General features: G+C 32.0%; 4 protein-coding genes and 1 non-coding gene across 5 annotated transcripts; 2 read left to right on the forward strand and 3 right to left on the reverse strand.

The window, feature by feature from the left end:
* Positions 1-5,031: 5,031 nt before the first annotated feature.
* On the reverse strand, positions 5,032-5,102 carry TRNAG-ACC (transfer RNA glycine (anticodon ACC)). Its single transcript has one exon. It is a non-coding gene; the product is annotated as a tRNA-Gly (tRNA).
* A 10,938-nt stretch (positions 5,103-16,040) lies between these two features.
* Positions 16,041-17,380, reverse strand: LOC146528685 (uncharacterized). The gene is made up of 4 exons (XM_085203252.1): positions 17,221-17,380; positions 16,873-17,049; positions 16,621-16,770; positions 16,041-16,508 (listed from the first exon to the last, which is right to left on the reverse strand). Exons 1-4 carry the CDS (start codon positions 17,296-17,298, stop codon positions 16,338-16,340), a joined length of 576 nt encoding a protein of 191 aa, XP_085059378.1. The 5' UTR covers positions 17,299-17,380; the 3' UTR covers positions 16,041-16,337.
* Positions 17,381-19,151: 1,771 nt separating this feature from the next.
* On the reverse strand, positions 19,152-24,471 carry Sp7 (Serine protease 7). Its single transcript, XM_085202972.1, has 7 exons — positions 24,285-24,471; positions 23,000-23,202; positions 22,509-22,689; positions 21,967-22,078; positions 21,554-21,741; positions 21,147-21,239; positions 19,152-20,119 (listed from the first exon to the last, which is right to left on the reverse strand). The coding sequence occupies exons 1-7, from the start codon at positions 24,349-24,351 to the stop codon at positions 19,806-19,808; spliced, it is 1,158 nt and encodes a 385-aa protein (XP_085059098.1). The 5' UTR covers positions 24,352-24,471; the 3' UTR covers positions 19,152-19,805.
* A 30,048-nt stretch (positions 24,472-54,519) lies between these two features.
* On the forward strand, positions 54,520-98,869 carry heca (hdc homolog, cell cycle regulator). The gene is made up of 5 exons (XM_085203587.1): positions 54,520-55,231; positions 73,683-73,779; positions 95,150-95,338; positions 95,705-95,893; positions 95,980-98,869. The coding sequence occupies exons 1-5, from the start codon at positions 54,648-54,650 to the stop codon at positions 96,148-96,150; spliced, it is 1,230 nt and encodes a 409-aa protein (XP_085059713.1). The 5' UTR covers positions 54,520-54,647; the 3' UTR covers positions 96,151-98,869.
* LOC146528688 (uncharacterized) lies at positions 96,265-98,954 on the forward strand. Its single transcript, XM_085203588.1, has one exon. It carries the CDS (start codon positions 96,265-96,267, stop codon positions 96,556-96,558), a length of 294 nt encoding a protein of 97 aa, XP_085059714.1. The 3' UTR covers positions 96,559-98,954.
* The last annotated feature ends 45,225 nt before the right edge of the window (positions 98,955-144,179 follow it).

Genomic DNA, 144,179 nt, shown 5'->3' on the forward strand with positions numbered 1-144,179 from the left:
ACACTTTATAGTAAAAAATATGTAATTTTAAATGCATAAATATCGCGAAATCCAAAGAATATAGATGGTGATGATTCATCGTTTTATTTCTTGTATTTTTTCTCAATAAAAACAAGTCAAGAGTTGAGTTAGTTATTGTACAGTATTATGTCAAATGTTGGCTTGTCTTTTAAATTTATTTGATACCAGCAATTTCACTAATAATATTATTATATATATTTAGAAAAGTTACATGAGATATGCTTCTGTAAAAATATTTATTTCAACGTTAATAAAACTTTTAAAAATGTATACAGTGTTTGAGATTATTTCTCGAGAACTGTTAAAGCATACTCACGTAAATCGTAAAAAAGTTCTTAGGATTTGATCCTCAATTCTACGAAATTACCTATAAAATATGAGTTCTCGTCTTGGAAAGGTCGTAAACCAATGGACTTTTACAAATAAAATATTACCAATAGGTGCGATTCTTAAATGCCAGCAGACGACGTGACCAAGCCGCAGTACCGATGGATTTATTAAAATTCAACATGCGAAATTCCTTTATTTAACGTTTTAGTGATTTCTTTAATTTGCTGCTTTAAATTTTCATAATTTGAAATTTCAATCGTTTGAATGTTCAACTTATATTACCGTATTTTATTATAGTATTTTATATCTATTAATATTTTGCTAAGTTTTGGAGATGCTGTAGCATAACTCAGATTTACGAAAATAAGTTTTTCGATAATCTATAGGTATCTACAGGTGTCCTTTTTCGTATTTTCTTGCAAAAACAATAATATTTCTAATCTGTTAAAATATAAAGCATATTAAAAGATCATCTGTAATTTTAACTGAAAAAAAGAAATAAACCTATGCGCATGTTTGCGAGTCGATAACCTGATCGAGTTTGATTTATTAGATCGTACCTGTACGTATTCCCATTCAGCGCAGACTACGAACGTGCTTCTCCTATCAAAAGTTATACGATTTCCAATTTACTTAGACTATCTTGTCTGAACACGATCTTGAAAGCTTACACTGAGTAAATGTATGCACTTAACACAGAGCTTTCCTTATGTTTCATATGCAATATTTTGTTACAAAAAAGTTATGTATAAAAGATATATTTGTAATTTTCATCTCCAACTCTGGGAAAATAATTTCACAATTCACCAGCAATATTCGAATTCTAGTGGAAAATGGAGAGTGGAGGCCCCAGGAGAGTGGAGGTCCCTGGAGGGAGAGTCTTGACACTAGATTTTGAACCCCTCTACGAGACACCTTCAGCTTTTTTTTTCAATGCAATATACCAAAGCATTTATATTGTGAACTGGATAATGGAATCTAATGTTCCATTTGTATGTAAAAATTTCTTCTAACTTCAGTCACCGAGCCTGTGAAATAGCCGTAATTTACACGTTGTATTAATGAAGCACATGCCATATACACCACAATAGATAATTAATTATAATCGATTATCGATACATTAAATGAACTAAACATTGGCATCAAAAATCCCAAACGTTGCCAAAGCTTAATATATATTCATTTTATGTAGGTAGTGGGGGTGGGGGTAGGCCCCATGCACTTAGACAGTAAATTTATCGTCTGGCATCCATCGGGCCCCCAATTAATCTCGCTGCGGTACAGACGCAACACGCCGCAACACTCGTATATCAAAAAACTTACGTGCAATTTCATAGTTGAATTAATTCAGTTTTGGAATTATTGCAATTTTTATTATATCATATTATAATATGAATGATAAAAATTTCTGTGTTACTTTGAGCTTCAACTTCATTATCGAAAGCGAATGATTTTGTTGTTTGATAAATAGAATAAGCTAGTTTATTAACGGCCGTTAATAGTATATGAGCAATCAGCTATTTTTAGTTTAATATTAGTTTATCAGTGACACTATAGCGACTGTAACGCAACGGTTGTGGGTTCTATCCCCACTGCAGGAAATCAGATATTTATTTAAATTTATATTATCATTTCTTCGCTCTGGTATCGACGCAAAAAAAAACCACTGAACCACTCGAACCCTGAACCTAGGATCTTCAAATTTATTAGAAGAGCATCAGTTAAAGTATAGCTGAAAATTTCTATCATGATAATGCAATGCAACCTACCCCACGTTAAGTGTACCTACTACCTATATGCTTTTTACTTTACTCTATTCTGCGTAATTGGCTAGTCTCAACAGCACTCGGCTCAGAACTGAAATTGACGAGCTGGATTAAATTTTAGCTTACATAGCAAGTAATACAAACTCGAACCCAGTCGTCGCGCAGACTGAATGACATGTGACTGTTAACGCGACAGGATGTGAGTTCGATTTCCACTCGAGGAAATTAAATATTTAATATTCTTTTTTTTCACTCAAAACGCAGAAATGCCTCCAGAAAGATAGAACATGCGGGATACAGCGTGTATAATTCAAACTCATAATATGCTTAGGCAATATAGAAATGACAAATCTTAATATATTAGCTAATAAAGGTGTTCTTAAGACAATTAATTGCCATAATACAGTAATTTAAAACACAAATCTTCTAACTTAATGAGTAATAAGCTCTTAAAGAGTTAGCGACTTCTCTGAAATTGGTAAAGTCCCTTCGTTTGCCTCTTAACAACACTTAGGGACTTTAAATTTCAAGATAATGCTTCTTAAAAAATAATATTATTATAACGCTTAATAAAAATGTTTCTAATCTTTATTAGTACAGCTTCACGCTGTATCCGCAGACAGCAGGGTAGGCAGAGGGAATCTAGTGTTAAGGCACTCCGTTCCCCACTTTCTGCCGAATTCTGGAGGCATTGCGTGTTGAATGGCGGAACTCAACGCCGCTCTTTGCCTCGACACTAGAGCAAAGAAATGAAAATATAAATGTAAATAAATATTTTATTTCCTCGAGTGGGGATCGAACCCACAACCGCTTTCTCTGCTTATCGTGACCGCTTTACGTTGGAACTCGAGGAAATATATAGAGAAAACGTATGAGAGAATATATTTTTTTCTAGTAAAAAGCTTTGAAATAAAAAAATATTTGTAATTTTTTGAGCTTCACGCTGTGTCCTTCACATACCATTTTCCGCTGAATTCTAGAGGCATTGCGTGTTTGGCGGCCCTGTTACGAAAGTCAAAAAATGAAAATATTTATTTCTTCATTTTCTCGAGTAAGAATCGAACCTACATACAACTTCAATTACCGAGCCTGTGTACGCTCGCCTTTGCCCCTGACGACGTCACAACTGGCCTCTGATCTTCTCACTCTTTTTATGTTTTACTCTACAAAAAGTTTTTTTTTTATTTTGGTGACCTATAAGAAACAAAAGTTGTTTTCGACATTAACATAGGAAGAAATCTTTCTATCTAAATGAATATTATATTTATATGTATATCATATAATATACCTATCAATTATTAAAGCTTGCCCATATTTTATCCAAAAACGAATCCTATTTCTCCCAATATATAACTACATATATCGTATTGAGAAAAATCGTCTCCATATAAGGCCTCGTCGCGGTCGGTGGAAGCATAACCTCTACCCTCAAGTAATTAGCTATGCTCCGCAGCAGTAATATTAAAGACCACGCCCCCTGCGGGAAAACATTAAGTTTTACAGGCTGAATAGAGGCGAAGATTGGAAAAAATTCAAAGCATTTTTTGTCGAAATTCGTAAAAAAATGTTTTGTATTGTGAGTAGCGTACAATAGTAGATGGAGGAAATGAGTCTCGGTCTGGGCGGTGCACAATTTAACTCGCGCTCCCTCTCGACTTCTAGGGTACCTACCTACAGACATTATATTGTTGAATATTGAATTTCGTTGTAATAACATTTGCGTTTGTCTGTCTGTCTTTGTATAAAGTGGATTCAGTTTCTACTCTCGGTATCTTCTTAGTCTTTATAGGACATAGCCTAGTTAAGTCAGACAAAGTAGGAAAATTCGTATATGTAGGTATATTGGGATTTAAATAATCAATTATTAGTTTTATTATAAAGGTTGTATTAATAAAATTCGTATAAACTTTAATGAAGTTAAAACAATAATTTATGTAAACCGGCGATTAATATAGATAAATTATATATATTTTTTTTCAATATGTATCCCGCACACGGCAGGGTAGGCAGAGGGAACCTAGTGTTAAGATACTCAATTCCCCACTTTCTGCCGAATTCCGGATGCCAGAGCGATGAAATGGAAATATAAATTTAAATAAATATATCATCTCCTCTAGTGGGGATCGAACCCAGACCCAGTCGATTTTACAGTCACACTCTCTGCCCCTGCGCTACGATTGGCGTCGATACTTATATGTTCTTAAAGTTTTTATTATTATTTTAAAATATATAATATCAGTTTCTTAATATTAATAAATTTTATTAAAAAACTAGTGGACCCGAACGCGGCTACGCCCGCTTGAACTATACGAATATTTATGAAATTATTTTCAGTTTTCAATAGAGAGATGCGTTAAGCAAGGTCATTTTGGGTGACGTTTTCTAACCACAAGCTTTGCAAATCGTTGCTTAGCAAAGGTCGGTTGTTATTAACATGGCGGCATAAATTGCATGTCAAATTAATAAACATATCAATATATTGGTACATATCGAAAATATTACAAATATGAGAAAAAAGTAACCTATGTTCATCCCGAGACCCTCAAGTATCTCTATATGAGTATTTTATCACAATTCAATTAGCGGTTTGGCCCTGATTGCGTAAAAGACAGACAGACAGACAGACAGAGTTACTTTCGATTTTTTAGTAGGTACCGTAATTTTAAATCTGTGCTACTAATCTTTTCAAGTACTTATTAAAATATATTTAAATTACTATTTTTAGATAGTTAAATGACATTAAATAATACATTCAACTCGAATTATCCAATACGTGCAAACGCATCTAAATCTTCGTTGCTATAAAGGCAGGCGGGTTTTTTTTTTCGAGCTTGTGGTTAATGCTGAAGAGGGTATTCTGTCCCTGATGAAAAGCAAGCACTACGTGGCTGCCTGTGACGAAAATTAAATAGAATGCATCGGCCGGGAATCGAACCCGGGCCGCCCGCGTGGTAGGCGAGCATTCTACCACTGAACCACCGATGCGTGTAAGGCAGGCGGGCGCGGCGGACTCGCTTGTATAAGCATAACGTCGCGAGGCGCGTTTCGCAGCAAGGATTTTTTGATATTGTAACAACTTCTAAATTACTTATTAAAATGAAAAACAGAAAAGACTAAGAAGAAGTTTTGATCTACATTAAATGGCCAACGTAACTAATATACTTATTTATATGCTGAGAGTAAGGGATAAGTGAAACTTGACTCGATACAGTTGATGCGTGAACGGCGTGATGTGTCAATAATTAAATGCGTTTTTCTCTAAAACTATTCGCAATTTCGAAATAGTTAAAAAGCAAATTTTATCTTCGTTTAACGTAGAAATTTAATAAAGTATTTTAAAGGATAAGGATTAATACCATTATGGAAAAATATCCCTCACAATAAAAAATATATTGAAATTATTATTTTTAGACAGAAAAATGATCACTACGCGTTATTCTTAAAAGATATGAATATGCCGTCGCGGACTTTTTTGTAGATCTTATTAAGAGGAACAATACTCCAGTACATTTTTTCATGTAGTACTTACCATTAAAGCAGCGCATGCGCGAAAGTGTCTCAACGGGTAGGACTTTGTACACATTTATCGTATTTATGTTAATTTACATAAGAATGTACAAATAATAAACTATATATAAACCTTCTACGAAAAACACTCGACTTAATGGTGAAGACCGCATCAAAATCCGTTGGGTGGTTTAGAAGAAGAAGAGTTAGAAACAACAGACAGACACGAAAAGCGACTTTGTTTTATAAGATATATAGGATAGGATATAAAAAATAATTCAAGAACTATGAATATAAATAATAGTGTCCAAATTACAATCTAGACACACGAAATATGTATCGATTGTGTAGCACACGTTGCACGTTGCTAAATATAATGTTTCTCTCAACCCTTCAAAGCTTCCATATTACTAGCTATTAGCATAAAATCCATAATAGCGTAGCCTAAGCTTTTAATTAATTACTGACCGCCTGACGTTGTATGAAGAAAATTCTCATTATCTTTTTAGATAAGCAATTTGTATAATTTGAGGTTGCGAGCGACTCTAAACGCGACGGTTGTGGTTTCGATTCCCTAAGTGGGAATAAAATATTTAATATTTTCATTTCCTTGCTCTAGTAACGAGGCTAAATGTGATGAATGTCTTAATAGGATACGGCGTGTCTTAACAATAGGTTCCCAAGTTCCCTTTACTTACCCTGCTAATTAAGGATACAGCGTGATGCTAAAAAATGTATAATGGTCATATTTTACGACGTTATTGGCGATATTTTTTAATCTGTGGCCGAGCCTGATGGCGGGTCATTTCGATTTTTTTTTATATTCTGTGCCTCTAAAGGCTCTAAAATAATACTTACAAATATACCCACTTGTATATTAGTCTAAAACTTCCATATTTATCCTATCGTTTCTATTTATCGTTAATAATATACACTACAAATCAACCGAAAAATGAAATCTCATTCTACTCTGAAACTACAATTTTATATTACCACTTCTCTATCGTCATAATACAGTTTTATAATATTAATTTCAGTATAAAATGCATTAGATTTCTCATATACCAAGCAGCACAAGCATTGTACACTGTTGAATAACCAAACAAACGTTCCACTAGACTAACAGCGGCCGTACGGCGAAAAACTCATAAATGTTAACGAAAAATAAATAAAAAGGCATCCACTATACAAACAATCTCCGGGAAAACTAATTTATGCGGCGCGGAACGAAAGTGATGTTGGAAAATTCTTTTATGTTTTGGCAACATTTAATATGGAAAAATTACTTTTTGTATTAGATATCATGCGCGTAGTAGGGTAGTTGCAACGTTTTGAGTACGCTTCGTAGATTATCTGAGAGTCGCGAACAGCCTTGGCTTGTAAGGCGGTGATTTTAACGGTTTTGTTGTTTTATATGAAATATTGATATCGAGGAGAGTTGTAGCGCAGAGGCACTGTAAAGGCAGGTTGGGAGTTCGATTCCCACTCGAGAAATTAAAATATTTTATCGTTTAATTTTTTCGTTACGGTGTCGAGGCAAGGCGCGACGTTGACTTCCGCCATTTTTTACTAACATGTATTACATTATAAGTATATTGATATGATAGTTTTTACTTGTCCTCTATCCTTTTATCTTTTTTTAATTGAAGTTAGGACAACATGAACATTTAAAAAAAATTAAAGAAAAACCACAAAGTTTCATGTTTAAGGAGTAGAAAAAAAGACTGCTTCATGATACATTACCCATTCTAATACAACAAGTATAATAAAATAATATTATATTAATATTTTTTACGCGTTTTTGTACTATTATAATTGCCGTTAGCCTTTATGTCACACCCTTAATGTGACCCCGATTTCTCGAGGACTTACTTTCTTTTATCCGTCTTTTATCGCTGCTCGCATATGTTTGATTCTGCGGAGCCCCTCATATTCCTTTGATTATTGTATTAGGAAACGAAAGCAGGATAAAATGTACATTGAGCACTTTTTTCATACTTGACGTATAATCACGTTTATTGGATTCATATGTATCTACACACGTGAGACGATTAATACTACGAGTATATTATACGTTGACGGGTTCTGACCGCACTGAAGTAAGCTTTGAGTTTAGGTTATTTTTATTATTTTCTTCCCGAGTGTACAATAGCAATAGTGTGAAAGGACTCACTTCAAGGCGGTCACGAGGCCAGGATATAGCGGCATCGGCATTTATAATAGTTACTTTTAGGTAATAATAATAATTTGGATTTTTAGAACTAGTTTAGGTATTATTTGTTGTATAATCGACCACATTGTGCAGTCCAAACTAGTAAATTGGGATTTTTATTATATGAAGACAAAATCAATAACATAAAGAAAAAAATAATTCAGTGTTATACAGGGTATAAGACTGATGCATGAAGATAAGACGCAATTTTGCCGTAAGCTAAGAACAAATAAACGTCAATCCTTAAAAACAAATCAATGTACGAAACCGGGACACGCATGTTTTTTATGATGGGGGCTTACGCTACAAAGGAAAGCAATTTAACAAAATAAAATTAGTCAAGTTACAGTAGAAAATATTTGAAATGGTTCTGTACTAAATAAAATTGAATTTGAGTAAAGGTAAAAGTTATGTTTACATTTTGTTTAATTTAAGTAACTATCATTTGAAAGGAATGAAATAAAAAATAAATTTATTTTTATCAAATTTTAATACTTATATTACGGGTCAAATAATGTATACAGTAGGCGGCGTACTTACTTTCAACCAAAGTAGTAATTTATGATCCTAATTTCGTAGTTTTTATTAGCTTCCTTCCTTGCAAGTTATTATATATTTCATTTTAGTTTAGGGTTAATTAATAAATTTCCCAATTTGGTCCTAGACATTGTTTGGACCATTCTCCAATAACAAGTTTTAACTCCGTTGCTTTATACTCGTATATAGTCTGGGGCATATCCTCCTCCCATATTCGAAGTTAGATTGATTTGACAAGTAAAAGACTTCGCTTTACTCAGCACAAAAATACTTTAAATTCACTGTTCAAAATTATTTGTTTCGAGAATCAATGAATTGAACAACATTTTTAATATTTTAATATCATTATTTTACGGAACTCTAAAATTTTCCGTACGATAGAGACAAATGATACGGGAAATACTTAAATCACGGCTATGGATGCAAAATTGGAAATTACGTTCGGGGAGAAAAATTATTTGCCTCTAAAATTGCTACATAAATGAGATACAATCACGAGAATTGGGTTTATTTATAGATTTTATTTTATATTTTATTGAAAAAATACTGGTTTCACTTAGTATCATTTCGCTATTGAGGTTAAGTTGGTTCTTTACTAAAAAACAATGGCTGTGGGTTCGATACCCACTCGACAGTATGTTAAATTATCTTCGTTAAATAAATCTGATCAGACAAAAACAGTTTATCTCCATAACTTACCATTTAGATTTGTATGCATATGTGTAAATATAGAAAATTAAGAATGAACTAGAGGCTGGCTAAACAAGAGCTAAAGTGAAAAAGTTTATCAATTATTTTCTTTTTGCTAAAATTCATTATGGCAATTCTGATAATGAAGCAACACATTTAAACTTTTATTTACACCTCTATCGCTAAAACATTTTCCAGCGAATATATAATAATTAACAATAAATAAAATTATTAAAATCCTTTTACATGATTAAAACAATATATTTCTAAACTATGTTCCTAATCTACATTTACGATCCTATTAAGGAAAGTACCTACTATAATTCAATAAATTGATAAACGACACAACGAACAAAATTGAAAAAATGCAAATCCATTTCAAGAATCGAAAAATCACCCGTCGCCGCCACTTTATCTCGCAACGTCACATTAGAGGGCACTATCGAAATTGACTCCGATAAAATATTCGTATCGTAATTGTAAATAAATTCATATAATTGCTCATTTAATGTGCCTTTCTTTAGTATAACGATATTTTTTATTATTTGCATTTGTATATTTTTTGTTTGTACTTTTCTTTACTTATTGGTATAATTTTATGTATTTTTTTTTTCTACCAGAGCAAAGTAATCTAAATATTTTATATATATTGCACTTGGTGGATTTGAACCCCACAAATCTCGCATTTACAGTCGCACATATATGTATGTGAGAAATATTAATTTACCAGGTTTAAGTTCAGTAGCCTTCCCAAATTTGGCGTAAAAGTTAATGATGATACGCTATCTTGGAAAAAATAATCGACATAGAAGGTCGGTTAAAATCTTTCAGTTACTTTTTCTTTTCAATTAAAATATAACACAAGGAGTGATCTCACACTATAAAGCTAAGCAAATATATGCATAAATATTAACCTTCTCCCCATTTTTTATTCTCTATACATTTTGTAGGCATCACTTTACATTGTTTATACCTGCCACTCACTCATGATATGATAATAAGGTACTGGAAGCTTCATCATACTCAGCGAACTTCACACTCTAGACAGAGAACGAACTAAGCCCATAAACTTTATGCAGTGACAACATATTTCACAAACGGCAAGCCTTTTATTAGAGACGGCGATGATCACAAGATCCCCTTTCCTCGGGAATTTGAATTTGAGCCGAGCTGGTATTGTAAAAGTTTTCAGCTCAACGAAAATACACAGGAACGCTTTCACAGAAGTAATAGTACTATGAGTTTTTTGTCCAGTTCACTCGCGTGTGGATTAAATCCACGTATTTTGGAGACGTATTTGTCAATCAGAAACCTTTCAGCGACTTTAGAGGATATTAGAGGTCCGTCCTTTGCGAAATGTAAGATGAAATGAAATAGGAAACAGCTTTTTATGGCTTTAGTAAAATAATTTTTAAAAAATCAGTTTACAATTTCATTAAGTGTCAGTAGTGAAAATATTTAGATATTGATTTGAGGCCGGTCGTGCTCGTCGCGCACTACCGTGTAATAAACTATATACGGGACAGGCTGTGGGTTCGGTTTTAACTCGTGGAAAAGAAATATTTAATATTTTCATTTTCTTCGCTCTGATATTGAAGCAAAGCCCGGCGTTAAGCTCCACCACTCAACACGTAATGTCTCAGGAATCCGAAAGAAAGAGGATGAGGAGCGTATTTGCTTAACACTAGGCTCCCAAAATTTAGATATAACTTTATAATAAAATTTCAAATATTCTCTGAGTTTTCTATAGTCAGACATAAATTTGACAAATAACATCTTATTTACAGCTGTGTACCTGAATATACGAACATGCCTGAATTTTATGATTTCAGTAAAACGTTTTGTATTCTAGTCTTGTAGTGCTTGTAAAAGTAGATACAACGAGACTGTCTGCCTGTCCAGGTGCAATCAGATCGACGATAGCAGTTATCCCTAACTTTAGCTTTTTTTATTATATTGTAAAATACGTAGACTATTTAAGAAAAATAAAAAATATATATGAAAAAGGATATTTAAGGCCGTCAAGGCCTGGTGGCACAAGTTTGTGACTGTAAATGCGACAGTAGTGGGTTCGATCCTCACTCAGGGCATTGAAATATTTAATAACTGTCGGTCCACGGCAAATTCTCTATAGATTTTGGTGACAAGGCGGTTTTGATATTGAACTCTATAGGTTTTGATTACCCAGTACGCATATTTTACGATATATATATATATATATATATATATATATATGTATGTATATAATAGGTACTAATATATATTTATACCTTTGTTCTGATAAGGAAAATGAACATATGATTAAACGATGTCATAAATTATTTCCATACAGTAGAAATTAGTTAAAATAATAAGAAAAAACTCATGGTCAGAATAGTCTTTTTTTCTCAACGATAAAGAAACTTTAGCCTGACAAATTCAAAGTTTCTTCTCATGTTTCTTGTTTTAAACTGTTCTATCTTTAGGATTTATTGTACGTAAGTCTTTCAAGCAGTCTTATGTCACATACTCGATATTTTACTTTTATATCGCTGTCTAAAGAAGCAAACAAATGATTTCATATTTGTTTGTTGCTTATCTAGACTTTTATTAATACAGATTTTGCTCGGATACTGCTTTTTATCTTGTAAGATTAAATATGTATAAGGTATTTATATAATAAAAAGGTTTTAAATATAAATAGCTGAGTGGAAGTTTCTTTTTACTTTCCTGCAGATCATTACAGGACTAAGTAGCGTAGCTATCGATGTTTCTTTTTTTACGTCATCCGTTTACTACCCCATCATGTTTTTTAATATAAAAGTTAAGGTTTTTCAAATAAATAAAATAAGCAAAGTCATCACACGTTTTGTTTTATAAATTATTTTATAATTTACGTAAAACAAAATAAAATGAAGTGCCAACGAACCAAAAAATTAAATGAAACTAATTAAAGTGCCTCAAATCCGAATTTCACCATTCGAACAATGCCCGAATAGTTAAACAAAAGTCCTCAAAATCTGCATAAAATTCAAAAACTCTTTATCATCATTCCACTTCAATCGTAATTCCGAAACAAAGAGGAGCGATTGGAAAGATCAATGGTAGCCGACGGCTTAGCGGGTATTTACGGCTTACTGCGCTGTAAATCCACCGATACCGCGCGCCCGGGGCTGCGCTCTCGTACGGTGGATACGTTATATATGTTTTGATGGTGCTTATGAATTATAATGGCTGCAATATATGCAAAATTGGATTACGAAGAAATATTGGTAATAACTATTGTGGGAAATCTAAAATGCAACATCAACCAACATCAACAGTCTTATTACGAACTGGATGTCCATGCTGTGAGCCCTATTGGCTTTTACAGCGATACCATTTGGGTAGGGAAGAGGGTATTCTGTCCCTGAAAAAATTGCAAGCGCTAGGTGGCTGCTTTAGAGGATGTCGACGGCGGCAAGGGCGTCCCTTGCGGAACTCGAACCTCGAATGCAGCCGTTGATCGAGCTGGGCCAACCAACAGTGTTTTGTTTCTCCTTATATTCCATTTTTTATGTCAACTTCATAATTAGAACATGATGATGAACATTGTATAGAGTCGGAAATCTTTTAAACATGTTGTTATAGGAAAAAGTTAATAATAAAAATATTTATCATAAAAATACCAATTAATTTATTGTCACTTTTAGTAATCTGGGTAAAATTGGGAAATAAAATGTTATTATAGATAATACGTATTATTATAAGAACATAGTAATAAGATAAGTAACATTCTTCTCAGTAAGGAAACATATCAATTTAATATAGAAAATCCCAATATGCAAAAATATCTTTAAGATTTATGTAAATAAAAAATATCACTCGTATTATATCAAAATAATAAGAAATCCAGAGACAAACGTTGTTTATTGAAAAAAAACCACAAGCATCATCGAACTTGCGACCACTTATTTACGCTAACCACCACTCATTACGACAACTACTAATATATCTAATGAACATATTATATATAAATTACAACTTCAATATTTCGCTCTTGCAAAAATCCATTCAATATCCACACAAAAGTGAGCAAGCATCCACATTTGTTACTCGTGACATCTCAAAGGAATTAATTATTTTCTTGCACAGTACTGCTACGAGCCACAATCGGGGCCCTCGTTAATAACAGTTTTACTGTCGGCTATAAACGACATGGCGCTTATTATTTTCCCGTCGTAAAACAACAAAATAATATTGTAACAATCATCTAAGCCCCTCTAATCTCGATGCGACGTATTCTAACAATAACATATTTTATTACTCATTGTAATTCAACTTTTTATACCACATGCGGTTGTTTTATTATCAAATGAAAACGAAACGTCTGCAACTTGCTCCTGTAACTATATTATTTATCCTATCAAAAAAATATATATGAAATGAGTGCCAAGTTAAATGTTAAGTAATGCCTTATTTTCGACTTAACTGACAAAAGAATGAAAGATCTACATGGGTGCCGAGTTCTGTGTTCACTTCGGATAAAATTCCAGCTCTAAATTTCACTCGATATTTTATTCTGTATAAATATAAATTCTGTTACATTTCAATTCTTCGAGTGGGCATCGAATCTACAACCAGTGATAATAACATAACGTTATAAAAAACTTATTTTATATTACAAAATACATTCACATAACACTATATTTACGCACTATCAGATTATACAGCTAGTAGGTAATTTATTTTGTCATTTTTGCTAAAATAAATGGAACAATAAAGACTGCTTTAAATGTTATCAATACAAGAAACATTTTAAAAACAACTTTACTACGTTCTCATAAAGTTGCAATCACATTGATATTTATCCAATTTAGGACACAACATTATCTTTTCAAATAAATGAGAAAAAACGAGGGCCCAGCGGACGAACTTTTAATTCGTAATTACAGGACAACGTCCAAGCTTTAAGCATCATTAACTTTCCTTCTAAATGTCTACATAGTATGGGTTCCGGACATACTTTTACAACATAAAAAAAATTATTGTCCGTATCCAAATTACTTTAGATGGCCAGGGATAGATAGAATGAGTTTTAAATAATTAGATCCCTTGAAATCCTTTTTGGATAAAAACAAGTTAACAGTAATTGTTATGTAGAATCTGAGATAAATATCTATCAGACCAGCACAAATACAAAACATATAAAATTTAGAACGGACTACCACGTATTTTAAATACATTCTAAACTGAATCCCCCCCATCCCCTTTTGTCGAATAAAATGAATCTCCATCTTCAGAAAAACATTTCGTAAGAAGCAAAGTAATTACATTGACACAATGTCGTCAGTTAAAGAATATCTAAATAAAAGCGTGTATTCGTATGTATAACATTCGTTTCATCTGCCATATTTAATTTCAAATCTCAGCCTCGGATTTCAAAGTGCGTCGTTAGCAGATCTCCTCTTGACAATTTTATTGCGAAGTGACGTATTATTGGGAGTTTTGGAGAGCTCTTCGCACCTCCCTTACGCTAGTTATCACATTTTTCTGATGCGTGGCTTTTTTGCCCACTTCTTACTCGTCTTTTTGTGTATTTACTACTTTGTACCTTTCGTCCTCTGGTGTGTTTGAGAGGTTCGTCACCTTTCCAAGATAAAAGTAAATCATTTAGACCATCTATGTGTGTAAGAAAATGTTACTCTAGGATTCCATGTGAATATAAAGTAAGATATTATTTTTTAATTATTTTGTCTAAGTTTTTTTAACTTCACGCTGAATCCCATTTATATAGGGTAAGCAGAAGGAACCTAGAGTACATTTTACATAGAATTCTAAGAAAATAATAATATTAAATATTTCATTTCCTCAAATGGGAATCGAATTGACAACCTATCGCGTTTACAGTTGCACCCTTGTGCACCTGCGCTACGACTGTCCTGAAATTTTATCTATGTAATCTTTTAATATATAAAAAAAACGATAGAGTAAAAATACAAGTGATAGTAATGAAGGTAATATACAAATATATAATACGTGCATAAAAGAAAAGTCCTTACTAGTTTTAGTCCTTGTATAGCATTAGATACCTTTCCCAATTTGTTGAACCAAAACCTTTTCCGAGTGTCCACTTTGATTTTCCCTTTCAACTTTTTCAAGAGCTGTCCACGACATGGTTTTTCAATTTGAAAGATAGTGGACTACACACTAATTCTACTTCTTGTATTAGGATCAAACGGAATAGAAAATACCGTTAGACCAAAATGTGGTAGATTGTTAATATTTATAATTTTTTTTGTAGAGAGTGTCTTAACACTCGGTTCCCTCTGCCTACCCTGCTGTTTGCGGGAAACAGCGTGAAGCTGATTTAACAAGTAAAGAGTATAGATATAGAATAAACTGAATTCATTTAAAATTTCCGCAAGGTGTCTACTTTCAAAAAGTTAGAAAACATATGCGAAATCTCTAAGAGTCTGAGGTTACAATAAGTTTTATGCAAATTAACTAACCCCGACGTTACACGACACAATATTATTCAAATATACGTTTATATTTCACTGTGATATATGAATTGCTTTAAAATATTAATTAGTCACGTATACAGTTGACTTTGATGAAATATTTATCTACTATACTATATATCTACTAAATATTCATTAATGCGTCTGTAGAGCGATTAAAAATAAAAGATAAAAGCAAAAAAAATGCAAATATACTTTTTTTTTATTTTGTAGCTTCACGGTATATCCCGCATGAGCCTAGTGTCCGCTCCCCACTTCCCGATGAATTCTGGAGGCAATGCGTGTCTTAACACTAGGTTCCCAGGATTCCTCTGCTTTTAACTTCCCGCTATTTTATTTTATTTTAATTTCACGCATCTGTGGCTATTTGTGAATATAGACGGAATAACCTAACGATTAATTAATTGTCAACTCGCTTATCACATTTGATAAACAATTTTAAAGTATAAAAAAATAATTATACACAATAGGCAATTAATACACGCTATCTACAATTAAAATATTTAATATAAGAAATTGAAGTACCTGTTTTTATTATCAATTCAAAATTTCGATATATTTATTTAACTTTTATGTAACTAAAAAGTTATAAACAAAGCACCTGCTAACGCCTCTCAATGTCGTCATTTATCGAAAGAAAATACTGCTTAGGTATTTTATTACTTTATAATAAAAAAATTCTAATGAAAGGTTAATTTTATAATATTTAATACACCTAGAGTTTTTTTTTTTTTGGGAAATATTATTTAAATAAGGATCGCGTAAATTTAATACATATTCAATTTTTTTTTGTTATTCTCGAACTTTTTCTAAAATGCAGGCAGGGATCACGTGGCACGAGAGCATTTGTTCCAAATTGTCAGTGACAGAGAGTTCTATCGCATAGTCGCCACAGAGCTCATGCCGCAGCACATCCTTAGCGAAATCCAGCTCTAACACCATATCTTGTACGGGATACATTTTCTAGAATATATTCAAAATTATTATAAAAATTGGCATTCAAGTAACATTAATCACAAATAAGTAGTTTTTTTATTTTTAAAATATAAGAGACATAAATTATATATTTCCTTACTGATGCTATCGGACAAGATGTCGTATTAAAGCATTGTACCAAGGGCCACCACGGAGTATCGTTTTTAGATAAGCTGCCACAAAGGTTTCCCGAGACTGAATACATAAATTCTTTTCCAAGATCAGTTTCTTTCCAAACTTTCAAATTTATCTATGAAAAACAAATGTATTGTAAGTAGTTTTACTAAAAATATGAGAGTTTTACATATTAACAATATTAAAGCAAATGAAAAAATGTTAACTCTTCAATTACCATATAATCATCCAGAATTTCTTGTAATATATCCATTTTGCCGGAAAGTCCGAGACCACTTTCTCGTTCTTCTGTTGCTTCTACAAATCCAATTTTTAAATCGTTGCATTTAAATACATCATTTTCAAAATCATCACAGTCTTTTATGTCATCAGTGAATTCTCCAACATAATAAACCTATTGAGATATAATGTATTTTATATATTTAAAGGTTTAGATATCAGTTTATTATTTTTTTTATGTATATCCTACGTAATTTGGCAATGCAATTGCACATATTAAAAAATCATTTCAAATTAGTCACTCCATCATATCAAAGATTTATTATGATAAAAAAAAATTACTCACTTCTCCAGAATCTGTGACAACTAAAGTAAAATACAAAAAGATATATATTAACCTAACAAATAGTTTTATATTAACCATCGTTGACAAACCAGCAAGCAAAGAGAGTAGAGTGAATGAGTAACATTTTATAGACCCCTTGATTAGGATTCATCATGCAGAGGACAATAGGAAATAGTTATTGGAAACATAACATTGCATGACTGCCTGTAGTTAAACAGGCGTAAATAACATGTTTTTTACTCAAGTTAATGAATAGTGAAGGTCATTGGAAGTAAATATGGTCGTGATAACCCACACGTCACAATATTGGTGTGCCATACGGAACTATTGCAATAAATTTGATTTTTAAGTATAAAACTACTTTAAGGTATTTTTTTAACATTGACTTAGAGCAAAAAATGATTTTAAAGAGTCATATTTGTTAAATTTTTAACTTTTTCTGGGAATTTCGTTCTGTTTATGGAAATTACTATTATAAATATTTTGGGCGTTTCCTACATAATCTGATCCTAATATCGATGTTTTGAAAATTTTGACAAAGAGAATGAAATAAAAATCATGAAAAAAAATCACAAAAGAAGTATTTTTTACATTTTTGAAGTATTCATTCTACACTTAGGAAAGAAAAATACTTTTAAGAAAACATAATAAAAAATTGAACAAAAGAAGTATTATTCAAAACAAATGATTACACACTAACAAACGAATGAACACAATAACTATTAAATGAGTGCAATCCTATTTTCGCGTGCGCGATATTTTTCGCATGAAAAAAACAAATGGGGCGAGCGTCGAGAGTATATCATTTCCGATATAGTAGTTCTATGTAAATGCCGCCTACTTTTAAACTGCCGTAATTTTTAGATTCCGATTGGGATTCCCCTTTTCGTATTTGTTATCTCGGAAAATGAATTAATATATTCGCAGTTTTGATTTAGTGCTCGTTTTTCGTAACTTTGTTACGTTCAATATTTTGTGGAAAGTTGCTATTAGTTTTTTTTGTTTATTTTCTTTTTTCTCTATGTAATATGTCCCTACCTTCTTCTATATGCTTATTTAATATGCCAACAGTACTGTGGACTGTTTACCTATTAGTTACTAATTTCAATGGATATATTATTTTTATAAATACGTTTTACAGAATTGAGTTCATATTAAGAGAATATAATATCAATTAATCAATCAAATCAGCCTATTTAGGTCCACTGCTGGACATAGGCCTCACCCAGGGTGCGCCAGAGCTCCCGATCCTCTGCCTTCCGCATCCAGCCATAGCCATAATATGTAACTATATCATTTTAATAAATGAAAACCCACCTTGCTTATACAATATCACTTCGTGCAATTAGTTGCCGACACAAAATATTTTATTGAATAACGACAAACGAAGACCTCAGAAAGTTTCTTGAGGAAGCAATAATAAGTAATAACACCTTTAAAATCTTAATATAATTTATAAAAAAATATTATATTATAGATAACAAACAGTACATACCCAAACACAATCGAGTGCTCCTTTTACATTTCTAGTACCAATACTTAAGTTAAATAAAATGTAATATTTCTATACCCTCATAAGGTAAAGGGTAGTATTTAATTATGCGCATAGAATTGTCAGCGCCCCACTTAATTTGATTGCGAGTGACACCTATGCAAATGATACGTTACGGCTAATTGAATATCTCTGTATGGGGTTCCCAGATGACTTCCCGAAACGCCATCCAAATTTATTTTATCTTTCGTTTAGCATAAACGATATGCTATTCATAGTATGTACCTACAATATTCTATTTGTAAAGCATAAATAATATTTGTTAGAATGGGATTATGTCAATAAAAAATTCTTATTAACTTTGAATTCTAAAATGTACTACAATAATGATGTAGTGAATATTTTTATATAAAGTTGTGATAAAAATAAATTGAAATCGTCAGTTGAAACTGTATTTAATAGTAATAATAAAGATTATTTGAAACAAGCAATCTCTATGATATAAAAAAATATGTGACATTTTTAAGATAATGGATTAGCATAATAGTTTTACTTTAAAGAATTTATTTAAAGAATTTGCAAAACTTTAATAAATGAATAAGAATACAGTAAAAAATTTAATTTATCGTCTTTTATAATATAATTATATTTTAATTCACATGTAATTTTCATTTTTCATACAGATATTACGTATATTATTGAGACAGTAGAATACTCGGAAATTAATAAAAAATATATACTTATAAAGTCGAAATGTCTACATGATTCAAAAATTCATTACTTTTTAAATACTTTAGTATTGGTCGTGGAAAAAGTATTGATTTTACTCCTTTATTTTATCGTGACTGATGGGAAATATTTTAAAGCAAAAGGAGAATGAATATATTGTAAATAATATTTAAAAAAAAATCACATTTTGTTCTTTTTTATTACTTATATTTTTATCAAACGTTACAAAAGATCTTTGTACTTGACATATTTTCTTAATATATATGAAAAAATAGTGAACACTGGTACCAAGTTATTCAGATTTCAAATTCATCAAAGAATATGGCATTAGAATGAACAATTCAACTTAGAATATGAATAGTAACTAAACATTAGTCGAGGCCATCGTGTCCTGTATCCAGTTCAAGTAACTAGCGACTGAGGTGTATACTCCTGGCCATCCATCCCTTCCGCATCCATTACCGAAAGAAACCACTGCAACTGTCTCCCATATACCAGCTGGAGTTTTTCTCATGAGAGGTCCACCAGAATCACCTCTGCATGCATCTTCAGCGAATACTCCACCAGCACATAGCTGTTTGTTAGTCAGTTCGGCGCCAAGACCTTTATATTTGGAAAAGCATTCAGACTTACTGAATATTGGCATTCCTAACTTCAATTTTACGGGACTTCCCTTTCCTATAACAAATAAATTTATATATTTATTATGCCGTTGTAGTAGTCACAATGTCACAATTCTCTCATAATACATAACTACATAATAGGTACATATTACATAACGTAAAAATTGTCCATATAATTTTATTTTTTTATTTTCTTCAGTATAGACAATAAGAGCCTTTTCTTAAGAAACTTTGCGCCGAATTCTGCAGGCATAGTGTGTTCAGTGGCGGAGCATTTCCTGGAGTGGAAATCGAACCCATAACCTGTTGCGCTTACTATCACACGCTTGTGTTCCTGCGCCATGACTGAACTCAGTGTTTTTTCATAAATATATAAAAAATTCTTGCTGCCTATAAGCAGGCTAACAAACATGATCATTAACAAAGAATTTGCAGGATACCCATTACACTTTAATAACCAAGATGCACTTAATTATAAATATTAATATACATATTTTTTAAAACAACAAATGATTTCTTTAAGAAATCGATTCCATAAGTTAATTATAGTTCATCATAATACGGAAAATACTACAACGTTTCAAGGTTCAGATATTATGAAGCAACAAAAGGGATTTACCCATTTATGTACATATTTATGACTTATACACGAATAAGGTTACATTTTAGTAATATACTATAATTTTCTATTTAACGCTTTATGTCCATAGATTTGTGCCCACTTTTTATAAAAAAATTAAAATATACTTTTTTTGTTCATAATTCAATTTACTAATATGGCGGGGGGCGAAATCCTTATTATTAAATTTAAAAAAAAAAATTAAATCAGCTTCACGCAGCTTTCAATATTCTTGCATAACCAAATATATTTACGTTATTAACGCAAATATAATAAGCTTAAATATGTTATTTAACATATTATAAGCAATAATATTTCAATATAATGATTAGTCTTATCAAAACTTGTATGTTTGTTACGTACAAGTTCATTATTATAATTAATTAGATAAGAAATATTACATATTTATGAGTCAATATATGTATATCTTTAAAGAATCGATGTATGTATATAAAACTCTTACCGCTTAGAGTTTGTCCCCAGCCGGCCACGAACACGTCAGAACCAACGTCTAAGCGAAGGCTGTTGTCCACTAAGCAAATTGGTTGTACAAAATCTATAACAAACAGAGTACATATGTTAACTCTCCTCTATTCAACACTCCAGGCTCCAGAAATCGGTGGAAAATGCGGAACGGAGTGACATAACACCAGGTTCTCTCTGCCTACCCTGTTGTGTGCGGATACAGTGTGTTAACTCTAGTTTTTTCCAATTAAACTTAACATATATACTTACATAGCCTGTTATGACTTAGCATTTTACACTTTTTTCAAGAAAATCAAATATATGAGTATTTAGTACAGAATACAATCCATTTTGTTACATTTATTTCAGAGTTCAAAACAATTTAATTTTTACGCAAGTACTTACATGAATATTTCGCTCTTTTCGCAAGTCGGACCAGACCTATGTCATCCTTTCTGTTTATATTTCTGTCAGAGTAGCCAGGGTTGGGATACCCTCCCTGCACGGCTATTTCTTGTACTGGATCCGCACACTCACCACCGAGGCAGTCTATATCCGTTTGGATATTATATTCACCAAGTCGAACTGTTGCTCTACGAAAGAGGATAAATAGAAATGAAATTTTGCATGCAAGAAAAAAATATAAAAGAAATAAAAAGGAAATAACTTAAGCTAATAATATTTTTATCATCGGTTTTAAATATATTACACCATAAAGATGAAATCGTTTTCTTTTTTTGTCATGATAATATATTTTAATAGCATAAAAACAATAATTTAATATCTTAGTGTACGTAAAGAACTTTAACATAGCTTACAGTTGTCCAACTTTTTTTTCAATTTCTCCAATAATACAATGGGCCGCAGTTAGAACGTAGCGGTGGTTGAGGAGCACCCCGCCGCATTGATATGTAAGAGTTTCACTATTGCCTATAAAAATAATTATATATTATATTATTTACTTAACTTGCACACTATGATTGATTTGAATTCAAGAAACCCTATAATGATATAATACTATAAATAAATTACATTATTATTTCACACAGAAATTAATATCAATCCGTTAAGGAAGGAAGGAGGAAATAAAATTTATGTAATACATAATTATAAATGATGAACTCATAATAAACACGGTACCTACTTCAAAACCTTATTTTAATTTTACCTTTTTATATATACTTTTGTTGAACTATAACAAAAAAAATATTGATTAGTTTAATAACTTTGTATAATCCATTATCTTTGAAAGAAATATATTTATATATCTTATTATTTTAAGAGTTAAAATTTTTCTTTAATTGTTTGTCCTCCTATCCTAATTTAAATAGTTACACAATATATTTATATCAAAACTTACGTGGTTGGTATCCCAGTAATGCCATCCATGGAAATTCATCCAAATCTGTGAATTGTCCTCCATACACTCTATCTCCATTAGTATCAATACCACATTTGTCACGAGATTCTGGATAGGAATCCTCTTCTGACCAAGCATCAGCTTGCCCAGATGGCCGGACTGGGCGTGCGGTGGGTCGTTCCTAAAATAAAAAAAAATGTTTGATTAATAATTAAACATTTAATATCAACTTTTAATATCCAATAATAATTAAACATTTAATATCAACAAAAGTATAACATGAAGGTGGTTTTTTACAAAACAAAGAATAATAGTAAAGTTATGGAGAAGTGGCTATTTTTTTTTCTCATTTAATTGAAAAACATTTCTGAACATAATTTTTAAAATTAGACTAGTGAAAAACGAGGCAGACACGAGATATTTTTAATACTCAAACTTGACTATGGCTTAACTAAAATCGTCTTATATATATATTTAAGACAGGTGCTTACCGTTGACGGTCTTGCAGGTTGTTGAGGCATAGGTCCACAGCATACTCTTGGCACGTACCCTTCGAAACCACATTGAGATTGCCTTAAGAAATTAACCGTTTCGCTCGAGAGCGGTCTTTGATTAAATGCTGTGAGCAATGGTGCACAATCGTAAATACTAGCACACACACTGGTTTGTCCAAGCGGCGTTACACATGATGGACCTAATAACATAAAAAAATATTAATTACATATACCTAAAGCTAACATATATGAGTTTATTTATTGAATCTCATTATAAGCGCGATTGTCAGTTCGATTTCTACTTAGGTAATCCGCCTTGCCCTCTTGTGAGACAAAGAGTGGCGTTATACTCCGTTACTCTCCACATCGTATTCCAGATTTGGGAGAACGGAGTCTTGACAGAGAGTCTACCTCTCTTTACCTAGCTATACGCGTAATGAAACGTTAAACAAAAAATCTAAACAATTAAACAACTGTTTGATATTAAAATATATTATATTTCGCGTTTTGTCTCGCGTTTTGTCCTATCGTGACTTAAATAAGGAAAATCAAGACATTTAACCAAAACCTGTTTGTATAGTCATTATAACTTATACTATGACGCTTTCAAACATAACATAATAAGACGAAAAATTCAAACAACGTCAATGTTTACTATACTATAGTTAGTCGTTTGACAGGTTTTTTTCTTGCATAAACTGGCTGGATACAAAAATAGACGCTTTGCACTATAATGTATATAAGATAAGTTTGTAATCTATGTTCGTTATACTTATAAGATAGTATTTTTCATTGTATAAATGATATTACTTTACTGACGTATCGAAAATAACATTATTATTACATTTTGTAAGTAAAACAAGTGCATATTATTATCTTAGAAGATTATACATAATCTTTAACCTTTCAATCCATTTATTGACAGTAATTATAATATTACGCAGATGAACATCATATCCGGTGCAATACGTTCTTGCTAACTAGTTTTTAAGCTTCACGCACTATCCCGCATAGAGCAGTGTAGTGAACTTTGTATTATTACACTCTGTTCTCCACTTTCTACCGAATTTCCGAGGCATTGAGGCATTTTAGTAGCGGAGAATGGGAAAAGGAAAATACTAATAAATAATAATTAATTTCCCCGAAAGGAAATCGAATCCACTAACTAACCATCACATTTACAGTCACACGCGTGTGTCACTGCGCGACGACATCCTCCTAAAAACCTGACTAAAAGATCATGAGACAAAAATAATTGAGCTATGCTATACAAAAAGCTTACCTCTTTGTCCCTGACTAGTGCTGATACATAGCGCCAAAAAACCTATTATAGAACTAAAATGCTTCATCTTAAATGTTTATTAATTAACACTATATCGATATCACAGTAACTTTTCTTAACACATTACACTAACAATTATTTTTAAATGACTTCACGAGGAGATATCTTGCTCGCTTGCTTCGCTATACTGGGTCTTAAAGGTCAATACAAATATATTTATATGTAAAATAATATAAGCGCAAAAGTACAGATAGAATATAAAACTGTTATTTTAATATAATAATAGTAATGTTTTTATTGTATTGTTTTGAATTTTTTTAATATTGATTATTAAATTTATACATTTTAATGTGTCATTGGGTGATAAAGTTACTAGAGCGAAAAAATGAAAATACCTATTAAATAATTAATTTCCCCGAGTGGGAATTGATCCCTGTGCCGTCATGGCCTCTATATTCACAAATGATTATAAGATTCCTTTCAACATATTATCTTTTAAAAAAATATTTAATTACTATTTCCGATAATTTTTATACTTATACCTAACAAAGTACCAATATACTTAAGTATTTCTTTTCTCAGTCCTTATTACGCGGCGATAGTAAAACTATGCCTGTTGTTAGTAGACTGCGGATGCGGGTTCAAATCCAAACGATAATAAAGATAGAATGAACACATATTTTTTATTATTAATTGAATATAAATATATCAATTAAAATAAAAAAAAAAGTATAACATTAGAATTAAATAATAACAACTTAAATGAAAATAGCTCATAATGAAAAAAAAAAATTACATTTAAAAGTAATACAAAAAATAACATAATAATTTTATATACTGATCGTACTTTACATAGTCGACGTCATCAACGGACTTACCAGTTTCTGATCTATCACAATTATGCTCAACGTTTTCCTTACTTGCCGGCGGTGGACTCTACATTCTTGGGAAAAAATAATTTCAAGCGCAAATACAAAAATCTAAGCTATTTATAATATTATATTACATATAATAAGCATATAAAATAAGTTTTGTCGTACGTTCCAAATATTTAGAAATATTGCGAAATAAAATCAAATTAACACCGTCTTAGATAATAGATCAAAGTGCTACAATAAAATAAATAATGTTTACATTTTGTCGTTATAGTGGTATGATTGCATTTCTTTTTTGTTTTAATTTAATTCCTTTTTGGTGACAGGACGGTGTTAAATATTATAAGATATTAATTGTGCACCAAATATTATTTTTACAAAGGTTAAGTTTTATAATACATTATGTTTTTAGAATTATTATTCATATCCGTTCATTCGTTCTCCATAATATTGTTAGTTGAGTGGTCGCCATTTTCCTTGTGAAAGTGGGGAAATTTAATTGATCAGGGAATGACTCTCATGAGTCATTCTGTATCAGGTTGCATCGAATTACCAAAAAGGTCAAATATATCAATATTTAAATATTTTCTATCTCCTAAAACTAATGATCCCAAATAAGTTTATATGTGATTAATCGCCAACGCGTTAAATAGCTATTAAAAATTTTAGATATTGACAACACTTGTAATTAGATCTGAAATATACCTGGCGCGTGGAACAATTATTAAGAACACATTCATTTTTTGTATTGAACATGAATTCATGTTAATTGTAATTACAAATTTGATATTTTTATATGTTTTAATAATGGTGTTATTTTTTACATATACTCGTATATTTTTTTACATACACTAAGTTTAACGTTTGCCTTGTAATTTGAAATTACCAATAAAGATGATTATGATTATATTACAATACACATTTACCTAGATCGAATATATCAAGACATTATCAATCATTATTTATAAAACATTTAATATATAACGTCTTTGGCGGATAAAGTTGTTTACTTGTCAGGCATTTAACATTTATACTATACTTTACAAAAATTGTAATACTTCAAAATACAAGCCAGTAAATGTTTGCACATCATTAAATCACCAACCTCCAACAAAGGACTTCATCATCAGCATCAGCTATCACACATTATATATAAGTTTGAATTAAAGAATTATTACATAATAAAAAAGTATGAAACACTTTCATAAAACATAAAGTAAACGTGACGTATACGTTATCAAAAACTGTCACGTGCCCGATATCGTAAAGCTCAATTCTCTAATCGACGCGATGGCCAATCATGCAATTCGTTTGAAAGTGGGACGCAATTTCCTTCGGAATTCGCTTAAGGATTAACCTCATTAACTTTCATGTCTCGTCTGCTAATTGTGTTCAGCTCCCCAATTCCTGTCGTCATTTGATTATCAGCTCGTGATGAGAGAAAATAGCACTGATAAATACTAAATGGAGAATGCATGTGTAGCAACTGTTTTAGTGAAATTTGGGAGAGATGTGTAATGTGTATAATATAGATATTGTGTATTACCGATTTTTACTATTCTTTTTTATCAGATTACAGATTAATTAACAGAATACTAATAATCATGTAGTTCAAGCGGACGAAGCCGCGGGCAGGCCGCTAGTATTTTCATATGAAAGTGCCTACTACCGTTTTGTCAATGGTTTTACCAAAGGGAACATACGAAATATATGTATTTACATGTTATTGCTAAAATTGTACAATTAATAAAGGATATATTATTAGTTTTAAATACTTCTCGAGTAACGATCAACAATAATGGAAATACCAATTATTACATTTGAACAAAGATAATGAACATCATAATATTATTATAACATATGGTTTTATTTGTAACATCATTTAGTTTATATTAAATATCAATATTGATAAAATTATACTTCACATTCACAAGTTTATTGTTTTTGTTGTTTATCTGTTTGCTGTTCTACAATTTCTCTTAAGTTTTTTTCGTAACTATAATATCTTAATTTTTTTCTTCTTGAGCATATAGCAAGATAACCGGAGAGAATATGGTGCCAAGATTCCGTTCTCTATTTTTTGCCCAATATCAAGAGAAGACGTGATGAGTGACGAAACTGAATAGCGTTTGTCTTATCAGAGTAGAAAAATGAAAATTATTGAAATCAGTTTACATTTAACCCTATTCAACCATGATTGCCTCATACAATTATATACGAGTATATGTAAAAATAAAAAAACTAGTGAAATAATACTTTTTACATATGTTTAACATTAAGATGAATATCTATTTCACAAAAAAATATTCATATTTTTTCTCACACTTACTGCGAAAGTTAAGGATGACAGGATAATATTGAAATATCGCACAGACTTGAAGATTATCGTCCTGCGAGGTGTCAAGGCGTTATCGATGGCTCCTAAACGTTATTTATGATCAGTAGCCAATGCGTTTACACCGGCGTGCTTGATTTATTACGCCAAAATATATTTTTTATATATTTAAAACTAATGTTTACTAATATGCTTACAATTTTTTACGAGAAATATTTACATAGCATCGATGACGTTTCTAGGATACGCGGTGGTTGTGGACGCGATGCAGACTCAAACGAATTCTTAAATTAAAGAAACGTACGTTTTTCTCTGTCATTTTTATTTTTAAGGCCAGTCGCAACGCAGGGCACAAGCAAGTGACTGTGGATGCAATCCCCATTGCAATGCCTCCAGAATATCATAACACTAGGTTCCCTCATCCTACTGTGTGCGATATACAGCATGCAGCTGGAAAAGTGCGAATACCACCTACATTTTCCATTTAACCTTTTAATGAGGCCTTAAGCAAACTTACCAAGTCGGGTAAGCCTTTGTTAGTGTGTGGGGACTTTAATGTTAATATTTTGGAAAGTTTAAGTCCCACCATAAATTTATTAAGTCTTTTTAAGTCACACAATTTACTTAATTTATTTATGGAGCCAACCAGAATAACTCCTACGACTAGTACTTGTATAGATAACATATTTACTGACATTATTCCATGCTACAAAAGCATTATTAATAAATTGGATTCTGACCACTCTGGTCAGCTAGTAGAATTCTATAGTAAGAAAAAACAGGTGGCTAAGAAAAGAATTGCTTTTGTACCTGTCACAGCTAGTCGTTTGGAACGTATGAGAGTTAGTTTACTAACTAATTTACTAGTTTTAGATATAACTTTACCTCCCAATTCTTTGTACAATTCTTTTTTTTACTCTTTTATTAATAAATTTCATTCAATATTTACTCCCAAAGAGATTACAATTACTGATAGTCCTATCTTTGGAGACTGGGCCACAGCAGGTATTTATAAGAGTAGGGAGACACTGTATATGTTATATTATGAAAAACAGTTTAATAGTGGTGAAGAGTTTAAAGAGTACTTAAAATCTTACTCTAAAATTTTCAAAAGTGTTTGCAAAATTGCAAAATCTTTATTTATTAAAACAAAAATCAGAAATAGTAATAATAAAATTGAAGCCACTTGGAAGGTTATTAATGCCGAGACTGGGAGAACTAGGGTGAAAGATTCTAATTTTAAACTCAGTATTGACGGTCACATTGTTGATTCCGATTTGGAAGTGGCCATTGCATTTGAAAAGTTTTTCTCTACTTTCCCAGTCAGTCTAACAAACGATTTAGGTTCTTCTACCACTATTGCAGAATCGTTAATTAAAGACAATGTTCCCGAATTTTATAATGGTTTCGTTTTCCGTCATGTAAATTATTCAGACATTAGTGTAGCTTTCAAATCAATTAGTATGAAAAAGACATCCGACTTGTGGGGTGTCTCAGTTAATATCATAAATTCTTTAATTGATATTTTGATTCCTGATTTAGCTACAATTTTTAATAGATGTATTGATTGTGGAGTGTTTCCTGATTTGATGAAATATAGTAAAATAACTCCATTGTTTAAATCAGGTAGTACGCAAGACCCTACAAATTTCAGACCGATTTCAGTACTACCTACGTTTAGTAAAATTTTTGAAAAGCTGATACTCAGTCAGCTTCTTACTTATTTTAATAAAAATAAATTACTGCACACAGGTCAATTTGGTTTCACTCGTGGAAGGTCAACATCTGATGCTGGGGTCAAATTATTAGAGAGTGTATTCGCGGCTTGGGAGGAGTCACGTGATGCCTTTGGGGTGTTTTGTGACTTGTCCAAAGCATTTGATTGTGTGCAGCATAAAACTCTTATCAGGAAGCTACACCACTATGGTATAAGAGGCATTGCTTTGGATCTTCTCACTTCTTATTTAAGTGATAGGATTCAAAAAGTAAATGTCAACGGGAAACTATCACACGGGTCACCTGTAGCATTGGGGGTGCCACAAGGCTCTATTCTGGGTCCGTTTTTGTTCCTTTTGTACATTAATGACTTACCTCACCTTATGAGAGATATCTGTGAAATAGTGTTGTTTGCAGATGATACATCTTTAGTTTTTAAGGTTAATAGACGACAATTGGAAATTGACGATGTAAACAATGCTCTTTCTAGGATATTACACTGGTTTAGTGCCAATAACTTGCTTTTAAATAGTAGTAAAACTAAATGTATCAGGTTCTTTACTAAGAATGTGCAACAAGTAGAAACCAGGGTCTTGATGAACAATGAGGAACTTAAAGTAGTTAATGAAACTGTTTTCTTAGGTATAACATTAGATGCTAAGTTACAATGGGGTCCGCATATAGAAACTTTATCTGGTAGACTTAGTTCGGCAGCGTATGCTGTCCGTAAGATTCGTCAACTGACCGATGTTGACACCGCGCGTTTAGTATACTTCAGCTATTTTCATAGCATTATGTCTTACGGCCTATTACTTTGGGGCAGTGCCGCTGACATAGATACCATTTTTGCGCTCCAAAAACGGGCTGTCCGAGAAGTCTATAAAATGGGTCCACGGGAGTCACTAAGGAATAAATTCAAAGACTTTAACATCCTCACACTACACTCCCAATATATTTATGACAACTTAGTATATGTGCATAAAAATATTAATAAATTTAATAAAAACAGTGACCTCCATCAACATAATGTAAGAAATAAAAATAAGCTTGCTTTGCCCTTCTCTAGGCTCCATAAAGTGTCTCACTCATTCGTAGGTCAAAGTATACACTTTTATAACAAACTTCCAAACGACATGGTTAATTTATCACTGAACAAATTTAAAAAAGTGGTAAAGCACAGGCTCTGCCAAAAAACATTTTACTCTGTTAATGATTATGTTCGCGATAAAGATGTTTGGAAATGAGTTGCTCTATTTTTAAGTTAGAATTGTAAATTGTAATTTGTAACAAATGTTGGCATTTAAAAGAGTGGCCATGAGTTTCTTTGCCTGTATCTTCTCATGAGCTCAACCATTTGAACGGGCTTTTTTCAAGTCAAAATTGCACATTATTTTTTTTGGTTATTTTATTTTGCATTTTTTTTCTACTTTATGACATGTCCAAGTAAATGTTAAGCATTTTTATGGAATAAAGATATTTTGACTTTGACTTTGACTTTGAATGTGTTTGTTAAACATGGTATTCAATATCTTCATGATTTCATTCCTTTGAAGTAATAATTCAAAAGGACTAATTAATTTCTGATTCATAACTTATTACTACAGTTATAATTACTATAGTTGTAAATAAAAAATATGAGGCCATAGTGACGGAGTGGAACAGCATAAATGACTGTAATCATGAAGGTTTGAGTTCGACATCCACTTGATGGAGTTCGCTCTGTCTCTGTTTTGTTTTGACTGAAACGATAGAACTGATTCTTTCGACATTTGTGTCTTTCTGTCTACGTTGCTATACCTAGAAATTAAATGTGAAGCTATATTAGAATTTAAAAAAAATTACACGTTAAAAGTTAGTCTGGAAACAAACATTTACAACGTTATTCTATTTCCGCTTTTATACGTTCCAGTCGCTGTCAGGATAACGGTTCCCTTGTGTTCAGACAAGCTTGTGTTACAATTTGAAAGTTTTAGCTAAAATAAAGTATGTTTTGTGCTTTGATATTTATACGAGTATGTTATAGTAAAAATAATAAATCTAACCATTATAAATAAAATTAGGCAGTCCTGGCGCAGTGGTACAACTATGTGACTGTACGCGACGATAGTGGGTTTGATTCCCACTCGGGGAATTGAAATATTTAATATTTTCATTTTCTCGCTCTGGTAACGAGTGCTGCTCAACAACGCAATACCTCGAGAATTCGGCGGACAATGAAAAATGTGAAAGTATTTTAATGGGGACGGAGTGAGAGGTTCGGAGGTGCCATCTGCCTAAACATCACGTAGTATCCCGCAGGTAGCAGGATATTCAGAAGGAACCTACCTACCTACACGTAATTTTTCGAGTCAATTATTATTTTATAAGCAAGGGCTTATTTATATAATATTAAAAGCAAAATAGCAAAACTAAAACATTAAATCTAACCAACATATTGTGTTTCTGTAATAAGCAAACTATTAATTATATCTCTTTATATCTCTTAAAAGTCTTAAATCAAATAATTCTTTGTTTTGAATAAATAATATTAAATTACAATTCATATCAGTATACTGTTATATCTTTAGATAGTCAGTACATCCCAACAACACCAGAGCAGGTAGCCAATACTATTAGGATGTAATTAGAAAGTTCAAATTGATGAATACGAAATAAATGAGTGCTATACAATAGATTTGCTAAAAGGTTTTTTCAAAGAGCGTCTATATTGATACAAACGAGCGTCGTCGCAGATCGAACACTGTGATATATCATTGGTAAAGGCCAAGCGAATAGGTTAGGGTTATCAGTTCATATCGGGAAAATTTTCTCGGTTTTTTTTATGTGTATATACGATAACAATATATAAACCTCGATAATTTAAAAGATATTTGTATTAAAAAGAAACGTAAATTAAAAGAGACAAATATTGTTGATTTCTGAAAAATATTTTTGTTAATTATATCTTACGATAGTTAATTGTAGGTACACAGACTTTGTTTAAATTAATATTATTTATGCATGTTAACAAATAATATTTATATGCTTATAACATTAAATTTCTTGTAGTTAGTGCGTAATAGAGTCCTCACATATATATATATATATATCCACCGCCTATCCTGAAGCTATATTTTAATATACTAAAGAAAATACTGCAAAAGTAAAAAATTGATTGAAATTGATTATTCGAATAATAATACAATTAATATAAAATATTTTTCAATTCTAAATTTTTCCACATGTCGGCAACCTTAAATACGCACTTGTTTGTCGTTATAAATGACCCCCATTCCGGATAATTTTCTCAATCAACTTGTTTTGGTTCTCGATTGTTAGAGACAGTGAATCTAAAGTTCGACGCAGTTACAATACTTATACAATTATATATAAGTATAATTGTATAAGTATTAAGGGTCTAAACAAATAATGAATGGAGAAACAAAACCACTGCGTTACTGAATTTTAAACATATTTTATCTATTTAAACAACAATCTAAATGAGATCAATTCTTGTAATCGATATTTGACTTGGTTTAACACCAAGTCAAATATCGATTACAAGAATTGATTAATTCCTACTTAAAACAATGTAAAAAAGAATGTATTATTTTTATTTGTGTTTACAAAAGAGTGTTTTTTAAAGGAAATCAACTTTTAACATAAAAAAGAATAGCTACTATTTTTTAAGATATCTCAAAAAATTCAAATAAATTACTAGTAATGTGAATATTTAAGTTTAAACATTAAAACCATTAAAACCAATGACCATATGAAAGTATATAAAATCCCCGTGAATCATCAGATTTCTCGGTAAACCTTTATTATTTGTCTGCCATTAAGTTTTTTTTATCTCAGCACGCTGTTCCACTTGTAGCAGAGTAGGCTGACTCTAGTTGAAAACTAGTGGCAAGGCTCTTCATTCTTTAATTTCCGCCGTTCTTCCATATAGAGAAACAGAACTCAACCCTGCAGAATATATACCCTTAATAATATATGTTAAACTGAACCTTATAATTATGTAAGCTTTATAATTAGGTATGTAGTTTCTTTTTAGTGTAAGTAAGTTAACATAAAAAAAATGTAAGACGACAGTTCAAGACTGAAAGGCCAAATATCTTTATTTTAATTCCTCTCTGTTCAGAAATCTGAGAAAAAGCATCTGTTCCATCATTTGATCATTTAATTAATATTTAGAATTAATATGTAAAATATTAAATCTAAATTCTGTTTTCACACTCGCTCGCATTGCATATGTACTGAGTTTGAAGTTGATTATAAATGAACAAATATTTATGTGTCCGTCTTTTTAAAATATTTACAACTATTAAATTGTTTTTAAAAAAAATCTTGAAAATATTTTTTTCTTTGCTATAATTATTTGATATTGTATTCAATATTGATTGACGGTGACGGAAATAGAAGTCGTTATTTAATGTCAATGTTTAACCAACTCGTCTCGCCCTCGCAAATGGACCGGTAATGATCGGTTTTTGCGTCCGCAGACTAATATACAAAGGCAAATTAACTAAACTTCGCCATTCAATTCAATTTATTCTGTAATTTCATTTATTGACTTTTTATATAAATTGAAATTAAGAAATATAAGCAAAATAAGAAAAAATATATCATCTATATACTATATACTATACAAGCGTGTGACTGTAAAACGACGGTTATGGGTTCGATTCCCACTCGGGGGAATAAATTATTATTAATTATTTATTTTAATTTCTTCAGTTTGGTACCAAAGCAAAATTGCAGCGTTGAGTTCCGCAACTCAACACGCAATGCCTTGAAAATTCGACGGAAGGTAGAGAACAGAGCGTCTTAACACTTGATTCCCTGTGCCTATATCCCAACGTGAAGCTAAACCAAATCTATATAATTACTACATTAATAGATAAGGTACTACCAGATCGTTTACAAGACCTAACAAGTTAAAAAATATTTGATAAAAAATACATAAGAAATTTTAAATTATTAAATTAGTTTATTTATTTGTAAAGTCATATAGAACTACAGTATTTAAATAGACACAAATAATATCTAACCGAAATACAAAAATTCAAAGATTACCGTGACAAAATGTCACGAAAAAGTGATTAGGTTATTTTCCTTTAAAGCAGTCAGGAGATAAGGGTTTAAACGTAAACAAACTCTACCCTTAATGAAATGGCGACTTAATTTAAAAAGCATTCGTCCCTTATCGAGATCAGTCAATACGTACTTAGGGCTTGGAAAATAAAAATAAAGAAAGACATATAGTAGAGTTTATTTAATATCATATGAGTTTGGGACATCAAAAGGCGCATCTCGTCGGTTATTGAAGTTTGATGGCTGTTGGCGACGCTTTACTCGACGCTCGAACTTGTTTATAAAGATTTTATTTGAGAATTTTCTTCTATGAGAAAAATAGAAGGCATTTTTGGTTGGTACAAAATATAAATTTCGTTCAGAACTTTGAAGCAGAAAATGTTAAGCATATTGAAAAGTTATTTTAATGCATCATTTATAGTAATTATAAGTATAATTATTAGTAAAGTACTTAATCGAAAATTATTAGATTTTCCTACGAATTCACACTGTATTATAAGGATACATTTTCACAATATATTTACACTAAAATTAAATACTTACTAATAAAATTACATACCTAAAATACGATAAATAACATCATACAAATTACATGCATCATATTTTATCAGATATTTAATACCTAGATGTGTTATTCCTTTCAAAACGAATCTATATCTTTGATAAACAGATTTATCTTCCTCTAATTATATGTAAGAGATATCAGGTGTGTAGTCGACAATTAAAACAAGATATTACATTTGGGAACTTTCTGTACTACTTTATAGTAGCATAAAGAAACCCACCGCTGTAAACTCTACGTAAATCGCTTATACGAGCGTGTGTGCTCACATAAAGGGGAATTAATAAGACCATTCCGAAGAGTGATTTGGCAGACTGACAGTGTATTGAAGCTGTGAAGTTTATAGTTACAGTTAGGAATAAAGGGAAATAATAAAGGGAACAGAAATAACGATTTTAAAAACTGCATCAATAAAATTCAGAACTACTTGCACTTTATCTAAAAAAAATGATTTCTTAAAAATAAATAAAATGATAATAAAAACTTTTTATACAAAGTACTGTCGTAGCATAGTTTGTTGGGTGCCCATAGTTTTGAGACCAATAATTATATTTTAGTTAATTTCAACATATAAATTAACATATTATATTTGTAGAATATGTATACAAAATTTTGAGTTTGACGACGTTAATTTATAACTTAAAGTTTTTATCATGCAAGTCTGTGTATATTCTATGTTGCTATTACAAAATCTTAAGGCGATTATTTCACAATAACAAAAGTACTTAAATGAAAAGATATTTAAATATAGTTTTACTGTCACAGACTCTAAAAGTAATAAAATAAAAAGAATGTAAACCCACCCTACGCTCGACGCGTCAGTAAATTCGAACACTTGGATTTCGGCTATCAAAGCTTCGGGCACTCAAAAATCCATTTGAAAAATACACATTTTATACCTTCATGGCCCGATCCATAACAGAATTGGCCATTTCGAAGGGATGTGCTTATTTTAGCATTCAAATATACGCCGAATGCTATTAAAATCTTAGGTGCTATTAGAATTACGACCAGAAGTAGGTGAGGGTTAGTCTAATGCCGCCTTTACGTTTCATCATAGCAGATATTGCCTATAAAGCTATTGTTCTAAATATTAGGAGCTCTTGCGTCTCCAGTTACAACTGATTCGTGGTTAGTTTTGATCACGGTCGTAACACTTTACAATCATAATAATACTTTAACTCCAGTTAAAGCCAGGATAGGGATCATATACGATGTTGTCTCCAAGCGCTGTTATTTAGAACTTTATTGTTATCACCGATTGTAGTTTGAAATAATAATAATAATTAAGAAATATTCAGAATGCTAACTATAATTATACGATAATTTATAATAACGTACTAAAATAGCTCTTTAAATTGCAATAATTACCGAAATTTGCCGCTTTAACCGTTGCGATTAAAAGAAAAATTAAAATAATTTATTTCTCTTTACAAATTTCCATATATCCAGTAAATGGATAACTGAATTGAAAGTTTATATTTAATACACATTTCATGTCATCATTTTTGCCTCTCGAAGTTATGTTAATTTAAGCTTACTACGATGATTTAAGCTATCTTATGGTTGTTTATCTTGTCTGAGCTTGGAGTTTCTCTATGCACATAGGGAAACTTTCAGTTTTTATAAAGTACTAAGATGGGCTAAGAAGCAATGCGGCGGGAGAATGATGTCATCTCAAAGGTTCTAAGTGACGTCATTCACCCTTACCCCTGCCAAGTAAGTTAGCGGGTCATACTGGAAATTACTTATAGCGTCTCATTGTGATTCACCTACGCGTTTGTCACTGTTATACAAGAAGAAGAAAATAATTATATAAATTAAATAAAAAAGCTATTTTTGTTGTAGTTACGTTACATCTCATAAAGATAGAAATACAAGATGAAATAAAAGAGATGAACTTTTTTGATTTTATCCTTCTACCACTGCCATCTATTGGTGAGTTAGTCAAATGGATATTATTAAAATGTCGTAGAAAGTCAACCTATTAATAGCGAATATTGTTAATTGATATTTACATAGTATTATTATGTAGTATTAATTTCTAATCACCCAAATATTTATTTCACTGACACTATTAATAGTAATAATTCACTGCAAAAATAATAAAAATTAAAAAGAATTGAATTTATTATAAGCATTTTATAATTTTACACCTACATAGTTCCATATAAAAATGAAACATCATCAAATTTCCTTCTATAAAAGCATACCAAGTGAATCAGAAAATAGATCCAGCAATTTCATTTATCTTTGCCATCTTGCAGACTTCATTGAATAGCATTAATTTCGCTAACAGGTTTGCTACGTATTTTGAAAATTCAGTTATTACATCAATAACTGAATTTTTAAACCTCAGGTTTATACAGATTGTTCTTATGTAAGTGCTGGCCGTGATCTCATCACGTAAAAGCTTGAGGCATCAATATTTATTTACTTACTTTACTTTGAACACAAATATTTTTAAATTTTTACAACATATGCTTATAATATTATTTTTACAGAACGTTTTCAAAAATATTTATTTATGTTATATCGCCCTATCTTATAGTGAAAACTGTAATCAAAATAAATAGCATATGGAAGCGCGTGCGTCAGTGTTATGCTATTTTATTTTTTCTTTTATAATATGTAAAGATAAAGATAGTGTCGGGTCCTTAAAAAACAATACAATACAATATGTACGTGTGGCTAATTGGGTAGTTATCTGCAATAAATAAGAAGTTTTATCCTGTCATAATATTTGAATCCACAACTACCATCACTGACAGTTGTTGAAGCCAAAACTAAAACTAGCATTAAGGCAGAGCTGAACTGAGCCAAAGACTGTGAGATATTCATCCATATAGATAGAAAACCTTTTTTTTTTTCATTTATTGATAAAACTCCATCGACAAACTCTTCAATATAACGAGCGTAATGTCTGAAACTGTCAACTATGTCGACCGCACATGTCGCTAACATACAACTAAAACTTCGTAAGTAACTGAAGATTTCGCCCACTCGAAACGACAAACGCTCGAGACTGCGAGAAACTTGTTAGAAAACTAAAAAGAACTTGTTGCAAACATGTTAAGTGTCCTGGCGAAGCCCAGTCCGGCCAGTCAACTATATGATTTAATTTACATACCAATTCTCTACTATTTTTATTTTTACAATCATTTTTAATTGAATACTCTACAAGGTTCAATGAACTTGCATCTTAGATCTAATGTAAATGAAATTTAGCTTTTTCTACATGCTTCGTCTTAGAGTTTAAAGTGTACAAGTACTAGGCTTAAAGTTTAAAGCTTTAACGAATAAAATAATTAATATGATCAAAAATAATAATTAAAATTTTAAAATAATAGCAACGATATTTTTTTGTATATTATTTTTTAATTAAAGACATCATTTTTCATTTATGTAATATGATTAAAAATTTATAGTCGTTAAACCATTAAAACATCTGCGTTAATCAACACAATTACTTGTACTTGTATGTTTGTCGTAGCCACATCGTGAAATTGACGATTTCATGATATGATATAAATAGGTGTCGAGGCAAATCGCGGCGTTGAGTTCTGCAACTGATCACACAATGCCTTCGGAATTCGGCAGAAAGTGGGGAACGGATTGTCTTAACACTAGGTTCTTCGTGCCTACCCTTCTGTGTGCGGGATACAGCGAGAAGCTGAAAAAAAAATAGAAAACCAGTTAAATTAGAAATATATATTATATAGCCTAACCAAAAAAATACCATTCTGTGATTTATATCGATTTCGGAAGTCAGCTGACCGACTACATTAGTTTAAGTCGGACTTTTATATTTAACTGATGTTTTACAATAAAAAAAAGTTTTTACTATTTTTATTTACCTCGTGACATTGATTGACATTGATCTAAACAAGCCATATCATGATGACCACCAGTAGCAGTGGATAATTTAGCATTATGGATTATTTTTAGAAATTGTCGCATTTTATGAATGCAACAATTTCATGAAATCGTCAATTCTATGACATCACGACGACATACTTATATGTCTGCCTATGCCTATTTTTTAATGTATCTAAAATTACGTAACAAGTAAAATTTACTGTTTTTTAAAGTGACCTAACCTTTATCAATTCCTAATACTATTAAGTTTTTGATATACGACAGGTTATTATACATTTTTTGTAAGAAATATTTTTGAATTTTCTTTTTTGTACCAGCACCTACGGACATGTTAGGAGCAAATAATATTTTTTTCACATTAGTAATTAAATTTAGTAAATTACCCTTGTTAGTACTTGTAACTTTGCAGTATTATATTCGTAGACGCCTGTAATTTAATCTAATAATTGGTAAAGTAACCACCACCCAACTCCATATTCCTTTATAATACTAACCCGGGTGTATGAAGATATGTGCACAGGAACTTTCTGGTGTTATAGGAAAACGAAGATCTGGCTGCTGTCGGCTCCCTCTCTATAAGTAGAGTGTTTTAAATTTTCGAAGCTTTCAAGATGATTATTTCATTAAGTTGGTAATGTTTCATTCTCATGTTACCTAATATAAAAAAAAATATTAAGATAATATCTGACATTTAATAATTCAGATATGAAATTAAATCTTCTAGTATAATAAATATTATAATAAGTTTTTAATACTCAAGACACGATTTCGTCGCTTGACAATCTTGATATGTATGTAACAGTATATGATAGATTTTCCAACATCTCGGCTTACAGATTACAGATAAAGTTGATTAAGGTCCCATTGTGAACATACAACTGGTTTATATGCTTTTATTATTACCTTACTAGCATATGTCAACAATATATTTTCGGTAGCAAGTGAGGAATGGAGTATCTTACTGGGTTCCCTCTGCCTACCCCGCTAAAAATGCGGGATGTTGCGTGAAGATAAAAACGTCTTAAAATATGTCGTGAAAACTATGAATTTTAGCGTGATATGTAACAGCATTAGTGTAGCAGCTTTGATGCGCTTTTATTTTTCACTTAGTGCTTGCAATTTTTCAGGGACAGAGTACCCTCTTCTCTACAAATCAGTGTTGCTGTTAAAGTAAGTAGGGCTAACAGCATTAACCTTAAGTTCGAAAAAACGAAAAAAACTCTTTTAATTAGAAGAGTCGAAAATTAGAACATAGTTTACATAGTTGCGTATAATATTACTTGATATATAAATATCTATTACTTTAGATACACAATTGTAATACATGTAGTACGTATTTCTAATGCTCAATGGCTTAACAAAACAAAAAAAAGCCCTACTAAGTAGTCCCTAATACTTCAAAACAAATACCCTTGAAATAAGATTAACTTTTAAACAAATTCTTAGGTTTTTGTTAAATCGAGAGAGAGAAAACAACGAGACTTTTTTCTTAAAATAACTCAAGTTGAAAGGCATTTAAGACTGTTTACACGTTTCAACTTAGGCTACTCGTTATACCTAAACATAGTTATACTAAAGAAAACAAAGAATTCGTTCTCAGTAACAACGCTTCGGCGTCCAACGTTCATAATAAACAACGAGCAATAAACAACGCTGGCTGACACGAATATTTCTTATTTTTTCTTTGAAACCGATCCGAAAATATTACCTTAGCGGGACATTAAAGTTAGTCTATTAATTAGGAAACGCGTATAACTTCTGTACGCATGACATCATGGTCGCGGGGTGTTCGACAGGGCCCCTTTGTCTAAAACCAGTGGACAGATGCCGTATAAATCTCCTCTTCTGACAACCGTAACGGAGACGAGAAAATATTATTTCTTGGATCCTCATCATTGCGTCAGCTCTCGTCGTAAGCCGATGACTCGATGACTATGTGCTAAATGATGAAATGTGTTCTCGCTTGCGTTTGTTTGTACAGGGGCACAATAAATATTCTAAGTGCTGTACAAATGTCGGTCGGCTAAAAGGTATTATATATGGATTGTTTTTATATATCTATATTCATGAATACATCAATAATGTTTAAATTTGTTATTGAATCGCATCCAAACTTGAGCAGACAGCAGACGTCAGCCAGTAACCTTATTTGGAATCGAATAATTCTTGCTTAATAATATCGAAATCGTGGCCATAGTTTAGTAATATCAGCGCAGGTGCACAAGCGAGCGACTGTATACGCGGCAGGTCGTGGGTTCGATTCTCTCTCGAGGAAATAATATATTTAATATTTTACATTTTTTTCGCTCTGGTGTCTAAGCAAAGTGCAGCGTTGAGTTCCGCCACTCAACACGCAATGTTTCCAGAGGTCGTCGGAAAGTAGAGAGCGGAGTATCTTAACACTAGGCTGCATCTGCCTACCCTGTATGCAGGATACATACAGTATGAAATTAAATTAAAAACAAATAAATAATGTCAAAAAATATTCGATATGAAATTTAAGCCCACATCTAACAACATGTAATTTTAATGTTTCGAGTTTATTTTCGTTTCACGCGACAGCTGACATATAAGGGCGCTTCAAGAACTAATTGTGACGATGACAGGAAAGTATAAGTGGAAGTAATTACAAGCTGGTGTCTTCGCCAAAGACGCCTGGGGCGGCGTCAGGAACAGGAATAGAATGGTGGACGATTTGTTGTCTAAATCGATTTCAAGTTTGGCCTAATCGTGTATTATATCGTATTATATTTATGAGTTTTTTTCTTTTTATAATGATAAATAATATAAATAAAATAAATAAAAATACTTAACGCATACAGCGTTAAGCATTTTTATAGGGAACCTAGTGTTAATACACTCCGTTCCCCATTTTCCGTCGGATTATTTGTATTGCGTGCCCAACGCCGCACTTTACCTCGACATCAGAGCGAAGAAATTAAAATATTAAATATTTAATTTCTATGAGTTGAAATCGAACCCAAAACCTCTGAGGTTAACAGCTACACCACCACCACCTGGCCGTAACCATATTTAATCTTAACAACAATTACAAAGTATAAAAGGAAGTATAGCAATTTCTCAAAGAGTAGTATAAGATTAAATTAAATATAAATAATAAACATAAAGGCTTTGTAGTCAAATATGCCGCCGCCTTTGTTCAGAGCCGCAGAGCTTTACTGGTGTAGGTATGTAGTTCACCTTCAATTCTCATATACATTTAAGTTCTTCTTGTAAATTCCGTTGTGTTTACAGTTTTTCCTACAATCAAAATATTTGAGATATCATAAACATAAACATTATAAAATATTTTACAATTAATATTATTTGTTTTTACTTTTGTTATTTATCATAAACTTTGTACGAAAATAATATTGTCATAATATAAATTATAAAAAAATGTTTTAGATTGTGTAATTTACTATTAAATTAAGAACACATAAATCATAAGCATAATTTAATACAAAAAAAAACTAATTATAATTTTAGAAAAAAATATATACGGACGTGTCTACTGTTAATTAAATAATTTCGTATAAATAAAAACATTTATTACTGAAAAGGAAATAAACAGTTCACGTTTAGATGAAAGTCTTCGATGAATTTGCAGAGGATATTGCATCTTTTAGTACGAACTAAGATATTTAAATTTTACACTATTTTATTCAAGATTTTTTTTATTATTTCATCTTTAACCAAGCTTATTAGTATTTTTTTTTAAATGTTGGTGGATTCGATTCCCCTACCTAAGAATTATTTTTTTTGTCCTTGCCCTAGTAACACGATACAGGCATTGAATTCCACTACCGCAATGTCTCGAAAATTGGGTGGTAAGTGGGTATTAGGACATATTTATACTAACTTGTCTCTGCCTACCCTGCTATACTCGTATGCGGGATACAGCGTGATACGGAGTGAAAAAATAAGCTTTAAAACTATAAAGATATAAAAAATAATACAAACTCAAATCCGAGGTGTTTCTAAATAACCAGTGACGCCTGTAATGCGGCAAAAGATTTACAGTCCATGTTAATTTAAAAAGATCCCGGTGACATAAGGGGCTATATTTATATTTGTAAATCTGACTCGAATCCTGCACAAGTGTATGTGGCAGTTCGATTTATGATGCTGCGGCACTGGACCGGTGGACGGCGTCATTCGTCATGTCACTTTTTATTTATTTGTTAATATAGTTGCTGATTGTTTTTTTTTATTATTATTTTATAGTGGAATTATTTTTTTTTAATATATGTATATTTAAAAAATCATTGACTCCTACCTATATTGGGTTGTATTTAAGTGTATATTAAATTAAAATATTATCTTTTTGATTTTTTTGTAAATCTATTTGCAAGCTATATAAAGAAAAATAATTAATAAATATGTAACATTCATATATTAAAAGAAAAAAAAATAAAAACAAGTAACAACTACCGCACAAAATGTGTCTACATTAAACACCCAATGTTTTTATGATTCTGCTTCAATCAGCGCATGTAAATGTGGTGTAGATATGAAAACCGCTATATAAATGCCGTAAGAAACGAATTACTCTACCCGTACAGATGTTTTATACTGCTATATAGTTGGAACAGACCTTTTAGCACTTATTATTTAAGACACAAAGACTTATCTCCTAACAATATACTTAAAAGATGGATTGGTCTGTCGCACCCGTGTTATTTAATTAGTATAAAACACGCGATCTTTGGCTCAGAATACTGTTAGTTTCATGTAAAATTGTAGAGAATGAGTAAGCTGAATATAATGAAATTATCGTAAAACAAGAGAGATAAAAAAATAAAAAAATCAGCTTCACGCTGTATCCCGCACACAGCCGGGTAGGCAGAGGGAACCTAGTGTTAAGGCACTCCGTTCTACACTTTCTGCCGAATTCTGGAGGCATTGCGTGTTGAGTGGCAGAACTCAACCGCGCTTTGCCTCGACATCAGAGCGAAGAAATGGAAATATAAACGTTAATAAATATTTCACTTCCTCGAGTGGGGATCGAACCCACAACCGTCGCGTTACAGTCACACCCTTGTGCCGCTGCGCCACGATACGGCCGCTAATATGTATAGATTGCATTCATTTGATAAAGACGGCATAATTTTAGTCCTAACTTTAATGAAAATAATGATAAGTGAACACCAGTTCACATTCATTAAATTTACATGGGGAAACGAAAATCTGTATTGCACTAAGGAATCTTAATACACTGCTTTTTATTCCAAACATATTTATTTATCAGCCTTGTATATAGTCGTAAACCGTTCAATAACCCTTTGAAGGGTCTCTCATAGTAAACATCTTCCTTAATTATTAATTTTATTACTATATACGTGATCTGTTTTTTTGATAATAAATTAAAAAGATGACACGATAATATTAATGGTTCAATTAAACACTTATTAGTTATGCATGTAGAATTAAAATTGTAAGTTTTTATAACATTATTTTTTGTATTTATGAAAAATTAGAATAGAACCAGCAGGAAAGTCAAAAGTTTCAATAAAAACAATTGTTACTCAAGTAAAACTCAAATTTAATTGTGGGGGGGGGGGTCAATTTTTACCTATTTTCATTTAGGCCAAACAAGTGACATTACACCTACCAACTTTGACCTCGCGAATTGTACTTATTGAAAATAGTAAAAATATTTAAAATATTATCATAAAACGTATATTTTTATGAATTACTGCTTAATTTAAAGGCAGATTGCAACTAAAATTAGTTAACTAAATAATAAGAGAAAACCACCGAAATCACCAAAAACGCGTGAAAATTGAAATAAATCTGTGATCATACAATTGATATGGGAACAGCGAGGAAGTAGCTGATAGAAGTCAAATAAGCTACTCGTAGGCGCTGTCGTACATCATAAAGATGCCATTTTGAAGGTATATCAAAGGGAAAACTGATCCCTTTTCCGGTTTAATACCTGCCTTCTTTGTCGCATAGGCGAACATAGCCTCCGACTTCCTCATTGTGCTCAACCCTCATAACTTCTATCAATGGACAGATTTCTTTATTACACGAATACTTTTCTAATTCAATTCTCTGATCCTCCTCAATTATTTATTCGTTTCAAAGTAATACGGTGAAAGGCGACGTGAAAAAAAAGTTCCATTTTTCTTATTAAAATAGTCCACTAGAACACCCGAGGGACCTCTTTGTTACTCACCTGCATTCTTCAGCCAAGTTCAACATAAGTAAATCTTATTATATTAGTCAATGGGAGTCGAGTTACTTGAGGGAACGAGCTCATTCTATATTTATAATCAGCCGCGAAACACGAGAATAACATTTCTATCATACTTATAAGTTTTGATATAGTACTCAATTGATATTTAGAGGTATATGTTTTTTTTCCTGCTTCACGCTGTAGCAGGGATACAGCATGAAGTATACCTTAAGGAATAGCCTAGTGTTGAGACACTCTGTTCTCCACTTTCCGCCGAATTCATATTACAAGATGAGTGAACGAATACGTGACACTAAAGCGAAGAAATGAAAATAAATTTCATTTCCTCGAGTGGAAACCGAATCCACGACCTGTCTTTACAGTCACACACTGGTATCCGTGCGCCACGAACGGCTTCTAAGACGTGTAATGATTTAAAAACAGCTAAATTATGTTTGCACTTATTTCTAGCTTCTCTATAACTTAAATGTCAAATACCTTACCCTACTTTTACAAAATTGCCAGGTACTTATAAAAAATGATTCCTTGTGTTTTTTGCCATTACATTCCATTATAAAAATGAATACGTAAAACTGAACTTATTAAGCCTTCCTAATGAAATATTAATATTTATTAGGCAGCTGTACTATGTTGACATTACCCAGTTACACTGTTAATAAATTTAATATGAATGCTTAAAGCCATATACACCATAAAAGCGCTCACAAACTGATAGCTCCCCCTACATGTTCACATAGATTTTTAAAGAGAGCAACTGAGGGTAGCTTTTATTTTCTCAGTTAAGTACACGGTTACGACATACTCGTAAAACACGGATCACTGAAAATTTTTGATATGTAACTTTTCTATTCAAATGTCGAGTTTACGAGCTGGCCCATTATAATTTTACTGACGTCATATTTTTTTCTCCGCGTCGTCGTGATTATGAACGGTGGTTCAAAAGATTTTTTTAATAAAAATGTTATTTCTTTTTAATCACTTCCCTTTTACGGCGTCCCCGGGACTTCTCTTTTCAATATTGCACGGTACCACTATAAAACTTGTTTATTTATTTATGTTTTATTATTGGCCTTTGGAAATCGATGCTAATTAACATTTTTCTTTAGAATGGTATTATATTATTAAGATTTAATATTTTTTTATTGCTTTTATTTACGGTGTACCTAAGTGATTTCCATCAGTTTTATGTTTTAGGATATTTTATGCACAGAACTACCCTTTCATTTCTTAGGTTTTTTAATATTAATATAATTTTTTTGCTGCATTAGGACTCTGTAAGTATATAGCTGTGGGTGATCCTTCTCGGAGGAATGCATTATTTTCATTTTCCTGCTCTGAAGACAAAACGTGAATTGAGTTTTGCCACTCAAGACTCAACAGTCACATGACTCGAATGGACTTAAAGCAGAGAACGTAGTGTTTTAACACTAGATTCTCTCTTTTCGATTCAATCTTGCAACCAAGACTTTGAAGTGAATATATTACTTATACGTATAGCAGGTATACGTATAACTTTATAGACGATCAACTCTAATAATGAGTTATAAAATAAAATAAACAAATCCTATTTTATTGCCAACACGAGTTGTATCAAAAACTGTTCTAATTTATAGTCGTATGATGTCATAAGCACGAAGTGGAACCCAATAAGAATAAAAGATACGCTATGAAAAACATGTGGCTCGGTAGCGTGAGAACATAAAAACCAATCCGAAAAAAAAACAAGAAACTACTTGAAAAAGTCTTGCAAAGTCTTGCAAATACTATTTTCGCTTGGATAATTTTTTTTTTATATTGCAATTTTATGTAGGTTCTGTAATAAAATATAATACTAAGCAAAACCAGTAGTCAAAAAATATTAAAGTTTTGGAACGCTTTTGATACAGCATTTTTGTTATTTGTCTTTTATAAACTCTTCAGAAGAGTAAGAGTGGAGACGACTAGAAATATATATTTATCTAGGTATGTTAGATACATGCCTATATATTGTTCGTACCTAGGATTGAGTAATAGTGCTCGTCTATTTATTTTTATTTAAGTGCTGACACACAGAACTTGCTGAGAACGGAGTATCTTAACATAAGGATTTGCGGGATAAAGCGTGAAACCAAATAAAACTTACCTACCTATAAAAAAACAAAGAAATTTACCATCAACGAGTGCGCCACAAAACTTTTAACGTTAAAAGCACACCTTGCATTGATGCCAATTAACCAATGATAAAATTATATATATATATTTTTTATTATTTCAATTTCCAAGTAACAAAATAAGGTCAGGTCAATAGTCGAGCACAATGTGTGCTTGTTTTTTTTACCAAAGAGTTATGCAAGAGGGCGTCGAAATGAGAGACTAATCATTGTTTCTTAGAAACGTGCTTTAACGAAAAACATTGATATTTTATCGATTCGAATTCGATATGGGGGCATAGTCGAAATTCAAGCTATAGTTAATGGTTTGTGGAAATAGAGCAGCTCCAATTAGCGCTGCTCTCGTAGTAGAACGAGCTGCAATGTTATTACTTGCTATTTTAATCTTCTTTCACGGTGTTCTCCTATTTTCGTTGTTTTCTATTGTAACTATTATATATCATTGTACAATAAAATCTGACTGTAAGCGTGTTAATGGGTTCGATTCCTACTCAGGTGTATGAACTATTTTCATTTTCTCTCTGGAAGGCGGCGTAAAGTTTCGCTTAGATATCACCTTAAAAATTTATAAAAATAAAAATAATATTTTCTTACAGTATTAATTGTGTATATAAATAAAATAATAATGTAATTAATATGATGAGGAAATTAGATATAATAATGAGATAAAAAATGATACGGAGCAAGTGTCTGTAGAGGTATATCATTAATAATAATAAAAAAAAGAGACTATATTATCTCTAATGATAAAAATCGTAGGAAAACTCTGTTGTTTTTTTTTAAATATATTTAAATCACTATTCTTATATATGAACGTAAATACCTATATAACAATTAACGAATAATATTGCACAAATGTTCGGTATCACCAATAATAGTAAGAATATTATCAATCTACTTTTTCATATAAATATAAGAATAAATTTTCAAATGTAAAAAATAATAGCGAGCTTTCCAAACTCGTAGTAAATGCCTTTAAATGTCGCAAATACCTAGTAGTCGCTCAAAGAAAACGAGTCAAACTGGTCTAAGGTTTTCAAAGTTTCTTTTTATATGGTTTCCAATTTCTTCTCGTGCAAACAACACAATAAAGGGGATGTATGCAAGCCACCGTGATAATAGCATCGAGTTAACCTGGAACAAACAACGGGCGCACAAAGGATCGTGCGGCTTAACTATATGGAAAGTTTATTTGATAGAAATATTGTGTACTAAAGGTGGTCACTAAACGAAATATTGAAAACGAGCGTAAATTTTTTCCATATTCTTTTGGATAACAATTTTCTTTATTTATAAAGAAATTATTCTATTGCATCGATTAATAAGTAATGTTTCTAGATCTTCTCTAGCTTCAAATCTATACTATCTATACTAATATAATAAAGCGGAAGAGTTTGTTTGTTTGTTTGTTTGTTTGTTTGTTTGTTTGTTTGAACGCTAAGATCTTTGGATCTACTGGTCCGATTTACATTGTTTTTGTTTTGTATGAAAGCTGCATTCTTCAGAAGTGCTATAGGCTATATAACATTACATTACACATATATACTAATAAATTAAAATACTTTCTAATTTGACATGCAATTTATTCTGCCATGTTAATAACAACCGTCGTCGCTACGCGACAGCGTTCGTTACCGCGTCATTTTGATATTCATCCTTATGAAAATAAATATAATAGTCACTTTTAGCATTTCATCTAGATTGAAATTATATTTCTATACAAATTATATTCTTATATTTCAAGCAGGCGGAGCCGCGTCTGGGTCCGCTAGTTTTATATAATTCTGTAATTTTCGGAAAACATGGTGGAAAGTGGGAACGGAGTATCTTAACACTAGGTAGTAAAGCTGTTTTTTGTTTTTTTTTATTTATATTAAAAAACTTTCTCTAAATTGAGGTCAAGCAAAAAATAATAAAGTATTAAAGAGCACGCAGCTGTGTCTAAATTTCGCGGCGAGCTGAGCACCCTTTATTCCAAACCATAAATAACTCCACTCCACTATACAAAAACGACAAACCCTTCATTGCCTCTTCCTTTTACGGTTCCGCGAAGAGATATAAAATATGTGCGAGCCAAAACAATAGCTATAAAATCGAAATGACGGGGCCACACGCTTTTCACTCGAACGAAATGTAACTATAATTTCGCATTATGTAAGAGACGGAAGGAGTTCGAAGTTGCTTGGCGGGATTCGTATGCAGTTGGGATTTAAAAATAACTCAAGGCTATCCAGCGGCACGTCGTCGAGGGTCCCTTTTGAGAGATCAAGGTCTACCAGTTTTGCGGGATGCCTTCGCTAACCACCAGGCTGTGTTGAAAACAACTATCAAGATAACGATAATATAGGAATGCTTTATAAAATGGTTTTTTTTCTTTGTATCTCGAGTATCTACAAGTTGATTATACAAATAAAAAATTTTTAAATCTTAATAGATTTTTTTAAGTAATGGATAAATTTATAATAAAAGATAAAAACTGTGGCAGGTAATTATCATAATTTTTTAACTTCTTGTAATCCTTAATGTCTGTGTTACTAAAGTACATGCATTAAGAACGATTTATTACATTAAAATTCATTTAATTTAGGTAGGTATATTGTTTATAAAGTTTTCTTCATATATTATTATAAAAAATCCCCAGAGGGGAACCGTGTTTAGTTTCGTTTTCCGCCGAATTCCAGAGGCATTGCGTGTTGCGCGGAACTCAACGCCGCGCTTTACCTCGACACCAGAGCGAAGAAATGAAAATATAAATAAATATTTAATTTCCTCTAGTGGAGATCGAATGGACAACCAGTCGTGTTTACAGTCACACATTTGCCACGACTGCCTCAAGCAATTTATTTGTGTATTATTAATATATAGTAAACCTAATTAATATATAATAAACCGATAAATTATTTGTTTAGTACTTTTAATTATAATAAAGAATTTAAATAACTTAAATGAAAATGACATAGACGCAAGTAAATAAGGCTAGTGAATAAAAAAGGTATAAAGAAACATTTTATGTTTTCACAAGTAAGTAAAAAATATAAAGCTTTGACAAACAGGTATCGTCAATTAAATTATTTGCATTTAGATAAGATATCAAATAATAAGAGTGTTTTTCCTTTACTTTTGGAATACCGAAAAGTTTTTTTTATATTGTTTTTTATAGCAATAAAAATAGTTGTAATGAATTTGAATAAAACGACATCGAAAAATAATTACACACTAGTAGAATCTGATATATTTAATATATGATTTATTAATTACACTTATAACGAACAGTGATTACAGTAAAAGCTTTTAGACATAAATTATTTTTTGCATAGATATTGTATATATCTTGGCAAGTAGAATTATATCTTGAAACATTAAATTAGAAAGCTTATCTCGTTATAATAAAACACCACAATTTAATAGGCCAATTAAAAATATTTTTTTATCCAGTACATTAGATACAAATAATAAAAAATTCTAAGTGATAAGATAATAATAAAATACAGTCGAATTGATAACCTCCTTTTCTTACAGAAGTCGGTTAACAAGGAAAACGTTAGTAATAACCAATAGCCTGTAAATTAAATGCAAAAACAAGTTCACCTATAAAATTCCTGCAAACTTTCGCACGCGCATACAAAAAGCTAACATCGCAGACCTTGAACAACCCCTGCAGGTGTACGCTCTGATGCACCTGCTAGTATTATGCAGTGACCTATGAAAGTAATTATTAAACAAAACATTTATTCCCTCACAATTATCCCTTAGATGTGGGTCAAATAAAAACTTCATACATTTTGTTGATTAAATTTGCCTTTGGCGAACGTTCTTGCGCTTTGATGTGAACGATGGTGTGCATTCGTTTTAATTTAATGAATAAGTAATATTACTTCAAACAATAAGAATATCCTTTAAAATGCCTTTTAATTTTTCTTTAGTCAGTCATTTTAAACTACAACCATTTAAAAGTCATTTCTATAAGAGGTAAGTACGTAAACATATTTACAAATAGATATTTTATATCTCCACGTTAGCAGAAGGGACCTGAAAACCTAGAGTTAAGACACTCCATTCGCCAATAAATTCTTGACGCATTGTGTGTTGAGTGGCGGAACTCGTCGCCGCGTTTTGCCTGGTTACCAGAGCGAGAAAATGAAAATATTAAATACCTACTGCATTTAGCCTTTCGAGAAAAATTAATAATTTCGAATAGAAAAATATAGTACATAAATAATATTTTTCATTTCTCCACTCTGAGAAGACGATGTTACACTCCACTATTCAACACACAGTGTTCCGAATCTTGGCGGAAAGAGAAGAGAGATACACTACTGCGTTAAGTTAAAACATAAATAACTATAGATCTGTACGAGTATAATAAACATAAAAACAATGGAGAACCCTTAACAATGAGGCTAGACATTGGCTCATCATCAAAACTTCGCATCGTGACCACCATTATGTGCTAACGAAGTCACACTCGGCAACATTACCTATATGTAACGTTTTTTGTATTCTGCAATGCATCCGCTCGTCGGAGGAAATGAGGGCTTTATGTTAAATTTTACTGACTGCCTTTATGTAGCTATATATGCGTCGCTTAACAAGCTTTGTTATTATATTAAAATAAATGAATCTGCTTCACACTGTCTTCGGCAGTTAGGAGGTAGGCAAAGGGAACGTAGTGTTAAGACACTCCGTTCCCCGCTTTCCGCCAAATTTGTCGAGGCATTGCGTGTTGAGTGGCGAATATCAACTCCAAGCTTTTGGTCTTGGAGACAGAGCGAAGAAATGAAAATATATTTAATAAGCATCGCTTTACAGTCACACCACGACGCAACGACGGCCTTTAGTCCCTATATTAATAACAGTAATTTAATAATAATTACTATGTTATATTTATTATTCATGTTATATATGAAGTTGGGAGAATTTACAACTTTCTGTTTTCAATTCAATTTTTAATAATTTAATGGCCATCCATACAAGAGGTCACACAGATGTGCGGACTTCAGACAAAGGTTTAGTATAATCGCGGGATCGGACGGGTTGAACGCAGTTTCTTTGCAACCTTATAAAATATGTCACCTAAAAACGATTAGGCCTTATTACTTAGAGATAAAGGTAAAATATTGAACTGTTATCATGATTTTGCTATATCTTTATCTTTGTCGGAACCCGATTCGACTGGTGTACGATACACGTGGTTCTCCCCTCGCAATGCACTTATCACCTGGTGGGGCAAGTCCGAATGGAATTGGGTCACAAGTTGCGCCACTGGTTCCTTTATGCTATTCACTACTATACGATCTTGTTGATTTGATCCTCTTACATGTACGCATTTCCTTGTTATAATAGAAATTATGTTATGTAAAGGATTCTTTTATATTTTAATTTGTTATTGAAATAATTAAGTTTATCCTAATATGGAATCATTTATTATTATTAAAAAAAATAAAGACTCGTTTATTATTCCAATTAAACGTATTTTAATTATAGCTTGAAGTTCAGTTCTAATTTATTCTTGGTGTACATATGTCTACTATAAACAACTTTTTTCTTCTCACGTATATTTATGCTTTTACAAATTCACATGCTAATTATAGCAAAATATGTAATTTAGTTCTTTAGTTACGGCTAAATATTATTATTGTAGTTTATGAAAAAATTTCAAACAAGAATGTTCGCATTACCATACATACCATTTTCTACCATCTTAGCCTTGGACCGGTCTTGGCGTCATTGTGCCTTTCAATACCACCCTATACAAATACCAATACACACGTGCGATTTGAATGGTTAAAAAACACTTTTATTACAAAAGGGCTGGTCAACTGAGCACAATAACTGCGTAGTTGTAAGGAAAGTGGGGAATTAATTTATTGTGAACATACGTACGTACGTACTTGTATTTGCGTATTTCAACGCAGGTGCCTTAAGTTTGGGGCCGCGTTGCGTAATGCTCCATCTGTCATTGTGAGACAAAGAAGTGCTTGTTTTTACGTTTTAGTTAAGGTCATAATCAAAATAAAATTGTTATTTTTATTAAATTGGAATGTAAAACATAATTCCTTTATAAGTTTTTTATATGGCCATTACCTATGATTAGAGTGTAAAACCTATATTTTATTTCTATTTATTTTTTATTTTATAGCATTGCAGAGCAAGCTGCTATGCTATGCTCTGCTGCTGCTCTAGACGAGTCCACCATAATATCAGTTTTAATAATAATTAATTATCAACATTTTTGTTCTTTTATATCCTTATCAGTTTTCCTATTCTTAAGGCCAAGGTAAAATACGAATTTTTCAAGAAGAACGATTTAAAAGTTTAAACGAATTAATGTAACGTTAAAAACGGCAAATTTGAAGTCTAAAATAGTTAATTTGGTGCGTAGAAGTATGAACTTGGAGTGAAAAACCTATTTTATATATGTGCATACATATGCATGTACATATAGCTATATAATTTATTATAAACAATTATAAATAGTTGTGTGGCTTGTCATATTAACTTAATTTCAATAATTTTCATTCGCCAAAATGCAATGGCGGTGCATGGGGAAAGGAGCGTGTTACCATTAGGTTCCCTGTGCCTTCAATGCTATGCGAGAAAAAGCGTGAAGGTGCTTCTTTTACTACACATTTTATATTTGAAAATTCATGTTATCGTTGATATCCAGAAATCAGAAGTTTATAGTGAAAAATAACTATAAGTTTGTAATACGAATACACTGTACAGACGCCATATTGTCTGTCCAATAGTAAGGGCCCAGACAATATCTTATTAGCTTTACCTATAACATATCTAGAGTGTTTAGAATTATATAGACTTAAGATGATAAGAAGACAGTGTTATAGTCATTCAACTTGTTTAATAAATACCTACTTACTGGTTAGGTGTTAAATATTTTTTTTTCTCTTATATTGAAATTTTAGATATAGTACATACGCATAATAAAAAAATAAATAAACCTAACTTATTTATTTAAATATTTTTTGTATGTACTATTAATTGTTATACAAATATTTGCTCATAAAGCATGTAAGTACAAAGTATTACTTAGTACAGTTGTGCGATAGCTCTCTTTAATGCTGTTTCAATATCAGAGTACCTCTTATAGAATATAGTAAAAGTAATAAAAGAGGCCTCGTCATGCTGTGTGTTGCGATCGAGTTGGAAGTGGCTGCAGCGGTATAGCGCGCGGGTACGCCGCGAGGCGGCGAGGGTGCAAGGGCACGTCGCACGCCGCGCCCGCTCGCCGCTCGCTCTCGCCCGCTCCCGCGAAAGTGAAAATCCGCCAGGCACTTTCTCCCCACCGTCGCGGCGGCCGCGTCGCCCCGCCCCTCGCGGCGCCCGTCCCGCGCGCGCCCCCCGCTCGCCCCGCGCCGCAAGGTCAGCCCCGTGCAGGGTGGCGCGGCGGCGCGGCGACGCGCTGCGCTCTTGAAATTTCGCTTTCGTTCACTCGCGGTTATTAGTCGGCCGCGCGCGCTCCGGCAAGCATGTGTCTCGCGTGACGTGCTCACTCTCGGCACTCGACACGTTCGATCTCGTTGACGGAGAGACGGAGCGACTGCAGCATGGCTCCGCGGCGGCACGGCACGGCCGGCGAGAGAGACCCCGACGACGCGCGTGCATGCTGCGTGCCCGGCGAGTGCCTGCGCCCCCGGGACCCCGTGCGCGCGGAGGACGCCGTGCGCGTGCTGTGCAACAACGAAACGTGCACCGCCGGCCGCCACATGCACAGAGAGTGCTTCGAGCAGTGGGAGCTGGGCGTGCTCGCCTACCTCAAGTCCTGCGGCCGCGCGCGCTCCTGGTCCGAGAGGCAGCGCCACCAGAACCTGTGGACGAAGAAGGGCTACGACTTAGCGTTCAAGGCGTGCGGCTGTCGGTGCGGCCGCGGCCACCTGAAGAAAGATCTCGACTGGACCCCGCCCGGCGCCGCTATCAGAGCAGACGATGAGAAGAAGAAGCGCAGACGAGCCCGCTCGGGGCGCACGCCGGCCGCTGTGGACGCCCGCACGAGAGCCTTCAGTCTTTCGAGCTCAGGTTCCTGTTCTCCGCCATCCGGACAGTCCGAGCCCTCCACCAGTCCGACGCATGCTCATCCCATGACACCTGCGAAGAGAAACTCTAAACCTGAAATAGTATCAGATAGGATCAGGTAAGATATAATTACGCTGTTATATTTAATTGGAAACTAAACATCGACCTGTTTGTCATCATTAATACCTATATGAATAATGAACAGCAGGCTGGTAGGTAGGTAGGTAGACATTGTGGCATTTACAGTGTTTATTGCAAGTCAAAACATGTCCGCCGCGATCCACACAAGTTGTAACAACAACACGACGCCCGGCGCCCGGCGCCCGCGGGCCGGCACACGGGCATAGTCGCTACGTGCTAATATGAAACCACACCTACGCTCTTTCCATTACTACTAGCTGCAAATTACGCCTACGATATTGAATATCTGCTTGCTGGTTGTTCTTATTGATAGGAGCTGGTATAATTGGCAGAGAACTGGTTAGCTATGAAGGAATATCGAAAACCGGACTCGAATGTGCACATTAATATGATAGCGTCAAACATTTTCGTTTGTATATTTTTTAAAAAACAAAATAGTTGGCAAAATCTTAAAAGCCAGATTCGCAAATTTATACAAAAATACATATATTTAAACTACATTTTTTTATTTAGTAATATTCTTTTATTAATGTAAATTTGTTTATGAATTCTTTACAAGTTAATTTTTTTTATTGCGATGTCGATGTAAGCCGGATGTTACGCCACTTGGCCCACCTGGCTTTGCTTACCAAAATTAAAATTTGATTTTATTACGCGGCAGGTGCGATCTAAAAAGAAAGCCTGCTAATACGGTAAAAGCTAATTAATTGTATGAAAAATAGAAAAGTGTATTTTGTATTCTTTCGATCATACCTAATTGTATTGAATGAAAATCAATTATACAATGACAGTGATGAAAATTGCCGTAATGAAATTATCTTATAATTTAATGAGGAATCTTAAGTAACTTGTTAAAATGTAATGTCAACGAAAACATGTAACGTGAAATCTGGAATCTTTTTAAATTCTTACAAGAAATTATTTGTTACAAATATAAGGGAGCCAAATATATTTCTAACAAATGTTATAAAGTCACTTTCAGAATGTTTTCAATATCATACATTTTAACTATGTAACTTTTCGTAAGAACTCTTTATGAAGAAAACATTTAACGTTAATTTTAAGAAATTATACACTAAATATAAAATATACACAACAATTTTAAAAAAATACTCAAGATTTAGTACCTCGAAAATTCCGTAGAAAGTGGAGAACGGGGGCTCTTAACACTAAGTTAAATATGCGGGATACAGTGTGACGCTAAAGAAGAAGAAATAATAATAATAATAAAAATATACAATCCACCTCGAATATTAAAACAACGAGTAATTTATATTAAAAAATTAAATCCAAATGAGAAAGCACAAACAGCACGAACGAGCAGGAAATCATTAATTTGATATGCACAATATTTTCTCAGGAATATTTAAATCGCAATATGCATGTTCTACGAAAAAGGCAACTGACGTTAAAAAGCGCATTCTACAACAATAGCAATTCAATTTATTGTGTTCAAAACAATAAGTTTTTGCGAGGCTTGTATTTTATTCGGCCCAAATTGTGGAGCCCTAAAAATGCAATTTTGCCGGTCCCATGCATTAACTGCGCTTCGTTGCACAGCTGGTTTCCGTTTCCCGTATATACGTACATACATAAGTACGTATATAGGTTTACATGATAACTAAAATGTATTTTCCCGAAATTGCCACAGCTGCCCTCCAGTTTGTTGCGGTTTCTTCGTCGATTCGTTATTCACCTTATCGAATTGTGTTAGGCTCGTACGTTGTTTTGCATTGTTATTGCAATTACTGTGCATTGAGTAATGTTTGATAAGAAATATTATTTTTCATCAACATAAAAATAGTTTGAGGCTAGTCGTGGTGCACGGGCACAAGCGTGCGACTATAAACGCGACAGGTTGTGGGTTCGATTTCCAATCGAGGTAACGAAATATTTAATATTTTCATCCTCGCTCTGGTAACGAGGCGAAGCTCGGCGTTAAGTTCCGCCACTCAACACGCAATGACTCCGAAATTCGGCGGAAAGTGGGGAACGGAAGTGAGTAATGGGAAAGAAGTGTTTTAACACTAGGATTCCCTCTGCCTGCCCTGCTATGCGAAACGCAAAAAAAATACTGCTTTTTGCTTTTTTTTTATAATTTTGCTTCGCTTTTATTAACAACAAGACCGAAGAAAATGAGTACTTATTGTTTTTCTAATATTTAAAAATACGCATCCATTACGAGACATACCTACACATCATTCATTTATATAGTCGTTTATATCAAAACAAAATAAACAAAGAAATCCATTGAATACATTCAATTGCTCTGGAAGTTTATCTTAATAAATGACTGCAGAATTAAAAATAGAGTTTAATCAACACGTTTTATTTTAATACGAGGACAAATAAATATAAGAATTTATTATGTATAAACGATGATGTTTGTTACGATTGCTTTATTTGCATGCTTTAAATGCTACCTATGTTTTTATGGCTCTTGACTTTTAAAGTCCACGCGGTTATTATTAACTTGTTTATCTAAATAATTTATATTTATGTTTATGTTATTCTATGCTTTGTTTACAAATTTAATATATATGTTATAAATATATGCAATATAATAATATATATCTTTGGTTTTTATAATTGGCAATTACTATAAACATATTAATCGTGTATAGTTTGGATTATGGTAGTTGTAGACGACCTTTTCCAATACAAAAATGTTCACCTTAAAATAATATTTAAGTACTTTAAAATAATTGCAGATAACAGTGTGAAGAAAAATAATTATTTTTTACTCCATTTTTGTTCTCTTTATTTTGTTAAACGTAAAAGCTATAAATCTTAACAGCTAATAGATAGTAGACATGCTAAGTTATTAGATCTTAAATAAAACTGGTCTCGATCAGGTTTCTCAAAAATAAAAACTTAAAATATTTATTTGGCAAAGTTGTTTTCGTTTAAGGCTGCAGGCAAATAATATAAATCTATTTTAATTAAGATTCATTTTTTTCAAATAGATATAATAGTTCAAGATGTTGAGGCCAGTCGTGGCGCAGGGGCTCAAGTGTGTGGCTGTAAATGCGACAGGTTGTGTATTCGATTCCCACCAGCCGAAATGAAATATTTAACATTTACATTTCTTCGTTCTGATGTCGCAAAACTCAACAAGCAATATCTCCGAAATTTGGGGAAAAGCGGGGTGGAAAAATATCCCAGGTTCCCTCTGTATATGTGAAGCTAAAAAGAAGAAAAAAAATTATATGTATCTGCCTAGTATGAGTAAATAGGAAGTACTGGTGAAATGGACAGCATATTTTCAGCAGACCAGATATCAAGAAAGGGAATGAAGTAATAAAATAATATATAATCCACAAATCCTTTTAGCCAAATTATTAAGATTTATATCTGGATGCTTTCAATATTGAAAGTGTTCATTCTTTAAACATACGTTTAGTACGTAGGTGTTGTAGGTATGTGTGATTGCGCCGTGGGCCGTGGGCGAGGACTGCATCACATCCGACTTATTTACTCGTTAACTTGACCTATAAAAACAAGTTGGACTGTAACCTCGATTAATTGAGATTACTCCTTGAACAATCTGTGTATTCCATATAGAGACAAGATTTAATTTCACGCTTTTGAGTGTAATTATTAATTATATATCCACATATAAATTTTGGGTTTAGTAACTATTATATTATTTTATGTAGTAAGAATAAATAGTCTGTCTGAAAAACCTCTACACGTGTCTCTACACGTACGTTTGTCGTAGTTATTAGAAATCATTGTAAACTATAAGCCATTTATTTTTGTTCCAATTAATAACTGTACCTATCAATATTTATGAAGCCTTTTTAATTTCAAGTTGCCACTCAGTTATTATTTATGTCTTGACATTTTATTTTCTGTCGTTCTAGATTTTAACCTATTATTCATATATCATAAGTAATAAAGTATAGTATGTAATTAACTTAATTTTATAAAAAAAAACTATATTTAACGATTTTTAATAAGTCTATTTAACAAGTAAAAGGATTTCAATTCGATTTCCAAGTCCAAACTTTGATGGACGTCAATAAAATAAATCGAATACCTCAAAAACTTGTATAATATTGGTAGACTGCAGTTTAGCTTAGCTTATTTAAAAATATTAAAGTATTTTCTTTGGGAAATCAAGCGAGTACACTGCCGTATGAGGCTATTTGTATTCCATACATGAATCATTGTATGGCCGCTGATCGTATTAGGCGAACTAATATGAATTTATAAAACGGGTTAGACGACTCAATTGTTGCCAGTACATCTATTTGTCATATAATGACTGTCGCAGGATGTTTATTTATAGAATCTTAAAGTATCTATTTTAGCATAACAGGAGAATATAAAACTGTAAAAAAATAATAATTTTATGAAGTTATATAATAGTTTCTTCAGCTACGAATTCAATTGTCTAAATTATTGGTAATCTTTTCAATAATTACAAAAAATAATGCATAAAAAAAAAAAAATATTCTCGAAGTGAAAATATTATAACAATGAAATAAACGCTTAGTTATTACGTAATTGTGAAATATTTCACCTTTGTAATTTTATTTAAGGAATGTCGTATTTATAATGTAGTCAGACAGGATTTTTTATCATCAACTTCGGAAAAAACTTTAATAACTCAATAAAGAAAAACCCTAAATATCCAATATGGTTAACATATTTTTTATCTGTATTTATGAACTAAAAGATTTGTTATTATTTTTTTGAAAGGAAGTATTTTTTTACATCATACATAATGACTTCGACAAAAAAAACAGTCTGATCACGTTTCTCGTAACCTTGAGACGAGCCCACTCCGACAAACCGCGCCACATTGCATTGTGTTAAGGCGCTGTCGACGCTTTCGACTTTTGCTTTTTTAGAAGCTTTGTTAAGAATAAACAAGTATATTAGGTGACTATTTTTTGTATTTGTCTCAAATGTTATAACCTCATTAGTCATTTCGTTTTCCTAACTTAGATAAAAACTTGATTGTACTCTCAATGGTGTCGAGTTTGATCCCCATTCAGGAAATGTTACGAGGATGTTAGAGAAAAGGTAAAATGGGCGAAGGACAGATGATAGCGTCTGTAATTCTCCGCGATTATATTAGCAGGAAACATTTTTAATTTCCTCTCAAAAATATTGATTCAGTCTAAAATATTTATTCAATTATGCAATGGAAGTAAAGACGAAATATAATAAAATTTAACATGGAGTATGTAAATGAAATTTAAAGTGTGAAAATATACAAGTGTCTCGGACCTTGGAGGCCGTTCCTTAGCTGGTCGTCTGAGGCGCGACCGCTATGACTCAGGCGTCAGTGGGGCGTGATGCGATTGAGGGGAGGCCACTAAAGGGTATCGGCTTCGTTGGTTTTTAAATATGCAATTCTATTGCAATTATAAAAAAAAAATGAGACCATCGTGCAATGGCACAAGCACAACAACTGCAAACGTGACAGTTGTAGGTTGAATTATTCTCATCTCTTCGCTGTGAAAGTGAAGCGCAAAAAAACATATTCTATCTAAAAGGTATATAAAATATAATATACGCAACTTTATAATGTAATGAAATATTTATGTACATACAACGGCCCAGAATATAATGATTCTTGCTTAACCGCAATAAGTCCTAATCATCATCAGACTTGGTGGTTTCCGTTCTCATGCTGTACATCGACGTGGCGGAGGGCGGCGAGGCTCGTTACCATCGTTTTTAGGGCGTGATCGACGCAACGGCGCATGCCTGCATAAATTGCAGCCGAACGCACTATCCCGATTCCCGTCTACATGCATCTCTTTCACTGACCGCCGTCTCACGTAGTAATGTGGTCGACCTTGTACCGAGTTCTGGCTGATATATTCTTTATAAGGATATGGGATCTTGAACCATTCAAGACAATACCATATTGCTTTTGGCGAACTAAAAAAAATTACTTTTGTAATTATACTTGCAAATTTTTATAATTATTCATGTATTCAGCTCAGCTAAGATGTGTTTACGCGTGCATTGTAACCTTTGTTATATTCGTGCGGGCACGCACTAACGTGAACCGGTATAATACAAGTATAACAAAACACTCTCCCCTTTCGTACAGGTTTTGTTTATAATACTTAAAACATTTATCGTATACATTATTTTGTTACACACAGTTTGAAATTTAAATATTTTTTTTAATTCATCGAGTGGGGATCGAACCCACCCCTGCGCCACAACTGGCCTCTATATATTCATATAAGTTTTCTATAATTTTCCTATAGAATAATTTAAATAATTTTATTAAAAATGAAACCTAAGATTTATCGATAACAGAGCCTGGTCAGTTGCAGTGCTCCATTACGCAGTCGACCAGCGCAGCAGCGACAGTTCAGAACAGTCGGTGCATAATTCAGCCATTAATTCTCGAAATGACTTTAAGTCCAGTTGGCTAGACGCAGTTGACCAACCTTATACGACGCTATAGTCGTATGTTAGGATTCAATACAACTTTCAAGACTGCTAAAACGACTTTGTAACGAGTTAGAAGCAATTTAAAAGCAGCCAGTACATTATGTTGACTTAGAACTTGTAGCGCTATAAATGTTGTTATTTAAACATATTTTATTCCAGTTTATTCAATTTACCAATCAGACCAGTCGTGGCGGAGGGGTACAAGCCTGTGTTTATAAGCGTGGCAGAGTGTGAGTTTGATTCCCACTCGATGAAGTGAAATATTTAATGTTTACATTGCTTCGCTATGGTGTCCAGGCAAAGGGCAACGTTTTGTTTATCCATTCACACGCAATCCTACCAGAATTCAGCGAAAAATGGGGAATGGGAGTGTCTTAATGAGAACAGAATATCTCAACTTTAGGTTCCCAGGTTCCCTCTACCTACCTTACTATGTGCGGATACAGCAAGAAGCTATTCAATTTGTGTGATATATTCTTCGTATAGTTATAACTTGTGTACCATACTCGTATGTAAGTATAAGCTTATATTCATTGAAAACGAACAAACATTGAAGCTGCAGTGGAGAAAGTACGGGTTCAGGGACGAGGTGTTGCTATTTGCGTCGCGCGGCGGGCGATCGTCGATGCAATTAAATTTGTAAGAGAAGCTTTATGTTTCCAGCTAAATATAAACCTATCTCGCGACGTTGCCGTGCCGTATTCTTGCCAATGGCACTTTCGTTCTCTGCATTTCCGTAATTTAAGTTTTCATTGCACATTTACGTAATTTTGGTTCCAATATGAATATGAGGTATGATTTAAAGATATTTACTAATAATATAAAATAATTGTAAAGTAGTGTTAATGCAGAAAAAACAAACCAAAATTATTTATATCATGAAATATTTACTTTACAAATAGTTTTACTAAAAGAATATTTTATTCTTGGCGAGAGTCGAGCAGGTCTGCCATTCGAAATACCGTGTTCACTGGACTGAAAATAACAAGATATTGTATGTTTCACAGATATAGTTGACATTTAGCGAAGTAAACATTGCAGTTATCTTTTCTTATTGTGGCGTCGTGTTTAATATTTTATCCCTTCACTCACACCATATAAGGCATGGACTAAATTGATTCATAGTAGCTTCGAAATAACTGTTTCTTAATGTCTTAATGTCTTAGTTCAAAATTGCGTTTTGCTGCAACTGCAGTATGTAATATTCATGTACGAGTTAATACAATGCGAAATCTCAATTACAATTTCATATACCACATGGCCCTTATGCCAGTAAATCTTGAAATATATCTACCGCAGTAGGGTGAGAATGACGTTTAGATTAGATATCTGATTTATGTTCGCGTTGACTGGTAGGTTGATCTCTTGGTAGTGTAGCTTTTATAACAATCATATGTATATACACACAAAATACGACTTGCGCCAGTCGTGGCGCAGCGGGACTCCATACGCGACAGGTTATGGGTTCGATTTCCACTCGAGGAATAATAATAAGTAATAGTCTAGAGCTAGACTAGACTCTAGCTAGAGCACGAAAGATTTTTTGGTGGTAATTTTAGTGGTTCCAAAGATGTGCGTTTAGAAAAAGAAGGGAAAAATTCTAGAATTCATACATTCATATTCTAGTAACGTTCTTGCAAGTAACTATATACAATGTACATACATACTTTTTTACTATTTTCTTATTTATAATATAATAAAACAGTAATTTTACTGCTTGCTGACATGTAGGTATCTGCTATATTTCAATTACTGCGCTTTAAAACTAACCATCCTCAACACGTTTATTGATGCAAGGTTTTCTACGCGTTTGTTTAACAATCGGGGCCACAATGTCATTTACTTCCTGCGATAAATGTAGTTCTACTAAGTAGTTGCAAAGTAGATACATAATAAGTATGTCTATTTATAAAATATTTGCTTAAAAACGCTTGTTACGCTTGTATATACAATGTAAATATTGTTTGTGATAACGGCATAACTAGGCAAGTTATTATACTTGTTTCTGCATCGTTATATTCCGATTATAGTAAAAATTACAAAGGATATGCAACTTGTGGGGCTGTAACGCGACGATTGTTGGTTCGATTCTCACTCGGGGTAATGAATTGTATTTATTAATATTTTCATTCCTCGCTGCAAAGGCCTGGCTTTGGGTTCCGCCACCTAGCACGCAATTGAAAAATTCGGATAAAATATTTAATAAATAAAATGTAAATAAATATGAAAACAAAACATATTATAACAACAAAGTAAGTACTCAACAAATAGATCTATTATAGATTGCATTCGCGCAGTGGCTTGCAGTTATTAATAGATTCTACCTATTATAGAAGATGCAAAGTCAAGTGTACTGTGTAATTAAATAAATTATTGCAATTTAAAGCGATTGCAATTGACGTTATAAAGTGCATATGTATGTTTTTATATGGCAACATTGTCACATTGTCACATTGTCTTGTTGGAAAACAAGTGATAGGTAATGTGGTTATTTAATTTTAACGTTTCAGACTTTTAGTTAATGTGGGAAGGAACTAATGATTTTCGCTCGTATTTTAAGGATATTTTGGCAATCTTAATATAATCCATTTTCTTTATTTAGTTATTTTTTTAGCTCACGCTGTACCCCAAATATAGCAGAATTTTCTTGAATTTAACAAGCATAAAATACACTAAAAACAATGCTTAAAATAAGTCCACTAAAGTACTTTTAAAATGTTTTAATGTGAATGATATCGATGAAGTATAGAAGTAATATTCAATTTACCGGTAGTATCAATTTACCGGTATTTTATCGGTAATATATATGAATATGTAATAATTCAAGTAAAAGACATGCATATTATATCTTGACAATAAGACGCAATAATCCTTTGTCACGAAAACCTTATGTGGCTTCGACGCTATTTGCTGATAACGTTACCGATAGTCGTTTCAAATATTTACTTACCTATAAGTATAGATTGACAGCTCTAGGATTTGAACTTGCTAGTCTTAATGTTCTATCGATACAGGCATAGGCTTATTTTTATAATCAATTGATATGAATATAAAATATTATTTAATAAAAAATGACAACGAGATGGTTGAGGGTTTAATCTGATTCAGCTTTGATGAAATAAAACGTAATTGTTACTCTACACGTGATATCTCGATTGCGGGGGGCAAGCGAAAAACAAAGTGTCTTGACACTAGCTTATCTTTATCTACCCAGCTTATTGCGGGATAAAGCGTGAAGCTGAAGAAGAAACATTCAGATATTACTACATAAACAAAACTTTGTTAAATATAAAAATTAATTACAATAACGTTGTTGACGTGTTCGTATAAATTATTATCTTGTTTACTGTCTTAAGAATAAATGAGAACATAAAGATTAACAAAAATGGTTCATTGTAATTAAAGAAATGGACTTCAACGTAAACGTTTCGTGAATGATGTTTTGGCGACATGCCTGATTTGAGAATTGTTACTACATTTTAAATAAAGAAATACTACAAGATAAATTAATTTTAAAATAGACCTAAGTTATATATTAAATATTTAATATATTTTATTTAGTCCTTATTAAATATTTTTAATTGTGAAAAACAAGAATTAGCTAATTACTTTAAAGCTTGTAAATGCGCGCTTAATAGAAACATTATGTGGTTTTATAGTATCCACGTACACGTAGTTAACAGTTATTAAGTTGTTATCGTATTAATTTCTTGTCATTTGTACTACTACTATATGAAATTGTTTCTGCCACGAAAACAGTTTTCCTTATTGGCGTTATTACTTATTTTGAATATAAACATAAATTATATAATATTAAATTGGTTTCAAAATAGCCACTTCCGCTAAAATACCTTAGTATTGATTCTGCAATAATAACTTTTTTCAAACTATATAATATACTAGCGGACGAGTGCAGCTTTGCTTGCGTATTTCGGGGTGAATTCTAATAGCCCATGAAACATGTATTCGATTAAATATTTTTAAGAGTCTAAATTTTAAATTTTATAAAAATCGGTGGCGATTTAAAGATTTTTCCATACAAACTTTCAACCCCTTATTTGCACCCTTAGGGGGTGAATTCTAGAAAACCATGAAACACGTGTTCAATTAAATACTTTTAAAAATCTAAATTTAAAATTTTATAAAAATCGGTGCTGATTTAATTTTTTTTCCATACAAACTTTGAACCCCTATTTTACCCCTTTAGGTTTAAAATTTTTCAAAATCCCTTCTTAGTAGATGTCCAGATTATGAAAGTAAACATCTGTCCAAATTTCACGTTTCTACCATCAGCGGTTACGGCTGTGCATGCGTCTTACCTCAGTCAGTGAGGACAAGTCCTTTTATATATATAGATTATGGTAATATAAAGCTAATATCTGTCTGTCTGTCTGTAAATAAAAAACACTATAAGCTTCTCAACTGGTTTCACACGTCACATGGAATTTTAAATTATACAATATGCTTCTACAGCGATGAAGATAATTTATTATTCGTATATCGCAGGCGAAATACATTTTAATTCTTTTTTTTATTAACATAACAAATTATAAACTGATTAAATGCCATGTTTATTATAATTTAAAAGTAGTTATGTTTTTATATTTAAAATATAGTGTATTGTTTATGTATATTTATATTTTCTTATAAGATCCAGATAATCTCCTTTAGTGTAGAGAATCGATTAAATTTATTTTTATAAAAATATACATTAACTACGATATGATTTTAATCCTATATCTGTATAGATATTAGGAAAAAACATAAAATAAGTAAGTAAGTAGTAAGTTTTATGTGTGTGTTTTTATGTGTTTTCCTAATAACATTGTAGTATTATTCTGGTTACGGTCAATTGAGTCGTTCCGATTTTTACATACAATGAAGATAGTCGCGATCGAAGAACACGCCTTCGACTAATTGCCTAATTATTTTTATTACCCGTTTGTTCGGGCGAGTCCGCTCGACCCATTTTCTGAATTAATCTTACATAAAAACACCTACGCGTATTTTTAAAACATTCTTTTTCGTTGCTCAAGTAAGAATTTAACCATTTAGGAATATAAAAAATTAAGGTAGTGTTGGTGCAGTAGCACAGTCTGCGGCTGTAAAGGCGTCGGTTGAGGGTTCAAGTCCCAATCATGTAATAAAATAATTACTCAATAGTTTTATTTTCTCGCTCTGGTAAAAAGGAGCAGGCGAAGTAAATTACAGCGTTGAGTTCCTCTACTCAATATGCAATGCCTCAAAAATGTGGGGAAAGGAGTGTCTTAACAGAAATAAAAAAAACGTAAAAAGGTTTTAGTAAATCGTTAGATATTTTAAAACAAATTCCTATCCCAAATCGGCTATAGTCTATGGGTATAGTCATTCTTACATAATCACGTAGGTACACAATATATCAAACTTCAAAGAAATATTTGGAATAAATAATGAGGAATCGCCTTGAAACAATTTCGTGTCATTATCGGTTACTTTGTGATAAGGGAAAGCTTTTTGGAAACCTAATGAGGATAAATAAGGATATATTTTATAATAAACTCAAAAATTGAGATTGTTATAAGTAAAAATAAAATACTAGAAAGAAAAGATTTTACTTTAAAGTACACGTATATTTAAACACACCTAATTAATATTAATCAGTAAACGTTGTAGTAACTTTAATATTGTATTAATAAACTAAAATATTTATAGTTTATGAATTAAATTCTTATGTCAAATTTAAAAATTAACGAGTCGTCAAACTTCATCTAAATTCAATATTTCAATGAGAATACCTACGAGTAGACCTATATCTACCAATCTTAAATTTCCGGGCATTGTTAACGAACAAGAATGTATTATAATAATACGAATCTTATGAATGCTGTAACATAATACGCTAACCGCGCTTATCGTCTACAGTCTTTCTTCAACGTAATTTAATAGGATATTTGACGACGCAATTATATAATTTGTTATAGGTTTCAAAATAAGCAGTTTGTTTGCAGTCGAAGCGAAAAAAATATAAATAATATTATAATACGACCCCAAATCGACTAACGAACTTATGATTTATTCAGACGCGTAGACCTATGTGGCCTATAAGTTTATTTGTTTCTCTAGTGAGTTGCACCAGTCGACATATAAATGATTACAGAAATTCCTAAAATGAAGGAGGAAGTTAATATTAAAATGCTTAAAAACTATTAAGTGTACCTATATTATACATATACTCGTATAACTATAAATTAAAAATTAAAAAATCCCGATACTAAAAAGATCTTCAAGAACTCAAATCGATCCTTTCATTCATTAGCTTCGATTCCACAGACAGACAGACCAGTCAAACTTAAAACACATCTGTTTTTGGTTAATTACATATATTATATTACATTAATAATATATATTTTTCCGCATATACTACGGAAGACTATATATAATATGTATTTTGTAAATAAAGTATTTACAGCATATACTTTTATTAAATTAGCGAATTATTTTTACATTTTTAAATATAAATTATTATTATAAGTATTTATATTATTATATTAATAAAGTATATCAACATGTGCTTAAATAAATGGTAATTTTAATTAACTTGTCATCATTGGTTAATGTCTGTATCTGCATGTATTGGCGACTATATACTGTTATGGTAAAATTCGTGAACCAAACAATCGTGCTGAGATTAGGTAATCAAATTTAGAGGGGCCCATTGTGCGCCCGAGGCCAAGGTCTTCCTTGTTTACAACGTTCGGAGCTCTGCGTTGCATTATAACGTTATTTCAGATATTAAATGTATTTATTTTTCAACGTGTTATCTAGTTTTAGTTCACAAACAGTTAGTTATTATTATTATTATGACTTCAACTACTGTTTAGTAAAACAAACATTATGTAAAGCTGACTAAGATGAATGGTTGTCGTATCTGTTGACCTTGATAAAGAATTCTTTTCAATTGTTTCGAAACACCGGCACCGGTAACAAACTCTTTTTGTGAGAACGTTGTAATACGATTACAGTTTTCGCAATTATATATTTTATTTTTTTTTCAGCTTTACGCTGTATCCCACACAGCAGGGTAGGTAGAGGAAACCTGGTGTTGAGACACTTTATTCCCCACTTTCTGCCGAATTCTGGAGACATAGTATTGGCGTAACTCAACACCGTGCTTTGCCTCGACTCTAATTTTATTTTATATTTACTTGTCATACAATATGCCATGACCCTCTAAATTATATTAACAGTATTGTATTTGGTAATTAATAAGGCACCTAGTAAGAAATCATATTGTATCTGTTATTAGAAATTTCGAAATTTTCGATTTACGTTTTCAATATATACCTAAATATAACCTGCAAAGGCATCTTGATGGCACTTTTATGTTTCTTTTTATTTTATGAATATGTTTATCACTTCATGCTTCTCTATTTACATTACCTACCTACAGTCCTACGCCGATAACATAGTTTATGTTGCGGTAGGATAAATTAAACGTGGACGTTACGTGACCGACGACGTATATATATATACCTACTTCTATTATATTAGAAAATTGCGCACTAACTGCATGTATTTTTCCATATAATATAATAATTAATTATACTGATTAATATTTTTTTAAATAAATAACCATTGCGTGAGTAATAAGTAATAATATACATAAATAAATACTTAATAGATTGATATTTACAACGGACAATGTCAGGGTCACAATATAAGTATATTATAGCTTCTAACGACAACGATCCCTATTCGAAGCCGGTCGCGGCTTGGCTTCAATGAGAAAGTCCGACCGGTTCCCGGCTCCCACTAGGTCTACTTTCAAATCACAATGGCTGGCTTATCGCTGAACAAAACAGACGGCTACCGTGCTCTATTCAATATGGGATGCTCAATTTTATGTTTTAAAAGATTGACGATAGCCTCTATTTCAACAAGCGTTGCATAAATTAAATAAAATATCTCGAATTATTATCTTTTTAGGGCTTCTGGTGGAATTCACTATATATAGTAGAATGGTTAAATATAATAGAATGTAAATTCTATTCTCATTCTTATATATTAGTTCGATACATAGTATAAGAGTATGGTACGGTAGTTTTTTACAAGTTTTCTCTAATATGATTCTAGTTTTCCTAAAGAAAAATAATTTGAATGGTAAATTTAAACATAGGTATTTGTTTGTAGTGTACAATTTATTCAGCATAATTCAATAGAAAACTATTATTTTAAATGTTTAAATTACAGACCAATTGAGTCAACTAACAATCCATCAACAAAACAAACGGCACGTTTTAATTGTATATTATATAATAGGTTATTATATATATGTTAAATTTCACTAAAAAAACAACAATTAAAATCGTTAACTAAATAATAAAAAGAAATTTCTAGTATTTATTACATTCTGTAATAAAACTGGTTATATACTGATAAATATTGTTTGTCGCTTATACGGTAGGGCCACACCAAACAATTTTTAGTTCTGGCTTCATATTGACAAAGTAATTATTTCGATTTTTTACTGATATTCCCTTTTCAGTGCGACCGATATATTCTCATTAACACTACAGCTAACAAGAATGTGAGTCATTTATCTATATAAGTATATACCTAGTAAGTATTATTGCATGAACGATCACAGCGGTCGACTCATCATTTGATACAGACACTAACATGTTTATTTTTATTCAACGTTCAAGGCCGGCACCGCCATTTTGCATTCGCTATGTATTAATTCAAGAAAAAACATTTAAACAAGGTCGTATAATACAAACCATCGTTATATAAGAAAGAAATCTAATTTAAAAAAATAATTAAAACATGCTTATAATTTGTATATTTTAAACTATTCTTCATCTTCATTTGCATTTCCCCATGAGAGATATACCAGCTATAATTATTCTGTTTTTAATTAACAGTAATATACTTTTAAATTTATTGTTAAGATATAATAGCGTCCCTTATATTATTATGTCTTACCTAATAAAGTTCCCCGTCTCCTTAATGCTTGTTAATGTTTGGGTTTGGACCTTTATGTAAATTTTCTGTTCTGCACATACTGTAAATATATATTTTTTATTTTAAATGTGATCACAGTATTTTGGCGGGTTTTTTTAAAAAAGCACTCTCCTATCGTCTAATATTATCTATTTTTACCGTACATCGTGTTTTCTCCCATCAATGTGAATAGTGCTCAACTAACACATTCTGAACACCATAAACAAAGAACAATAAAACAACAACATAAAATAGCTAAAAAAAACCTAGTAGGAAATACTAAAAACAACCTTTAACATTTAAAAGCTTGAAAATAGACAAGCAATGTCACATTAATCTAGTTATTAAATTATCTAAACTACTTAGTTGCACAACCTTACACCTCTGAGATCTCTTATCGCATTGCTCTCAAATGTCAACAGAGTAGGTATTATACTAACTTTAATGTTATTACGTAATTAGGCCAAAAAACTGCTGGTGTTTTTGTCCATTATTCTAATATAAGTAAGTCTTTATGTTCCCAAGGTTACCCATATATAAGCCGCCCATGTTTCCGTCAGACGGTGCAATTCATTTGTTTTTTTATCAAGAAAATATTCAAAATTTAATAGCCTGTTTTTGTGTTCAATGGGCCATGTTGACGATTATATAAAGTTAAAATTAATATAATAATTATCATATTTTCATTTTCTCGCTCTAGTAACATAGATAAAAACGCGGCGTTTAGTTCCGTTACTCGATACGCAGTGCCTCCAAAATTTGTCGGAAATGAGGGAACAGAGATGTTCTAATGAGGATGAGTGTCTTAACAGTAGGTCCCATATTAGGTGGTTCCTTATCCATCCCTCTATATGCGGGATACAGCTTGAAGATAAAAAAAAATTCCGGATTTATTGTGAATTTTTAATACGTCCAAAGAGGAAACGAGTGCACAGCTGTCTTACAAACAAACTACAATCATTGATGAGTGTTGTAAGTCTTAAAACACAGGCAGCAAAATAAATTTATATTAAAACATTTAAAGACGTAATGGCGTAAAAGTTTTGTTTTTAATTAAATTACATTAGATTTTTTTTTACAAAGTCATAATTTTATTTTTAAATATAGTAAAAATGACGATACAACCGGCTGTATAATCGATGTGTTTTACTAACGCAAATGTAAACACAATGCCATGTTGACACGCCTCAACGAGATATGAGAGCCGGTATCTAATTCGAGTGACCTTGGCAATGAAAAAACAAGTTTTTTTGCACAACCTTGGTTTATTTTGCGTTTTGAGCCTTTACCGATGTGCCGTGAAAAACATATCTGCATATATATTGGTATATTTTAATGTAATATTATATCTTTTAGTATTTCGTATACAATGGCCGTAATTGATTGTTTTGTCAGGGAAAATATGTTTCGGGTAACTCGGCAATAAAGATAAAGCCCTGGGTCGCGCAGCAGCAAATTGCGCTATTAATAACTTACTTTTGTTCACAATTTTTGATTCTTTTGGTTGTATATTAGTAATTTTTTACTTGAAAATGTCATGTTGTTAACTGAATCATTGTATTACGTGGTTCTATAAAATATACAGTAAGTACCTACTCTGCAAGTCCCCAATCAATTTCTCAGTCTACCTACATAATTATCCATCTATTATTACTTTGTAATAATAAACAGTTAATATGTCGGCGAGACGAATTAATTATGGAAAATATTTATCCAATAAACTTTGTTTAGAAATTAACACCGCGCAATACTTATAAATTTTTAAAATAAATATTTAAAACAGAACGTTTAAAATCTTTAATAACAAATATTTAATTATTAATAATTAAAATTCATTTTTAATTTTAATATTTATGAAAATACATGTAGTTTGCTACGTAGTTACATTGTTGAATAAATCTACGCTGTTACATTAGATGCAGATTAGGAATGTCTACACTGTTTACACTAAACATTTGTAATATTTAATATGTTTACTTTGCATAAATCTTATGTTTACATGTTAAGAGTTCAAGGAGTGTATTTATAATGTATTACATTCATTTTATTATATAATGTAAATAAAAATCTAAATATATTTAAGACTATACATTTGCTGAATTATTTTCATTTCCCTGCTCGCACAAAACACGTTTTTAAAAAAATCCCTCACAACTCTGAGATTGATCTTAAAATCTATCTTGAGGAGCCGTTATCATTCATAGATTATTAAAACGGAACTGATTATTAAATCTCAAGATCGGTCTCAGAGTTGCGAGCGATTTATAAATACGGGACTAGATCATACACTTCTCTGGGAAAAAAAACCTTTACTATGGTGAAAAGAAATCTTGTTATACGGTATGCATATTAATGTGAAGGTTTTTTTGGTTATTATAATTTTTACCTCTTATTGGTCATAGAGAAGAGATATACGTACTTAATATATAATGTGGAGCAACTTCAGGAGTTTTATGTACGTGCGTAGTAAAAAGTCTATAAACTGCAGATCTTTAACTAGAATAGCTTTGTTATCCCTTGGAATTTTACAACTCACTTTATTATATTGACTATGTACCCACTTCTGCAAGTTATATTTGTTAGTAAATACATGGTTATATGATTTCATAGTTTGCAACCTTCTTTAATATGTTTTTTTTACCAATATACAGAACGACGATTTGATTCTGGATTCTTAAATAAGGTTTTCAATAAGTTTGAAATTACCTTTTCATAAGGTGTGTAAATAATCTAGGTAAAACGAAACATTTTGTCCTTGAATTACAAAATGTATAGGTAACAAAATACCTATGTTAAATATGCTACAACTACTACGACGCAATAACGCACGCCTGGGGCTGTAGGCACTTTTCGTAAAAAACATGATTTATTTATTGTAATAAAATTATGATCTTGAATTGAAAGGATTTTTTTTGCTATATTATACCTATCTATTTATTAAAATAAATATAATAATAATTTTTTTTTTGCGTACCAATATTGCGATCTCTAATGCTTATACAATTTTGTTTCAACAGGGCTGGTGCTGGCGCCAACGGGATATTTTCAAGGAGGCTTGACTTCTCTACTTTTAATCTGTTGCCGAAGCATAAAGTCAACTCATATCAAATTAAGGTAAGTACCTTTGATTTAAAAGATTACTTAGGTAAAAAGAATTGAAACGATGAAAAAAATATTGCCGGCACAAGTATATGACGTTGGTTCGAATCCCAGTCGGGGCAAATGTTTAATATTTTTATTTATTTCTTTCTCTATTTTTATTTAGTTCGCCACTCACGCAATGCCTCGAGAATTCGGCGGAAAGTGGAGATCGGAGTGTGTATGTATTCGGAATAGAGCGAGAAGCTGGAAAAAAGATATTTTCATGCTATACCAATTTTATGCATTATCTTAAGGTAGGAAATACAGCAGAGCTCACTATCGGTATTTAATCTAATCTAAAGATATTAGATAACATTAATGGCGACCTGGTATGTAGATATACGACACTTTAAATTATTTATTGAGTTTTGACGCCTAATATCTTGATTAAAACTTAAAAGTGGAGAAGGTAAGTGTCTCATTGAGAAACTGAGTGTTCTAACGGTTATATTTTTCTCTGCCTATCCTGTATGCGGGATATGGCGTGAAGATAAAAAAATATTTCTTGATTTATTATTTTCAATTAAATTTTTTACCTAAAACATCAATATATGGCCTTTTCCAACCTTTGGTTATTTTTCTTACGAAGACATGCTAAATTACTACTTGCTACAATTCTCAGCCATAAATTCATTGTAAGTAAATAATGACATCCACTTGAACCACTTACTATTGATTGAAGTAGAAATTGATTAAGATTGGCGGACAAGAAAAACTGTTTGGCACATGGTCGTCAATTCAATCTATACTATTATTATTAACCTGAAGTTTGTTTGATTGAACGCGCTTATGTCAAGAACTACTGGTTTTATTTAAAAAGTCTTTTTGAGTTCGATCTTTAGATTTAATACGAGTTTCTTTTTAAACCACTATAAACCACTTCGGGCATTTAAAGTGTCAAGTGTAATACATTAATAATAATTTCCAATTGACTAAATAATTTCCTTTCTAAATAAGCTGCAAGTAAAAGCTATTCTAGCTTTTACTAGTTTTACTGGTATTTACAACTTTACTGATATTTTATATAACAAAAATTAAACTTTACTTTTTATGTTTATGCATTCACCAAATTTCACAGGGTAGGCAAAATCATTCAATTCTTTACACTGACGCACTAAATGTAAATATACTCAACTCGAGATATGATTTGACTGAACTATTATCGCATTCAGACGTACCCTAAGTTGACCACGAGAATGTCAACGAGATATTCTTTAAAATTTTATAATTTAATAAACCCACAGTAATCCAAGGGTGGAAAATCAACGAAATTTTCGAATGAGAAAGTCATGGTATACGCATTCAAACCAGCCACTTATTTTCAACGACATTTTCCAACAAGTACTAGAACTGGTGGCGTTTTATCTCTTAACTCATTAGTCTCGTCATCTCATCCACTTAGACCACTCATAAGCGTATTTCTTTACTGGAGTCTATTTCATTTAATTTAAATAAAAATATATTTTCATTTTTCATACTGGCACAATGGAGTAATATTATTTTTCGTCTCGTATAGTCCTCGACTCGACTCAGTTGTTTTAAATATTCTTATTTGTAAAGGTATAAAGGTGAAAGTTAGTGCGGGAGTGCCGTAAAACACTGGTCTGACACTTTCAGGATAAAACGGCGTCACGGGAGGTGCCTCTAGTCGGTACGTTTCTACCAAATAAACGTAACTCTCGTGTAATTTAATCGCGCCACTGGGTGTTTTACGACTGCCTATCTTACCGACTTTTATACTGAATCCGAATGTTTATTTTAAAGCACGTAGGTACCTGCAAACGTCCACTTTGAATTACATTAGCATTTAAAGCTGTACTAAGTAAATGTTGATACCAGTATGAATATGTTTGGCTGTAATGTCATCATTGCCTTCGTATATTACATCAAATTTGGTCAATTTACGACTAAAATATCACAAAAATATGAATTAATGAAGATGAAAATTCAACCAATTTAAAACCACAAACCAGCCGATGACAATATAAGTGCTTGTATGTTTGTATGCGACGGCAGTCGGTATCTAATCTCCACAGGCCTTGAGTCCGTTGTATGTCAACCGACGGTCATTCGCCCGCCGCGCCTGTTTCTATTTATACCGACGTTTGTTTGATATTTATTACTGCCCAGCGAACGTTTGCGAGTACTTACTTTTACTGTACTGTGTGTCGATTAAGTTATTGTTATACGCTTGCACTTAAAAACGATTTGTATCACCAATGAAAAAGAAACCTTGAACTTTGCACACGAAAAAAGTACAGAAAATACAGTTATTGAATCTCAGCGTAGCAATTGTGTATAGGGAAACTGGAAAGGTTCCTCAAAGCGAGTTTATAAATCATTCGGTAACCTTTAGGATAATCTACGTCAATAATTTAAAACATTGTGATACCGCGTAAACACGACCAGTATTGTCTTGTACCCGTTTCGCTCGGCGTCGCGTGACACCGCCTCATTTGTATAGCACTGGGGAAACTTCATCATTTTATGTTCTCATATATTAGTGCATAGAACTTAATAGAATAGTTGTAAATTCACCGTCTTAAATTATTTCACATAATATACTATTTTCTAAATCGCAATCGGGATTAATTTTACCATAGATAGTTATAAATTCGATGTCTTGGTCTTTGAGGTCTTTGGAATGTATAATATTTTTTTCTTTTCTCTCTCTCTCTCTCTTTCTTAATCTCTCTCAATTTAATGACAGAGTGCTGTGGCGATCTTTAACATGTTTCTGTAAAAAAATTTCTTTCTACAAAACGATTTCTATTTTAGTTATCTCTGAACAGGATATACAGATTAAGTAGTTTTTGGTACAATTAAATTTGTTTTAGATTTAATATAATTACTAATTTAACATTGATAAATGTATATTTTACGAAGACTGTCCTCAAAACTACTTTTCTGTTTATGGTGGCCGTTGCATACCAGCATATCGATTAGGTTGGCTGCACACGCCAAACTTGGTTTATGAATTCGTCAAGTTGACATCGTTCTACTCACATTCAAATAGCACAAGACTTCATATATTTTTGTAATATAAAATTAATATCTTTTTATGATATTTATTATAGAAAATCTTACACCCTCAAAAATCTTTTTAATTGCATCTATAGCTACTTATTTTATCTTGATAATGTTAGCATAATTATAAAAGGCAGTAAATAAAACACATAATGTTATAGTTTCTTAATTCGCAATGTTTTTTATGTCTGATTATGGCATTTAGGTAATCTCCTTAATAGATTTGAGTACAGCTTTAGAGAAACGCGACCGGCGCGGTGCGATGCGGTCGTCCGTGTAACTGAATACGAGCGAGTCCGCTTGGCTAGCAGCCATTCGATACCCCACTCAAGGCTTCCCATGTGGATTAGCACCGTGTTTTTTATTTTAAATTGCCTTGCATTCATAATAATAGCTTTATTATTTTGGCACTGGCTTATATTTATTGATAGATGATATTAACATCGCTAAATCGAAAAATTTTAAAAGTCATATCGGATTTATTTGAAATTGTTAATGCACATCTATTTGAAACTTTTTATACCCTCGGATTTGAGCTTATATTTATATGATTAATATAGTTCTTGAAAATGAATGTGCAAATATATTTCAGTCTTCGAAAGTCTTATTAATAATATCGGTATCTACTAATAATCTTTCTCACAAATCAAAATCAATAATTATATTTTTATTAGATACTACAAATCTATTACGAATGCATCTTGATTTTCTCAACGACCCGTAAATGGTAAGAAATCAGAAAGTATCCACCTAATAGATACAATAGGGTTGGTTGGCTGTTATATCTCGTAGCGCAACTTTCTTGGACTGTAAAAAGTAGTATGATAGCATGACGTGCAGTCTCCTACTAGTTCAGATATCAATCGTTTCGTAAGATATATGTAGTTTGACGTTATTGCTTCGCTAGTAGCACTTAATTATTAATACTGTAGACCTTAAATTAACGAGAATGTCCTAGTATTTAACTCTGGTGCAATCAACTTGCACATTTCTTGAACATAAGTTTTCGACACCGCTTTTAGCTACTATCTCTTTAAAAGGCAAACTCCAGGAGCTTTGCCCAACTACTGATTCCACCATTTCGTGTAGGTATGTATATCTGGTCAACTTTTTATAAAGTCATTGCAAGTGTGGACCGGCAGAATGTTTTGCCTTTAAATGGAAATGGGTGGATGGCCGGTTTTTGTAATCATCAGACTGTATTGAATTCAATCTCGATAAGCCCTTACTCACCTTGTTTGCATATTTTACAAGTATCGTTAAACGTTTCGGAGTAGTAATGAAATTATTCTTGCGTTCTCGTATCTTCATCAGTGTCAGAAGCGTTCGTTAGCAAACCTTCAACGATACGCATTTCCTTTAATAAATATTTTATTAAATGGCTGTCAATATATGTATTTACCTTAGTCAAAATAAATATAAATAAAAATAGCAAAATTAATTTATCAAGCATTGTTAATTTTTTTATATTAAAATATTTATTTATTAATTATTAGGTCTATATTTTTATGAAGTAAACTAGGTTTGGAGCAGTTCTAGAACAACGTAAACTAAACCTATGTGTAAACGAGGACTAGCATTGCCAGAATAAATATTTAATTAATTGTTCATTTCATTGTTTTTATTCTTTCTTCTTCTTCTCTTTCATTTAATTGAATTAGTAGCTTAGCAATGTCATGTAAGGTTTCCGATTTGTGTACATAGTATCTGCAATAGGTATATGAACCCCTTTTGCATTTAACATTTGCTACACAAAAGTTTCACCGACCACTATTTTCTTTTGCTGACGAGGGTTGTTCAGGTAACACGTGATTGTATTTACCCACTCAATCGATATTAGAACTTCCTAGCTATTATAATGTGTAAAGTACTTTAGAGAAGGTAATTTACTGTTTAATTAATTAAAACTCAAGACAAGCTTATTGGTCTTCTTGGACTGTAGGGCTAATTGATATAATTGTGCGCTCAAAGAAAATAGATATAAGCAACTTTCTTATATGTTATACTCAATGGAATAGTTTCGTAATTAATTGGCAGTTGTAAAATACATATTTTGTGAAAAAAATAATATATCAAAAAGTCAAAACATTAATTAAAATTACAGAAAAATTATCGACGTGAAACGATTACGCTCTTATTATATGAGAACCTATCCACTTATATGATTCAACATTTCCCCTTCCAACTATAATACTGAGTTTTCCACGAAATAACGTAGTAAGATATGTCGTTGCAACTGGTTACTAGAATAGAACTAGGGCGGTCATTGATCCCAGCAGATAGTATTATGATCTCGATAACATTTAATAACTTGTATTTTAACTAACGTTTGATTTGGAGCCAAAACATTTGGAGATTGTGGATTTTATAAATAGTTAATGTGTATAGTAGATGTTAATAGAGTTACGTAAGTTTGTTGGCATGGTCGCCGGGCGGCAGTGGTAACCCTGAAGTCGGGCGTGAGGTCGATGCTCGCTCGCGTCCCACTTAGAGTGCACGGCTGCGCCTGCGCACCAACGCAAACGCTTGCAAATCTCTAGCGCATTGAATCTTAAAGCAAAGCAACTATGTTAATACGTTACATTTCTATTCGCCACCTGTCTGTAAAACTTTATTTTATACTGTCAAAATTATCAATTTTCAAAATCAACATAAAAATTTTATTTACAAAAAATATATTAAACGTAATTTAACGAACATATTACAATCTACACTAACTTAATTACAGTTATAGTTAATGAATGCAAAACATATTACCATTAATTATAATTTGTTTTTGCGTAGATCTCTATAATAGATCTGTGCGTAGGTACCTCGTTTTCCTTATATGGTCAGATTTAAGTGCTACGCTCAACAACATTGGCGTATCTAGTAATCGAGATCTAATTGTGAGGTGTGTTTTGATATTTTATAGCTTAACAATATCATTATAGCGTGTTAAGAGAGACGTGATGCTGCTCGAGTAATCCAACTCGGTCGTTGCTAGTTAAATTAATAGTCTAACCGTCTTCAATTATCTTATATACCTATCGGAAAATATATATTGCATAGAGTAAGCTCTATAAATGTGTCTTTATTATATATTTCTTTAAAACTGCGTTTTTTAGCAAAATATTTTTTTGACATTGAGATAATTTTTATTGGAGATATATAATGATTTCGTAATTTTTTATTTGACATATGTATTTACATAAGACTCATTAAAAAGAATGTACATTGTATATATTTAAAGTTTTAAACACACATGTATTTGTCATTTGACGACTAATACTCATAACATTCATATACTGCTTATTCACACCCTACGCAAAAATCTTTGAGTCATATAATATAGATAATAATATTTAATGAAATATTAATTTAATGGAGTACTGAGTGTAACATTAAGTTCCTTCTGCCTACTCTTCTATATGCGGAATACAGCGTAAAGCTAAAAAAAGAAAGTAAAAAAAAAAAATTAAGTACATTTGTTATGAAAATATGTATACACCGCTTTATATCGTATTTTTAATATTATTTACGGTTATATATTTAATTGTAAGTAAAATAATATATTAATTTTTAAATACACATAAAAATTCCCAAATATTAGATTTTTTTAAAACCAAAAACTAAGTTTGAACATGTCTCCACAAGTATAATATAATACGATACACAATGCACGTCTACAAATACAATTATTTCTGCACCAAGATAATAAGGAAACTATTATATCTCGAGAAAAGTGCATGTTAAAGGTTAAAAGGTATTTTCTTGCTACGTATTGCGGCTCTAATAAAACTAAACTATCTGTGCCTACGTGACCTACCTACACGTTGCGCTTGTTGAGATACTTACTAGTAAAATATGAGATATTTATGTATCTATAACAAGACTACAGAATTGAAACTGCAAGTTAGAAGTTCCAACGACTGTATTTTTAAAAGATTTTGTTGTAAAAGTTATTGAAATTAGTATAAATATTTTATACACACATGGTAAGTGTTCATAGAAAGAACCGGCTCAATCAGTAACAAATTTCAAGTTTTAAAGTACCTAACTCAGATTTGTTTTGAATATATATGCGTCTCATCTCCTTAGAAAGTGTTCTATGAAACTAAAACGAACGACGTCTTTTGTTTCAAAGATACAATGTAAATATGTAAATATTCCTATTAGGTAACTGATATAGTATGTCGGTATGTGACACTTAAGACACCTCCAGAGAGATATGTATATCGTATTCATATATTTGAATTCTTTGATACTGTTGACTCTTTTGTTTTAATTTATTATATTGAACATTAAATACAAATATTCAATCCATTCAAAACTCAGCACAATTGAATAGAAGAATTTCTATAACAATTTTAAATGTCGGAGATTTGTAGAGGAATATTTTTAAGTAGAAACCGGAGCTGAGACGATTGCCGGAGCGCCATTAGCCGTATTGTTATTGCCAGCATTGGAGTAATGAAGCGCTCGTTTTCGACTTTAATATCACCGTTTTGTTCCCTCGCTATCACCAACTAGCTCCCATTTCGTTACGCCCCGCCGGTCTTGTCTGAATTCTTTTAATTAATTTCTTTATCCTTTCTACATTGATATTTACAACGATTGAATGAATATACATACATTTATTCATATATTTTTTGTTTTCAAATACCACAACTTTCCGATTGAAATAAAATATAAAGTGCAGATAACTCCGTTTCGAGCGTCTATTTTAGTCTCGTACAAAAATTCACCGCACTTGTTTTTCCAATTCGGTCTTGCTCAGTGACATTTTTCCAGCCATTGCATCCAACACACGCTTCGTACCGAAGGGCGGTTTACATGAAAACTCAGTGAAATATTCACATCAGCTGTCGATTGTCACTTATTGAAACATTCAAGTGTCCCCGGCGCTGGCTGTGCATCTAATTTAAATAATGGCACGTTCGTATCTTATTGACGACGAATCCCAAACATTGATTATTCATACTTTGAATAAATTATAAACTGTAAACGTTTCGGTCGCACCTGGAACGCACGCGACGCGACGAGCTGTGAATATTTTGACACTTTCGTCCTAGAAATTGTACCAACGACGGACGAGGTGAAGTTCAAGATTATTTATAAAACGGGCCCAAGTCCTCCGCCTATTGATCGTTTACGGAGCACGCACCCCGACGCATTACGGTAGGTTAGTATGGCCGCGGCGCGCTCGTAGGTCCCGGAACGCGCCGAAGCCAGCCGAAATTTTACATCCCCGGCCGTTATTGATCGGACTTGACATTGAAATCGTAATAGACGCAAGCAGCTGGGAGGTGAGGGTGCGTGCGGTAGGATCCTCCTTATCCGACCCTCACCCACTCAGTGTTTTGTTACGTCCGTAAAAACGCAATTGTGACTAATCTGACGATCTTATCGAATTGTATAACTTAAGTGGAATAACTTTATGTTTGGACTATAGAGAATTCTAAGCGATGGTTATAGTAATTCATAGAGTATATTGTAGTTGAACGATCTTAATATCTAGTAATTATGCACGAGATCCGTAAGACGGGAGATGTGGTGCTCTAAAATCTCATTTATATTCAGTGGTTTGAGTTTGAATGTTATCTAAAATCCGTGTTTAGGTGTCGGGCGAGATTGGTATAATCTAGAAACTAAACACATCGTTAAGTTAGTTGAGCTTTGTTCTCCTGGCGACTGTTCTTCGATCTCATATTGCTCCATTATATGAATTCTTGAAGATTTCACTTCTAGCTGAGATTTCATTAAGAATTAATATAATCTTAACGTCCATTCTGATAATTTATACTTAGTTGTATAGAAGAAATACTTGAAACTAAATAAAATATAATATTCAATAGTTAATGCCAATACTTAAGTAACACATTAGGTACCATGTATTTCTTATCGTCCTACGCTACACGTTCACATGTTTCTTTCCTGCGACAAAATAATACTGACATTCACTTCCTGTTTGCCGAGTGTTATGCCACTAATAGTTGCTTTCTTTGATACGAGTAATGACTTGTTTTTGGTTAGATAAAATAATTTAATGACAACTCTAGTTATACGATACTTTTTTACAAACTTTTACCAAAAACTGATAATCTGTAGTTGACATCTAAGTGGGTAAAATCTTAATTATGCCTTTTGCAAATGCAAGAGGTACGTTATTTCGATTTAAAATAATTCGTAAACATTTTTAATATTTAAGAGGCATGACCAAAGACAAATGAGTACTTACTTTTGTTAAGAATTTCGCAATGAATTTAATTAATTTATAATTTACTATATTAATAAAAATGATTAGTATATAAACATGACGTATTTTAAATAGGTATAGCTAAGCAATAATATCTTACAGTTATACATGATTGAAATGTAATAAAATAAATCATATTTAAGATACTGTAACAAAGCAATTATGTCCAATAAAAAGTAATGTTGATGAATCGAAACAATTTCGTAGATATATTGAGCCATTATTTTAAAATGTAATGGATATGCTCGTTTGTTTACGTTAATGTTATTTTATTACTTTATTCTGGGTAAAATTAATACTACTAACGTAATACTTTTTATGTGCTTACTTTATTTTTAATACAGAGAATAAAAAACACTTTTTTTTATATTTATATTAAAAAAAAGTGTTAGTGTGTTTTATTTTTGTATTTTCTCACGATATGAATTATTTGATGTATTTAAATAGTTAAAATACGTATAACCTGAAGACACATTGAATTATTACTTAAGAATACTAAGTGGACAATATTTTTTATTTATTTAGAATAAGAACTAGTAAATAAAATGCGCAACGTGGCACATCTGACGAAGTCCATGGAATCAGTGTGCTTCCAAGTCGTATAAACGAATACCAATCGACGACGTGAGAAGAACGCTAAACAAGTACCTTTTTGCACCTGCATAGATACGTTCCCGTCACAACTACATCAATTCAATAGGAATTTAATATCGAGCATCAAAGGTTATGAATGTAACAATTGGGCAGTTACGAAATGCGAAAGCAAAGGTCGATAGATTGGCTGAGCGCGGCGGGCGGCGGGCCCCTGATCGATCGCTGTCTGTGTGCACAGCCTGCTGCTGCAGGTCCCGTCACCCCTCTCGCTCGCGGCTGTGCCAATGTCGATGATCCATCCCTCTCGCTGACCTAACCACCCGGTAGTCGCTGCCTCCCACTCCTCCCGTATTTAGACACTGCACTATCTAATTTGTGTTTTTAAATTGTACGCTTTTAAAGTACTCCAGAGCGGAACGGTTGTGGTTATCTAGTGTTATCGTTATGAGGGACGCCTAATGGGCTATATCATTATAAAGTTGTCTGGAACTTTCATAAATTGAGACAGCACCTGATATGAATGGATCATAATTTGAGTTCACTACATATAAGTTAAGCTAGTTTATGTTCCAAATAAGAGTAAATTATGGACATTCAACGTCTATTTCTCCTGCACTTTAGCTTATTTTAAAATGAAACACAATTTATAAACAGGTTATATGTACTTTCATTTGTTTAGAGGCCTTGGCACAAGCACCTAAGTAGCTTAGGAATAGCACGGTGGCATTTGGTGTCGTTAAATGCGCCTGCGCAGTTCGCTTACATAACACACCTGCCATATCGGGCTAAACCTCGCGCTCACTCGCCCATTCTATGAATTACTTATAGGTCATAGACCTTATGCATTATTTTATTCCACTTGGCATTCGATGCATTGGCTGGGTTTATATAAATTAATTAAAATACCTGCAAACAATATAACAATAGCGAGGCCTGAACTTACAAAACAAATAAAGTGTAATTCAGAACATTATACGACAAAACTTAAGATTTAAGTCAAAAGAATAGAAGTAGGTACCCCAACTCTCAGAAAGTCTCGACAATCTTAGCCTTTCTTTCGCATTTCGTAGTTGAGTGAACCAGAGTTAAGTTTACTTCGTTTTCCGCGTTTTTGTCTTTAAATCCTTTAACATCCCTGAGGAGCCGACTGCGGATAAGGGTTGCCTACTTTAAACACTGTAAGCTCTCTTCTCAACGACTGTGCCAACACCCCGATAAAATTTTAAACACGCTTTCACGCTTCATCTTGTTAAAAGTGAATTACTATGTAGGACTCTTTTAAAACATTTTAGGGGTTGAAATGGATAAAAGGTAAAAGTTAAAGTGTTTTGATTCTCACGTTTTATTTCAAAACTGAATGTAACATTTTCACAAGACTTATTCATTTTAAGTTTACAGAAATGACAATTGTTTTTATTAATTATTTTTTAACAATTGAATATAAATACACGATTTCAATAACTTTGTGTTCAGAAGATAATGTAGTTCCGTGCTTAGTAGTAATTATTGCTACTAGAGACCGGCCTCTTTTATGACACTCGAGTCGATGGCATCAAGACATGATATGTCCATTTTGCATGTTTACGAGATGCAGTTATTCAAATTGGTTAAACGTAATTTGCTGCCAAGCCTGCTTGTAATTAAATGGTAAAATGTCCCCAATTTCGATTGAATTGATAAGTATGGATTCTCACTACAGTGACTAATTAAAACTACTATTTTATCAATCTCATGTTTGAATAACAAGTATAATGTGAAAAAAAAAAAAAACTGAATAAAATTATATAACTCGTACCGAATGAAATTAATTTTGGAGAAATAGCCAAGATAAATGTTCAGTTATAGACTTCACCGACTAAACAAGGTGCAGAGCTTTCTTCTCACTAGAAATAAAATTGAAACTAAATTTCACTACAGGCTGTATTATATTTAGAAGTTAATGTATTTCCAGCTTGTACTAGACTTTTAGTTTAATATTTTATTTAGTGCCTGATGATAAAAAATAGCCAAGTTAAATTTACAACTTTTTAGCTTAGCTAGAAACGCTGTCGCGTGTGTTCATAAAATTTCTAGAAAGTATTACGTGCTTGCATATAATTGTTATACACTTCACGCGTATTACTTAAATTAATAACTATTGATGTTTTTATCTTAAATTACACATCAAGTGTTTCCAGCGATAATATTAGTTACGTAACAGTAAGGTTTATTATAGTACAATGACCGATAGAAATCAAAGGGCGTACCTACTTTGCCTTACTATTAAATATAATAACTTTTGAGTAATTAATTTTAATAATCATAAAGACATAAAATTACTTATTATATGTATAAAATACATAAGGAAGCCGTTGTCTTCTGATTGTTGGTTTTTATAGCCAAACCAATCGTTCTTAGTTTAACGATACTTATTTTATATGGTAAGATCAAACGGCTTTTCACAAAAAGAAACTAAACGCGATGTAATAAGATAAAAGAATATTAATAGATACAAGGTTTGGTATTTCTTTATTGTACATACTTTTTACTAGATATAGATTAAATTACAAAGTATTTATAATTTTAACTAATTTAATGAGTGACATAATATAATATTTCTGTTTATATTCCACTAAGGAATAAATAAAACATTGTATTACAGTATTTCTCATGTTTGCCCTTCATATTTATGTAAATAATAATATGCATGTTCATTAAAAAAGTAAATGAAGAGACTTATTGTTGTGAACCTATAGACTAAAACATAATAATATATTTAATATTGAAATATTCCAAAACATATGAACTATTTCAAACAGAAAATATTATAGTAAATACTCTAATAAATCTTACAAGTATCGAGTTATTTTAAAATACAATTCCACTTAACGATCACGTTTTTTGCGTTTGTAAACTGCAAAAATGTATTTATTAGCCAACGAGAACAGCCTATAGCTTGTTATGCAAGTAGCGTACGATAGGCCACACAGTGTTGCTTCACTGATTATGATTCTATATAAAAAATCTAACACAATGTGCTCTCGACGTCAAACTTCGGTTAAGCTGTACATGTTTATTATGTTCGCCTTGGAGCGGCCGTTATCCTCTATGCGATACTTGGCTTATCGTATGCGTGCCTTTACCTACGCACATGCTAGTACATATAATAAGCGACGATAATGTTACTTGTAGTTGTAAATGGTTACTTGACTCTTATTTATGTTAAGTATTACGCGATCTAAATAATCATTAACTGTTAAGGCGACAGGTTGTGAGTTCGATTCCCATTCGAAGAAATTAAATATTAAATATTTTAATTTTTTCGCTCTGGTGGCGGCTTGCTTACACAATGGCTCCAGATATCGGCGGAAAATGGGGAACGGAGTGTCTTACCATTAAGTTTCCTCTGCCTATCCTGTTGTGTGCATATAGCGTGAAGATAAATAGCAAAAAGTAATATCAATAAAGATATAATATAGCTAAGTGCTATAAATAGAAACTATTATGTTTGCATCGTGTTCCTTTATCGTGACTATCGATTTTATTTAATTTCTAAGTATTCCACTTAACGTAACAATAAAATCTTGACATATATCGGTGAGTATAGTTAAATAATATTTTATGTTATTGTAAATAACGTAAAACGTTATTTTGCTTCGATTCTTATTTGATTTTTTTTATAAAAACAAGAAAAATAGACTTAGCTATACTTATACATAGGCATTGCTCTGGTTGCATCGGTTTATAAATTCACCCTACCTACCTCGCTATAGACAGAAGAAAGCGTAAATCTGAAAAAGAATAAAAAAGACAAATCCACCTATTTCACATTTTTATAATTAATATCTATAATAAAAAAAATATACATCTAAGGAAATCCTTGATTTTCTATTTATTTCGAGACACATTCGGCATAAATTCTAAATATTTTCTCAAATAAAATTACTTGCGCAACTGTTCTTGATGTATTAAGCAAATATTTTAATACGTTCGGCCCTAATTTTAGGCCGTAGAGTGTCTCGTAACTTATTTACCAAACTAGGTCTAAGGACTTGTGAATTCTAATCACGAACTACTTGCTGCAATACCAACTCAAAGATCGTTGCAACATTAGGATGAAATGCAAATGTAGGCCTCGATTGTAACAAACAACTAATATTGGCGTCTCTTGATATGTATTAATGGCTTTTTGTGACCATTTGTTTTTGTTGGATGGCGAAAATACAATTCAGAATAAACTAATATATTATATATCGCCGCTATACTTTTATGCATAACATATAATATATGTTATGCATAAAAGTATAGCGACACAAAAACATCTTCGTGGTGCAGAGGAACAAGTGTTAAACGCTACAGGTTGTGGGTTTGATCCCCACTCAAGGAAATGAAATATTTAATATTTTTATTTCTTCGTGCTGGTATCGAGGCAAAGCGCGGCGTTGAATTCCGCCACTCACCACGCAATGCTTTCAGAATTTGGCAGAAAGTTTTCACTTTCCAAAGTGTCCTATCATTAGGTTCCCGTAGTCTACTATGCTAAATACAGGATAAAACGTGAAACTGAAAAAAATATATGAAGAAGTACTAAATAATTGCATATAAAAGTAGTTTTTTCTCATATGAAATTTGACATTAAGAAATTAATAAATAAATGTATGCTAATAAAAACATATTAAATAAACATTACCAGAATAATTAAGTTAACAGGTTATCTTTGTGATTTATTATCATATTTCTTATTTACCTTATCATTATTATTCTTTTATTTTACTTACAAGGCTGTTTGTTCGCAACTTTGCAAAACATCGTTGATAAACCGTAGGGAGGTGACACCTAAGTGCAGGGTTATCGATGTACGGTCGGTTTTTACTCGTATCGAAACTGATAATGACTCTGATCGTCTACTGCGAGTTCACTCTAATGATGCTATAAATTGTTGCTTAAATCGTCTAGTATGTGCTACAGGCTTTTAACAAAAATTAAATTTATCTATCTATTTATCTAATTATAATATTAAATTTATTTAATTAATCATCTGAAGTAATTTATTAGATCATGTAGGTATTATTCTTAAAATACAGGAAAATAGTCTTATAATTTCTTTTTATCATTATTATTTCATTTGGCGGAAAGTTGGTAACGGAGTGTCTTAACGCTAGGCTCCCTCTACCTACCCTGCTACATGCGAAATATAACGTCAAAATGAAAAAAAAAACATTAATCTAATATGTAGTTATTTATTAAAATACAGAACTCACTAGTTAATACTTTTACTAAGCCGTCGATAGTCAAATCAAAGCTTAATTATACAATATTGTTTGTTTCAATCGGGATTATTATCATAAATCTTGTTATTATTACCAATTGTTCAGGTGTCCTTAACATTCCAGTACCCGGTAGAGGTAGATGTAGCAGGTAGATTACGTAAATATATTAAAATAAGCGGTTGTCTAATAAATAAATAGACACTATATAAACATCTTATTAGCGTTGTTTACGATAAAATAAGGACCTACCAAGTAACTATTCTATTAAAATGATGTTGTGGTTTTTTTAATATTTTTATACAAATTAATGGCAGGTGGGTCCGTTATAGCGCAGTGGCACAAGTATGTAGTTGGCTTGCGTTTCCAGTTGCGTTTGCGATTGTAGGTTCGATTCCCCACTCGGAGAAATGGATTATTATTTATTAATATTTTCATTGCGCTCTGGTAACAAGGCCAAGCGCGGCGTTGAGTACAGATATTTTCAGTAAGATATTATTATATTTACATAAAATACAACAATAATGGATTTCATACTACTGCCTTTTTATAACATAATACATATTCAATTTTTATTAATTAATAAATTGATTAAAAATTGAATGTGAACTAAATTAAAATAATATTATACCAATGTATCTGAAGAAGGATTACTTCGTTTGAGTTAGATCAAATAACAGATATCCAGCCAATTAATTCAGTAAAGCGAACTTTATCCAGTATTTGTCTGGGAAAATTAGATTAGATACCTACTAAAATATCTTAGGTTTCAATTTCAATGAAATCAAAGAGTATAAAGTGGTTTAATATAATTGGAATATAATTCATTATCGAATTTAAGATATTAATCTTTAATTTTAGAACCCTCATGAAGAGGGTGGTACGAAAGAAGGTAGACACGAAGGTTGTGGATTCTATTCCCATTCGGGGACTAAAATATTTAATATTTCATATGTTCGCTCTGGTAATAAGGCAAAGCGCGGAGTTAAGTTCCCCCACTTAACACGCAATGCCTCTAAAATTCGGCGGGAAGTGGGAAGTCTTAACATTACCTCTGCGTACAACGCTATAATATGCTCCCGCATACAGCGGGCACCTAAAAATAACAAATTTTGGCTATAATATAACAATGATATTAAGCGGGCGAAGCCGTGTGTTTGTCGTTAGTTTACTATAAAGATGACCATAACTGACACAGTAGATATTTCGTAAGGATTTCAGCATATGTTATGAATAATCGAGCGGAATGTTGACTCAGCTGTGATCGCACGTGGTAGTACACGTTCATTTTTTATCACTACATAAATATAATGTAATTTTATTATAATAACTAGTTTAAAAGTTTATTTTTTATTGATAAGGTTACGATAAGAAACAAAATAATAATATTGAAAGAAGTATTATTTTCTTAGTTTTTTTGTAATGCCCGAATTCGAGACATTGCGTATTACGTGGCGGTATATAACGTCGCCCTTTTGTATTGCTAAAGCAAGGAAAAGAAAATAATTAGTTCTCGAGTAGGAATCGATCTTACAACTAGCCGTATAAACATAATGACAAAAAATATAGAAAAACCATCTTTAAAGTTGTCAGTGCTTTCGAGTGCTAAGTAGTGTTTGATGATGGAATATAAATTAGATTACTACAAAATACATAGTAGATAAATTTCGCTTAAATTTACATAGTAATCTAAGCTCGCTTATGCTAAACGTTACCATTAATAATAAATTAGTTCACGCTTAAAACACATTAATTCTGTATGAATTCAAATGTACTAATTTTAAATGCATTTTAGTTCATGCTTATGGAAACCGTTGCCAATATTTTGCTATAACAAACAACATGTCTGTTATTTCTTAAACAACTTTCGGTTGTTATTTCTTTTTCAACGCTTTACGCTATAATCTGCATGCAGTATCAGGGTAGGCAGGGGAAGCCTTATGCCAAGACACTCCATTGCGTGTTGAATGGCGTAACTTAACGCCGCACTTTGCCTCGGTACCAGAGAGAAGACATGAAAATATTTCAATAGTTGTAATGGTCATACAAAGTTGAGGATGTTATTAATAAACATTTAAACTGTATACATAATATGTATATATTAAGAAAATATTTAACGTAAATTACTCACGAGTTTGTACGCCTTGACCTACATCAATACACACATTGGCTATTTATGTATCGTTTTACGCTTGGACAAAGGAATTAGTGACAGTGATAAATGTTGTGCTATAATAATAAATAAAATATACTTGTCTTGTTTAAATGGATTGAGTCGTCCGTATAATTTATTATTTTATAATTAATATCTACTTATATATAGAATAATAGAAAACATATGAAAAATAATCTTTAAAAGTCTAGTTTTAATTTATACTTATAGCAACATTTATAAATAAAAATAAAATAAATGTATTATGTACATAACAAAAGGTACAGACCATAGAGTCTGTCGTGTAAAAATGATAATAAAAAAAGATATTCAAATTGATTCCAACTATTCATTCCAAGATTAATTTCATGTAAAAGATTCATCACTCTCAGCGAATTTTGGAGGCGTTGCGTATTGTATTGAATTCAACGCCACGCTTTGCCTCAACACCAGAGCGCTGAAATTAAAATATTAAATAGTTCATTGCCTCGAGTGGATATCGAACCCGCAACCTATCGCATTTACAGTCACACATTTTTGCTCTTACGCCACGACTGGCCTCGCTTAAATAAATAGTAAAAACATAGAGCAAATGCCATTAAGAACAATGAAAAAACAAGTCCAGCGGTCATAGAGATACTACAGTATGGTTAACTATAAAACGTAGTTACGATAAGTAGTTTCTCATGTCTACTCAGAGCACAATTCAAATAACTTCAAGGTTTTACAACTTTATTTGCTATTGTCGCTGCAATAAAAGATGATTTATTAATGAAATTCCAAATTTTTATTATATTTTATAACTTGCAACTTCATTTTAGATAAAATTATCACTAGTTATGGGTATAGGTTCATTTAAAAATTAAAATTAACTTATGAAATAACAAGAAAGACATTGATAATATTTAAAATATTTGGAGCTCGATGAAATATGAAGTAATTTTTGACACGCGACCTCCTTCTAAGGATATGGAATATTTAAGATGTGATATTAATTCACGCGAGAAATATTCTAAATATGACACGTCATATTTTCGTACACCCTTCACCCATCCGCATTTTTAAGCAGACGGTAATATTTCGCATAAGTCTTATAAAGAAATACTTTTCTTAAACATTCTAAGAATGTAAAATATCAATGATTTTATATATTTACACAAAAAATAATATTGCAACATCATTACTAAGTTTGAAAAACAAAAGTTTGAAGTAAACAATTAAATAAGCACGGTTCAGTTTGACAAAGAGAATATTCATTTTTAAAATGTACATTTAATACATAAAGTAAAGTAATACTGCGATGCTCTCAGACAATGGGGGACATAGAGCGAAACCCAACGCAACTTTCAGTATAAATATATCGAGCACCGCAAATATAATCCGCCGGCAGACATATTGTTTGAAATGTTGGTACTCCTGAAAAATTGCAATTCACCGCAAACATCTATTATGGCCATAAATTCTATGCTGACATTTTGTACTAAACTTTTTGTTTTTAAGTCTCCTTAAGAAACTTTTCCAAAAGATATTTTAATTCTATTTTAGTTATTCCTGTCTTTCGAGTTCGAGATATACGTTTTAATCTTATTTTAGCTTTATTTGTGCTTGGCTAAAAGAGTGCCAACGACGCGACGGCAGATATAATAGGAAAAGTTTCATTTGCCTAATTAAAGAACCGGCCCTTGGAGACGGGTCAGATTTATTATTTTATTTTAATATATTTATGCAGCTGAACTTTTAAGAGTCATCTTCCTTATTCTAAGTAAAGCAACATAAATTCCGTTGGTTCTGTAATACACGTAGCTTTGGTACGTAAATCAATTAAGTAGAAACTTTATTATCTGTCTTAATTACATAAAATAAATAACAATTCAAAGCCGTCTAAGAGGTCTTTGCCAATTCTTGTTGATTATTGCGGCATATTCATTTTAGGAAATTTTAATGTGTGTACATTCGTTTTGCGGCATGTCGACTACTAACGAGGCTTGAAGCGTGCTTCACTCCTCTCGTCTCCTCTTTTAAACGACCACTTGACGCTTTTGTTGTTTGAACAACGAAACAGACGAACAGACTCGCGATTGAATTTCACAAGAATAAATCCAAATTTTTAGATAGGTATTTGAGTGCTGCTTGTATTTGCATGTCTTTAATTAAAACTTCATAATTAAGAATTTCATTGGAATTACTTACTGAATTTTCATGTGTTGTACGAATAATCTACATATATTACATGTAGATTTTTAAAATTTACATTTTCCGTTAGAAGGATCAATTCATGTTATTACAACTTCGGAAAAGTTGTTAAACTTCTAGTACTACTTAACTTTTTTTCCCTTCATGCTGTATCCCACATGCAGCCAGGGGATAGGGAGCTTTGTGTTAAGTTACTCTACTCCCCACTTTGCGGCGATTTCAGGAAGCATGACGTGTTGAGTGGCGAAACTAAACGCCGCATCTGCCTCGACACCAGAGCGAAGAAATTAAAAAACATCTGCTCATATGGCATCTAAGTACATATTTGTTCATCAATACCGAATTTAATGATAGATAATGATTCCAATTCCCAAATGGACGCACGAAGATAACATCTATTAGCAACCCGGGTGCAATTGTCGACTATAGGCAAGATTTGTGATGCCTGATAGCTCCCCGCTTCGTCTCTTGGCAAACTGCACTATTCTATATTGCAAATCATAGTGTTTGTTGGCGCGGGTCAACGCTCTCGCCGAGACGTTTTATGTGTTCCTGGTGTCACGACGTCATTCTAATAATAGAATAATAGGAATGCCAACATCCACCGCTGGTATGTGTGAACGTTGCTAGCTGATTATGCGTAAGTCATGCGTTTTGTGTATTGTCTGGTTATTCGATACGTAAATAGGCATTTCACTGAAATGTTTTTTTAGCTTCACGCTGTATCCCGTATACAGCGGGATAGGCAAAGGGAACCTGGTATTAAGACATCCGTTTCCCATTTTCCACCGAATTTTGGAGGCATTGCGTGTTGAGTGACAGAAGGCCGTGCTTTGTCTCGACATCAGCGAACAAATGAAAATATGAAATATTCCGTTTCCTCGAGTGAGAATCGAACCCACAACCTGTAACATTTACAGCCACACGCTTGTACCCCTACGCCGGCCTCAAAAAGATGAAATCAATTTTAGAATAATTAATGATTTCATGCTGTAGGAATAATAACATGTTTCGATAATCTATACTAATATAATAAAGCCGAAGAGTTTGTTTGTTTGTTTGTTTGTTCAAACAAACAAACAAACAAACAAACGCTAAGATCTCTGGATCTACTGGATCGATTTACTTTGTTTTTGTTTTGTATGAAAGCTGCATTCTTCAGAAGTGCTATAGGCTATATAATATTATATTACACATATGTACTAATAAATTAAAATACTTTCTAATTTGACATGCAATTTATTCTGCCATGTTAATAACAACCGTCGTCGCTACGCGACCGCGTTCGTTACCGCGTCATTTTGATATTCATCCTTATGAAAATAAATATAATAGTCACTTTTAGCATTTCATCTAGATTGAAATTATATTTCTATAGAAATTATATTCTTATATTTCAAGCAGGCGTAGCCGCGTCCGGGTCCGCTAGTACTCTATATGGATGTATATTTAATTAAGTCCTACGACGCAGCAATAACTCGTTAAACTTTAATTATTATTCGCTATCACAAATTGCTCGTACGTGAACAAATTGTGCTCACAATCGATCTCTGTGGCGCTTGTGAGCTTTTGTTTGACTTCAACTCCGAATTCAGCATAATTGCCTTTCAACCTTTCATTATGGAACTTTATGCAGTCATTTACTTGGATTATTCTAAAGGGAGAGATGTATTAATCGTAATATGTAAATATGACACTATATTGTATTGAGATTGTGGGCGAGGGTGTCTGAATAGAGCCTCATTTCTTATAAATTTACTGCGTTCTTTATATGTCAAAATATTGTAATTACATTTTATATTTGTAAGGTATCATTTTCAATATTGATAAATTATATTACTGAAAGAATTATTTATTTGCATTCAATAACTGTTACTCATTTCTTTGTTATAGATTGAGGACGAAGGCAACCATGGCAACGATGACACCAGGCTGTTCATTCTCTCCACACTCGCTGGTCAGCACAAGCCTCGTGTGTCCTGTGCACTTTGCAAAGAAACCCTTCACGTTTTTGATCGCTATCCGTTAGTTGATGGGACTTTCTTCCTCAGCCCACGGCAACATACGAGCAGCGCCGTTGAGGTAAGAAATTATCTATTTCTAAGAAAGACGTAATAAAAAATATATAAAATAAAAAAAGAACATTTTGTATCAGATCTAATAAAACACATATAAATTCTCCGTATTTGTACTACTCCATTCGTTACAAACTTAAATAAGATTTCGAAAGTTACTTTAAGACTACGAAATAACAGAAGGTACTCGTATCTCTAGATCTCGCTTCAAACTTCAGGACTGTCTTTGTTTATTCAGTGAATTACGACATAAACGTTAGCTCTCGCAGATATTTACATTGTTTGTGTGATGTTAGAATTAGTACTCTATCCCCTTCATCATGATATTCAGCATCGATAAAAAAAAAATTTAATAACGTTTCTTGTTACACAGGTAAAGGTCGAGGGACGCACCCAATACTTGACATGCGTGTGCATGGGATGCTTGGAGAGATGCGATCCAGAGCGCACTATACGCTGCAGATTTTGTGGACAGAAATGGGACGGGTCCTCTCTAGTGCTTGGCACAATGTACTCTTATGACATCTTTATGGCTACTCCTTGTTGCGCTGAACGACTGAAGGTAATTAAATGAATATATATAAATTATCATAAAAGCATTCAATTTTATTTGTAACTAGAGATTAAATATAATATTTTTGTTCTCAGTGTAACAACTGCTACAAGCCACTTCTGCACCCGCACCAACGGCTGAACTACTCTGACTATTCTCACCCCGTCACGTGCCCACACTGCCGCGTAGTCGACACACACTTCGTGAAGCCGCTGTCTTATTGTTTCACAAAACGGGTTTTCCCGCTCTTTCAGCAGTGGCCATAACAATCGGCGGTGCCGGGAACCTCTCCCGGCACCCCCCCTGATACGTGGGGACTTGCGCCGTCTCCTTCAAGACGCGCTTCCCCACCAGCACTACGACCAGTCGTCAACACGAGCATGGCTTCCCGCGCACCTGAATCTACAGATGAGTCTTCAAAATTCCTCACTCCGGCCTTAGCAAGCATTACGGAATCACTCTCCTTACTCGGGCTGAGTCCTGAAACTCTTGCTATGAGTCTCGGGGAAACCCTCGCTGAACGATATCTCGCATCGCTTCGTCCAAAACCAGTGGAAAGACCTACGATACCTTTAACCACATGCAGTGCCCCGCGACGCACTGCGGCCGCCGAGCCATCAAATCTTCAGTTATTTTCTAATGACTTCATCGACTATTTGAACCAAATCGCGTAAGCCGTGTGCGTGAAACGTCTGTGTTTTGAACTTTTGTGTGTCTTTCTTGAGGCGCTAGGAATAATTTTTGTTAAAATTAAGTTGGTATTATTGGAAATAATTTTATGTATCGGTTTAGATCATACTATTGATTTTATTTTAATTTTATTCTGCACTTTGTTGATTAAAATAGATAGATGTTGATTTTATCAAAAAATAATTATTATAAGGGTATGTGTACAGTGACGCCAGAAATTGCATTTTTTTTTATTTTGATTGAAATTTGACCTGGAGTGGTTCCCTTTTGAAGGGGATGAAAATAAAGATTTTTTTTAAGATGTAATTACCTTCGATTTCAGTGATACTGATACGATAGTCCTATTTAATAGGACATTTGAGTGGTGTGTTGTTTAGTTCAATTTAGTTTATTAGTTATGTTTTATTTTAGCAAAATTTAAAACTTTTAAACTTAAACTTAAGTGTTATACAATATTTAGTAGGTTTATGGCGATTTTCTTTTCTCCCACCAAATGGCACTTATATTCTGTAAAGGGATTACAGATGTCATATTAGGTTATTTATGTTCTTTGATATCATTTTCATTTACTTACAAATAATTTTTCACTTAATAGTGTTAGTGGAATATAATTTTAAGCAATTGCTGTGTCACCAATAATACGATTAGCATGTCAATATATACATACATATATGTATATTTTTGAAATAAGGTTATATACTGATATGTATTTGTTTTGTTTTGATTCATTTTATTAACTAGATATTTATTATCTATATTCAGTGATCAGCGGAATTCTATAAAAAAAATTAAAAAATATATGAATATAATTTATGGAATCGTGCCATATCAAATGCAAGAACCTCAATATTGGAACAGAATTATTTTATAAGATATATTGTATCCGCTTATCACTGAAAGCATTTATTTATACAAAACGGTACTTTTTTTGTTAAAAGAGAAGGTTTTTGGCTGCGTCTGTCTATAGGTTAAGGTTTTTCATATAATTATCATGGATGTCTATTTATTTGTAAGTATAGCGCTTCTACATTGGATAAGCGTATAAGTGATGCACATTTACTCATTAATGTTTAACGTTAACGTTTTAGGTAAGTTTTTGATACATTTGATACTTATTACTCGCAAAAGTGATTAAAAGTGATAAAATTCCTAGTTCTAGTGGGTGTATAGTGGTAGTGGATAAACCGAGTGGTGCGGATAGGTGTTAAATGGCTCGTTTACAAAAAAAGGGTAACGTGATATCCGTGGACATCGAGTTCACAATGTAGGCAATAATTCTATGAAGACTTGAAAATTTTTTATAGGTGAAAATTTTTGCATTATTCTAAAAATCAGAACTGCCATTTACATTTTACTAAACTAATCGCTTTGGTTTCGAAATGAAGTGCGTACTTCGTTATGAAACGTTTGTGGACTGAATACCGTTTGTTCGTAAATGTTGCGTAGATATTAGACTCTTGTTGGGTTTAGACCAAGCCAGCAAATTGAGAGGTAGCAACCATTGCAATCTATTTCCGTTTTCTTTGTAGAATCCCTGTTCTAATAATTTCGTACTAGAATGATTTGTATTTTTCTTATATAATCATCTATCATCGCCATGGGCTTAAAAAAATTCGAAACAATAATAAATAAATCTCGTTTATCTATAGAACCGTGCTATTAGTTCGCTTGGTCTAAATTCATGTTCAGGGTATCATCACCTCTCGCACGTCATTGCTATCATCCGCATCACTGCACCTCATTTATCGTTATCGTCATCAGGCACGGTTTGGCTGGCGACGAACTGGTTCACAGTTGTCTTTTATTAAAATAAACATTTTTTTATGAACACAATAATTGTAATTAAACTGTTTTGAATATCCAAATTAAATCTCATTTCATTTAAATACAATATAATATTATATTTGCTGTAATTTGGTATAAATTTTTCTTTTAGTAGGATAGATCACAGTAACCAGTTCGTCGAGTGTGGTTGTTCTTGTAGTAACTCTCTTAACATTTTTTTTCTTTAATTTTAAATTCTCTTCTCGCTTATAATTAATCTAAAATTGAAATATATATATCAAAAACTATGATAGGACAGTATAGTATTGTAAATAATGCCGTTCTAGTACACGCAAATGCTTACAAAGTGTTTATTCAGATATAATATTACATATTTCTAGTTTAGCCATAAATCGATAGTATGTCAATAATATCAAATATCCCTAATTATTTTAATCAATCTACTGAACTGTAATGTCATCTCATATGTTAATCAATTTTAATTTTATCGAAGTTTGCTCGTTCGAATATAGAATTATATTTAAAAAGTTTAATGTACATTTAATTAAATGTATTTGTATCCAATAAAAAAAATATTTGAAAAAATAAAAAAAAATGACGAGCTGTTGTTGGTATATTTAGGAAAATATTAAAAAAAAAAGAACCAGATCATCTGATGGTGGCCATGTACAAATGAAAAGTGAAATGACATTACACTTCGGTTATTTAGCGAAGGCGACACAAATTATTAAATCATATTGTTTAATAGTGAATACAGAGCCAACTTAGTAGATGTATTAATCATAGTGAAAGTATATGAGGCGAAGCATCGACGTTACCCCCTCTCTCCGGTACAAATTCAAAGTAATTACGATATATTGGACATAAATATCCACTTTTACGAGTTTACTAAAGTCCTCAGGAACAAGGATCATTTTAATATTTTATAAAGTGCGACATTACCTCTCTAGATACTAAATAGAAAAATTTATATATTGGTCCGAGGGCTCCTAAATTAATACTTTTCAGAGTTATCATTTATAATAAAGAAGTGATTACTTAACAAGTAGTACTTTCGGTTGCAGAGTACAAATAATAAAGAATAACGTATTTTAAATATTCGCTCAACCTATCTCTTATCTTCTTTTGTTGTTAAAAATAATTCTAAATATTAAAAAAAATATTGTTTTACCCATTTTAAAAGTACATAAATACATTATATTATGTAATATTTTACGTAAGCATTTTAACTTGAATCGTGTACTTTACTATTAATATATTAGCCTTTATACTGTTAAGAATTTTCCTAAGTCGAACTATATATCGCAAAATCGCAATAAATGAAAATTTCAATTGTATTCTGTACTTTTTGAAGATCAAAGCTCCTTGAAAGCAGGTTGCCGTGATAACGCATCGGATACGAAACCTAAGGTTGTATAGACGTAGGGGCGCTTATAAAATAGTTTGACACTTCCTACTTATGTATACAACATGGTAGTTAGTGTGTTTGTTCAGTTTAAATAAATGTAATTACACGAACGTTGCCAACTTCTTAGTTTATTTGCACATATTTGTTAAATTTTTGTAATGAATAACAATTTATTTAGACACATTCACTTCATGTTGAATTTAATGTGGTGTAATTTAGTGAATTGCTTAAAAGTACAAAGGAACAAATTTGTTACTTTTGCAAATTTTATAAAGTAAATCAAATACATATTAATGGTAACACTGATCTAGATAATCTATACAATATACCTAGTTGCTGTAAATCCTAATGAAATGGAAACGTTTCTCCTCAATGAAGTGACTAACCGTTGCATTGATTTTATAGAAATTTTGTTTTACAATACGTTGGTAAATTAGAGGCGTAAATTGTTACTTATTGAAAACTATATCGTCTATTAGTTTTATGTATGTTTATTTGATCTTGTATTTTATAAAATGCTATTAGTATATTTAGTACATAGAAGGGACACACCGTAAGTAGATAACCATCGGCGGAATAGCCGGACTAGGTCTCGTCTTGCTTTTTAACCTAGATTAATCAAACCTTATTTCGTCTGTAGTTTTCATTTAGACTCATAAGTAATTCCTTTTAGTATATAGAATGAATGAGACGTGTGCTTGTGGTCATATTAAGTAAGTTATCAAAGTTTTATTTTACTATTTGAATCGATCTTCTCGTGCCAAGCGAGTTTTTTTTTTATAAAATTGTGTACGTTCTGGTCATAGAAGCAGCGTTTGCGCATGCGCTTAGTTACAACAAATTAACATTTGGTATTTTGAATGATATTCATATCATTACTAATTTTACTAATCACTCTTGTAAACCCTGCCCCTTAATGTTTAATCTCGTCTAGTTATACGTAATAAATATTCATAAATGTAGTGTATTTTTTCAAAATTATACATATAAATACACAGTCCCAAAATGTGATCGGTGCAAGACTGGTCGCCCACGGTGAAGTTTTGTGTAATGGCTAAGAATAGTTAAGCTATTTGATAGTTGGGAACACCAAAAATAAATATGTAACGTTACTTGGATCGATGGAGTTTTATACACATTATTAATCTTGGATAAATCATTCAATATTAATTGCAATTGAATATTTTTACAATGAAAAGAACCCCGAGACATGGATGCCATTCTGTCTCCATATAAAATCTGTTGGTATTCAAAAACAACCGCGTCCACAGAAAACGCTCAAAAATTTTCAAACGCATTGGCTGAATATAGTATACGGCTGTTATTGGTTAGTGAAAGATGCAAATCAACGTGTTAGTTATATTTTGATATTCGATGTTTTCTACAATAAAGTAGTATATTAAAATTTTGTAATAACTTTTGTAGTTAAGGGCTTAACTTTGCGCCCCATTGTATTTATCCATGTCATTTTGAATAATGTTTTGCAATAACAATTTTGTGAACCAGTTAATAAACATCTAGCTGTTTCAATATAACAGATACAATGAGGATATGAAAAAGTAAATAAACAAAGCACTGAAATCGTACATAGAGTGTTTAGAAGCAATACGAGCAAACGCACATTATTAAAAAGACTGTGTAGATGTAGACTATGAGTGTAGTGATATAGGAAGCTACTGATAAATGAACGTTGCAATATTTTTTGATATCACAATTTTTTGATGCAATTACAAGTCTGCCGTTTATAATCGAAAATGCCTTGTTTCCAGTGCTGCGTTTGCTCCAAATAGTGTACTTACTAGGACTTTCTGTTTCCAATATGAATTGCAAATATACCTAAGATTTAGTGATCAGGTTGAGGTAAAAAATGTGAAAGTACTTGGATTTAATTGGTGATAATCTTACGAATTGGTTAAAGATAATAATTAAGTAATTGCGTGGCAATTAGACTAACGTTGACGTAACGCGCGGGGTGGATCAGGGTATGAGTGTCATAATTTGTAAAATTAATACTTTTGTACTTTCGTAACGGTAACGAGTAACTTAGCGGTAACATTTTTTCTATTAATATGTAATTCGTAAATTTAACGTCAAGTAATATACGTTTTTTTACTGAAATCGTAGATTGTAGTATTTTTGTAAGACAAAACGAGACGAGCTCGTACGTGTATCACAGCGATAATAGGTATTCAACGAGACCGCCCGTTTGTCATCATTTAAGAAGTGGTCTTGACCGTAGTCGGGTCTGGAATGATTCGGGCTGCGGAATATTGAGACTCCTTCTTGATAGGACTTACGGCGAAAAGGTCCTTAAATGTAAGCTAGGATATCTCCACTTTTTGTAAGTTGGTATTAGATGCTTTGTAAAATTTATATTATAATGGTTTTCTTTCTTAATTCTGGAGATAATTCTGTTTTTATCACATAAAATATTCAAAAAGACTTCTCCTTTAAATAATCTATCAATATATCCTGTTTTTTAAAGCATTAATAAATTCCATGAATGTAAGTTGTAAATTATAATAAAATTTTGTAAAGCATCTTATTCAAAAAATATTTTTACAATGTAAGCAGTGTATGTCAGTGTGAATGATTTATGATTCAAGTTATAGAAGTCTTATTTCATTTGTAGCGTAGGTATACTGGTTATCTACATTAATTTTAATATTGGGTGTGGTCGTGATATACACAACGTATATATATGTATTTTACTATGATCTCTTGTTTACTTACAATTTTTCTGGAATATGGCTCGATGTGAAAGAAAGATAAAAAGAAGGATAGGATAGGAAACTCGTAAGAACGCCAATACGTTAAGCTTAAATGTAACAGTTAAGTGCTTTTGATATTTATAAGAACCATTTTGAAATATAGATATAATTCGTTTGATATAATTTATAATATAAATTAATGATACATTACAATATACAATGTATATTTTTATAAATTTGCAGTTATTGCATAAGGAATTGGCACAATTGAACCATAAATTAGGCGCTTAGATTTATTCTGTTTACTATAAGACAAAAAGTTCCATTTTGTATCGATTGAAATATTGAAAATAAGAATAATTAAAAAATATATAAGGATATGTGAGCGTTGTATTGTCTATTTTGTAATGTTGGTAAAGCATGAGTAGTATTTAAGGTTGTTTCAGAAAATTGTAATAAAACTAAGAAGAGAAAAAAAAAACATGTTATATTTTATACGGATCCTGATATTGCGCCCGTCGCTCGAGCGTCGGGCTTTGTGTTACTTTACGAATGTAGCGTGTAAGTTTGCTCTTTAAAAGAGTTTTCGCAGGTAGTAGTTTTAGTAGGCTTAGTGTTTTTTATACCGGCTTGATGTTGTGACATTTATTATTAATATGATATCGATAAAGCGCAGAGCTACCGAACGAGCGGCCAACACCGGTCCATAGCAGAATGTGTAGTGGGCCGTCGTCGTCACTTTAGTTTACGCGAGCGAGGCGGGCGGCATTCCTGCGATTGTGATCCAAACCAAAGCGTCGCTGTTCGCAAGCATATCATTTTATTACAACGCTAGATACGTTTTCGGTACAAAATTTAGCAAAGTTTTTATTCTATTCGATTAATAATAAATTGTTAGACAATTCCTCGTTGCCAGTCTTGTAGTGGGCGGTGTTGTGGCCGCTTCTAGTCGACTTCATCGGCTTGTCCAATCGTACCATTGCAACCCTGGCGACGAACCTGAATTACTTCAGTTATTTAGCAGAATTATATTATTGTCTAGTGTTTCCGATTATGTTACGTTTTATATTGCTTATATTATATATTATTGATACAATGTTCATTAAGTATTTAATATTCATTTGATGAGGACCTAGTCGATTCTCTATGATATCACATCTCCCAAAGTACAAATTCCTTGTTGTTTAGTCCAATTTTGTTTGACTGTTATTAACTGGAAATTATTTTAGAAAGAGTTCGCGTCGTCTTGTCTGGTCGTGTGAACTGTAGGTCTTTATAAGACCTGCGTTGGTTCTAATAGGCTCTGTCGGCGGCTTTCAGTTTTAAAAGATCATTCAATGACGCCGACAAAGATCTATTCATGGTTTAACGTATAGTTCAAATGAACCCTTAAAATTATTTCCCTAGATATTTATATTAGGTGCCGTCTTGGCAACTGCAAAGTACGATTATATTATGTTTAGCAGCTCTAAATTTAATTAATTTGAAGTTAGATTAATTTTAATTTTTACCTACTTTAGTTAATGCACAATTAATAACCTAATTATATTACCTTTCATTACCTTCACTAATTCTTACTGTATACAATCACCGCTTAGTTTTAAAATGTTTTTGTTTAAATTGTAAACTGTTGTTCAGAGATTATTATTCTTTACTCTCCATTGTATTTTGTTATACGTAATCGCCTACTACACATTATCTAATTGGGAAGCAAATTTGAATTGAAATATATTTCAAATTACACTATACCTACGATAAATACAAACCTTTATAAAATAAAATAAAAATTTAAAAAATATTAGTTTGTTTTACTCTTTAACAGATTCCTTCCTGTCCCTCATCACGTACCTACGTACTATACAAGGCATATATTCATTAAATCGCAAAAAAAAAATGTAAAACAATACAATAAAAAAAATAAATCCCAGATTTCAAAACAATACTATATGGAAAAATTACTTACGTATTAATTTTTACTTAATTAGCATTTTTTTGTGAGTATTACATTATAGTATTTAGTATTTTGAGTTCAGTACTTTAATAAATAATTACATGATGGTTTACCGTTTCATATTTTTTATTAAGCTTCAGGCTGTATTCCATATGTAGCAGAGTAAGGAGAGGGAGCCTAGTGTCAAGACACTCCACCCTACCCTACTATCCGCCGAATTCTGGAGGCATTGCGTATCGAGTAGCGGAGCTCAACGCCGCGGTTTGCCTCATTATCTACCTACTATGAAAATATTTAATATTTCATTTCCTCGACTAGGAATTGAACCAAGAACCTGCCGCGTTTACAGTCGCACGTTTGCACCTCTGAGCCACGATCGGCTTTAAAAATTTGAAAAATAATTATCTATATTATAGGTAAACAAGTAATGTGTATTTACCTACTATAAAATTTATTTCATTATCATAAATTGTTCATCTCGGTAATGGCAGTATTAACCAAACTGGCTTACGCTCTGATGGTTAATAAATATCTCAACCTTCGCTAAAGTAAATAATGGCTCTAAAACACTAGCTATGTCTCACACCCTTGCAAAGGATTAACGTAAGGGGACGTTCGAGTAATAGCGTTCTGAAGATTGCGAGACTATTCTTGAAATTCTCGTAACCTTTAATTAAAGAGAAAAATAAAACAATAATCGATACGTATCGGAACTTAATTATTATGTTCACTTACTTAATAAATGGTATATTAGTGTAGTAATAGCATCAGGCATACGTGAAAAAAGAAATATCAATACTATACATTTTTTATCAGTTTCAACCTGTATCCCGCACACGTCAGACACCTAGTGTTAAGACACATCATTTCCCATTTTTCGTAGAATTCTGAAGGCATTGCGTTTTAAGTGGCGGAACTTAACGCTGCACTGATGCCTCGACACCCACCCCCACCACCCAGATATTATGTATATCTTTATGAAATTATATAGGTAAAGCACAAATCATATGAACAAATACTAATCGCTATTAATGAGCACGTACCTTATCTCTTAAACTTGTTCAGATGGTAGGTACTGAAGGCTATTCAAATTCGTACTTAATCCTACCTCCACTAATTTAGAGATAACGATAGTAGCGATAGCGAGATTCCTGAAAATGAACATATACCTAAAATAGAACACTTCTATCTACCCCTAGACGTGGACAAACGTGGATTAAAAAGAGATTCAATTTGCATAAAACTACGATACCTATACACCTACCTACAATGTAACAATACTTTAGTATATTTAAATTGTAAGCACGTACAGCAATTTATGTTAAAATAATAATTGTAGCAGATGTGACATCACTCTTGTATTGCAGTATAGTATTTACGAAAAAATAAAACAACTAACATAATGTTTTTGAATGTACCAAAGATTATGAAACGCCTTCATTAACCTCTATCAAAGCTAAAGCACACTTAAAATTGAATCATAAAATTATTCGTCTTCTTCAAAATTGTCTGCGTCGTCCTCATTATCAATTAATTTTATCGCTCAGGTAGTTACAGCTTCATTATTGCCGACTCAATTTCAAATATTAATAGATCTTCCATACATGACAAGATTAAGATGGATGTGTAAAGTAATTACAGGTGCTTCTTACGTCTAGGTGTCATATTTCCAATACATTGGTGTCATAAAAATTGTAGAAAAATACTGGCTTAAAAATACTGGCTACATTTTTTTATATTTTCAAGACTCCATTATTGTTTTCTCGATAAACAAATATATTACATTGTAAATATATTTCCTAGTAAAAATTACAGTAATCATTATAAAACACCATACGGTCCGCAGTTAATTCTAATTACCGTATTTGTTTACAATATATAAAGTACTCGATAATTATGCAGAACTGTATAGTGTATTTATGTTTGTATCTGTAAATAAATCTCAATAACCTAGGGCTAAATAGCAAATTTATGATTTTACAATGTACGTATGACCTTTCTCAAGTATTTTTAGTTGCTCTTAGCATTTAACAAAGTAAATATGTTGTTGGTTTACGCCTTAATGATTTAATAGGATAGAGATGAATTATGCGATTGGCTGTTTCATTATAAATAAATATAAGCATTCATATAATAAATATTGCAGTATCGACCTGGATTATCTCAGTGTGAATTAATTATATTCCTATACGTATAATATTATTATAAATAATTCGGACACGTATTATAATTTAGATGTAAGTACGTTAATAAATGGATATAGTGCCTTTACAATTCATCGGTATTTTTTTAAATGATTAATTTTTTTTGAAAATTATTTTAAATATTTTTTATTCAAGTCATTCAACACGTAATGTTATATCGGCCTCTGTGCCTTCTGGTTTGAAATGAAAAATTATTAAACATAATTTCATATTGAATAGTAAATTTGTTGACTTAAACTATTAGGACTTTATCTGAAGTAAGTGGTAACTCATCCGCTTATATCGTTTAATAAGCAATTCTTAGTACTAAGTAGGTACTTCCATTTGACCACGCGATCGCAACCGCAAAACAAAATCTATTATTGTATGAACTAAACATTCTGTGAATGGCGTCGCATGTACATACATACATATATTCATATATACCTACTTTATAGGTCTATAGTCTATACCTATGCGTAAAATGCGCAACAGTTTTATTTATTGCGCACGTTTCGGTCACTCATAAATTTTCCTCATAATATAACGAGTCTATGGAAAAATAAAAAACATTACTCACGTAAAGGACATGCTCCTACGGTACATTTGTCACGTTGGCCTCTCATAATAAAGACGTATTTACTATCAAGAATATCAGTATTGGTCACGATTGTTTGTCTGTTTATTTTTGAAATGCTTAATTGTTTTAATTTATAAACAATATAAGTTATACATATTGTTATAGTAGAGTATAACATAAAAGTACCACTTATTTTATTTTTAATATTTTCAAATATAGAAAAAAAATATTTTCTTAGGTTTTCAACATTGTCTATTGGAATTGCCTTCATATTGTGCGTATGAATTTTCCCAAAAATATAAGTCCATAAAAAATTGCAGGTATAACCGCAGGCAAACGACATACTCTAAAATGTTATATGGTGAGCTTATAGAAATTTGTGCATCATAAAACGAAGGACGATAAACTGGGCAGTGGACAAGGGACAACTCAGTCGCTTTATCAGGACTTCCACACACGTAAAACATTTTTATTGCTTACAAAACCGCGTATGTACCTATTACGGTTTATGCACCCCCACCAGGCACCGACTCTGTTTACTGACTTGATTGGAAACGTGCTCTTTCTATTTAAGCAAAGAATTTATATTTTAGTGTCACTTCGGTAATTGAGATTGGTTTTAATTTACTTTTTATAGTGATACAATAGAGTTGTGAGCTTTTTCTGTTTGAAATTCGTAAAATTTTACTGCCAGTTTATATGTATTTTTTTAAAGCAAGTATATTGATATAAGATACAGAGGTTTGTAGTTCTCTTTCAATAATATTATTAAAATAAAAATATTACACATATTTGGGTTGCCATTATCATTGGATTCACCTATTAAACATCTCATATGCTCGTAAAAAATAAATTCTGGCTATCGATTCGTGTTTATGGTGCGTAACAAGCAATAAAGTGGGGTCCTATCGTTTCCCAGCTTCTGTCTTTGATGAACCCCAGGACTTTATATTTGTCTATAAACTTTTTATGATTCACACGCATCCCATGATCCCGGGCCACGGTCAGCGCAAGTAACTCGTAAAGCTACTGAACGGTGTAAAATGATATAAGCTTAGTTTTATGTAAATGGAAAAAAATATATTGATAAACAAGAGCTTATATATTTTTTTATAGCTTCACGCTTCAGCCTACACAAGACAGGGTAGGCAGAGGGAATCTGGGAACCTACTTCTGAGATACCTTGTTCCCTATTAATAGACTTCCGTTCCCCACTTTTGCGTTTTGAATGGCGGAATTCAACGTCGCGTTTTACCTCGATACCATAGCGCGGAAATCAAAATATTAAATATTTCGTTCAACTGAGTGGGAATCGAACCCACAATCATTGCGTTTACAATGACATGCTTGTGTCTCTCAAGAGCTTTTATTTGATTTCTTAAAATTTTCTCAATTTCGTATTATTTATTAATTTATTTCAATTAAACTTACTAGCAGTGGCCTTTCTATTTTTCATATTTTTTAGTTGTAAGAGATAGCATTCAAATACGCGACACTAAGAACATCTTTACAGAACTTCAGATAATCTCCAGACGAATATTTTTACTATTTTTTATTATAAAAATGCCGCTGTAAGTAATATCCGCTACCCTTTCATTGTTCTTTTTAAGTAAAAAGGGAGTGTCATCCCCCGTTGCGCTGACGAAATTGGCTACAGCCAAATTAAAAAAGAAATGAGGCACAATGTAATTCAAAAGTTTTAATTACGTTTATTTAGCAATCAGGAAAATTCGGCCGTAATCAATTTAAAAATAGGAATATCCTTACTGTGCACTTTATAACTTTTTAATGTCTCACAAAGAAAGCTATTTTCTTTACATACCTAGTACGAAAGAAATAACGTACGTATAATAAGTAAATTATAATATTATCATTCATATATGTTAAAAGAGATAAATTATATGTATCTTTTGTATATTAGGAAACGTGACTTACTATGTGTGTGTAAACAATCTGTTATATATTTAAAATACAATCTAATTAGTAAGTAATACATAGGGATTTGATAAATAATTATAGAATAAATTATAAAATTATTCATTTTGACCTCGTCAATTGTATAAATCTAGATAACTTCAAAAATACACACATACAGTATTTGCTGTAAAATTTTATACATTTCATTATCATATTTTTATGAAGGAAAACGAGTAAGCGCAGGTTGACAAGCATAGTACCTGATGAGACCACTTTGTTTCTTTCATGGTGTGGACACGAACGTTCTTACAACTGCAAATAGTGCAATGTGAGTGCATAAAGCGGTGTGCACAGCGAGAGCCCTTGATTGCACTTCGCACCTACCGTTTTGTTTCGTGAAGTGTTCGCGCGTTACCACACCACAATAGACACCCGCCTCGAAATCTTTTGTGACGATACGTGCTTATTTAAAAGATAAAATGGTAAATTTTATTATAATTTTAAACACCAGGCCAGTCCTGGCGCAAGAGCACAAGCGTGTAATTGTAAATGCCACAGATTGCGGGTTCGATTTCCACTCGATGAAATGATAAATTTAATATAATTATCCATTTCTTTGCTCTGGTGTCTAGGCAAAGCACGGAAGGGAACCGGAATGTCTTAAAACTAGGTTCCCTCTACCTACCCGGCTCATTTAACTCCGCCGTAATGGTTTTATGAACTACTTCATTATAGCCTTATTTGTTATTTATCTTAAATCTGCACTATTTTCTATATATTGGATTTCTTGATTCGAGCCACAGAATAAATTATCATATAAATATCCTACTAGATTATTCATACTCCTACTATACGAGTCATATCTAAGTTTAATATTAAATACTCTTGTACTAGTAACTATATATTTGCATTACTATTGTAACTTAGTTTTTTATACTATTTACGATATAGCGCTATGCTGAAATATAGTTCAGAAGATAATTGTGTATGTTCATCATGTTATATTTATAAAAAATCAGCTTCACATATATCTCGCATACCTACAGCAGAGTAGGCAGAGGGAACCTAGTGTTAAAGCACTCTGTTCCGCCGAATTTTTTTAGAGCTATTGCGAGTTGAGTAGCGCAACTCAACGCCGGGCCCTCTGGCACCAAGAAATGATAATATTAAGTTATTATTACTTCATTATTCATTTAATAGAGACCGAACCCACAATTCGCGTTTCAATCACACCCTTATTAGCACCACGACGGCTTCAAATATTTACATACATAGCAAAATTTGTTTGTTTGTTTAGTAGTTTGTTTAAATCTTTAAGATAGATAACTTTTTTGACAGACACTAGCACCTAATATATGTACTTAAGCATTAAATTCGTTGAAGCTAAAAAAGAAAATCTTGAAAAATTACACAAAACAAGTGAAACAACTCTTAAGCGTGTTCTATGTAAAGCTCATATTCTAATACTCGTGCGACGGCAATTGTTCATATTCAGTGGACGCGGTTATAATAACTCACTTTTACGAGCAACTCGCGTCTGCTAGATGCGTCTGCGACTCCGCCTTAAAAATTGGTCTAATGGCCATATTATTGCTAGACGTTTTTCTCAGTAAACTCTACTGATATGGTGATCACATTTGAGATTAAATTAAAAATTCCTTGGAACCAATTTCTTAATAATTAATCAAGGTTAAGTTCATTAATATGTCGTTTGCTTTCCATAGCAAATGCTGTATTAATAATTTAATTTTCAATGCAGATGTACATGCTATGGTATATACTTACCATGCTAAGAATAAAAGAAAATATTAATAAAACAAGTTCAATTCAACGAAATACAACGTTATACCGAAATTAGATTTCTACGTTCTTTTTAGAGTTGTTAAAATGACTCGTAACATAAACTTTTTCAATTTTCACCTGTGCTTAAAGTAGCGCATAAAGTGAACGGAATGGCTTTGAAACAGTAAATTTTTTGAAGAGGTTGACGACGCCTGCCGACTAAATGAAGCAACTTGATAAGGGCGCACCAATTCATGATATAAAATATAAATAGGTAGAGAAGAGAGAGTAAATGAAAAAAAAATAAAAAATCATATAAAATAAAGAGTTTATTTAATTTCTGGTATAGTGATTATGTATTACATAATTTTATTAAATTAAAATTAAAAGTAAATAGAACTTCTAGAAAACTATTATTTAAATGCGCTGAAAAGTATGAAATATTTATTTCCTTTAAAGTTTTAAAGTTTAATAATTCTATTAATTAATAACGCCATTACATAATTAATGACCTACTTGTTTATCTACGCAAGTTAATCTTTTGTTATGCATAATTATTTTTTAAAATTTGTAGTATTATCCTAAATTATAGACAATGGATGACATATTTTATATAGCGAAGAAATAAAAATAAAATATTTTGAAATGTGAATGAAAAACCCTTACCATCAAGTCCCCTGACTTGATGGTAAGGGATTCATCATCATCATACGATGATGAATTGAGGAACCCCTCGAATTGTACAGGCACTTACTATATTCTAGCTTCATGTAATTTATAATAATATAAATATATTTGATTTTTTTACTCATCATCTGATGAGATTACTCAACTATTGAAGAACCATCTCCTCAATGATTACGAATTAAGGGACATTTTTTAAATATTATAGGGTTTAATTTTATTATATACATTACATAAAAACAAGGCCGGTTGTATACTATAATGTTATTCGGGAAAGCTGATGATACAAAGATAAAACTTAACTTGTATAATTTATAAACCTGTTAATACGAGTATAGTTAAGCGGAGAACGGAGTGTCTTATCACTAGATTCCCTCTCTCTACCTTGCTATGTGCAGTATACAGCGTGAAGCTGATTTATTTTAAAATAAAAAATAAAATGTTTGTTAAACTTCATAGTGTATACACAATGTGAACGCCAGTTCAACATTTTATAAGTTAAGATCAGCTGTAGTATCTACGAAATTGTGCAGACATGAAATCATAACACAAAGAAGTTGAATAATATGATGCACCTAATCCGTATGTTGTCTGTAGGGCTGTCAATTGTTATTGACGATACTTTTGTATTTTAAAAGAATCTATAATTTTACTTTTCTATATTTTTTGTTATTACGTAGGTACATTTTGAATACATATAGGTACAAAACTAATTTAAAACCTTTACTTCCTGGTGTGCATCTATGTACGAGTATATGTATATAAAAAGAAAATAGACAAACTGAGGAGATCATCTTCTTTTATTTAACTGTAAACAGTTATCTTCTTACATTACATTTAATTAATTTTCATGTCTTCACTCTGGTGTCGAAGCAAATCTCAACACGCAATGCCTCCAGAATTCGGCGGAAAGTGGGGAGAGGAGTTGGAACACTAGGTTACCTCTGCCTATCTTGCTACATGCAGGATACACCGTGAAGCTGAAAAAGAAGTAAATTCATTGATAATTTTTAATGAATATACTCTTACTTCTTCATCAGCTTCACTTTTAATTCTATCAATAAACTATCTTTCCAAAAACGTCCACAAGACAACCCTCGTCCCGTGCTCGTATAAAATTCAATCCGTTAAGAGGCCCGCTCTGTTGCACACACTTTACAGCGACTCACGTGATGGGACGGCATCACGGCAATCATTCTAATGGCTCCGTATCAACTTGCACAACGAATTAGTTCTTTTCAAACCTCCATCATTGAATTGAAAGCGTCCAGACGTTAGACTTACTATTTTTTTTTTGTTTATTATTCTTCTTATTACTATGTTTTAGTGTAATTATAACATAGTGTTTTTTTAAGTTCTTATTTTATTAAATAATCTATATATATAAAAGGACTTGTCCTCACTGACTGAGGTAAGACGCACGCACAGCCGTAACCGCTGATGGTAGAAACGTTAAATTTGGACAAAAGTTTACTTTCGTAATCTGGACATCCACTAAGAAGGGATTTTGATAAATTTTAACCCTAAAGGGGTGAAATAGGGGTTCAAAGTTTGTATGGAAAAAAATTTGAAGCGGCACCGATTTTTATAAAATTTGAAATTTAGATTTTTAAAAGTATTTAATTGAATACATGTTTCATCGTTTTCTAGAATTCACCCCCTAAGGGTGCAAATAAGGGGTTGAAAGTTTGTATAGGTTTTTTTTAAATCGTCACCAATTTTTATAAAATTTGAAATTCAGACTCTTAAACGTATATAATTAAACACGTGTTTCATGGTTTTCTAGAATTCACCCCCTAAGGGTGCAAATAAGGGGTTGAAAGTTTGTATGGGAAAATTCTTAAATCGCCACCGATTTTTATAAAATTTGATATTTAGACTCTTAAAAATATTTAATTGAACATATGTTTTATGGTTTTCTAGAATTCACCCCCTAAGGGTGCAAATAAGGGGTTGAAAGTTTGTATGGAAAAATCTTTAAATCGCCACCGATTTTTATAAAATTTGAAATATAGACTCTTAAAAATATTTCATTGAACACATGTTTCATGGGTTATTAGAATTCACCCTGAACGTAAGCGAAGCTGCGCGCGTCCGCTAGTAGGTATATAATGTAGTACGCTATACTACGTTGAAGACTTAAACGCCAATGATTGATTCGATGCTCGTATTTCAAACTGTGCATAGGCTTACCTGCGTACTTATACATTTGTTTAGGTTCACGCGGTATCCCGCTTCAACAATTCCGTTCCCTAGTTTTCTCCGAATTCTTTACCTCGTTACCAGAGCGAGTAAACGAAAATATTTAATACTTCATTGGTATAATATTTATTTATATTTTATTTCTAGAAAATATTTAATACTCGTGTATGGGAATTGTACCCACAGCCATCGCCTTACCGTAACACGCTTGTGTCACAGCGCCACGAAAGCCTCTCTCTGCCTTTATATAAAATTTGATAAAAAAATATATATATATAATAAGCTAAGGTCAGGTACCTTTAATAAAATTCCACTTAAATACATAGTAAGGCGAAACGTACGTAAAAAGAATTTCGTATAATCCTACCTGAAGCTGCGATAGACAAAAGTACAATTGTCTGGTCTGGTCGTTTCTATGGAACTAATCAAATAGAAGTAGGATCAATTTCGCTTGTAAAGGAATGAAAGTTGTATCTTCAAAGTGCAGTAAGATAAAAGAATAGTTTATTTTATATGTTGTTTTAGAATATTTTATATGTAAGTAGAATAACATTAAGTTATAACTTAAATATTTTATTTCTTATCCATACCTATATTATAAATTCGAAAGTAACTCTGTCTGTCTGTCTATTTGTCTGTCTGTCTTTTACGCAATCAGGCCCAAATCGCTAATTTAATTGTGATAAAATACTCATATAGAGATACTTTAGGTTCCCGGGATGAACATAGGATACTTTTTTTTCTCATATATGTAATATTTTCGATATATACCAATATATTATAATGTTCGGGTCCAGTAGTTATTTTATATATATAAAATAAGACAATATTTATGTAAAATAGGTATATTTATACATTTTTAATTTTATCGCAGGAAAATTAGAATTTCCATAAATTAAATTTAACACACCATCAAAGTTCATAAAAGATGTTCTTAAATTTTCCTAATGAGAATTTTGGGAGCAATTACTTAGTTTGATTACAGCGTTTCATTTTCACGTATGAAGCCGATAAAAACTTCGTAGACGCTGCGGGGGAGAACATTGTGTACGTTTAAGGAGGCTACGTGATACTGTCATCTTAAACAAATGTACCAAATAGGAAGATCTGTGTGATAAAAGCTAGTTATTTTTCATAAATTACAATACTATTTAACAATATAATTCTGTTTATACTGACCAGTCGTGGTGACGTGGCACAATCGTGTAACTGTAAACGCAACAGTTCTGGATTCGATTTTCACTGGAGGAAATTATTTTTTTAATATTTTAATTTTTTCGATTTGGTGTTGAGGTGCAGCGTTGAGTTCAGCCACTCAACACGCAATGCCTCCAAAATTCAGCAGATGGTAGGGAACGGAGTGTCTTAACACTAGGTTTCCCCTGCCTACCCTGCTATGTTCGGGATAGTGCGTGAAGCTGATTTATTTTATTTTTCTTACATTCAAATCCAACATACTGGAAAATACAGTTTACTGTATCCAGACCGTGGTCTACAACAAACTTATCTATAATCAAGTCATCAACCTATCAATCACAAGCTAAAGCGAGAGACGCCGCGGGCAACAATAATGCGGAAATAGTTAACACGTAACCTGATACAAGTTAACTCGCAGTATCCCATTACTAATAAGCGTAAATGATGTGTGGATCGTTTTGACATTATCATTTAGTACTATAAACGACCTACCAAGAGGTATTTGATATACTTCGATTATTATTAAATAGAAATATTTCATATTCGATATAATATGTAATGTCACTTTATTTTTTTTTGTTTCACGCTGTATCCGGTAGGCAGAGGGAGCCTAGTGTCAAGACACTCTGCTTCTGCTTTCCGACGAATTCTGGATGCATTGCTTGTTGGGTGGTGGAACTTATTGCCAAGCTTTTCCACGACACCAAAGCGATGAAATGAAAATACTTATTAAATATTTCATTTCTTCGAATCAAACCCATAACCTGTCACGACTATGCTAAATTATCGGTCAATTTAACTGATCTTTTTTTTCATCAATTGAAAACAAACTATTATGTATATAATTACGAAACACGTTATAAAGTAATACAAAAATATACTTAAGTGTATTTGTATACACTATACAAGAAATAAGAATTTGACACAAATATTTTTAGTAAACCTGAAAACGTAAACTTACAGGCTTAACTTGTATGTAAATAAAGACGTTTAAATGTCTTGTTATCATTGTAAGCACACATCATATTTATATAAAAAAATCTGTATTTATTGATATACAAATATCAGTTTCAATTGTACTAGAAGCTTCGCGGAATACCAAAACGTTCAATCGGGTACAACTGTACCTACCTCGTTGTTTAAGTCTGAGGTAGATAAGTAAGATCGGAGACAGGTTGTTCCGCCATAACGAAGCTTACGAGCTCTCAAATTTAAATTAAAATGATAGTTTTATAGTAGTCTAACAAAATTACTATAAACGAATACAAATGTTTGGTCTTTCTCATATTTTATTAAACGAGATTTCTTAAAAGACAGTGACCCTAATTTTATAGAAAATATTGTGAGGCTATAAATTTTAATATATTATTTAATATTACAACATTTATTACTTACATGTGGCATATTTCCTATAAATGAGCAAACCATTTACTTAAATATCTTTTGAATATGAAAATATAAACAACAAAATAACTTACTGTGGAATTTTCGTTAAGAAACATTGTTTAAAGTTTAAACAAAACAAATCGTTAAAATAAAAATCAATAATTTAGAATTATAATTATATTATCTAATGTTATTAATGGATTGTGATTTTTTTTATTGTAGGAAAAAACGAGACTTTTGTTTATCTGTCAGTCTATCAAGGCCTTTTATTTATCTTGAGATGACTGGTTGGCTGCTTGCTGAAATAATTATCAAATATTTAAGTTTACAGAGGCCAGTCGTGGCGCAAAGGCACGCATATATGACTGTAAAGCGAGGAAAATGAAAATTTTAAATACTTCATTTCCTCGAGTGGGAATCGAACTCATAACCTTTTGCGTTTACTTGTCTTATTAGGCAATCATATACTATGTGTGTACCAAAAAATGAAAAAAAAAAATGTTCCACAGAACTTTAAACAGCAAAAAGCTTTCAAAGGCTATTCAAAATCAGTTTTTGTTTATACTGTTAACGAGCGATTTAGCATCGTCTGATGATATGATAATTTAAATTATGTTGTAGAAATAAATAAAAAAAACATTTTTCTCATTAAAAATCAGCTCTATTGAACTGAGATAATCATAGGTTTAGAGTATCGTTTTTAATATACGAGTATATAGTTCATCCGTCCAAACCGATGGGTTCAAGGCGAGCGGGCCCGAAGAACAAAGAACGCACGTGTAACGTTAGCGCTAATGATCATCTGATAAATTACACGCTTGGGCTTTAAATTATAATTAAACAATGTTTTATGTTAAATAAATAATTTATTTATATGATCACTAGCTCTTGCTATTCTCTTATGCCATATTAGTTTTGAAAAAGAATAATATTCGAAGATCAATAAAAAGGTAGTGAAGCAATCGTGAGTCAGGCGTACAAGCGAGTGACTGTGACGGTAGTGGGTTCGACTTCCGCTTAGTTATTTATTTTTGATAACGAGCTAAGCGCAGCGTTGAGTTCCTCCACTCAACAAACGAAGCCTGGAGAATTTAGCCTGGAAATGGAGTTTTTTAACAAAAGAGCTGGATACAGCGTGAAGTTAAAAATAATGTAAAAAAAATAGACGAATGGAAATAAGTTACAATGATTACCACACGTTCTGCCCGCTGGACTTGATTATAATATACCAAATTTTAATATATATGTATGTATATCCAGACATTATATGTAATATACATTATATGATATCTGACCTGACCAGATTCGGACGAAATCGTTCGATACAAAGGTATTAATTACAATTATAATACGAGGAAAACGATTCACATTTAAAATTTCATATTTTAAATGGAAAAACACATCATGCCATTTTCATGCTATTTTATTGTTAATATACAATATAATAGTCTATTTATAGTGTTGTGATTCTTTATATTATAGAATTATATGGTAATTGCTCTAATTAATTTTTTATTTAAATTATATTTTTTTTATTTAAATTATAAATGATTTCCTTGGAAACTTAAATGTTTCACTACAATAGTTTAATTACAATATGATTCACTTTGAATTCATTTTATGAGTTAATAAATAATTATTTATTATCACTATAATAATATTGGAATGCATCTCCAAGCCCCATAGGTATCTTTTTTTATAGATATTTATTAGTAGTAATATAAACAAAGTTATACTGTAAACTATGTTATACGAAAGAAGGATATTAAATGATTTTTCGCGTTGTAATTTACCTACTTGTATTTGTGTAGGTCGAAATCAATGTTGAAGTCCATATACTTACAATAAAAACAATTTAGAAACTGTCTATGAACAGCCATTAAAGCATGTCTAGATTTACAAACAAACAACGTACATATAAAATATATATTGTAATTTAAAGTAATTGGAAGTAATTTCCCATAGCAGCTTACTACTTTCACTGAGGTCACTATTGGATCAAGCACAGTATGGCTTCGTACTAGTATCGTGAAAGACAACAAGTTAATTATTAAGTAAACGTTAATTTTGTAATAACCATGATCAACGTAAACACAAAAAGCGCGGCGTTGAGTTCCGCGACTCAACACGCAATACGTCGAAAAATCTGCAGAAAGCGGGATATTTAGTGTTAAGACACTCCATCTCCTGCACTACTGTATGCAGGATACAGCGTGAAGATGTAAAAAATCAACCTAATTGTGATTAGAAGAATTCATGAAATTCTCTCAGCGCTTTTATTTTACAAATAATTGGAGGCGGTCGGTGTTTTTGCAAACAGTGCAGTGTCTGAAATATTTTCGCGGTTGATTGAGTTTTATTTTACTATAGGAGTATAGGGTATGCGACTTTATACGCATGAAAACGTTACATTAGGCTTAACTGGTATAAAATAAAAGAACTAAAAGTAGAAAATAATATGATGAAATTCTAAAATGTATTGAGTTAAAGGAAAATTTACAACTTCGTTAATATTGAAAATATTTGTTCAAGACTTTTAACTTTTAGATTTAAAAAAGCACTTATAATTTTTTTACAGTGACTGTCAATTTACATTGCATTTTATTGCATTGCGTTTTCGTTGGCAATAGACGGTGATTCAAGACACCAGTGTTTAGTTTTGAATTTTTTTTAAGTTACTTAGGAAAGAAGGAGGTACTTACTTATTATGTATAATACATATATATAATATATATATGGAACACTGGTTACATATAAAAAAGATCGTAAAATATAATAAAAATAAACTTAAAACCAACATAACAAACGTAAGGTATGCCAGCGAATAGACACTGAAACGGCAATTAACGAAATAATATCGCGTCGGAGACTCCACCAGAGTCGCTGCATGCAGGAAAGCAATAAGACGACTATTAAGCTGCACCCGCGAGATAATCGCTACAATAACAACAATTCCTGAAATCTAATTACTGTGAATTCAAATAGCGACTAGAACTTTCTATTCTATAGATAGAGAAACTACTAGAGTAAAATTAAAATTAAAGTATCTACTAAAATGTCTGAAAATCGTTTCTAAAAAATATTTTATAATGTTTAATATTTTGTGTTAGCTGATATCAATAGAGATTTTTTTATTTCTATTTTTACGGCTTAACGCTTATTCCGTATCTATAGCAGGGTATAATTTTTTTTTCCCTAGTACCTAGTCTCAAGGGTCAAAACACTCCCTTTTTTTGGCGGTCTGAATTCGACTGCGTATTTAATTGCGGAACTTAACGCCGCGCTTTATAATCTGTATAGTCTTTATATCTATTTTTTGTAGTGATCTGCATGCAATCATTATATAATACCTAGGCCGTAATACCGTGTCCACTAATACGAACATAAGTAAAAAATTCTAATGCTATAATGCTTATAGATATTTAGTTTTAAAAAAAAAACATAATTCTTAACTGTATGCTTAAAAATATGTTTTTTTTTCTATTTTTATATGACATTATTCTATAACAATACGAATAAGCTATAAAACAAGTATAAGACCAGAAATCAAAAGTGATATTTTAACGGCATTAATAAACGTAGGTAATAAAAGTCACATAATATCAGGTTAACTCAGCGATTTATGCAGTATTATATATCTATTTGTGAGGTGTTTAAACGTAGTCTAGACTAGGTTTACGAACGTTATAATGCTGTTACTTGTAACTTTAACTGACGGGGCGAGGCTCCGCTTTTAGTATTTCGTAATGTAGGAACTTAAAAGATGAACTATTTGCTTATTGTCGGTATATTTTGACGCAATGTATCTAGATTCGTATCATAAATTACTTCGCTATTTGCCTTTTGTTACAATATTTTAAAAAAATTGTAAAATATATTTACTTTTTTAAAAATAGATAGCTATAATATGCTAAGCAGCTATTAAAAGGAATAATAAAAATCCTGTATGCGTGTAGTTGTTCCCCTTTGTGCAATTTCGGATATCTATAGGAACATTTTAAAAAGTTATTATTAATATAAGATGTGTCTAAAATCCCCAATCCCACAAAGGCCAAAAAAGTAAGGAAGTATGTGGCCTAAAAATAATACAATACAATACAATACAATATCCTTTATTGCACAAAAACAACAAAATTTTACACAATTTATATACAAACAATTATATATAAAAAAAATTATAAACAATAATTTATTTTCATTTAAAAATACTTCTCACGTATATAATATTACCAAATATTATAGTACCGCAATAAATTTTGCCGTAACCGACTATTTCACAAGACTATAATTTATACTTATTTTAAAAAGGTAAAACAAGTAATTATCACACTAAGTATTTTAATAAGTCTGGCGCATTTTCTGCAAGAATTTTTATTAGCTATTTAAACCCATAACTCAATATTAAAGCTAAAGAAACACTACACCGCCAGCACTATAAGTTGTTGTAGATCGCGCGGGTAGATCGTAAAAATAATTTAATGCGGCGACGCCGACGTCATTAGCGTCTAGCGCCATCTGCCATCGCCGTACACTAATGTAGCACAGCTAGTTTCTTTGTAAAAATAAATATTATGTCAAATTAATTTTCACAGTAATAATTATTAAGCTTTTTAGAAGAAATTGCTGTTTTGACTGCAAGATGTTGTTTACTGGTTTTTAGTTCTCAGAAAACTTTATTAAACTACATACACATATTTTAAGTTTTTTTTTTATTTCGTCTTATTGTAAATTCTAAATGTTTGTGCATACAAAAAAAATTACGTAGTCAAGACGTGACGTAAGTCGCTTTTAAATTGTGTAATTGGCACGCCTAAAAATTTTAAACAATAGAATAGAGCGGAATTTAAATTAGCATTACAAAAGTTAAGGTTATTATAATTATTATCTTACGTAATTTAGGCATATAGGAAATGTATAATTTTGTAATAATCATTAATTATCACCGTGGCACAGTGGCACAGTCTGACTGTAAATGACGGCAGTAACTTCAGTTCCTTCTCAGTGGAATGAGTTTTCAATCGTCACTCCGCTAACAGGGCAATATTGAATTAAAAAGATAGATGAAATAATATTCCAATTAAAATTTATTGTCAAATTTACCTAAATCTATTCGTTAGCAATTGTGAAATTATGTACCAATTTATTAGGATTTAGGACCGGCAATCAACAGTATACATTTCCTAACTTGTTGCGTAAGTGGCTACCTAAATTAATAATCTTCGACTATTAGTACTAACAATATGGCATAGTGCTTAGGTACGGATATCTTCCTATAGATTTCACCAGTGATTGTCTGTATATTGACTAGAGACGTAATAGATATATCTATTAAAATAACTAAACATTCAACATCTTTTCCTTCTTTTCTCTTTCTCGGGCCAATTGTGACGTTTATAAAACTGAAAAAAAAAACAATAAAATTTATAATTTTTTATCGATAATTGAGTAGTTGTAATATTAATATAATATTAATATATATAGCTTGCATAGTTTTTCTCGCTCAAATTTTTAATATTTTATTTCCTAACATTTTTTTATTGCTTATATAATAAAAATTCTATATCCTGTTGGATATTTATTCCAAATCATATTGTAGCATTGTTTTTTATACGCAAATAAAAACTAGCAATAGACGCAGTCAGTTTGGCGGTCTGTCGACTCAAAGTTTCGTAATTTACATCGATAATATCTACCAATTAAAATGCAATGACATGGAAACGGATTGGTGTATTATAATATCATTATGTTTTTACTAGTAAAATCTGATAAGGTAATATTGAATTTCTCTGTCAATTCGAATACATCACTTCTTACTTTACTATACAAGTATTTGGTTAGATTAAATTATAGCAATTTAGATTCTGATTCAATTCCTATTCTGAAATCACCTCGAACCCTTGTGCCCCTGTGCAAGAACGGCTTTAGTTTATTATTATTTTGAAGAAAATACTAAATAAACCTGAGATTTCATTAATTGCTCCTAAGCTGTGCACTTAAACGTACCTAAGTTTAATTCTCCAATAAATACGAGGGTCCTAGCAAAACAAACCACAGTCACGAAGATAACATTAATATCACCCGATGACCATTACAAGTGTAAGTCGAGGCCTTATTGCCAACTTGGCTTATCTACGCATTCCCTCTAGTATAATGCTAATCTCGTTATAGTTATCGGTATCTAACACCTGTTTGGTTGATCTTTTGGCACTTGGATCTAATAATAGATTATTATGAGATGGAAAGCATGTATGGAGAACGTCGTGGTGGCACGAGGGTGTGACTGTAACGCGACGGTTGTGGTTTCGATCCCCACTTTAGAATAGTATAGTAGCACTTGTCAATTGAATAAAATGTTGTATTTTATATACCTATTGGTATATTAGGGTCTAACTATCGAATTGAGATACTTATCAAAAATAAGTTCCCATTTGTAATTTAATGCAATTTTTAACAACATATGAGACCCTATACGTATTTAAAATGTCAAATTAAAATTCTCTTCTGAAATTAAACAACGTTCTACATAAAAAAAGCTTTAGATTTCATGAGCAATGTTAAGTAAAAATGTTAAAGAGATTGTTTCCATAACGTCTCGTTTACATAAAATTTTACAGAAAGACATAAAAATATTTTTATACGCTTTCCACGCAATATTATATGTTTTATTAATTGTATTAGGTCTTAATAAGAGTGAAGAGATGATGGTGCATACGTCTGTCGTCCTAAACGTGATAAGCGGAGTTGACTGCCAATCCTCACAATTTATAAAGGCATTTTAAGAAGAAGAAGTACCGATGTCCTCTAGAATTCATAATACCTTATATTATAATGTTCGAATGATAAAATTGCTTTAAATAATATTTTGGTCTTATTGGATATTTCAATCGGTTTTTGTTATTGAAATCTTGACGCACTAACATTGAAAATGTTTTTAAATTGTTTATGTAATCATTTGAAAATCCTTAGATTCATAGTGAAAGTAAAAGAAAAATAAATAAATGACAATTTCATATTACAAAAATAATATAATTAATTAAACATATAAAATAAAAGTCCAGCTTTCGACAGAGACAAAGGACACGTACACTAAGCCTCTTCTCGGTTAATAACGGAGTTTACGACGAAGTGACGTTCGCTATTAGTTTTATAACCAACGTTTAAGGTTTATTAGTGGGTGTACAATTCCCAGGTTATTTCACACATGGCTAAGTCTAGACGCTGGTATATGTCTTTGTATTAAGAAAATTCAGTTCCTTTAATAACGCCTTTATTATACCTAAAGGAAAACAAAAACTCGAGCACAATGCTACAGAATTTTGATGTCGAAATAAAAAATGCCGGATTAGCCGTCAAACTCCCTCTTTATTATCTGAAGTAGGGGGTAATTGAAAAAAGATCTACCTGCTCTCATTTTACTAACAATGTAATAAAAGAAGTTTATCTGAACAATAACCAATTTGTAAGGCAAAACACAGCCCTCGGATATTGCCCATTGACATAAATAAATCATTATTTTTTCCATGCGATGGCTTAACGTTACGATTTTAGACAAATTTTCATTGTAATGCCCCACAAAAGGAAAATGCGGCTATATTAACGGCGCTCCGTTAAAAATTAATTTGATACTTTTATCTCGAATTTCTAAAGAAAATTCTTGTAATACTTTGAGGAAAGTTCGCGTTTTATACTGTCTTTATTAAAAGACGCTAATGTTAATACACTTGAAGCATGTTAAGTTTTTTACCTTTTTGTTTTCAAGTATGTAAATTAATATTATAAATTTCGCATTCTCTAAACAACTATTTCTATATAAAAATGGAAAAATTTTATGTGAATATAATATTTATTTTAAAATTGATAATTTCAGCATACTTTCTGGCTGATTTTCTAAAACAAAAATAACTAAAACCTCCTCGTCATTTTCAATGATATTTTGTTACAGATAAACTGTTCCTAAAAATTATAGCTTCGATTAAGTCTATTCCTGCATCTTACACCATTTCACGTCGCTTAAATGGTAGAAGTTTATAATTTGATTGCAGCTGAAGAAGTTGATAATTTTCCGAATAATTACATAAATGGATATTTCACGTGACTACCTCTCACGATCCTTACGTACATGCTCTTACGAGAACACGCTCTATATCGCTTTGAATCAAACGTATAAAAATCGATTGTCAGGTTGTATCGTAAATTGTAAATTACGTAATGTATTTATATACAACGTGTTTGCTTCTTATTAGGAATTCTGTTTTTAGTTCTGAATAAAAAAGAAGAAGAGAAGTAACAATTATAGTATCACTTTGTTGTCCGACGGTCTGTCTATCTTCTGTCCGTCCGTTTGTTCCCATTATTCTAGAGATAGTGTGGAGATATGAAGCTGAACCTAATTTAAACATCTAGGTCTTTTGGAGCTCAGAAAACATTAAAACTCTAAGGCAAAGCCATTGAAAGATATGAGTGTTTATGCATTGTTTTTGCCAAATTTTGTATGCAATTCGTAATAAAATCCATGTTATTTTCGTGGACCTAAAATAATAAAATTTGACAAGAAGTGAGAACTTCTAATGAAAATAATTTTTAAAAGATCATTAAATTAAATTCATAGGTGCATGTATCATAGAAAAACTCATTACAAATTCATATTTATAGCTTATTTCATTAAAAATGAATGCAGGCCATGTTTGCATCACCTGTATAACTGTGCTAGAGCTATAATGTTTTTGTGTATTAAACATGTAAACCACATATATACTATTTGGTAGCGTTAACAAGAAGCACCATGACTACGCTGGTTAATCAATATTAAAATATAATAAAATATTCAAGCAATGTTTTACAGTTTTATATAGAATACATTATTAGTTAGCTAGAGTACAATATTTTATACATTATTCAGAGAACCCTTTCACCGAACTGGTGGAACTGGCAGCTGTCCGGAAGCACTGCCTTTACTAATTATCTTTATTTTTACTACGGACTACCTTCACCCTACGGCGTCTTCTTTGTCTCTATGACACAATGAAAGTTGGGAATAAAAGTACAGCGTACGTCTTTTTCATTTAGTATTATATTATTTATATACTATCTCTGATATTACAGTGCTTTTGATTACGAGGTCTTTTCATGTAATTATAATATATGACAATATTACAATTTAATTTATAAGAATTATTTTACTAGCATTAATTTATTTGACCATCTAACCAGTCATTGTTTTGGTAAATAAGTAAAGTTCCACCAGTCAGAACGAAACTTCTGTAAAAACTTGTAGAGACAAACAACAGAATATCTTAAAATTTGGTTTCCTCACCCTACACAGCTTTACATGGGACACAGCGAGAAGCTCAAAAAATCTATATTTAATATAGAATGAATTTGGAGAGCAATTGAGCGTGCCTAACCGTGCACGATGGTTGTAGTTGCTAATTCTAATGCGAATGGGAATTAAAATTTCCGTTATCCATTTTGATTGCATAAAAATTAGGGCAATTTTATTTTTCTTCACAAAAAAACATATAAATAACCCTTAAAACAACAAAACAGAGTGTTTTTTACTATACATTATGAGATAGGTGCATTGTAAAAAACTAAATTTAATTAAAATAAATCTCAGTATAGATTTTTTTAAGATTTTCTGTCACCATATCAAAATATATTATTTTGATAGTACCAGATAGTGGAGGTATTGTAACTAAATTCATAGTACACAAAGTTATTTACGCTATAAAATACACAGCGGGCGTTCTGATAAAGCTTATTTATACACTTTTAAAAGCTCACGGCTCCCGTCTCGATAAGGAATTTACGTAAATTACCTCTATACTATATACTATACAAACTGATAATGTTTGAACAATGATGTATGTGGGTATAATGAGACTGCTTTATAAAACTAAATACTGTACCAATATACTATGTATGTAGAATATATATGGGGAAAACATATTAAAAGTATATATAATAAAATAAAAAAAAATGTTTTTAAAATTTACTTTTATTCTACGGAGTGAAAAATGAAATTGAAATTTTATTTATAATCTTTTTTCAGCTTCACGCTATATCCCGCATGTAACAGTGTAGGCAGAGGGACACACCGGTTCCACTTTCCGCATGATTCTGGAGACATTGTGTGTTGAGTGGCGGTACTCAACGCCGCGTTTCACCTCGACACCAGAACTCAGAAATAAAGAATTCTCTTTTATTATTTGTGATAAAATCAAATATAACACAACGGCTGGTGTCATATAATATAACAATTTAACACTAATAATATTCTAACATCAAATTACACTCCATTCACAACATAACTGCAACCTTTCTCACGAACAAAAATTTGTTGACGGCACAACAATTAGAGCGTTTACAATTTGTCGTGCAACATAGACAACACCGTGGATTTGTTTATGCTAAATTACTCCATATTGTATGCTAATGAGAGTCAAATTGGCTTGTACGTGCCATAAATACTATACTATATCAATATTGAGACCGTCTGCGGCTTATCGGGGTAGTATATACGCGCGAGTATAAATATAAAGGTAGGTATCGCAGTGCATTGTTCTAACGCGTCCTACCGTGACGAGTGAACAATATTATTAATACCTTTTGCAAATGCAATACCTAAGTAATAAATCGAAGTTGCCGTGACATTTGATCTTCGTGGTTTTTATTGCAATTTAAATCTAAAATGTTAAATGTTAAATATTAAATCAAATCAAATCAGCTTCAAGCTGCATCCAGCACACTGCAGGGTAGGCAGAGGGAACCTAGTGTTAAAATACTCCGTTCTCCGTTCACTTTCCTAGCCACTAAAGCTTGGAAATGGAAATATCATAGTGAATAAAAATCAACTATACGCTGTATCACAGCAAGGTAGGTAAAGGGAACTTAGTGTTAAAACTCTCCGTTCCTCATTTTGCGCCGAATACTGGAGGTATTACTTTTTGATTGGTGGAAGTCGAGTGGGAATCGAACCCACCACCAGTCCCGTTTACACTCACACACTTGTGCACCTGCGTCACGACTGGCCCCTGTCTACATGAGTGAATGTTACAAATTCAAAACTATCATCCGTTGAAACTTTATTGTGAGCTTTTAAAAAATTAAATACTTTTGTATTAGTTAATTGAAATATAACCCGCAAATGAACATGTAACCGACATGCAGTAATTCTCGTGACACAAGTGTAATTAAAAACTCTAGAGCATTTCCTGCGTTAAATCGAAAAAAAAATAAAAACGCAAGCATCGAAACAGTTCTTTTAAATGAACAATGGCAATAAATAACGTCGTGATACTCATCACGACAGCGAAACAGTTGTAACGTTTTAATTTAGACTTAATATAAAAAGCTAGCAGTTTATACCAACACGATAAAAATTATTCTGATAAAAATATAAATATTTTCTGTCATATTGCGAAATATAAGTTTAATAAATAGCTTATATAAATATAGACTAGCAATAAAATTGTAATTTCGATTTTGTACGTACCTATTTGTTGTTCATTGTACCTTTCTCCATAATAGAATAAACAGTTAGCGACGAGTTGAGGCCGTCGTTGTGCAGGGGCACAAGGGTGTACTGTAACACGATGGTTGTGGATTCGATCCCCATTCGAGGGAATGAATTAATATTTCTTAATATTTTCATTCCATCGCTCTGACATCAAGGCAGAAGCCCGGTGTTCAGTTACGCCACTCAACACTTAATGCGTCGAAAAATTTGGCGGAAAGTGGGTAACGGAGTGTTTTAACACTAAGTTCGATGATTTGATGTTAATTAATTATATATGCTATTCTTAGGCCCATGAAAAAAATGCATTTTATCCAGTAATTTGTAAAGAAGTAAAAAAACCCTTAAACAAAAGTGAAATTTATATCACCAACTTGACTTATATCAGAAATATATACCACATGTTAAACTCTACTCGTACCCGTATGCGGAGTGTGGACTCTACTGAATATCAGTTTGGCCGTCATTGTTTCTAGCAAGTTCCGACATGCGACTGTACCAAAACATATCAGCTTGTCACATATCGGCGGCGGCGCCGGCCGACCCTCGCATTCAGTAAGTACTCTATGTGGGACGTATACGATATCTTAATAAATAAATAATATTTTAAATTGCTAATTTCTATTAACTACATTTAAATTGTTCTGTTGTTGTTTTTGTCGTTTTTCTTTGTTTATGACGTTCCGACCGTGCCAGTAGAGCACTAATCACTTCGCTCAAGGAGAACGTACGGTAAAGAGATAGTATTATACAATAGGAGAATGCATGTTAAAAAATATTAGTTCGTTGAGATCTGAATTGTCAAATGAAATTTAGAGTTATAATTTTATCGCGAGTGAATACAGATCTCGGCACGCATATAGATCTCACATTCTTTTGTCGGTGAAGTTCAGAACGACGACGTATTACTTAACATTTTACTTGGTTCTTATTTCATATTTATGTTTTTGATGGGATATCATATTCGTTGTATAGTTTGTTTAAAATACGCATTGCAATTTTCAAGCTTTCTAACTTGCCTGGACACGCTGGCGTGTCTTGATTACAGAGAGGTTAGTTATAGTAATTATTGTAAATATATTGTTAAATAACATAATTTAAATCTGACATTAATTTATGGACACAAGCAAATCAAAGAAAGTGGTAGTAAAACGTATCCCAATTAGAAAACTAATATTAAAACAACTTATAGTTAATTCTCTGGCATTATTTTGGTTCTTCGACGAGTTCTTCGTGTTAAATGGCGAATAGTGTACACGATTACCGTATATCGTTAACATGTGAGTAATTAATAATGCTTTATTAATATAAAACAAATACAAATAATAATAAAATATAATAAATAAGTATATTTACGCATATTAATATACTTTAAAATAAATAAAAAAATAATGAATATCGAATACGTTGATAATATTTACCCATTCGTACCATTTTCCGCACGGAAATTGAGTGTGGTCGCGTCTACTATAATATTATATTTAATATTTGATGCAAGTCGTTATTTGCAAACAGCAGCAGACGGGGTGGTGACGTGCACGTGAACATACATGTTTATATTTATATCATTTAGTCTTGGTTTCCTTGAATATTGACTCATTTATGTAAATATTTTGATCTAAAATTATGTTTAACTAGACAATGATGTGATTGTAGCTTGTTACGTTCCCACACAACCCGGGAATCGCTGACCTAGGACCACCCAGAACATGTCCCCCAACATTACCCATAATTTCATTTCCAATTAATACATTGCACAATTCTCTTAAATCTTGGAATTGTTATTTGAATCCCCGCACCTGCAGTTGTAATTAAAATTAAAATTAAACATAGAAATAAAATTCATTCTTGTCTCCGACTTTGAGCAAGTCTCACCTTTGTAACAATAAGTTAATTTTAATAAAGTATTTTTAAGTAAAATCGGTTTTTTTTGGATCCTACGCTGCCACCGTACATAATTGGCGCAGTCGGTAGGATACTCGCGGGCCGGGTCGCGAGCAACGTTACTTAAAATTCGGGAATATCGAATTTAACGTCTCCGCGGACCACCCGGGTGGCTCTCAAGCACCAGCACGAGTATCCAGAATCTACGAGGCGGCGCAGGAGTATCCAGACATTGATGCACCAGAGAAACCAGATTTAACCCAGTAAGTACATTAGAATCTTTCTAGTGATTGCTTACCCGTATTTTTAAGTTTCCTTTTTTTTCCGTTTCCCTTTTGTGGCAATTGGAGATTTTTTAATATTAATTTAGGTTTAATACGAATAAAAACGCGGTTCTTAAATTTCCTTTTTCGGTAATCTAAGATATATAGGTTTAGCAATTATTATTATAACGTAATTAATTTTTTTATTATATAATTAAATAAAATATAATTAAATTAAAATGTCTGAATTAGATAACATTTTTAAAGCTTTACGCCTAGTGCCCGAATTTGACGGAAATTCAAATGTTTTACCCAGATTTATTAGTTTATGCGATCAATTGGTACAGGAATTTATTAGTAATAATCCCGATAATAATTTAGTTAGTATTGCTCTTGCAAATGGCATTTTAAATAAAGTAACAGGCTCAGCGGCACGCTTAATAAATACAAGTGGTATTCCATCAGACTGGAGTGGCATTCGTAAGTCGCTAATTAATAATTTTTCAGATCAACGCGATGAAACTGCGTTGTACAATGATCTCTCTCTGAACGTTGCCAAAATTTATTTAGTACAATAATGACATATATTACATTGCATGAGGAAATTGGTACTACAATAGAAGCTAAAAGAATTTTATATCAGAAATTAACTTTGCAAGCGTTTTTAAGAGGGTTAAAGGACCCCTTAGGCTCACGCATACGATGCATGAGGCCGGAAACCATAGAAAAAGCGTTAGAATTCGTTCAAGACGAATTAAATACTATGTATTTACAGGCTCGAAATGAACCCGACAGGACAAAGCACCCCCAGAACTTTTCTTCTCAGTCTTTTAGGGTAAATAATTTTAATAACCACATTCCACAGTTTAAGCCAAATTTTCAAGCTAATTATCCACTTCGTAATAATTTTATAACTAACCCACAACAGACATTACATAGACAACACTTAGGCCCAACACGTACTCAACAAATATTTAGAGCACAACCCCCAAATTATAATCCCCATAATGCATTTAGAATTATCCCACGTAATGCACCCCCACAATTTAACTCGACCTCTCAGGCACCTCGTCCTATGAGCGGTGTTAGTAATTTTGTACCTAGAAATTTACCACCCACTAGACATATTCCAGGACATGATTGGAGTAAGCACGGAAACCCACCACCGTCTAATTATTTTAAAACAAGGGAAATGAATTTCCACGACAGTGACCTTTATGACCAGTACTATGACTATTATGATTATTATGACGATAATGAATATTATAATTACGACGATTATTATTACGAAAATTCATATTATAGTAGCGAACCACCCCAAGAATTATCACAAAATTGCGAACAAATTGTAGAGGAACCTTCGTCATCAACCCTTAATAAAGAAGAGGATTTTCAGAAACTCAAAATTTTAGACAAACCAAAATAGAACTTAATCTCCAAACTCAACGTCAACTTCCCTATATTCAGATTAAAAATCCCCCTCTAAAATTGCTTATCGATACCGGCGCGAATCAATCTTTTATAAGTCCAGATGCAGTAGAAAAATATTTTAATAAATTTTCTTTAAAATATGATCCTTTCGAAGTAAGTAACGTACACGCTGTAAGTAGACATAAGTATTCCGTAACTATTCCCAGTTTTTCTGAATTTAATAGTAAAGATAGCATTACATTTTTTATATATAAGTTCCATAGTTATTTTGACGGTTTAATCGGTACGGATTTATTAGATAAATGGGAAGCGACTATCGATTATAAAAGAAAATTATTTGTTACTTCAAACGCGTGCAACCCTATTCAAATTTATAATTCGTGTAATTTAAATTTGTACGAAAATATTATACCGGCAGGTACCTCGAAATTAGTAAAATTACCAATTAATATTCGTGAAGGTGAAATTTTTATCCCAGAACAAGTAATCTCTAATTGTATTATAAAAGAATGTTTAACTTGCGCGAAAAATAACAGAGCTATTTTAGAAATTTACAACCCCACACGCAATGACATAATTTTTTCTATCGACAAACCTATCCAGGCGGAATTGAATAATATCGAATATAAGCATACCAAGCGAATGATAGAACGCGAAAAAGATGTTCTCTCCCGTTTACGGACTAGCCATTTAAATGAGGAAGAAATAATTAATTTAGAAACGCTTTGTGGTCGTTATTCGGATATATTTTATTTAGAAGGCGAAACCTTAACGTTTAGCAATACAATTAAGCATTCGATTAAAACGACAGATGAAACACCCGTGTATACTAAAAGCTATAGGTATCCTTTTATACATAGACATGAAGTTAGGGAACAAATTCAGAGCATGTCAGATCAAGGAATTATTAGACCTTCAGACTCAGCTTGGAGCTCTCCCATATGGATCGTTCCAAAGAAAAGCGACGCTTCCGGAAAAACTAAGTGGCGCATTGTCATAGATTTTCGTAAAGTTAATGAAAAAACGATTGACGATAAGTATCCTATACCGAATATATCGGATATTTTGGATAAATTAGGTAATTGTCAATATTTCAGTACATTAGACCTTGCTAGCGGGTTCCACCAAATTGAGATGAACCCCGCCGATATTTCTAAAACCGCTTTTAATGTAGAGCATGGGCATTTCGAGTTTTTAAGAATGCCCATGGGCTTAAAAAACGCACCCTCGACCTTTCAAAGGGTCATGGATAATGTCTTACGTGGTTTACAAAATAAAATATGCTTAGTATATTTAGATGATATAATAGTTTTTAGCACTTCACTTCAAGAACACATAGAAAATTTAGGAAAAGTCTTTGATAGATTACGCGAGTCAAATTTTAGAATACAAATGAGTAAGTCGGAATTTTTAAAAAAAGAAACAGCATATTTAGGTCATATTATTACATGCGACGGAATAAAACCAAATCCCGACAAGATATCTGCTATTCAAAATTATCCCATTCCGAAAACGAGTACCGAGATAAAACGATTTTTAGGACTCGTAGGTTACTATAGAAAATTTATTCCCAATTTTGCAAAGATTATAAAACCACTCACTCAATGTTTAAAAAAAGGTTCAAAAATTATTTTAAATCAAGATTATACAGATTGTTTCGAAAAATGTAAACAATTATTGATTAACGATCCCATCCTGCAATACCCCGACTTTTCCAAGGACTTTATACTGACTACGGACGCTTCGAATTTAGCTATAGGCGCTGTACTTTCGCAAGGACCTATTGGTTCAGATAAACCCATTGCATATGCATCTAGAACTTTAAACACGAGCGAAATTAATTATAGCACAATTGAGAAGGAATTATTAGCGATAGTTTGGGCTACGAAATATTTCCGCCCCTATTTATTTGGAAGAAAATTTAAAATTATGACTGACCATAGACCCCTTCAGTGGATTATGAATATTAAAGAACCCAATTCCCGACTGACTCGATGGAGGTTAAAATTAAGTGAATATGATTTTTCTGTAATATATAAACAGGGTAAATATAATTGCAATGCCGATGCTTTATCCCGTATAGAGATTCATAATGAAGAAGCGAATTCAATTGCAGTAAATTGCTCAGAAAAATCCCCTTCGAATTCAAATACAGCAACCGTACATACAGACTCAGAAAACCCCATTTTAGAAATTCCCATAACTGACGACCCCTTAAATAAATTTCATAGGCAGATTATTTTTAACATAGTTGGCGACATTAAAAGTAGACCTGTAGTATCGAAAATATTTGAAAATTATATAAAAACTACGATTTCAATTTCAAGTTCAAATCTAGAAAAAGACGTAGTATACGCGGTAAAAGAATATATAAATCCCAAGGTAAAAACTGGTATTTTAATTAATCCCCCATTAGGTATGTATAAAATAATCCCAATAATTCAAAATAACTTTAAAAATTCTTCAATGAACCTTCTCCTTTGTAAAAATAATTTAGAAAATGTAAAAGATTATTTAAAACAACAAGAAATAATCAAAAACTATCATGAAGGTAAAACGAACCATCGCGGAATAAATGAAAGTTATCTCTCGTTATCGAAACGATATTTTTGGCCAAAATTAAAGGAACAGGTTACGAAATATATTAATGAATGTTCTATCTGCGGACAAGCGAAGTATGACCGTAATCCTATTAAGCAAAAATTTCAAATTGTTCCTCCCCCAACTAAACCTTTCACCATAGTTCATTTAGATTTATTTAGTGTGGAAAATCAAAAATATTTAACAATAATTGACGCATTTTCAAAATACGCTCAAGCTTATCATTTAAGGGATGCTACTGCGATTAGTGTCGTACAAGGGTTATTAATGTTTTTCACTCATCACGGTGTGCCCTTGACGGTCGTAACCGATAGAGGTCCCGAATTTTCAAATCAATTATTTTTAGAGTTCCTTAGACTACATAAAATTATTCACCATAAGATTTTACCTTGTTCGCCTAATGAAAATGGAATAGTAGAACGGCTCCATTCCACATTATTAGAACATTTAAGAATATTAAAATTAAATCAAAATGGAGAATCAGTTATTAATCTCATGCCTTATGCTCTCCTAGCTTACAATAGTTCTATTCATAGTTTCACAAAATGTCGACCTTTAGATATAATAACTGAACATTTCGATCCCCGTGATCCCGTAGACATTGACCTGACAGAACAATTATTACAATTATATATAAGCGATCATCGCGACCGAATGAAAAAGGTTTATGACATTATTAACGAATCTTCTTTACACCAACGAACCCAAATTATTGAAAATTTAAATAAAAATAGAGAACCTGAGACTATTTACTTACCCGACCAACAGATATTCATACGAAACCCTAAATCATCTCGACAAAAACTAGCCTCTCGTTTTACTCACGATAATGTTTTAGCTGATTTACCAATACACATTTATACAAAAAAAAAACTATTACCTATTGCAAAAACGAGGCTGAAAAGAGTACCTAATAGTGCTCGATTGTTACAGACTGACGACCCTGTTAATGACCTTGACCCTAGCGGAGGAAATTAATTTTAGTAATTTGGATAATGAACCCTGAATTTTGTCTTTAGGCTAGTTTAGATTTTAAAGCTTTCCCTTTTCCAAATGCAATGCAGCTGAAAACTTTTGAGTTTAATCGTGTTAAGAGAGGACTCATTGATAGATTATGTAATAGATTATGAAAAGTATTTCGGGAAATCTCGACTACACGGACGCCATAAAGTATGATAGAGCCATTAACTTACTAGAAAAATTAATGAATAATTTAACGAATATTAATATAACTTTTACACATATAACTTAAATATTTTTAATTTTATTATAGTTATCATTCTATTTTCACTTTTAATATGTATCAAGGTATGTTAAGCAAATTAAATACATTATATAAGGAAAAATAACTTTTAGATATTAGTTTTAGATACTATTTTGACGTAATAAAGGTAGGTTATTATTATAATGCTAAAGATATTATTTTAATTTTCAAGTTTCCAATTGTTTTCCCTAAGAATTTTCCTGAATCATTTGTACTCTGTACCTAAAATAAATCGCCACATCTTTTATTCCTCTCACCCCTTCCTAGCAATTCACGAAAAAGATTTTATGTACCTACATAGAGGCTGAATGCCCGAAGATCGGTGAATCATACCTATATGATCTTATTGTTAACTAAAACCTACAAGGAAATTCTGAAATAACACAAAGAAACTGAAATTTTCGAGGCAACTAAGAAATTTTCCGCACAGCAACCTATTTCGAAAATATCTATCTAATAGTCTTTATCATACCACAGTTCCATTTTATGAAATTATTTTATGAAACTTAAGAAAAATGAAAAGCCGAAGCCATCGAGTGAAGGGAATTCTTCAAAGGGAGAGACCAGCGCTCGAGATCCACTAGAGCACATTCTCCAGCACTATTCGAGATCCAAGGACACCGAATAGGTGCTGTTCTTCAGGAGGGAGGTGTTACGTTCCCACACAACCCGGGAATCGCTGACCTAGGACCACCCAGAACATGTCCCCCAACATTACCCATAATTTCATTTCCAATTAATACATTGCACAATTCTCTTAAATCTTGGAATTGTTATTTGAATCCCCGCACCTGCAGTTGTAATTAAAATTAAAATTAAACATAGAAATAAAATTCATTCTTGTCTCCGACTTTGAGCAAGTCTCACCTTTGTAACAATAAGTTAATTTTAATAAAGTATTTTTAAGTAAAATCGGTTTTTTTTGGATCCTACGCTGACACCGTACATAATTAGCTCGATATTAAACTTTACTCAAACAGCAGGGTAGGCAGAGGGAACCTAGAGTTAAGAAGTCCGTTTTCCATTTTGGGGCAAAACCTGGTCGTATTGCGTGTTGAGTGACGGAACTCTATACCGCATTTGTCTCGACATCCTCGAGCGGGAGCCGAATCCACAACCTGATGCGTTTACAGCCACAGATTACTATTATATTTAAAATCCGAATATACTAATAAAGGTAAAACCAAACATTTTCTGCAATCAAAGCTTACTAAGTGCAATCATAAAAAATATATATATTTATAGAAGCACGAGCAAACCCACCCAAAAAAAATAACACACACACGAATAACGCTAAAAAGCATCGTCAACAACTCATCAAAATCTAATAACACGAGCTTAGCGTCGTCCTGCAAGAACACTACTTGTCATCGCTCGTCTAGACAAAACGCTCCGTGACTTTTTCTCTATTATTCTTCGTCCTACGAAAATCGTACCACATTTTTTACCTTTTCTTTAGCTTGGCAATCGTCATAATATTAAATTTTTACAAAAAGTCCGAGTTCAATTCATTTCACGCTGACGTTAAAGTTACAGTTCTAGTTGAAAATGAAATAAATTGTCTAAATAAAAGAATTCTTGATGGATTGGGCGCTGCTGTAGATTATCTCGTAGGAGGTTATATTATCTTTATTTCTGTTGTATGTAGTAAATGAAAGTGAGAAAATTGATTATAGGACAAACATTTCGCTAGAATAAAATATTGTGATATAAAGATAAAATAGTATATTTTATTTTTATTTTATGTTTCCATAAACAGTTGTGAGTTTTCTGTATAAGTAGATAGAATTAGTACGCATATAGCAGGGTAAACAGAGGGAACTTGGGAACCCATCATTATAACATTCCATTTCCATTAGGATTTTTTCGCCGAATTCTGAAGACATTGGACCGACCAGGGAAGTAAAAGTATTAAATATTTCATTGCCTTTTTGCCAATATTTTATGCTTAAATTTAATCACCTTACGATATTTAGAGTTACAATTTATTAATGTTTTGTAGACGCTAGCTTTTACACTACTTTTACTATTTCTAATCAGAATCGAGTCTATAAAATTCTAAATGAGATCGCACAGCTCTTATATCACAATGGCTTGATTCAGCGAGCTCGTCATTCTGAAAAAGCGATCTCCTATATGTATTTTACCTTGTTTGATGCTGCGCTATAAAATTTTGTACCTTTTGTCAACAATGCACGGCTAGACGATGTCGTATAACATACGACTAGAACTATTCTTCTCCATCAATATGTATAATAATATGATTCAAACGTAAGAATGTTTTTATTTACAACTAGGTACGTGGATTCTTGCCTCATATTATTTTTATATTGATTCATTTAAATCTAAAATTAGTACTTCAATAGCATATGTACATATTAGTTACAACTATGATGAGAAGATTACCATAATTCAATTACTTATAGATTAATTTAAAAAAAATATGCTCAAAGAATTAATATAATAGATTGTCTTCGAAATACTATCTATAATATGGAAGCCGCAGTATATAAAATTTTCTTGGCTGGTGAAAGTGAGCTTAGTCACGAAGGAGTCATTAATTCTATACAAACCTGGTCAATACATCGTAAGCCATCGCTTCAACCACTTGTAAACCTGTAATCGGATGAACGCGACCAGACTTCATGAGCTACGTGATATTTTTTTCTGAATGTACATATAGGTATTTCTTTTATTTTTTGATGAAATTTCTACTTTAACCTAAATTTAGCTTATAAATATAGCTTTTTTCATATCGTCATAGTAATCTAGTGTCAACTTTCATAATTTTCAGGTGGACATGTTATAGGTCAAATATCAAATAAAAATAATTTATTAATAGACAATATATTAATAAATAAAAGTTGTTGTTAAATAAAAAGAGTAGGTATAATGAATCTATCATATTTTTAACAAAAAACACAATAATTGTGATTGTAAATTAAGCACTAAAATTGTCAACACTAATCTTATAATATGCTTGTTTTACTAAAATTTCGCATTGAATTTACGTTCAATTCACATGTCTTAATTATTTGAACACACCGTCAAAGTAACAATACAATGTGAAACAAAAGGTCAGGAGTCGCGTCTGGGCATCGCTACATGTATATATTTGGACAACAGAATAAACATGTACTAATACGTGGATTGCGTTAGCGGGCGGCGGTGGAAGCAGTGACAAGTTTTTGAAAGTTTATGAATAAATGAGTATCTCCCGTCTGCCGCATCAATACCACCGGTCGCTGAATGCCAAATGCCGTTCGTGACACTTACCACTTTCACCCTTTTTCGTGCACACGGTGAATTTTTTCATAGTTAATTTGGAAAACGACTTTTTTGTACTAACCTTCCAACATTTCAATTTGTTTCGAAAAATTTAGTTGCAAATGCAATTCCTTTCAGTTTTCCATCAAGCGTCGTTGAAATATCAAGTTGTAAATTTCACAAATATAAGTACGGAGCAGCTACTCTGCTTCTTTGTAGTCAATGTTAAATCTGACATAAAAAGCGTAGAGTTGACATTTAACATTGGCAAAGCTAACGTGTTTGGGAAGGTGCGGGGCCATTACCCGAACGGGGCATGATAGTAAGTGGCTCTACCCAGTACCTCCCCAGTCGTCTGCAGGTTCAACGCCATTAGGGACCTAAATAGTTCACTTCAAATGTAACATTTCTAAGAAAACATTTGTACCTACTTGTAACATACTTATAATATATCACAAGTGTCCTGAAAGTAAATCGATAAACTTTTTTAGATTGTTTTTATTTTAGATTTAAGTTAAATATTAAAATATGGATGTTTCATTAAAATATTTTCATTCTTAATTTTTTTGCCAATCTGGTAATACAAATAGCAGTGCAAATTTTTACACTCAATCTACCATATGTCGAAATTACGAGAAAAGTGGAGAACGTAGTGTCTTGATTACCCTCTGATTATATATGTATAAGTGGTGCACACGATGATAGCGGACTCGATTCTCGGGAAACATTAAGATAAAGTGCTACATTGGGTTCCATGATTCATATTTTGATTTCTCGCTAAAGGCGAAAGAACTGTAAACATCAAAATATCTGGTAATAGATGAATGTCCTAATTTCAATACAAATTAAACTTCATAATTAACAGAAAATTACACAGTATTTTATTTTATATTTTTTCCTTTACGAGAACCGTTGTTCTTAGAAAGTAATATTACAAAATTTTATAGTAGGTACAGTTACGTTTAAAATTTCATTCGTGACTGAATTGATCGAATTCATCATTAAAATAAGAACACTATAATTCACATAAATTTTTAGTATATTTGTGGTTAACGTGGATTTCTTGGTAATACCGCTTTTTTAGTAATAGATAACCTAGCTAACCTAGCTAACGCTTTTTTAGTAATAAATACCTATTTATCTATTACTAAAAAGATTTTTTAGTAATAGATAAATAGGTATGTACCTACGTACATACTACATAATAAGTCAAAAACTGGTCTAAAACGAAAATTCTATAACATTTAGCAGTGGGAAATATGGTGGGGAACGGAGTGTCTTAACACTTACCTGTGGTTCCCTCTGCCTACCCTGCTGTGCACGGGATACAGAGTGAAGTTGATTTCTTTTATTTTAAAATTAATCTTATTTCTAATAAGGCGGAAAATAAGTCGCTAATAATAATTTTACATCACAGCCTCAAAATTTATTTCCATAAATATTTAATGTTATTGCTTTCAATCTTAATACTTTTTCTTATACAAGTAAAAGAGCTTAACAGGTTCACAAAATTATGCAAGCTCATTAGAAGGTCTTTCGTCTTTGATGAAGTGGGCTGTAACTCAAACCCTCTTTATGATTAGAGTCATTACACTTTAGAGGTGAGCCATCAGTTGTTTAAGATTTTTTTCAGACTTAAAAAGCTTTTTCGTTACGAGAACGCTAATATAGTATGTCTAAATTTTTTTATATGTTTTGAAGTTTCTTCTTTGCCAAATTATATATTTGCAAAAATATTTGAGTTATAGTGGGTAAAAGGTACGTGTAAGACACAAAAACAAAGAAAGGCACACAATTTGATTAATTTCGATTTAAATGAAAATACCTTCTACGGTCTACGTATGCCTAAATGAAGGATTAAAAGAAAAGCTATCGATATCACTCAGTAAAGACTTATTCGTATCTCTTCGGCAAATCTTAGTTCAAATAAGTTTAATAAAATCATCAGCCTAAATATACGACGACGTAGATAGAAAAATATACATTTATTTATTTTATTTGTTCATTTATGATAAAGTACATTAAAATTAATTATTCTTCGCTGTCTTAAGCCCGATAAAGTATATAAATCGAATAAAGAAAAAACAATACTTGAAAGCTTCTATTTATTAATTTAATGTTTGCTTTAAGTGTTATCACATAAATATTATTTAAAAGAAAATAAATGAAATAAAAAATAACTTTTCAACAATCCTCTGAAATATAAGAATGATAGTAATTATGAAATGTAGCCATTTGTTGTATAAGAGTTATCCCTATTATTAAATTAATTTACATCGATATTAATGAATGTATTCAAATTCTATTCTATTCAGATTCTATTGTAAATTCATATGAAAACTAGCCAAGTCAGATATTATACATAAATAAAGTCTCCAAGTTGTAAGAAGAATGGGCATTTTCAGTTGTTATAAAATATTTTATATTGTTTAAAATAAATTTCAGGACTGACCATTGAACTTGGCATACATTTACATCTCACTTCTTTTATCGCTGAAAGCATACGTTTTGTTACAGAACTTGGCTTTCATTTTACATTTATGTTTTTGACGGGATATCATTACTTTTTGTACAGAAATCATAAGTAGAAAGGTTCATAATGTAATCAAAATCTAAATATTCTTTATTCAATTTGGCCATTACAAGTACTTTTCCCATCGAATTCTGAAGGCATTGCGTGTTGAGTGGCGGAACTCTACGCCGCGCCTTGCCTCGACACCAGAGCGAAGAAATGGAAATATAAGTTTAAATAAATATTTCATTTCCTCGAGTGGGAATCGAACTCACAACCAGTCAGGTTTTACAGTCATACTTTGTGCCCCTGTGCCACGACTGACCTTACAGATAGTATATTATTATTAAATTTTATATATATTTCTATCAATATAATATTTATTTTTTAGTGTATTTTTTTCTGTTTTGGGATTCTGTACCTCGAAAGCAATAAAACAGAACCCTTATAGGATCTTATATAAGACTTAGTACTTAAATATTGTAATAATAATTTAATATCAAATACGTTAATCGACTATGCAAATACTCTTAGTATAATAAGTACTAAAATGTTTAAATTATCTATATATATAACTAGCGGACCCGGACGCGGCTACGCCTGCTTGAAATATAAGAATATAATTTCTATAAAAATATAATTTCAATCTAGATGAAATGCTAAAAGTGACTATTATATTTATCTTCATAAGGATGAATATCAAAATGACGCGGTAACGAACGCGGTCGCGTAGCGACGACGGTTGTTATTAACATGGCAGAATAAATTGCATGTCAAATTAGAAAGTATTTTAATTTATTAGTATATATGTGTAATGTAATATTATATAGCCTATAGCACTTCTGAAGAATGCAGCTTTCATACAAAACAAAAACAAAGTAAATCGATCCAGTAGATCCAGAGATCTTAGCGTTTAAACAAACAAACAAACAAACAAACTCTTCCGCTTTATTATATTAGTATAGACTAGCGGACCCGAACGCGGCTACGCCTGCTTGAAATATAAGAATATAATTTCTATAGAAATATAATTTCAATCTAGATGAAATGTTAAAAGTGACTATTATATTTATTTTAATAAGAATGTCGCGTAAATGTCGCGTAGCGACGACGGTTGTTATTAACATGGCAGAATAAATTGCATGTCAAATTAGAAAGTATTTTAATTTATTAGTATATATGTGTAATGTAATATTATATGGCCTATAGCACTTCTGAAGAATGCAGCTTTCATACAAAACAAAAACAAAGTAAATCGATCCAGTAGATCCAGAGATCTTAGCGTTCAAACAAACAAACAAACAAACAAATAAACAAACAAACTCTTCCGCTTTATTATATTAGTATAGATAGATAGATAGGACTTGTCCTTACTGACTGAGGTAAGACGCACGCACAGCCGTAACCGCTGTTGGTAGAAACGTTAAATTTGGACAGATGTTTACTTTCGTAATCTGGACATCCACTCAGAAGGGATTTTGAAAAATTTTAACCTTAAAGGGGTGAAATAGGGGTTCAAAAATTGTATGGAAAAAGATTTAAATCGGCACCGATTTTTATAAAATTTGAAATTTAGATTTTTAAAAGTATTTATTTGAACACGTGTTTCATCGTTTTCTAGAATTCTCCCCCTAAGGGTGCAAATAAGGGGTTGAAAGTTTGTATGGAAAAATCTTTAAATCGCCACCGATTTTTGAAATTTAGACTTAAAAATATTTCATTGAACACATGTTTCATGGGTTATAAGAATTCACCCTTAAATAGGCAAGCGAAGCTGCGCGCGTCCGCTAGTAATAAATAATAATGAAGGATGTTAATCCATTTATTATATTTTTATATTTTTACGTGAACCCCTTGAAGTCCACATGATGGCAGGCTTTCTCAGGACATAAATTAGAGGCATTTTCAGCTACAAATGGAGACATATCTTATCTTATATTATAAAATATACTTGAAAGCATCGTGTTATTTTAGATGGCTTACGTAAGTAATAGTGAAGTTAGTCTCCATAACAAATAAAATATTTACTAACGCGTGACATAAATTAAAGCAACATATATAAATAATGCATTGCTCTTATTTTTTTGTCAGGCGCTAAGCCTAAAAATCAATTATCATGAACTTTGATTGCTATGATTTCTTTACAGGCACTATAAGTAAATGTTCCTAATTGAATCTATTTATTGAAAAATTATAAGAAAATATTAAAAAAATACTAGTTTCGGATTTTTCCCTTGACATACACCCAATTACTTAACCGGATGCTAAATTTCACCATTCTAGGTCATCTGGAACTTGGTTAACATTAAGGTCTATAGGTCAGTCACCCCCCTAAAAATTTACGATTTTTGGACGTCATTATCTAAATAACTGTTTGAGCTGTGTTTATGAAATTTAATATACGTATACAGGTAGGGGGTCTAAATATTTGAGCCAAATATGACAGCTTTAGATGGAATAGTTTTTGAGTTACGAATAGGTAAAAAGTGGCTTCAAATGGTTCGTGTAAAATAACACACGGTGCTGCTCGCCAGTTTTGTTTGTAAAAAAACTTGGCTACGCGCTCCGCGCGTTTTAAATATTAAGTGCGCAAAAATAAAAGATGGTTACCGCCACAATGTATTTCAGTTTGTAAGTTCTTATTTCTTTCATGTTACATTTAAGAATAACACAAAAGTCGTCCTTTGTGTTGTCTTACATATTATATTTTACTGTCAGCTTATTAAGAGAGTAAACATTAGAGCTTCAATATGGGTAGTAACTTCTTACAACAAAAATATTTCTTTAATTGAAAATAAATAAACTCATAATAAAATGTTATATATGAGAATAATGTAAAAAGTAAGGCCGTCGTAGCGCAGCGGCACAAGGGTGTGACTGTAACGCGACGGTTGTTAGTTCGATCCTCACTCGAGGAAGTGAAATATTTATTTACGTTTGTACTTCCATTTCTTCACTATGGTGTCGAGGCAAAGCGCGGCGTTGAGTTCTGCCACTCAACACTCCAGCCTCCAGAATTCGGCAGAAAGTAGGCAACGGAGTGTCTTAACACTAGGTTCCCTCTGCCCACCCTGCTGTGTGC

This window comes from Heliconius melpomene, chromosome 19 (genome assembly GCF_056956725.1).
Source record: "Heliconius melpomene rosina isolate 202511_hmr_F chromosome 19, ASM5695672v1, whole genome shotgun sequence".
Lineage (NCBI taxonomy): Eukaryota > Metazoa > Arthropoda > Insecta > Lepidoptera > Nymphalidae > Heliconius > Heliconius melpomene.

Bases quoted from the DNA above. Each gene is read 5' to 3' on its own strand.
- Sp7 (XM_085202972.1), bottom strand. From the start codon at position 24,351: ATGAAGCATTTTAGTTCTATAATAGGTTTTTTGGCGCTATGTATCAGC. The intron at 22,690-22,999 runs GTAAGCACCTGT...TTTTTATTTTAG, and splicing joins AACCTGCAAGACCGTCAACG to GAACGACCCACCGCACGCCC. The intron at 20,120-21,146 runs GTAAGAGTTTTA...TATTTGTTATAG, and splicing joins CTGGGGACAAACTCTAAGCG to GAAAGGGAAGTCCCGTAAAA.
- LOC146528688 (XM_085203588.1), top strand. From the start codon at position 96,265: ATGGCTTCCCGCGCACCTGAATCTACAGATGAGTCTTCAAAATTCCTC.
- heca (XM_085203587.1), top strand. From the start codon at position 54,648: ATGGCTCCGCGGCGGCACGGCACGGCCGGCGAGAGAGACCCCGACGAC. The intron at 55,232-73,682 runs GTAAGATATAAT...TTGTTTCAACAG, and splicing joins ATAGTATCAGATAGGATCAG to GGCTGGTGCTGGCGCCAACG. The intron at 73,780-95,149 runs GTAAGTACCTTT...TCTTTGTTATAG, and splicing joins TCAACTCATATCAAATTAAG to ATTGAGGACGAAGGCAACCA.
- LOC146528685 (XM_085203252.1), bottom strand. From the start codon at position 17,298: ATGGTTAATATAAAACTATTTGTTAGGTTAATATATATCTTTTTGTAT. The intron at 17,050-17,220 runs GTGAGTAATTTT...ATATCTCAATAG, and splicing joins TTGTCACAGATTCTGGAGAA to GTTTATTATGTTGGAGAATT. The intron at 16,509-16,620 runs GTAAGGAAATAT...AATATATTCTAG, and splicing joins CATCTTGTCCGATAGCATCA to AAAATGTATCCCGTACAAGA.